This window comes from Dysidea avara, chromosome 6, assembly GCF_963678975.1.
Source record: "Dysidea avara chromosome 6, odDysAvar1.4, whole genome shotgun sequence".
Lineage (NCBI taxonomy): Eukaryota > Metazoa > Porifera > Demospongiae > Dictyoceratida > Dysideidae > Dysidea > Dysidea avara.
This window is the reverse complement of record NC_089277.1, coordinates 10,544,694-10,688,872: the sequence shown is the minus strand read 5'-3', so window position 1 is coordinate 10,688,872 and position 144,179 is coordinate 10,544,694. Positions and strand designations below refer to the sequence as shown.

At 37.6% G+C, this 144,179-nt stretch overlaps 6 protein-coding genes and 2 long non-coding RNA genes across 13 annotated transcripts in view; 7 read left to right on the top strand and 1 right to left on the bottom strand.

Moving 5' to 3' along the window:
• Window positions 1–1,549, top strand: part of LOC136258278 (uncharacterized) — a 1,681-nt gene extending 132 nt beyond the window's left edge. Inside the window, exons 1-5 of one of the 2 annotated variants that reach the window (XR_010702721.1) lie at window positions 1–507; window positions 656–854; window positions 910–969; window positions 1,024–1,070; window positions 1,321–1,549. The exon at window positions 1–507 is cut by the window's left edge and continues 132 nt beyond it. This is a non-coding gene — a long non-coding RNA (uncharacterized lncRNA). Of the gene's footprint in view, window positions 855–909; window positions 970–1,023; window positions 1,071–1,320 lie in introns of both variants that reach the window. The other variant, XR_010702720.1, reaches the window with a different exon arrangement.
• Window positions 1,550–5,399: 3,850 nt separating this feature from the next.
• LOC136258923 (uncharacterized) lies at window positions 5,400–16,808 on the top strand. Its single transcript, XR_010703113.1, has 5 exons — window positions 5,400–5,557; window positions 5,701–5,863; window positions 6,265–6,334; window positions 12,203–12,914; window positions 16,759–16,808. It is a non-coding gene; the product is annotated as an uncharacterized lncRNA (long non-coding RNA).
• Window positions 16,809–34,900: 18,092 nt separating this feature from the next.
• On the top strand, window positions 34,901–41,815 carry LOC136258913 (NACHT, LRR and PYD domains-containing protein 1-like). 4 transcript variants are annotated; one of them, XM_066052295.1, is made up of 4 exons: window positions 34,901–35,401; window positions 35,495–35,876; window positions 39,941–40,264; window positions 40,312–41,804. In XM_066052295.1, exons 2-4 carry the CDS (start codon window positions 35,588–35,590, stop codon window positions 41,787–41,789), a joined length of 2,091 nt encoding a protein of 696 aa, XP_065908367.1. In that variant the 5' UTR covers window positions 34,901–35,401; window positions 35,495–35,587; the 3' UTR covers window positions 41,790–41,804. The 4 variants fall into 4 exon arrangements, with proteins under 4 accessions (XP_065908367.1, XP_065908368.1, XP_065908369.1 ...); XM_066052296.1 differs by lacking the exon at window positions 34,901–35,401 and having other exon boundaries at window positions 35,408–35,876; window positions 39,956–40,264; window positions 40,312–41,815; XM_066052297.1 differs by lacking the exons at window positions 34,901–35,401; window positions 35,495–35,876 and adding an exon at window positions 36,539–36,724 and having other exon boundaries at window positions 40,312–41,808.
• On the top strand, window positions 41,785–43,334 carry LOC136258918 (ribonuclease inhibitor-like). Its single transcript, XM_066052303.1, has 7 exons — window positions 41,785–41,944; window positions 42,119–42,286; window positions 42,602–42,769; window positions 42,895–43,040; window positions 43,088–43,127; window positions 43,177–43,238; window positions 43,289–43,334. The coding sequence occupies exons 1-7, from the start codon at window positions 41,797–41,799 to the stop codon at window positions 43,298–43,300; spliced, it is 744 nt and encodes a 247-aa protein (XP_065908375.1). The 5' UTR covers window positions 41,785–41,796; the 3' UTR covers window positions 43,301–43,334.
• Window positions 43,335–53,902: 10,568 nt separating this feature from the next.
• On the bottom strand, window positions 53,903–76,149 carry LOC136258916 (dnaJ homolog subfamily C member 8-like). The gene is made up of 9 exons (XM_066052302.1): window positions 75,992–76,149; window positions 74,286–74,387; window positions 72,920–72,976; window positions 71,021–71,087; window positions 61,616–61,710; window positions 59,047–59,115; window positions 58,869–58,960; window positions 57,971–58,046; window positions 53,903–54,077 (listed from the first exon to the last, which is right to left on the bottom strand). Exons 1-9 carry the CDS (start codon window positions 76,097–76,099, stop codon window positions 53,973–53,975), a joined length of 771 nt encoding a protein of 256 aa, XP_065908374.1. The 5' UTR covers window positions 76,100–76,149; the 3' UTR covers window positions 53,903–53,972.
• A 12-nt stretch (window positions 76,150–76,161) lies between these two features.
• On the top strand, window positions 76,162–102,866 carry LOC136258910 (uncharacterized). 2 transcript variants are annotated; one of them, XM_066052286.1, is made up of 14 exons: window positions 76,175–76,335; window positions 76,652–76,786; window positions 76,834–76,979; window positions 79,084–79,186; window positions 79,574–79,702; window positions 80,349–82,665; window positions 83,272–83,375; window positions 85,078–85,185; window positions 86,377–86,490; window positions 86,991–87,208; window positions 90,522–90,631; window positions 90,751–90,907; window positions 91,492–91,628; window positions 91,712–92,679. In XM_066052286.1, the coding sequence occupies exons 2-14, from the start codon at window positions 76,663–76,665 to the stop codon at window positions 92,556–92,558; spliced, it is 4,614 nt and encodes a 1,537-aa protein (XP_065908358.1). In that variant the 5' UTR covers window positions 76,175–76,335; window positions 76,652–76,662; the 3' UTR covers window positions 92,559–92,679. The 2 variants fall into 2 exon arrangements, with proteins under 2 accessions (XP_065908359.1, XP_065908358.1); XM_066052287.1 differs by lacking the exons at window positions 90,522–90,631; window positions 90,751–90,907; window positions 91,492–91,628; window positions 91,712–92,679 and adding exons at window positions 101,730–101,839; window positions 101,961–102,117; window positions 102,719–102,866 and having other exon boundaries at window positions 76,162–76,335.
• Window positions 102,867–107,703: 4,837 nt separating this feature from the next.
• Window positions 107,704–125,803, top strand: LOC136258915 (uncharacterized). The gene is made up of 4 exons (XM_066052301.1): window positions 107,704–107,749; window positions 107,869–108,025; window positions 124,669–124,805; window positions 124,889–125,803. The coding sequence occupies exons 2-4, from the start codon at window positions 107,912–107,914 to the stop codon at window positions 125,733–125,735; spliced, it is 1,098 nt and encodes a 365-aa protein (XP_065908373.1). The 5' UTR covers window positions 107,704–107,749; window positions 107,869–107,911; the 3' UTR covers window positions 125,736–125,803.
• LOC136258316 (uncharacterized) lies at window positions 112,805–124,292 on the top strand. Its single transcript, XM_066051641.1, has 10 exons — window positions 112,805–112,921; window positions 113,591–113,719; window positions 114,391–116,707; window positions 117,322–117,425; window positions 119,115–119,222; window positions 120,416–120,529; window positions 121,040–121,257; window positions 123,682–123,791; window positions 123,913–124,069; window positions 124,281–124,292. The coding sequence occupies exons 3-10, from the start codon at window positions 114,411–114,413 to the stop codon at window positions 124,290–124,292; spliced, it is 3,120 nt and encodes a 1,039-aa protein (XP_065907713.1). The 5' UTR covers window positions 112,805–112,921; window positions 113,591–113,719; window positions 114,391–114,410.
• Window positions 125,804–144,179: the final 18,376 nt, after the last annotated feature.

The following is a 144,179-nucleotide window of genomic DNA, read 5'->3' as shown; positions in this document are numbered from 1 at the left end:
TGAGGCTATGTACAATTAGCAGTAAACCATGTATTGTTGTTAATCTGTTCGAGTTGAGTGTAAGCTGAGAATGCATGAACGATTTAGATTCTGTATTTGCAACAGTTAACATGAAAACATGTTGATCAGGGTATATTGACTGTGGTGGTACACATCTCTGGAATTTCTTAGCTTTATAGCCTAATTTTTAGCACCCTGGAATTTGGTATATTCTGTACCTTATAGTACCTGTTGTATATCATACAGTGTGGTAGTATTGTATATTAGGGATCATTGTGGTTTGGGTTTTCCTGGCCAAATTTGTCATCCTAAAAACCAGTTTCACAATATGTTACTGGTGCCTTAGCAGTATTGGTTATCAAGCCCAAAAGTGTACAGAATTTCATGTGGTATTGGAAGCATCAAACTGTTAATTGTTCATAGGACAACAGGTGGTAGTGGAGTGGTAAGGGTAAGATGTGAGGTAATCAACATCAGTGGAAGCTTCTACAGAAACAACTGTACACTGTAGGTTTTGTATATTCTAATACATTCATGCATTGGTTTTGTGTGTGTCCTGTATTTATGCACCTAACTTGTACAGCTGATATCAATGTCTATAGATTTGTTGCTTGCCTTATATTTTGTGGATTAATGTGTGTTTTTCATTTTGTAGTAAAATATGACTTCCTGAGATAGCATTGCAATACAAAACCAGCTCATGGTCTACAGTATTCCACTTTCTGGCACCTAGCGACACCTTCTGGCATGTACGTGGTACAGTTCACAACATGGTACCACACAAAACAGCAAGAGGTGAAGAAGCAATGAACATACTAAGAGTGTTTGATGGTATCCCAGCACCTTATGACAAGGTGAGTATTACTTTTTAGCCTATTTTAAATTGTGCAAATCTGTATTGTTTCACAGCAAAAGAGAATGGTTGTTCCATCAGCCGTTAGAGTTCTCAAGCTTAAGCCAAAAAGAAAAGTTGAGATTTGGTCATGCATTAATTGTTACTGATATGATTTTGTCTGCCAGTAGTACTGCCTTGTGGGTTGCCTATCTCATGAAGTTGGATGGAATTCCAGGTGGGTGTTATATGGAAACATCTTGTGGGAGGGCACTAGAGTCACGTTTATAGCTCCCTATTATATTGTATACCAAACTCTCATAACAGTAATATTGTGTTCTGTTCACTGAAGTAACAGTCACTGTGTCTTTTCAGTTAATATGTCTTTATGTAGACATTTTTTTCTTGTAAATTATTCTTGACTTTTCTTATTGAGGTTTTTATTGTGTTACTTGACTGATGTCAGTCCTTTTTGCTTTTCTGTCCAGGATGTGTTGAAGGCATTGGAAGAGAAGAGAAAAGCAAAGTCAAGTATCTACTATGAAAGAAAGAAACATTTCTTGGTAAGGAAGTGAAACTGATGAACTGGACACTAATGTGCCTGGGGGCCTGGAGATCAGTTATATGGTTATATGCCATCATTGCTGCTTGTAAATGCCAAAATTTTAGCACCACTGTGTTGTTGGATTATGATGTGTATCCAACCTTCTCTGATAATGTCTATCCTCTCATATTTGTGTAATACTGGTACTACTGTTATATGCAGTGGTTGTGTTCCCAAGTGGTTGTGTTCCCAAGTGCTTTTGCCATATATGTACATCACCAAGTTGATGTTATCCTATAAATAAGGCTGTCTAGTGGTGGGCATTATATATGTACGAGAGTACTAGAGTCACGTTTACAGCTCTGTATTTTGTTGTTTGACGTGCTAAACTCTCGTAACAGTAATATTGCATCTTTATTCACTGGAGTGACAGTGACTGTGTCTTTTCCAGTTGTCGTCTATGCAGACATTATATACTTAGTACATTATCTCATGACTTTCTGGTGAATGAGACTGTGTACATTTAGCAATATATAGACTGTGTACTGTTGTTAATCTGTACATGTACAGTAGTGTCAGTCTGTGGACTATAATGTACACTGTCACTCAGACACAGGGTAATTGTAAACTGAGAGTGTTTGAATTATTACTTGTAACAGTTAACAACAGAGATGAATCATGGGTAAATATACTAGACTATAGTATACATGTAGCATATGACTCCATTTATTAGCATTATAGTCCAGTTTTTATCACCATAGTGTTTAGAGTGTACTCTATGCCTTGGGATAAAGACCTGGTGTATAGTATTACATGTAAATTTGTTGTCTTCAATATCATACCATAACATTTTAATTATAAAGATTGCTGTGTTACTAAATACCCACTGAATATGTGTAAGCTTCCATTACATCAATAACCTCATTGTAGACTATGTAGTGATTACTCTTCAAGTGGGAAAACAAATTGGAGGTGTTAGCTAACAAACTTTTTAGACAAGAGTGACTAATAACACTCCAATATTCAACTGTTCTCACATTAGTACCTCTCTAGTAGTCCCATGTTATGCTCTTTGATCCATTCTTGCAAATCAGTTCTGCCATAATGCTGTTTAAACCAGCAATTTCTGTTATATTCCTGTGTTCTCTGTATGTTGGTATGCTGTGTTAATATTTAGTGATTCATACATGTATTGCACAACAGCTAAAAATCGGTATATTGCCCATCCCTACTACAGAATGGTGTTCTTTATGTTGTAGTAATTTGCTTTTGTATGTATAACCTCTGGTGGTTTACCATATTATCTGTATAAAAGCCCATGCAGGCATTTATTTCCTACATGTATAACTGAGTTTGGATCCAGAATGTAAACAAGCCTGGCGTCTATTCAGTCCAGGTGTTTATTTCTTAGAGCACATGAGGTGAAGGGTGATTGTGAACAAAGTGGTGCTGAGAGTACTTATATAATCAACTTACAGTTTGGAATTTTCACTTTGCAACAATGAAATACGAGGTGAAGAGTGTTTATCCAGTATACACACTCTTGTACAGCACACAACTCCGGCGTTTATTAGAGTTACAGCCTACTTAGTTTTTGGCACCCTGGCGTCTATATTGACCCAGACATGTATTCTGTGGTTTGGGACGAAATATCACGTGTGTATTTGAGCCCGGCTTTTGTGCGGATAAATATGGTACCCTGTGTATGTTTCTATAGTTGGTCAGTTGTAGCAACATGGAGCAGGGATTTTTCTAGGGGGGGGGGGAGGGGACATTTTGCCCCTCCTGAAAATGATTTTGCCCCCCCCCCCCCCCCCCCTGAACTCTGCCTCAACCAGCCTGAGTAAACAGGTGATTTAGCCTAATTTAAGTTCTGCCCCCTCAATTTCTGAAAAACTCAGATTGCCCCTCCTGAATTTATTTCCTAGAAAATTCCCTGTGGAGGTAACCACACTGGCTTTATCCTACCTGTTATCTCTGTATCCCACTGGGTACTTCTCTCAACAAGCCTGTAGCAGCCATAGTGATTCTATTAATCTGTTTGCTGAAGCCACATGGTCCAGAATACTGGATATAAAACTTAGTAAATATGCTTTCCTTGCGCAAGGCAGTACAACTTTCAAAATGTACTTCCTGTTACTACACAATTTACAGTATGCCGTTGTAGATGGGTGTACTTGTGATGTATCTAGGATTAAAATGTAGTGATGTGAGAAGAGTATAGATGTATCTAACAGCTGTGTAGTCACCGATACAATACAATATGCTATACAAGTTTTTGTATACAAGAGTTCTAAATACAGTCTGATGTTATGCAGTGAGTGGGTAGCTGATAAATTTTCATAGTTTAGTAGCAACTATTACTCCATCCCACTGTTACATTACAAGCTTACAGAATCTAGGAGACTGGTAATCAACCCAGCTACTAGGGCTGGGACAAATGTTGAAATTTACCTTAGAACATTCGCTAATAAAATGTTTGAATATTCGAAGCTTCGGTGATAGCTTTCAAGTAACAAGTTTTCTTGTATTTATACTAGCATCCTTCTTAGGTTTTATCTTTCTAATCCTATGTGATAAGTTTGTAAGCATTTGGAAAGTGCATAGCTGCAGTACTGAATGATGCGATTGATCGATTGCAAATGGGTGTGTCTGCTATACTGCAATCATGCATAGGTGAACACCTACTAATGGCTAAACAGACAGTTTCCTGCAATATCTATCACTTTATAAGGTGTTTTAAGGCTATAACTATGGGAGAAAGCTAAACTTCGATGGTTTTAAAGTAGGTGTGGCACTTGCGAAGAGGCGAATATCAATCACACAAGCTCAATAATCAGCTGCAATAAAGACAATAACATTTATTTGTAATTCTTTCATAGACCATGAGTGCATTATGAAGCTTCGAAGGATACTTTCAAAATTCGAAGTGTACTTAACCTTCGAACCCACGAAACACTTGAAGCTTCGTCCCAGCCCTACCAGCTACACTGTTAAATTGTACATACAAAACCAGACTACACTAATGCTAAATGGTGAGGCCAAAACTAGCCATTTAAGTGACGGACACCTTTGCATACCTTTACAAAATGATCCATAACCTGATGGTGGTCGCTTCTACCCTACCAACTTGTTGGTGACTGGATATGTTCATGTTATTGCTATTATTAGTTCAGCTAGATAATTAGATTTGTAAATACTGTAATTTAGCGTATTTGTAATTCATGAATCATCAGTAATTATGTTGCTATGCACTGCTGATTATTTTATCATTCCATAGACAACACTGGCCATCTATTGGGTCAACTTGCTTTCATAGCTACCAACGCAGTACTTAGTAGAGATGGACCGATACCACTTTTTACCGATATTTCCGATACGAGTATTTGTACTGAAATTATTTGCCGATACCGATACCGATACTATACATTGAAGCCTAGACAAGTTTATTATAGAAATTTCACTGTTGTGATACATAGCTAGCTATTAAAATATCACAGTAATTGATTGATCTCAAGTTTTAAAATATTCATTGTATAACAGCTAAACATAATAAACATCATTGTGGATTACTAGTTTTCCAAGCTTATTGATAAAGCAATTAATTGCGTGGGCAGCCGATAATTGTACAATGTTTGTTACAGCTTTTCAACCAAACCTTTTCATGAAAAAGCAAGCCAAGTAGTCATAAACACATTTCTTGGGGAACAACTGTACTACCATTTAATTACAAAGGATTCATGTGCTCTAATATATTAGAATACACACGGAGCAATTGCAGCAATACTTGGAAAAGAACAACAAAGGCTTTGTTTCGCTACTTTGTTAGTTACTAATTAGTTCAACTAAGTTATTAGGTACTGGAAACTTAGCTAGAGATGGTTTAATAAAAGTGGTGAGTGTCTACTGTGGTATCTGTACCTTGTATTACCGATACCGATCCAATACCGATCCAATACCGATACCACTGGTATCGGCGTCGATACCGATACTGGTATCAGTATCGGTCCACCTTTAGTACTTAGTGGTGAGTAATAGTGCACAGAATTACAAGTGATTGTATTTGTGATTACACATGGTATTGGAAGCATCAAACTGTTGATCATTCATAGGACAATGGGTAGTAGTGGTGAGATGTGAGGTAATCAACATCAGTGGAAGCTTCTACAGAAACAAATGTAGTTTATGTGTATTCTAATACATTCGTGCATTGGTTTTGTGTGTGTCCTGTATTTATTCACCTAACAGATAGTATCTGTGTATAATCATAGATTTGTTGTCTGCCTTATATTTTGTGGATAAATGTGTGTTTTTCATTTTATAGAATATCTTGACTTCCTGAGAAAGCATCAATACAAAACCAACTTGTGGTCTACAGTATTCCACTTTTGGGCACCAACCACATGGTTCCACACAAAACAGCAAGAGATGACGAAGTAATGAACATGCTGAGAGTGTTTGATGGCATATCAGCACCTTATGACAAAGTGAGTATAGTCTTTCGTAAATTTGTGCAAATCTGTGTTGTTCAACAGCAAAAGATAACGATTGTTCCATCAGCCCTTAGAGTTCTCACAAAAATGGTTAAAATGATTGCCGATATAATTTGTCTATCTCATGAAGTTGGATGGAAATACCAGGTGGGTGTTATATAGAAACATTGTGTACGGGGGTACTAGAGTCACGTTTACAGCTTCGTTTTGTGTTGTTTGATGTGCTAAACTCTCGTAACAGTAACAGTGTGTTCTATTCACTGGAGTGACAGTCACTGTGTCTCTTCCAGTCACCGTCAATGCAGACATTTTTTTCTTTTAAACTTTTCATGACTTTTCTTGTTGAGTATTGTGTATCACTTGACTGATTTATTCGTTTTTGTTGTTCTGTCCAGGATGTGTTGAAGACTTTGGAAGAGAAGAGAAAAGCCAAGTGTCTACTATGAAAGAAAGAAACATCTCTTGGTAAGGAAATATTACTTTAATGAAAAACTGGGCACATACTTGCCCAGGAGATCAGTAATATGTCATCAAAGATCACTTGTTTAATTGTAAATGCCAAAAGTTTAGTAGCTACTCTACTCTAGGTGCTGTGTTTGGTTGTGTAATCAATTATGCCAATATGTTGTTAGTTTATGATGTGACTTACCTAGTGACTCGTATTTGTGTAGTACTGGTATAACAAACGGTACAATAGTACTTTTAAGTAGGGACTGGTGGGATGTGTTCCGACAAGTGTAGGCCCTCTGCGCCTTGTCTTTTCTTTCATCTTCAATCAGTCTGCTTGTCTTCTTCATCCAACGAAACCATATCAAGGCATTCATTTTCTGTATCAACACTTTCTTCCAGCAGCATATTTAAACACCACAGAATTATTTCAGAGCTTGATTCAGAAAGTGCTTCAGTCCCTGCGCTACTATAAGAGGTACACTAGCTAGATATCTGCAACTTCACGATTGGGATCTCATTCGTGACCACACCCCTCAAATAAAGATTTAGGTGGACTAATAACAATAAATTACGGAGATCCCACCTCTTAACAATCTAGCTATTTACTTAACAGTAAGCAAGCCTGATCACCTCACCCCTTATTGGTCTAACTAGCTACACACCCCTTGGCTGACCTGAGATATACTCTAATAGAACAGTCATGTATGTATGATAGAACAGTTATAAATTTCATTATTTTGCTAGGCATATTTTTATAAGAAAAAGAAGCAAGCACATTATTGTAAAGAAGACAGGTGCCCCTCAGCAACAGCAAGGTTGACAGCTGAAGGCACACAGGGATGCTTGAATCTAGAACATGATCCCCCAATACACATTATTGAAGAGAGCAGTAAAGAGAACCCCAAACTGTAGTGAAGCCTGCCCATAACCACAGAATAATGGGAACTCTGCTTCTCACTGAGCAAATGGGTAAGATGTTTATAAGTGATGGTATCTGCCTTCCCCATACTTACAGATGTGGAAAATACAAGTGAACTAATACAAGTCACATTGTAGCTGTGCCACAACAAAAAACTAAAACTGGTGTTTTAAAAAATTGTCAATAAAATGAAGTAGGGATCTATGCAATAAGAAGTAGTGAAACAAGAGATGAATGATGGTATTACAGTATAGCTCAGTAGGAAATTTCCTACTTTGGCACATTAATTATCAAATGGTATGGTCGTACCGTTTAAGTAGGGATCCAGGTGAAATTTTTGTGTACCACTTAAAATTTCGTGTTTATAAATCATCCTAGAGACATTTTACATGACGATAATCACTTTTACCGAATACCGTAGATCGGAAAAAGATTCGACAGTAATAACATTTCATGGTTGCCTCTACCAACAAAAATAAATTACGCAAAATATTTTCACTCTTGAATATTTTCTATTTGCAAATACTTTTTGGAGGTTGAGCCATCAAAACCCGATATCGAAGCACTTGAGGAATGAGTACGCTGTTGGAGAGGAAATACTAATGGCCTACCATCAGGGTTCCAATATCTGCCAGAATAAGTTTGCATGCCACTGTAGCTGCAAATTTAGTGGCTATATCTATGATTAGGCCACTCCAATTAGGAATTACGTTTCTGGTCCTTTGAAAATCAGTTTTAGATGCGGGTGGGTGGAATTCAGCAACAAAGCAACAATAAAGTGACTGCTCAGTTAAAGTATTTCTGTGATTTACTGACTGTTCTATTAGAGTATATCGATCTGTACTATGCACTCTGCTCATTTCTTGCAGGTTTTCACTGATAAAATACAAATTATGGCACTTAGATAGTTAGATTTATTATACTTGTTGCAGCTCAATATTTGTTTTTGAAATCCAGGTTTTCAAAAAGCTGATGCGGGCATTTTACCCATACATTTCTGAAATTTCACATTCTCCAAAAAAGGATGTGGGCAGTGGACCAGAAACCTAAATACCAATTGGAGTGGCCTTATATAGCTAGTGTCTAGCTAGCTAGTGGAGGAGGCTGACCTCTGTCACAGCTGGGCATCCATCACAATTGCCCGTTCAATGTACAACAGGTACCTGTATATGAACTTTTATCGTATCTTGCATGCTGATTTCTGACGCACCAAATTATATACTGCGCAGAAAAATTCACCAGTAGAATATTTTCGTGGTTTGGGCTGGCCGCGAAAATATAATACATCGAATTTATTTTTGAACTAAATTATCTTGAACGGAATTTTCCCAATTTACGGTGATACTAGTCCATGTAATACATAAAATAACATCAAAACAACAAAACACTTACAAGTAGCCGGATATAAAATTTTACTAAGTCTCCAAAACTCGAATTTTAACTTTACTGCCTCACTGCCTGACCACAGCCGCAAAGCTAGAGGCCTAACGAAGCAGCGTACGGTCACCATTTTACGCCACAATAACATAATCACCAGTGGGATGTGTTTTTGGGGTTCTGACTAGAGTAGGTCCTCTGCGCCTTGTCGTTTCTTTTATCTTCAATCAGGCTGCTTGTCTTCTTCATCCAACAAAACCATATTGAGGTGTTAATTTTCCGTATCAACGTTTTCAGTAGCATATTTAGATGCCACAGAATTATTTCAGAGCTGGATTTCAGAAGCACCTCAGTCCTGGTGCTACTATGAGAGATACACTTGCTAGATATCTGCAACTTCACAATTGGGATCCGGTTCACGATGGTTTGCGACCATGCCCACCAAATAAATATCTAAGTGGACTAATAGTGAAACAGTACTGTGACCCAACCTCTTAACAATCTAGCTAGCTATCTACTTAACAGTAAACAAGATCACCTCAGGCCTAGCTTGCTGCACACCCCTTAGCTGATTCAAGATAGACTCTAAATGAGTCTAATACAACAGTCACTCTAATACAACAGTCATGTATGATTGAACAATTACAAGTTTCATTGTTCTGGTAGACATAGTTATTTTAAGAAGCAAGCACAAAATAAAATTAGTATTATTGTTCTAAAGGAGACAGGTACCCCTCATCAACAACAAGGTCAACGGCTGGAGGCACACAGGGATGCTTGCATGGATCTAGAACATGGTCCCCTGAAGAATGCAGCAAGGAGAACTCCAAACTACACAGAATATGAGGAACTCCACTTCTCACTGAGCAAATGGGCAAGATGTTTTATAAGTGATGGTAGCTATCTGCCTTTCCCATACTTACAGATGCAGAAAATACAAGTGGACTTATACAAGTTATATTGTAGCTAGCTGTGCCACAACAAAAAAAACTAAACAAACTAGTATTTTAAAAATTGTTAATTTAAAAATGAAGTAGGGATCTATGCAAAAGAAATGTAGTGAACAAAAATGAATGATGGTGTTACAGCATTCTGTAGCTCAGTGGGAAAGTCCCTACTTTGGCATATTAGCTATTAATATTATTTTGTTCAACGCCAAAGTAGGGACTTCACAATGAGCTATGCTGTAATACCATCATTCATCTCTCGTTTCACTACTTTAATTTTATTGCATAGATCCCTACACTGTACTTCATTTTTAAATTAACAATTTTTTAAAGTACTAGTACAATATATGTAGCAGTTGTGTTCCCAAGTGCTGTTGCTATATGTACATAACCAAGTTTGCTAATTCCATAAAATAACGCTACCTAGTAATGGGCATTATGTGGAATTGTGTATGTCCGAGGGTACTAGAGTCACATTTACAGCTCCATATTTTGTTGTTTGACGTGCTAAACTCTCATAACAGTAATATTGTATCTTTATTCACTGGATACAGTTTCTAATACACTTCACTACGTAATTGTTACAAAACTACAAGTTCTTTCTACTATACTTGCTTCCAATAGGGTGGGCTTTAAAAAGAACAAAGCACTCACTCTAAAGTATATCCTAGAATATATATACTTCCATCTAAGCTTAACTTACTTACTGTGATCATCCTCCTCCCATTGTTACAGATTGTCTTCTTTCATTTCTTCTTAATGATAGACACAATTAACAACTCAAACAACTAACAAAACTAATTTTCTTTTGAGATGAGACCTTTTCTGTGATTATGTAACACCCCATTCACACTACCTTCTAACCTGGGTAGAGCACAGCATGTCTCTAAACAAATTGTAGTGTGAATCAATCAAGCTGTGACAAGGAGAGATGGGCTGGCATGGGTTAGCTGGGGATAGAATTCAGTGTGAACACATTCTGAGCTGGCCAACTCTAGTTAATAATATAACTTGCTTCTGTTGGCCACACACCAAGTATATTGTGTGTTCTAAAGCTGCTCTTTAAAATGGCTACGATGTCCCATAGCTCTGGTAGTCTTTGTGACAGTTGCACTCAAACAACACGTTAACATTCCTGGTGAAAGGAGCACCCACTAGTTTGAACATAGTGGCAATAACATTGTACAACTTATTTCAACTGGTTCTACACTTCCTCGCTACAATTGTAGTGCATTTTTAGGTGCCTAAATAATCAAAAGCTTGTGCATTTGTTTTAGCTAATTATTATTCAGCGCTCGCACTATTGAGCTTGTGTCAGATGCAGTAGTGTGAACAAGTGCCAACCTGAGTTCAATAACTCAAGATGAAAACACTCTGGCTAACTAACCCAGGATAGTGCGAACATGGTGTAACTCTCATGTAATTATATATCCACGAGGGATTTGTATTTTTACCCCAGTAATTGGGACTCTGTGCATGTATGACTTCAGACTTCGGGATAAGTGCACTGCATTATTAAACACACAAACAAGTTGTAGCAAAGTTGACATTTTACTCAGAAAGCAATATAAGTTACTACTGCCATATGGCAGTTGTGACGCTTAGAGGGTTAATTGTAAGGTATTGATAGCTAATCATAGACAAGGTGAAGCAATGAATACTGAAGGTTATGTGTATACATAATATGTGACCAGATTTTACAGAACCGATCCAAATCGCACATCAGGCAAAATCAAACTAACACCACCAGTGGATAGCTAGACTATCGTACTACAAGTTTTGACCCTCAGCACTACTCAAACTACACGAGGCTGGTTTTTACACACGTCTTTTCTGGGTGGTGTGGAGTGCTCAAATGGCGGTTTCAGGCCTTGTGAAGGACCTGGCTTGGCAAGAGTCAGTGGTTTACTGGTGGACAGCCATATAATGTTGGCCAGACGTGTTCTCTGTTGATTTGGCTACATATCAGCCACTAAGGAGCCAGCACAGCCCTGTAATCTCGTGTCTGGGCTCCAATCGTGGTCTGCCTCCATTTTGAAGTTTAACTTTTGCCCTCCCCGCCACCCCTCAGCCTCCACCCCTTTGTGAGCACTCGTGATACTACTTCGCTCGTCCAACTGCTCAGATTTTCTATCTTATTTGGCGGGAAACTGTACAAGCAGCTACAAGTACTGGAAGTGGCTTGAAAGGTAACAGATTGATGCATCTTTTGTGTAAATTTCATACGCATGCTTGCTATCCTTGGAGAGTTATGCTGGCTTCAATTCTTTAAAACCGTTTATCTCGGAACTTCTAATGTGCGATTTGGATCGTTTTTCCAAAATCCAGTCACATATAGTGTTTCCAATGTAAAAATTTGACATCTTTAAAATAACTCTCACTTGAATACAGCTGTAGTGGCGATAAAGACTTCTAAGAGAATCTCGGGTTTTGCAGATATTTCAATCAATATTTCTACCCCGAGAATGCAATGGAATTTATTGCTACTACAGCTGTATTTGAGTGAGAGTTAGTCCAACATGTAACAGCATTTAGCAAATTATTTTGAAGATGTCAAATTTTTTATTCCCTACATAATGATGTACCCAACATGTAAATATTTTAATTTTATTGTGTCTGTACTTCTTGTCATTTGTACAGAGACTAAGAGAGAAGGCTAAACAAGAAGCTAAAGCAGAGTTCGTTGAAGTCAACCAGAAATTGGAGCAATTTTGGATATGCAGAGTAAACGATGGACCAGAATAACACAGCAATAATTGTTGTTAACACTTTATTATTGTTTGATGACATCACTGACAGTGTGGGTGGGAGTATCTGTTTTTGGTTGAAAGTACCAAAATTGTGCAGTGAGGTACGAGTTAGACGTGGTAGTGTAGCATTCTGATGTGTACCGTATAGCCTAAATATTTCGAGGGGCAAATATTTCGAGGTTGAGCAATATTGCTACAAATAAATTTTTTTGCAGATTTGCAAACACTCCCAAAATGTATTAGACTATATGGAGGTCAAAATATTTCAAGGGTAAAATTTTCGCTGATAGCTAACACCGAAAACCGCGAAATCAGCGAAAAATTTCCCCCTCTAAATATTTAGGCTGTACGGTATTTTGACATATCATGTGAGTTTTCTGTGATAAGAGCACTGTTAAGCTAGCGCCTCTGAATTATTGGAATAATTCCATGTTCACGAATACGAGTCTGATGTAAGGCGATAAAAAGTTCTTTAGTCGAAAGTTGGAGCCAAGTCCCGGAGTACGTATCGGTGCAGTACAGTAGGGAGAGCAGAAGGTGAAGTACCGGCCGTCCAATCGCAGCCGTCTTTCAAGTGTTATCGCAGCCATTAGGCACGTCAGGTTAGTAATGATCGTGTGCACCTTAGTCTCTCTTGGCCGGTTTGGCCATGTATAAAAGATCTATGGTCATAGATATTATACACTGTATTAATTTAAAGTGTTGTTAATAATATTCTCCGTACCGTACAGAGAATATAATGTCTATGATAAAATAATAATATTGTTAAGGTACACACTCGGGTACACAAGGAATATTGACATGATAGGTTCAGTCTGACATTTGGATCAACCTTAATACACCAGAAAGTGGCTACATTATGCACCTATCAATGTAATCCCCAACTACCACAGATACAAGCTGATGTGGGACAATTCCCCACCTACTGGGGAAGTACTGGCAATGCAAACCCCGATTAAGTCTTGACTTGTGAAACCCGGGAATAGTATGGCTAGGAGGGGATTTGTACTGTCGTGTGGCGTTGGTCTAGCGATGACTTAGTTTGAGTGGATTTTCTACTATAAATGTAGTCGCTAGTACCTGAGACACTCCTTCCTAAATTGAAAGCATACACTTTTGCTGCCTGAGTGAATGTCTTTAGTGAAGATAAATTCCCATTAAGTCAGGTAAATATAGCAATCAATCCTCCCACCATCCCAACCTTTCCACACCCTCAGCCCGTATCAGTGGTAGTTGGCCGGGCATTACATTGATAGGTGCAGTATACCATAGATAGGGTCCGCAACGCGAAAAATCGATATCCTCCAATCAACTACCTAACTATTGTCATGTGTTAGGCTAAGTGTAACTTGAATAACACCAGCGTGGCAGCCAAGTTTGTCACTTTCTTCTGGTAGAAAACGATACAAATGTCTTAAAATCACATGATTTTTCGTTCTAGCAGTTCGTAGGGTTCTTCGTATGCCACGATATTCACTCTCAACATTGTTCAAGTGGTCTATCGTCAACTCAAAGTATTGGTGGTTTGATTTTATTGGTCAGTTTCTGGTGGCAGCACGATCTGTGCAGCTTTTTGGCGACAGACAAAATGTTTCTTGCTCTGGAGCACAGGACAAGCAGAGCAGCAACTGCGCCGTGGGTCAGCAATGACCAGTACTAGATAAAGTACCTGCATGCGGAGTATGGTTATAATTGAAGCTTGTTAGCCATCTGGCTGAGCCATCTATATGCTGAAATTCGGCCAAAATGACGCGATTTTTGCAAACAAATACCAGAATGGTTGATACATCAGTGAGACAGTCTCCAACAGCAAGGATATGAAGCTTATAAACATCTAACAATACGGCTATCTCGCCCAGTAAACGCAAAGAGCAATCCAATGCATAAAATAAGCACTCACGTGATCAATATTCAAATCTCGGAAAATACAATCATAATCTATTCCAATGACATTAAAATCACTTGGAATCAAGTGACAATCAGTTTGTGTGCATTAGGTTCAACTTCTCGATTAGCCCAGCAGTCTGAGACTCTCCCTATGATGCCATCACAGCATAAAACACACCCGCACTGGCCCAGACCACGCCAGAGTGAACAATTAACACAAATATTTACAAAAGGAGCACACTACATGGTTCCTATTCAGAAATGAAAGTGATTTCATGGGTATTTTCGCGATTTGAATTTCGATCACGTGAGTGCTTATTTCATGCATTGGATTGCTCTTTGCGTTTACTGGGCGAGATAGCTGTATTGTTAGGTGTTTATAAGCTTCGTATCCTTGCTGTTGGAGACTGTCTCACTGATGTATCAACCATTCTGGTATTTGTTTGCAAAAATCGCATCATTTTGGCCGAATTTCAGCATATAGATGGCTCAGCCAGATGGCTAACAAGCTTCAATTATAACCATACTCCGCATGCAGGTACTTTATCTAGTACTGGTCATTGCTGACCCACGGCGCAGTTGCTGCTCTGCTTGTCCTGTGCTCCAGAGCAAGAAACATTTTGTCTGTCGCCAAAAAGCTGCACAGATCGTGCTGCCACCGGAAACTGACCAATAAAATCAAACCACCAATACTTTGAGTTGACGATAGACCACTTGAACAATGTTGAGAGTGAATATCGTGGCATACGAAGAACCCTACGAGCTGCTAGAACGAAAAATCACGTGATTTTAAGACATTTGTATCATTTTCTACCAGAAGAAAGTGACAAACTTGGCTGCTACGCTGGTGTTATTCAAGTTACACTTAGCCTAACACATGACAATAGTTAGATAGTTGATTAGAGGATATCGATTTTTCGCGTTGCGGACCCTACCATAGATTATATATTCCACGGTGCTATGCACCACAGCTGTCAGGGCGAATGTTGATTGGTGAAGCCCTAGCCATCAAGCTACCTTTGCCTGCTCTGAAAGGTAAAATTATTCATTTCAGTGTTTAAATCACTGTATAGCATTCTTGTTGAATAGCACTTTAATTTTTTTTTTAAAATAATTGATGAACAGGCATGCTCGATGCTTTTCAACAGGTACGTGTGACATTTTCCAACAGGTCTAGCAAGTTTAGGGTTGATCAACAGGTCTTTACCAATCAGCAGCTATCAACATTCACCCTGACTGCAGTGGAACATTACACATAATTCTTAACATTAGTGTACTAGACCCTTTTTTCCTACCCCACACAAAAGAAAAAGCAGTCTGGCTACGTGAGACTAATGTCAAAGGAGTATCATTCCATTAGCCACTACACTACCAATCTACGATTACGGTTGAAGTTAGCAGATTACCTTGTCATAAAGTGTGCTTTTACTATTGAATTATTTTTAAACCAGGTGTGTGCCCATAGTTGGCTGAAGGCTGGCTATGGGCGCATGCCCGTTTTGCTGAAATTGGTTTCGTGTGTGTGTGTGTGTAATGTTAAATGGTAAAAAGCAGCCAGGATGTAAGAATTGAAAGCTAAATTAAGTTTGTATTAAACTTCCATCCACATAAACTTATGCTCTGTGGTGGTTTCTTCTCTGAGGTCTGAAAATACGGGTATGGCGACTCTTCATATACTTCGTGAACAGTCTTCCCTTTCAGTTTTATAGATGTTTAACAACTTTAAAACAACATTGAAGGCCTCTTAGGCTACCAGAGGTAGCGTATCCTTCGAGTTGAAAGAGGGGGTTACCCGTACTTATGCGAACGAAAGTAAGACAGCCTCAAGGCTTTCTCTATACAATTCACGTGAGAATTAAACATGATAGACACATTATGATACTTCTGTGCATAATTTGAGGTTTAAAGTGGTTATCTGTTAGATAATAAACACCCCAGGGGTGTCTATGGTTATAGTTATGCTTCGTTAGTAGTGCATAGAAACATAATTACAGAATTATAAAATAATACGTAAATTACAAAATATGCCAAATTACAGTATTTACACTTCTAATTATCTAGCTGAATTAATAATAGCAATAGCATGAATATAATATACATGGTTGATTAATTGCCTATTTAGTTAGAATAGGATAGTATTAGCTACATGTGCACCCGGTTTTTAGAAGTAGCATAACATCAACTTTATATTTGTGTTTTCATATAGTACAGTAGGAGCTCATCGAGTCCGAAGGACTCGGACTCGATGAGCTCCTGACAGTACTTACAGATCTGAATGTTTTAAGGGGGGAATTTTGGCTGATTTTGGGTTTTAAAAAAAGCAAAAATTTGATCCTTAATATGATTCATATGGAATTGTTTGCAGTTGTGCCAAAAAAATTTTTTTATAGTGCTCAGCCTCAAAAATATTATCCCTTGAAATATTCATACTAATACTGACTAAAATTGTGTTGATGGCACATTGTGTAATTTGAGACTTTAAAAAATAAATCTCCATGATACCTTTTCATAAAAATCATCCTTATTTGTACATATTTACTACGTGTCCTTTTATTTCAGGTTGCAGTGAGTTTCTGTTATGCTTCAGAGAAGGTTGGAGATGTGATCATTAAAGGTTAGTTTTGTGTAAATGTGTGTGTGCATGTACGTGCGTGCTTACATGCGTGTGTCCGTGTCATACCTACTCTGTAGTCATTCTGTTGTATCATGTTTCATGTAACATTCATGGATTTAGGTACACGGTCACATAATGTTACATACACAACATTTCCAGTAGGGATGTTACATGTACAATATTTCAAGCTGGGAGTGGCTGGTATTGTGTGTAGGTGTATGTGTGTAGGTGTATGTGTGTGGTGTTTGTTTAGTTAAATTCCTTTGTAACCAAGTTGTGGTTTTGTGTAATATTTATTACCATCTGTATTACAGGCAAGAATCACAGATATGACATCAAGAGGTCAAGATGACACTCTTATAACCAAGTAAGTATCCAACGTGTGTGTGTGTGTGTTTGTGTGTGTGTGTGTGTGTTAATTGTCAACTAGTTAAGAACCACATATTGTTCCAGTCACACATATTGTACTGTCCCATAATTGTTGTCAACAACAAGACAATAGATAAAGCACAACAATAAAAATATTTAAACTGTTTACTCAAATAGAGGAAGTGTTAAAGTTAGTCAACAGGATGATGATTTTTATTATTTGACAATTGTCCACAATCATCCAAACAGGTCAATATTAAAGCGTTTTCACACTTACTGTAATGCACATTGAATGCTGATCCAGCTGTGGTCAGACTGAAAGTGGATCAAATGCACAACAACCCATTTCACACTATGTGTGCAGCAACTGAATTAAATTCACTTTCATAACACGTGATTAATTACCCAATTAGAAAAATTAAATGGTGTTGGTCGTTGTACTACCTACTTCGTATTCTATTGGAGTCAGAAAAGTATTTGCAGCGAGGAATGTTGTCATTATACTTACAAACCGTTGGGCACCAAGAAGCTAGTTAAGTCTTAGGAGGAAACCTGTACTTGGACCGATGATTTCAGAAGGGTACGCTATTCCTTTGACACTCACTCATGGTTACCATATCACTTCTACAAGCCAAGTATAACACTAGGTATGCCGTCGCTTTAGTCTTGGCACAATAGCCATACTTTGCACGAGATATCTAGAGACTATATGGTGCCCCAGCTAATGCGCGTCAAGTCCAGCCAATTCACCTCTCTAGGTGAAGCTGGATTGAATGCACATTGTGGTCAATCCAGCTCAGGTGTGAAATCGTTTGATCCAGCTTCAATGTGCATTCGACTGTAGTGTGAAAAGGCCTTTATACACCAGGTGTGGAACTTGTTTCACTGGGTCCCATCCCATACTGGATGTAGCCTAGCAGCTTAGCTTGTAGTGTGTGCCAATACATGTTTGTATGTATTGTATAATGTAGTGTGTGTACATCCGTAATACTCTAGTGTATCTGTGTGATGTTTGTTTTGTTGTGTGTTTAGTGTACTGTACCTGTGTGTGAGTTTATGTCAATGTAGTGTGTGTTCTGCTCATTTCCTGTGTATTCCTTTGTAGCCAAACTGTGTAAGTCACCATTGTACTGGTTACTACTACTCAATGTACACACAACACATTTCATGATGTCTTCTTATGTGTACTAAAATTTTCATTTGCAGTCAATGATTGATCCCTTAATGGATGATTCAGACAAGGAAAGAATAATGAGGTACGTATCAAACAGTACGGTAGTACTGTTCAAGTAGGGATCCCCCGAAAATGACGTGTGGTGCCTAAAATTCTGTCTTCAAAAATCATCCTAGAGACATCTTACACCACAAAAATCACCTTTTACAGAATAATAATAGTCCATCTAACATGTAAAACAACATGAAAAACAAGAAAACACATACCGGTAACTGGATATAGAATTTTCAAAAAATTGCCAAACCTTGAAATTTCATCTGCCTCACTCACTCACTGACCACAGTCGCAAGCCTAGAGGCCAAACAAGGCAACGCATGGCCACCATTTTACACCACAATAATAAACTCACTAGTGGAATGTGCCTTTTGGGGTTCCAATGGGTGTAGGCCCTCTGCGCTTTGTCATTTCTTTTATCTTCAATCAGGCTGCTTGTCTTCTTGTTCATCCAACAAACTAATCCAGGGATAGCAAAATTAATCATAAGTGGTCCATGTGTACAAATTAGAGTGGACCCTACAAAGAAGACATGTTGACAACTTAATGGCCTGAAATATGTTTTTTGTGTTGATGGGAGATGATGTATATTATGACCTTTGAAAATAAATCCTCATTAGTGTACATATTTACTACATGTGTTTATTTCAGACCATAGTGTGTTTCAGTAGGGCTTCAGAGAAAATTAGAAAGATGTGGCCAATCAGGTTAGTTAGTTTGTGTGTGTGTGCGTGCGTGCGTGTGCATGTGTGTGCACACGCGTGCGGGCGTGCATGTGTGTGCACACGCGTGCGGGCGTGCATGTGTGTGCACACGCGTGCGGGCGTGCATGCATGTGTGTCTGTCTGTGGATGGGTGGGTGGGTCCTTAACTTGCATGCATACGTGTGTACATGTATATAGCCAATACCTACAAAGCTGGAGCACCAGTGTGGTAATCAGAAAGTCCCAGGTTCTATGCTCAGTTCTGTCCAGTTGCTGTTTAATTCCTTAGCAAAAAATTTACTCACTGTACCCAGCTACTCAGCTGTTAAATGGCACCTGGTATCAGCATGAAGTAGCCTACATCAGTTAATGGGTACATGGTGTTAACTGGAGCCAACTGTATATATCTTGATCTTACATAAAGGGTGAAATTTCAGGTGGAACTTAGGGTGCCCACACTTCACCAGTGAGATATGGTACATCCTCCTGTAGGTTACCAGTAGTGATTTTCCTGAGCTGACTAAGTAACACACAGGTATTTAGGTGCTTCAGTACTGTGTGTAGTTATGTACATGCAATTATGCTGTGATTTGCTCAAGAGTTGAGTACCATTATAGTTTCGTGCGCTTTTCAACTTCCATTAACTTTGACTAAGGATGAAGATTGGACTATTGAAGAGCAAGCCCCATGTGCATGCGATGGTTATTCTTCTTATAAACACATTCATTTCTGAAAACTTTATTCATGAATGTTAAGCCATTATTAAAGGTGTTCATCCACTAGTCCATTTGCAGCTCCCCTTTAGCCACAGCAATCCTCACACACAGTAGCATATTTGCCACACAGTTAAATGTATACATTGTTAGGTGGTATGAAATGTTATGTATGTAGGTGTATTGTGTGTGGTGTTTGTTTAGTAAAATTCCTTTGTAACCAAGTTGTGGTTTTGTGTAATAATTTATTACCATCTGTATTACAGTCAAGAATTACTGATATGACATCAAGAGGACAAGATGATAAACAGGTGATTATTTAGCACAAACACACACACACACACACACACACACACACACACACACACACTGAGACACACTGAGACACACACAGTTTTCATGTTGTGTGTGTATGCAGCTAGTTCAGAAACGTGTAGTGTTGTACTTACACATATTGTATGCATCCATGATTCTTGTCAACAACAAGACAATAGATAAACCACAACAATAAAAATATTTAAACTGTTTACTCAAATAGAGGAAGTGTTAAAGTTAGTCAACAGGATGATGATTTTTATTATTTGACGATAGCCCTGTCCATCATAAGACCTAAAGAATTCAATTACATGTAATTGCGAGAATGTCACATCCAAAGTACTTTCCACAACTGGAGTCCACTGTGAAGAGTGTCCATTTCTTACTAAACCGACCGTATAGTTATGAAAAAATCTTTATAACAGTAAGAAACTGTGGTTAGTGAGGTAAAGTAACTGAGAAAAGCTGGAGATCACTGTGTAGTTTGTGGAAATTCTAAAGCGAAAGACACATCGGTTTCTTTCCATCGTCTCCCATGCCGAAAGATCAATCTTAGCAAGAGGAACTACTGGATCAATGAGTTTGAATTGACCCCAAAGCGTATCAGGAGTTGTACTTACGTTTGTTGTCGACGTTTCAAGAATGGCAACACAAGCAACAAGCCTGACAAGCATTTAGGGGTGTGATCTGCTTCGCCAAGACACAGCCAGAGCAAAAACGTTTGTGAAACGAGCACTTACCCAGCGATTTCGTGCTTCACTGCAGTGCCCATTAGATATCAGCAGCTCATCAGTGACAGAACAGGAAGAAATAGTACCAGACAGCGTTTCGAAGGTTCTGGAGATCTGAGAAGAATGCCACTGCCAGAAGCCCAGTAATTGCAAGTGTTGTAGAACCATTGAGAACAAACTATCAGGTTATTAATACATGCATAGCTAGTATACATCCATGAATCATTCTTAAGTGTACCACTTTTTTAAAATTGTATAACTTGCAGCTACTTCGCTCTATCTTCATGCAGCCACCACCAATATGAAGAGAAAATAATAGCATTTTGTGGATTTCGTATTATTAGAATACACGGTAGCATGTGTAAGTAACTGTCATTAGAAATGACATAAAGCTACTATTGAGAAACCCGTAAACTGCCATAATGACGTACTCCAAGTGTAGCGGTTTCTTCTTAATTGCTCACTTAATGGCTTCGCTGCATATTTCCTCTTATGATGGACAGATCTATTGGCCACACTCATCCAAACAAGTCAACATTAGACACCAAGTGTGGAAGTTAGATCCCATTCATGTAGCCCAACAGCTTAGCTTTTGTGTGTGCATGCATGCGCGTGTGGTGTGTTTGTGTGTAGTGTGTGTACATCCATAATACTCTGAGTGTATCTGTGATAAATGTTTGTTTTGTTATGTATTTCTGTACCTGTGTGTGAACTTATGTCAACGTAGTGTGTGTTCTGCTCATTTCCTGTGTATTCCTTTGTAGCCAAACTGTGTAAGTCACCATTGTACTGGTTACTACTACTCAATGTACACACAACACATTTCATGATGTCTTCTTATGTGTATTAAAGTTTTCATTTGCAGTCAATGACTGATCCCTTAATGGATGATTCAGACAAGGAAAGAACAATGAGGTACGTATGTATAACAAGTTGTTATGGTAACTGCTTCTAATGTATTAACATAACACATTATTATAGTCTATAAGCATACACTGTATGTGTACATGACAGTGTATCATTATATACTGTATGATACATCATGTGTCAGTAGTAGTAGTCAGCATTGAAACCGGGTCGGGTCAACCGGGTCACATTTTCTCTGGGTCATCCAGGTTCGACCCGGTTTACAGATTATCCGGGTCTGATCCGGATTGGATCACATGAGAAATGAAATTGTTTGTTTGACAACATGGAAACTAATTAATGCTAGTTGCGCAGCTCTTTCGTGAGCCATGCCCACTTATCACGTTACAAATATACACTCAGCTACACCCATTTATTAGTAAGTGCAGTCTGTAACACAAAACTGTGTCTGTTGCTGCCTGCAAGCTTTCGTGGAGCCATGCTCACTAATTGATTATTATATGAGTTGTACATAGTCTAGTCTTGCAGTGGGATGCAGGTTTGTAAGTACTTTTGTGAGCCACACCCACTTTAATATATCAGGAAATTGTAATACTAGGTATGCACGAAGCCACACCCAATTGCTGTCTGTAAACTCACAGTAGCTACGTGGAACCAAACCTACTGACTGATTTTAATTACTAAACCATAGATTATTGAGGGAGTCTATGTATAAACTTACCAGCTTAGTTGTCACATAACTCTCGTTTAATCAACACGAATCGAACCATAGGATCGGACACTCAAAACGTAGTCTCACTCGCTCAAGACTACCTGAAACATAGCTCTTATTGCCCACCTCAACTTTAATCAATCCAGGTCAAATCCAGATCAGTGGGTCATCCAGGTCAGCAGAAGTGACCTGGTTTCAACGCTGGTAGTAGTACATGTCAAGTAGCTGGAGCAGTAGTTTGATAATTGTTAGCTGTCATTGGCCACTTTAATAGTACAGTAAACTAGTGCTGAAACAAATAGCAACTTTTACTATTCGAATAGTTGTGAACAAAATGACCGAATATTCAATTATTCTTTAAGCTTATACTTCTATTGAATAAGTACCAAAACCTTTTGTTAGGGGACAAGGTAAAGCCTAAGAGCTATTTCTATCTTTTCTAAAATAGAATTTTTACAGCATAGATACGTACATCACTTCATTAATCTAAGTTTCAAGGCTGGCTTTTCCATCTGAATACAGTGTACAAAGTGTTAACGATTATTCGAATGGTGTATTAAGGAATCAAATAGTGTCATGCCGACCGAATAGTCAAATAACCGAATAATCGTTTCAGCACTAACACTACAGTAAACCCTCACCTGACCCTTGTTTATCCGAAATTGGAAATGAACTGTTCTGTTAGAGTATTTTGTAGGGCTGGGATGAGTATTGTAATTTACCTTCAAACATTCACTAATAAAATGTTTGAACATTCAAAGCTTCAGCATTAGCTATATGAGTTACAGGTTTTCTTGTATTTATGCACAATGTCCTTCTTAAGTTTTATCTTTCTAATCCTGTAAGTTTGTAAACATTTGGAAAGTGCACTGCAGCAGTACTGAATTGCATGGAACATTTCCTTTTAGCCATTAGTTGGTGTTTATACCTATGCATCTATCACTTTATAAGGTCTTTTAAGACTACAACTACGGTATTTCCACTGTTTCCGAACTCCTGAATACTGTTAGTTTCTTTCTGGCAGCTTAAGGTTTAAACATTATTTCAGTTTCATCTTTGTGTAAATTCTTTTTCATAGCAAAAAAGAATTGTGTGAAAATAACAAATAATAAGAGTTCAGTTTGCTCTGCCTACATAAGACCACCAGTACTTTTGGCAGGACAATATCCGTGTTGTACTGGCAGTTTGACAGTACACTAAAAAAATTATCAGGAGCCCTGTTTGTATTATATTAATTAGCATGACCATTATATAGAATTGCTGTTGTTGTTTACTTATGAAACTTTTAACCCTTTGGCTATAGTGGCTTTGGTTCTTAAAAACAAAAGTTATTTTACGAAAAATATGCATTTTGACATTCAAACTTGGGCTCCTGTTACTCCATGTTATTGCTTCGTGGTTTACATTAAACTGCTCACGAAGGATAGATTTACAACATCATATAACCTTTACTAACCTTATATATTCTGTCTCTCCTTTGTGTCAGGTAGTATTGTCGCAACTATTGTCTTTAAAATGGTGGTTGTTGCCACTTTAATAAGCACCTTTTATGGGTAATTACCGTTACTACTCATGATGTTATTTAAGATCACCTGACAATCAGGTGTCCTATTAATGAGGTTTCACTGTGTACTTGTGAACTACATGTAAGCTCATACACATAATTTGTTAATTTTATATAAGGCGTTCTCTAAACTGCTGTATACTGCTCCATTCTCAAACTGATGGTACTCAAAACAGTTGGAGAAGACAACACTATTATTATCAACAACAGAGAAGAGGTATGTACTCATGTACACTATTTCTACAAGTGTATACTGATATGTAGATCATGATAATGGTTCATGTCATGATTGTATTGGTGGTTTTGTGCAGTTAAGACTTTAGTAGTTCTTTTGTGTAATTTGGGTACAACTATTCAAATGTTCTTCTGTGTTAAAGAGTTTTAAATTTCCCTCCTTAATCTTATATTTTAATATTCACATTGTACTGGATATAATGTATTATTCTTTCCAGGTGGACAGCTGGTACGGTATGTAGTCTTGAATGGACGTCTGAAATTTTGTGAAGAACAAAAACCAGAAAGCTCTTACATGTTGGAGAAAGGTAAATAATGTGGTCACCATGTGTATGTGCTCTATTCTTGTATATGGACGACTCTGCCAGTCAAACTGTGTATAGCTGGTCTTGTATGGACAATCCACATTTTTCTCAAACAAAGACTCGTATCTTGTTTGAATTTTGCCTGTAATGTTGGTACTGTAGTGTGCATATTTGCATGCTCCCTTGTCCATAGGATTTAATGTGTTCCTGTTACTGCAGGAGATACAGTACATGTACGGTACTCCAACTGAGAATGTAATTTCTCATCCTCTACCTACATAATCACACCTGGATAACTGTATTAAATGGTCACTATTATTGTTTAACAATTAAGTTTTTCTTTTGTTGCCATTTGGTAAGTTTTCTCTATAACATTTCATACCATACTGTATATTAGCTATAGTATAACTTTGAAACAAATGATTGCTGCTTAAAAATGGTGAACAAGCTGTCAGTGACTAATCCTTAAATTCTACTCCCATCAAAATTTTCTAATAGAACAATCACATTTTTTAATAAAACAGACAGGATGTTTATTATTCGATCATTATTCCAGCTGAATGGAGGAAAGACATCTTGTATGAGGACTGTGAGGAGCCATGGTGCAGCCTGAGATCAAAGACTTCCTCTGCATTTAACCCGTATTTAACAGCACAACTTCTCATGGTTCATTAATAAAGGTTGTTTATTATTCACTATCCCACTGAGAACCTGCTAGAAGGCTAAACATGTACAGTAGTGCTTGAACCACCCACCCATGCTAAATTTTTGGACGGGACCTACATTCTCAGTTGGAGTTGCTTAAGTGCCTCTCATATGATAACCACGTACTGAGGGGGAGGGGAGGAGCAAGGGAGGCTACTTAGAAGTTTGTGATATAATGAAGTTTTGTGTACTGCTCTCAGTTGTGAGGTAAATGGTACTACTGGGTAGTGTAAAGCAGTTGTGTTTGCCCTTCACTGTCTATATTACTAAAATCCAACTTGACCGTATCACATGTGTCCCATCTGATAACAACCATTATTAGAGAGGCCACTCCTCTACTGCAGATTACTGGTTTGAATAAATCAATTGCAAGATCATTACTGGTGTCACTAGTCATTCCATTAGCCAGTGTACAATGATCTACAACTACGGTTTAGCCACGTAGGTTGGTTGATATTTTTGACTATTGACTTGTCAGAAGTGTGTCTTAGTGCTATATATACTATTGAATTTATTCTCTTTATTTTATATTCACATTTTCATATAGTACATGACTGTCTTGAAAAAGCAGCTTGACCTCTGTCCTTTGCTTTGACTTTCACTGTGGTCCATTGCTACATGTCATACTGTAGTATAGTAGCTATGTAATAGAGTGACACCTACTAGTGTATTATACACTGTGTATAGTATAGTAGCTATGTAATAGAGTGACACCTACTAGTGTACTATACACTGTGTATAGTATAGTAGCTATGTAATAGAGTGACACCTACTAGTGTATTATACACTGTGTATAGTATAGTAGCTATGTAATAGAGTGATACCTACTTGTGTATTATACACTGTGTATAGTATAGTAGCTATGTAATAGAGTGATACCTACTTGTGTATTATACACTGTGTATAGTATAGTAGCTATGTAATAGAGTGACACCTACTTGTGTATTATACACTGTGTATAGTATAGTAGCTATGTAATAGAGTGATACCTACTTGTGTATTATACACTGTGTATAGTATAGTAGCTATGTAATAGAGTGACACCTACTTGTGTATTATACACTGTGTATAGTATAGTAGCTATGTAATAGAGTGACACCTACTTGTGTATTATACACTGTGTATAGTATAGTAGCTATGTAATAGAGTGACACCTACCAGTGTATTATACACTGTGTATAGTATAGTAGCTATGTAATAGAGTGACACCTACCAGTGTATTATACACTGTGTATAGTATAGTAGCTATGTAATAGAGTGACACCTACTAGTGTATTATACGCTGTGTATTATACGCTGTGTATAGTATAGTAGCTATGTAATAGAGTGACACCTACTTGTGTATTATACAATGTGTATAGTATAGTAGCTATGTAATAGAGTGACACCTACTAGTGTATTATACACTGTGTATAGTATAGTAGCTATGTAATAGAGTGACACCTACTAGTGTATTATACACTGTGTATAGTATAGTAGCTATGTAATAGAGTGATACCTACTTGTGTATTATACACTGTGTATCAGAAGAGATGGTCCAACAGAACGTATTATAACATACCTGTACTTGATTTGTTAGAACTGTAACTATTTTAGAATTTTATGTAACCAATTGTTTTTATGTACATGCTACCCATGCTACTAACAGTTCATTACCTGACAAAATTCAGAGTGGAGCTCAGCAAGAATGAGGATACCTGTCAGTGGTCCCATTTGTATACATTATACATGTAGTTACTATCAGAAATCACTACACCTCACAGGTTAGGATGACCCTAAATTGTCCATTATTAGAGAGGCTTCACTGAACAACTCATACTTTGTTCCAGACAAGTCTTTTTACCCTGTGTGTTTGATGTAGTGTAGTGAGGTAGGTAGTTTACTGAGTGATTTTCCTGAGCTGACTGAGTAGCACACAAGTATTTAGGTATTTCAGTACTGTGTGTAGTTACATGTAATTATGTTGTGATTTACTCAAGAGTCAAGTACTGTTATATTTTCAGGCATTTTGTAGTTCGACTGAAGGTGAATAACTTCTTCTGGGGATGGAAGTTAGACAGGTTAGACATCTTTGGTTTTGTTACTAATAAACACAGTAATATTTTTATCACATTGTTAATGATGCCCTTTATGAGGAATATTAAGCATTTAAAACTGTACATTCACAAATCCAGTTGTACATGTGTAGCTCCCTCTCAGCCACAACAAGAGTGGCGTTGTCCGCACACACTAACATAATATCCCAGATCTTGTGCCACATGTTACATGTACACTATTACAAGCTGGAAGTGGCTGGTATTGTGTGTAGGTGTATGTGTGTGGTGTTCGTTTAGTTAAATTCCTTTGTAACCAAGTTGTGATTTTGTAAAATAATTTATTGCCAATTGTTTGTTATTCACAGATGTCAAGATGACACAGTTATCAATAAGTAAGTATCTATGTACATGTATAGCACAGTGTGTGTATTTGTGCGTATGTGTGTGCGTGCGTGCGTGCGTGCGTGCGTGGGTGTGTGTGTGCATGTTGCAGCAGCACCACCCCCTCATGTGATTAACATATACCCAGTAGCATATATATAGTCTACTCAAAATCTTGTACCACATGTATATTACATGAACTCTCTCCTGGTGTTCAATGTACATGTGACTTGTATTGTTACTGTAGATGACATCCCTACTCACAATATGGTGCATGTACGTATCATGAGTGTACATGCAATTCCTTATAGTATATGACCTCCTAAACCTCCATGTAGTCAATCCAGAAGAGGTAAGAAACACTCATGTGAGCTTGTATAGAGCAATTAAAAAGGAACTTTAGGAAAGTTTCTGGTGACAATCAAGAGCTTTTCCTGTGGTACCACTGAACACATTATCACACAAGGTGATTAGAGGTGTCATCACATGATCAAGAGCTTACAGTACCACATGAACAAAGAGCAAATGCCAACAATGGAAGAGAATAACACTGGATATTGTGCATGGTCACATGATCCCACAGCTCCTGGTTCCACAGCTTTTGCAGTTTTGTGCAAGGATAAACACTTGCCATTTTATGTCCTTCCTGGTTATTCTGGTCAGTATTACCAGGAGCTCATCAAGTCCGTAGGATGAGGGAGCATGTAACTCCGCATACTCACAGCGTAAACAGCAAAATTCAAACATGGCAGACATATCTTAACATAGTACATGTATATTCCTTATATAGTAAAAGTTGTATCGTTGGGTAAAGAATTACGTAATAATCATGCCACAAATATGCAGCGCCTGGATTAATTCGTGAAAGAGATGGCAAGGAAGGAAACGTCAAGGAAAGGGCTTAACTAACGGAGTGAAATAGTGACAAGATGTTTTGGAGACTGTTAGGAAACATTCTTGCTTTCCGTGTAATGTAAGTGGGCTGGCTATCAGTCCATGGCGGCAGCACAGAGTATCTGCAGTAAATACTGAAGGAATCGAGTTTCATCGCTCACTGCTGGAGCAAGAAGACTACAGTATTGTGCCAGTAGTAATGGGTTTAGCGAGCATGCGCGGTATGTGTTTATCCTTATACGGTTACTGTTTAAGTTACTATTAATAAATTGCAACGCCATGTTTGAATTTCGCCGTTTACGGAGTTACATACTCCCTCATCCTACGGACTCGATGAGCTCCTGGTATTACTAAGTATCATCTGTAGTGCTTCATACTCCTCTAAATTTATGTTTCATGTCAATATTATTAAGCTGGAAGTGGCTGGTATTGTGTGTAGGTACTGTATACGTATGTGTGTGGTGTTTGTTTAGTAAAGTTCCTTTGTAACCAAGTTGTGGTTTTGTGTAATAATTTATTGCTATCTCTATTACAGACAAGAGTCACAGGTACTGATGTTAAGTGGTCAAGTTGACAATAACCAAGTGAGTATCTATCACAAACACACTCAAATGACAAGCGTGTGTGTTATATGTCAACTAGTTGAGGACCACATATTGTTCCAGTCACACATATTGTACTGTTTCCATAATTGTTGTCAACAAGAAGACAATAGATAAACCACAACAGTAAAAATATTTAAACTGTTTACTCAAATAGAGGAAGTGTTAAAGTTAGTCAACAGGATGATGATTTTTATTATTTGACAATTGTCCACACTCATCCAAACAGGTCAATATTAGACACCAGGTGTGGAAGTTAGGTCCCATCCATGTAGCCCAACAGCTTAGCTTGTGTGTGTGGGTGTTTGTGTGTGTGTGTGTGTGTGCGTGCGTGCGTGTGTACGTACTTACACAATATAATGTAGTGTATCTGTGTGATACCAGGAGCTCATAAACTCTGCAAGTCACTTATAATCTCCTGGTGATACTGTATGTTTGTTTTATTATGTGTTTAATATAGCTTATGTCAATGTAGTGTGTTCTGCTCATTTAAAATGCTTTGTTCTTAGTGAAGAAAAGGACTAACAGCAGAAAAAAAAAACAAACAAAAAAAAAACACCTGACTGCTTTAAAATAATAAATCATGACATGTTCTAATATAGTATCTCGATCTTAGAAACACTTCCAGGATAACAATTAGTGGGTGTGCTATGGCCTGCTGAGCCAGCCTTGGTAAGCAATGGAATCTGTATTATTATTGGCCTGTTCCAAATGAAGGTGTGAGTCTCTCACAGTTAACAATCTCTAGCCTTTCTTCTCTTGTATACTATAGCCTCACCTCATTGAGGTTGGAGCTTCATGCCTGTTCATAAGTATACACTTATTAACCATAATAAAGTACACAATAATACATAATGTGTACTTAATATGTATGTATGCTTAACCACCAGACAATTAAATTCTAAAGTATTTCAGACTTTGTATCTTCAGTTATCCAAAAAAATTCCGTATACTTCACCATTGCCAGAGACCATTGGGGTTCAGATAACCAATGGTCCACTGTATGTACTGTTATTGTTGCTGCTTCTTTTAGTGACATGTTAGGGTTGAGACAATGAAGCTTCGAAGCTTCGTTCGGTTTGATAACATTTGGATGCTGCTTTATTCCACCAAAGCATTGTTACCATGGATACTAACAAGGTAAACCAGTTGTTCCAGGTTATATGCTCGGTTGTACTAGGTCAAAAAATTTTTCTCAGATTGTTCCAGTATACCCAGTTACCCAGCTGTTGAATGGGGGACCTGGTGTCAGCATGAAGTAGCCCACCAGTTGTAACATCATTTAATGGGTACATGATGTTAACTGGGGCCAACTGTACATGTCTCACTGGTGGGATTTTAGGTGCCCACACTTTACCTGTGATACATGGTACAGCCTCCTGTAGGTTACCAGTAGTGATTTTCCTGAGTATCACACAGGTATTAATTTTCGAATGGCTCAGGTCATGTAATGGCCACCTGCTATTCGGGATTATCTAAGGAGAATGAGGTTGAAATAATCATCCGCTGTCATAAATTGGAAAAATGGCAATTACATGTTGATATGGAGACCGAGCCCTCTGAAATATGATTGTGACCTAGTTTTAGGAAACCGTAGATATCCGCACATTTTTCAAAATTCATTTTATTTGTTCTTTGTTGTCTATAGGGACAGAGGAATGGATTGGCCGGCTAAGTTGGAGCTTCATAAGTGTGGGATAGGGTTGGGCGATATACCGGTTACAGCTGGCGCCATACCGGTATAAACAGTTATTGTGATATCATGGCTGGAATACAGCTGCAACTACACACTGACAAGTGTTAACAATGCCATATTGTACTTGTCAATCAGTATTTCAGCCTCTGTGTACTAGCATACAAGCCTAACCCATGCACTACTACACAAGCGACGCACTAATTATTAGAGTACACAGGATAGAGCACTACTGTGATAGTGGGATAAAAATTCTGGCTTCACATTAGTAAGTCTTAGTAAATTATCTGCTAGCTGTATACATGGAAACTAGCTATGTCTCCTTCAAAATTTATGTGCACTCCATGCTCTATAAGTTAGGCTGGTTTTTCCAAACTCCTTGCAGTTGTGGTAGCTGGTAAACAAAGTTCACCCATGCAAATATACTGTGTAAACAGTTTTGAGTGTACTTGCTATAGTTCATTTCAATATCGTGATATTTGCAATAATCGTGATAATAAGCTCCACAATAACCGTGGGAGGAAATTTTCAATATCGCCCAACCCTAGTGTGGGAAATACAGTACTAGACAGCTGGACAAGCAAATACTGTAAATCGATATGTATAGAAGCCAATGAGAAAATAATCTACAGGCACTTATATAAACCATCATAACTTACTGATACAATGGCATATGGAGTTAAATCTTGGCTCATTGTGTTTGCCATGAATTTGTAAATCCACCAAGATATAGTTTTTGCCCAAAGTATGTTTCCGTGTTTGAGAAGGAAGGCAAATTCACTGAAGAATGATCATCAGTTAATTTTTTCGTCACCGCAACGTAGAAACCCTTTCATGTAGGAAGATGAAACAAGGATTTTTGTACTCCGTATGAACAAGAGAACACAATGATGCCCAGGAATTATCTGTTAATTCACCAACCACTGAGGTGATGAAAACTTGTGTAAATCTTTTTCTGGAGTTTGCATTTTTTCTCCATTGTTTTCAAATGCGTTTTATTACACGCTTTTCCAAAATTCAGTCACAATTTTAGTATTTCATTGCTGTGTGTAGTTATATGCAATTATGTTGTAATGTACTCAAAGAGTCAAGTGTAATTATATTTTCAGGTATTTTGTAGTTTCCATTACTTTGACTAAGAATGAAGTATTGGAGTGCCACTCCCTCGTGTAGCTGTACATTCCAGAACATTTTTCTTCTGGTGATGGAAGTTAGACAGGTTAGACATCTTAAGTACTGTTGGTATTGTTACTAATATACACAGTAACATTTTTATCAGCATTGTTAATGACGCCCTTTATGAGGAATATTAAACATTAAAACTGTTCATATACAATCCAGTTACAGCTCTCTCTTAGCCACAGCAAGAGTTGTCCTCACACACTGTAGCATAATATCCCAGATTTACATGTACATAAAATTTGGTTTTGTAAAATAATTTATTACCAATTGTTTGTTTTTTCACAGATATTATGATGTTAAGAGGTCAAGGCGACACAGTTATCAACAAGTGAGTATACAATGTACATAATACACACACACCTGCTGCACGCACTAGAGCTGTGACCTCAGGACCAAATGTACATAGGCGATTATTGGCTCCCTATAGCTGATGGATTAACCAATTAATTGGCTGATTGGTTATTTTTACATTTTCAATGTCATTTTGTATATTAACAGTGTTTTCTTAATCAAGTGTGCTGTTTGACATAAGAAGTAAGGGGAAAGAGTGGCTTTGTGACGTGTAATTCCTAACAAACAAACCAATAAACAGCCTCCTCACTCACTTTAGTGCACTCTTTAAGGCCAAAACTGTAAACAATTCTGTGGTCATGTGATCCAATTGTATAAATGGTTGTTGCATACATAGCCTGATTATCAATCACCCTCAACAATAACCAATTGATTAACCGATTAATGCATTACCGATTCACAGCCCTAACACGCACGCACACGTAACTGTGTTTTTGTAGTATGTTTGTCTAGTTTGTTTGTTTGTGTGTAGTGCATGCATGCGTGTGTGTGCATACATGTGAGTGCTGTTTCAGATGTGAATTTTTGGTCATGATTCTCTTTCAACTTTTCATAACAACTCAGTTTTCCATTTTCACTTTCCATTTCCAATTCCCACAAAACTATTGTCCTACAGTAGGCTTGTGGTATTCACTTGATCAAAGCAGCTCTTGGTCATGGGTTAATACAACTGTGCATACATGAAACTGGATCATGTCAACCAGGTCATATTTTGTTTGGGTCTGACCTGTTCTATATAGGATCACATGATCTGTATTAATAGTGTAGAAAGGTATAAATTTAATGTGTAATACTCTAGTCCAGTAGCAACCTAGCTTCTTTAGTCATACCCATTTATCAGGATTGTGTGTTGTATACTTGGAGCCATGACAAATTATTAGTAAGGTGTGATGCAGTTGTGAAGCTGTGTCCGTTATTGTCTGCAGGCTTCACTGTCTTTAGCAGGCCAGCTACTTTGCCCACTTATCAGGAACATGAGATATTGCCTATAGGCATACATAGTGCAGTCTATCAGTAAGGTGCATGAAGCCACAGGGAGTGTATTTTTGCTGCCTGTAGGCTTATATGGATCATGTCCACTGATCATTAATTAAAAGAGCTTGCCTTTTACAGTATTAATAAACCAGCGGATGTAGCTCTTGGCTTATGTCTTGAGCCATCCTGGTGGATATACCTATCCGGGTCAGTGGGTCATCCAGGTCAACAACACTGACCAGCCTTTCAATCCTGAGATAAGTATTGTTGTTGCCAAAGTTGAAGATAATAGACATTTCTACAAATATTTGCATGTACACTGCGTTATTTATTTGTGGTTGATTATAAGTTAACAAGTTTTGTTCACACATATTTTGCTTGCAGATGGTCCACAATATCATTCTTCTGCAAGACAAAGTTGACTGATTAAGGAGAAATTGTGAAGATTTAACATTAGTTTGACAACAGAAGATGATTAGAAGTTAACTTAATAGACAACCCAAGACCAGTTGACAACTCAGAGAGCTACTAAGCAATTATTTATACATTTATGCCAACTTGTGTTCTTGTATTGATTGGATGACAGCAAAGCAGTGACGGTGGAAAGTGGGGGCTACAGGGGCTAAAGACCCCCTCCCCAACTTTCAAAAAGCAGGGGCAGAGCCCCCCCCCCCCTAAAAAAAGAAGGTGTTTTGTGATGTCATAGACATATCACATGATCAACACCATATACGCTTGTAAGCGTGCTTACAGGGTCACTGTAGTGGCTAGTAGCTAAACAATTTAATGCTGAATTAGTATAGTGGCACAACCAAAAAATTGTGCAGTTTTTCATAAAGCCATGAAACTTTCCACATAAATAGTACTCCTCAATACATGTATTTTTAGATATAGTGCCATCGCTGATTTGACCTTTGGTGACCTTTACTGCCATTTTTGTACAGAAAATTGATCATTTTTGTCTTTAACTCCCTGAGGCAGTGACTAACTTGTTAAAACATGACACCACACAAAAGATCTTGCTGATAGAAACAACTTTGTTTTTATTTGAAGTCAATAGGAGATTTCATTCAGTCAATAGGAGATTTCATTCTTAAGTTATGAATATTGTTATTAGCTATGTATTGTAATGTGTCCCTCCGAGCAAGGAAGAACGGCTGTAGCTGATTGCTTGGAGGTTAAATATATAAATCTAATCGAATCAAATCTGAAAAATTTATGCATAATTATCTGCCTGCAGGTAATTCACACCTTAAGGGCAGGAAATTTTGCAGCAATTAAAATGATCATAACTTTGTAATGAAATCACCTATTGACTTCAAATAAAAACCAAGTTGTTTCTATTGGCAAGAAATTTTGTTTGATACCATGTTTTTTTTTTATTTATTAATGTTTTAACAAGTTAATTACTGCCTCAGGGAGTTAAAAAGGCAAAAATGATCAATTTTCTGTACAAAATGGCCATAAAGGCCACCAAAGGCCAACTCAGCGATGGCACTATATCTAAAAATACATGTGTTAAGGAGTACTATTTATCTGGAAAGTTTCATGGCTTTATGCACAATATTGCCAATTTTTGGGGCTACGCCGCTATACTATATAATAGCAATGCTTACTTGCTTTGTGTAGCACTACTGTGTTTAAGATTATTGGCTAAAACTGCCTCCAGATTCAATCTCATAGCACTTAACTTTCAAAAATTTTCTGGAGGGGGGAGTGCATGCCCCAGACCCCCCTAGAAGAAGAGCATGCTCTGAGTGTGCTTTGCACACTGTGCATGTATAGCCACAACACCCCCTCCCCCAACTTTTCATACCTTCCTCTGCCACTGTTTGGGAGATAATACAAAAGTGACCATCCCAAATACAAAAGGGAGAATGGACACAAAACCAGACTACTTCCTCTTTTAAAATAGTTTTATTGTTGTGGTTTAATTACCAGTAAACTGTTAGTTATGTGTTGTTTGTGGTGTTACTTCCTGTTAGTGACGTCATCAGTCTACCTGCTAATAAACAGATTTAGAGAAGGTGAATAGCTAGTGGTTATCATTTAGTAGTTCAGTGGTAGTTGGATTTTATTTCATCACTAACTTCATTGCTTTTTTTATTCGTGTATTGCAGCTATTAAGAGGCGGGGCTGATTCCCACTTCAACTGGCCGTCTCCGGCCTTTACCAACGGTACGTCCAGTGGTTGATCAAAATACAATACTGCTATGGCTGGTAATGAGAGCTTGAAGAAACAGAGGGAGGTGTTTACCAACAATCGCGCTTTCCTCGTTGATTATCTGGATGCTGATGATATCATTGACGATCTCATACAGGAAAAAATGATAGGGAAAAATGCCGCACAACGAGTACAATTACAGACGACGAGCAGGGAGGAGAAGAACCGAATCATTGTCGAGCAGTTGACCAATAGTGGACCTGGGACGCTGGACAAATTTTGTGAGATATTACGGAATACAGGAAGACTAGCGTTCGTAGCTGAAGAACTGGAAAAAGGTGAGCGCGACGTTGCGTTGTTGCGCGGTTGCTGCATGCATGCTGGGTGGGGCTAGTTTTTTTTTCGTATTTTTTATTCTTTTCTGTATGGCGTATTATAGCGGAACGCCTAGATACACAAGTGAGCATTACCAGAGAGTACTACAAACCATTTCGTTCCACTAGATAATGATAACGAATCGCGTAAGGCTGATTGTTTAAAAAAAAAATTTTAATGAGTCACGTGATAGTTTTCTATCCCTTCTCTCGATAATCTATGATTATAGTTTAGCGGTAGCCTAGGTTGATACGTACAATATGCTATACGTACCAACGTTGAAACCGGGTTACTGATAGCAATCCGGATCTGACCCAGATTAATTTAAAGTGAGGCGTGCGCCAACCGCTACAGTTGAGCACGAGGGTGTCTGTACTTAGGCCACTCCAAATAAATTCTCTGTTTCCCGTCCTGGACTCAGGCATATTTGCATGCGGGCGGGCGGTCCATTTCCATTATTTCATTATAAAATTTGCAGCCATTCAAGCCATTAGCTATTTGCCTGGCATATATAGCCATAAAAAGCTGCATAAAAGAATGCTTAATGCTTGTACCTTCCTTTTAAATTGAAAAAATAACACAAGCGGAAATTTTGCCGACTTGATAGAATTGCTGACATGTGAGCTGACACTGTTGCAAGATGGCTTTTTACTGAGCCTTTACAGAATGTAAGAATAACCGGAAAATAATGGAAGAATACGGAATAATGAAATATATAGAGCTGACAGTAACCAGAAGCGAGCGGTGGACGGGAAACAGAAAATTTATTTGGAGCGGCCTTAACGATGATAGTCAGTGGGCATGATTCCACGTAAGTTTGCATAAGTAGGTGTGGCTTTGCGCATACCTAACACTCCATAATTTTAAAAAGTATGACACATTCCCGATATAAAGTGGGAGTGGCTCACGAAAGAAACTGTAAATAGCAATCGATTGGTGGGCGTGGCTCCACATAAGCTAGCAGGAAGCTATGAGCATTGTTTCGTGCTTACCTGTTGACTTTCATAATACCCATAACTGGGCGTGGCTGCACGTATGGTTGCAAGCAGTAGTCTGATAAGTGGGCGTGACACACGAAAGAAGCTGAGTTGCATCAGGGCTTGACTATGTCGTGTCTATACACTTCCGTACCTCCAACTGATCCAATCTGAGTCAGACCCGGATAATTTTTAAAGCGGGTCTGACCCGGATAACCCGTATACGTACATAATATGACCCGACCCTGTTTGATGGTAGTCAATGGGCATGATTCCACGTAAGTTTGCAAAAAGCAAGATACGTTTCCTGCAAATAGGTGTGGCTTTACGCATACCTAACAACATAATTTTAAAAAGAACGACACATCCCAATATAAAGAGGGCGTGGCTCATGAAAGAAACTGGCCTTGACCTATCTCGTACAATAACAATCCATTAGTGGGTGTGGCTCCACATAGGCCAGCAGGCAGCTATGAGCATTGTTTCATGCTTACCTGTTGACTTTAATATCACCCATAACTGGGCGTGGCTGCACGTATGGTTGCAAGCAGTCGTCTGATAAGTGGGCGTGGCACATGAAAGAAGCTGAGTTGCATCAGGGCTTGACTATGACGCATCTATACACTTCCGTACCCTCCAACTAAGCAATTTGCTTCACTTGTGATCCAATCCGGGTCAGACTTGGATAATTTTTAAAGCGGGTCTGACCCGGATGACCCGTATACATACATAATATGACTCGGGTGACCCGACCCTGTTTGATAGTAGTCAATGGGCATGATTCCACGTAAATTTGCAAAAAGCAAGATACGTTTCCTGCAATTAGGCCCCTATTTGGTGATTATCAGTTTCTCATCCACCGCCCTCATCCTTCTTAAGCTACCGCATGGTAAGCCATTATTTACTCTGTGCATGCTTAGAAGAACACGTGATACCAAACTGTTATAATTTTTTGTTGATGAATGCTTCAATGCGCTATGTATCGCCAGGAGAACTGTTGTTTTCCTTAGCAAATTGCTGCAGTGCCAGTTGCAATTGTGTTCTATCGACTTCATCAAAGCAGGCTTTCAGTTGACTGTCGAAAAACAGTTGGCGGTCACGAAAAGTAGAATCAGCTGCTGAAGGAAATGTTTGTAATAAGAAAGAAAGACAATTTGGACAAGGTCTGTACATCAGTGTGTTAATATTATAAAATAATGGCATAATGGTAATACCCTCCCGCCCGAATCATAATAATTAGAAAGGCTGAATGAGAAACTAATAATCACCAAATAGGGGCCTTAGATGTGACTTTGCGCATACCTAACAAGATAATTTTAAAAAGAACGACACATCCTGATATAAAGTGGGCGTGGCTCAAGAAAGAAACTTGCCTTGACCTATCTAGTACAATAACAATCGATTAGTGGGTGTGGCTCCACATAAGCCAGCAGGCAGCTATAGGCATGGTTTCACGCATACCGGTAGACTTGAATGTCACCGAAAAATGGGCGTGGCTGCACGACGAGTACACGCACGTATTGTTGCAGGTAGTCGTCCCATAAGTGGGCGTGGCTCACAAAAGAAGCTGAGTTACATCAGGACTTGACTATGACGCGCTTATACACTTCTGTACCATCCAACTAAGCAATTTACTTCGCACGTGACCCAATCCTGGCCGGATAATTTTTAAAGCAGGTCTGACCCAGACAAAATGTGACCCGGGGTGACCCGACCCGATTTCAACGTTGATACAGATGGCAAACCAACATATACACATGCGCAGCATTCACCTCCACCCAAAAAATACAACAATGTCTCTGTGCATGCAAAGCAAGGAGTTATACTGTTGATTTATACCTGCTTATATAGTTATGTTTGCTCCTAATGTATAGCTCCCTGACAGTTACCAAAATAGTGCATCAAAGAGATAAGCTACTTGTGGTGTAAATTTGCTGACTTTTTTTCAAATCCCAATGAGAATGTCAGGCAACCTAAAGCATTACCTGACATTGGTATGCTACTGTTTTACACAATTCATCATAATAGGGAAATCCTTATGATACATTGATAGAATAGAGTGACTCAACCTATAATAATACAATCATTGTTGTCAAATTGTGTTTGGCTATTATTATTGACAATGCTTCACTATGAAAACTCTACAACCTCCTTCTATTTTGATCTAACATTTTGTCAGGCAGGTTCCATTGTGGTCGGCCATGCATGATATTTGCCTGACAAATGGCCTATGTCAGGCAGTAATAATTGACTGTCATATTCCTTGCCACAGAAACCCTAGAAATGATCCAATTGTTTGATCAATTGCTTGTAAGGCAGCAAATCGATTGTGTCAACTTTCCAATGGAAGATTCACAGAGAAATTTTATGCTAAATTTACAGAATTCCGGAATCGCTAACTATACAATGAAACACCCTAGGTACTTTATCAGAACAACTCTTAGTGAACAGGGAATAACAAAGAAGATATGTTACCAGCAAAGTTATGAAAAGGATATAAGACACTTTTTGTAGATCCAGAGCAGAAAATAAACTTTTAAAACAAAACACTATTGCATGGAACACAGCAGCATCCACAGAAGTGTAGCTATAGGTGGCTTCTTTTAGCTTACTACTGGCTACACACTTTGTTAAGATAATTATACGATTATAAAAGTAAGGTTTTAGTTTTGTTCAGAGATAGATTTATAGGATTTCTCTAAAGGGAGGGTGAGGGGAAATACACACTAGTGACCACACAGTGTGTGAAACACTCTAAATCATAAGCTTTCTAGGGGGATCTGCAGGGGAATGGTCCCCAGAAAGTGTGAAAAATCAGTTAACTTCCTGTACGAGATTGAATTTGGTTGCAATTTTGACTGAAACTTACTGATAGGTCACCACTGCAGGTCTGTAGCTGGAATGATACTGAATTTAGTAACACTTTTTGTGCCTATATTGTACATAGCCTTCATCATATTCATGGGGTGTTATCTATGTACACACAGTATGTAATCCACTGTGCATGTGCAAATATTGATCACTAGATATAAGGACAATTTTATTTGCAGGTATAACTTCTGCAGGAAAGACCAAGCAGTCTACTATCATGGATGATGCCATTGATGGGTTACGGACTAGATACCTTGGACAACTACCCACTGCTAAAACTGACTGGCCTAAACATCAAGTGACCAAGTATTTGAGATTGGCTCTTGTGGAAAAGGAAGAGGTGACCCTAATGGACGATCATACAAACAAGGTCACACAACTGACTCTGCGGGGTGGAGTAGATAAAATTTTAAAAAGGAAACAACCACTTGGTGATCTGAGGGATATCTTCTATTATCAGAACAAACCATGTCCTCGACTGATACTAATAATGGGAGGCCCAGGTGAGTATTAACAGTGATGTAGTAGTGATGTAGTATGTGTTGTGTAGGTATAGGCAAGACCACCCTTGTCAATGAGATCTGTGTGAGGTGGGCCAGAGATGGCTTTTTAGTTGATTTATTTGATGTTGTCATGCTGATACCATTGAGGACAGTCCAACAGAGACCACTGGAAGAAGTGATGGCAGAGCACACCAGAGATGAAGCCTACCAGTTAGTAAAGAAAACTGATGGTTCAAGGTGCTTGATCATTCTTGATGGACTGGATGAAATCTCAGTTGGTCATGCCAGGAATGATGCATTTTTAACACGGCTAATAGGGTTTACTGTACTGGTAAAAGCTACAATATTGATCACTTCAAGACCACATGCATGCCAAGAACTAGTTGCTAACAGAACAATCGAGGTGGTAGGGTTTGGTGAAGATCAGATCAAAGAATTTGTCACAAATGTGTTTTCTGATGATGTTCAATCAGTTGAGACATTCCTACAGCATTTAGATAACTATTCTCATATTTATGAGCTGTGTTATGTCCCAATGTCTCTTGTGATGGTTACACAAATTTTCCAATACAGACAGAAGAGTCTTCCATCAACTTTAACTGAACTATACAAATTGTTCATAGTGATGATCCTGTGTAGGGAGAAGAAGAAGAGCATTGAGAAGAAAGTGATATCTCCAGCTATAGCAACTACTGTTGAAGAAAAATTACATAATATTCTACCAGACTTGCCCAAGGAAATGACTGAGATGTTGTTACTGTTATGTAAGTTAGCTTATCATTCCTTCTTTGACTGGAGCAGTGTTAGGGAGAAAGGTTTCCGCAGAAAGATAGTGAAGGAGCCCAAAATAATATTTACTGAAGAAGATCTTGTAGGATCAGGCATTGAGTTAACCAAAGAGTTTGATGGACAGGGTTTGCTACAGGTTGCAACCATTTACCAGTTAACTCGAGATTCTGTCACATATAATTTTGTGCATTTAACAGTGCAAGAATTTTTATGTGCACTGTATATTTGTGTAGCTTTGTCACAGGAAGAACAATACCACATATTGCAAGAAAATTTCAATATTCTTCCTAACATTGCAACCTTGCTGTGTGGCTTGACTGGACTGAAATCACAAGAGGATCTCAAGTTCATTCTATCCCAACTGTCATTAGGTAGTGATGAGTTTGATCCTAACAATGATGATGTGGTAGTAGCAGTCAGATGTATATGCGAAAGTGAACATCTTCCATTTGAAGGAATACCACCATTGAAACTGATTTTGAAAGAGGCTACTCTATACCCTCATGACATAAGATGTGTATCATACACAATATGTCATTATCCCATTGTAGCATTAAACATGGAGTTGTGTCACATTGAAGATAAAGGAGTATCAAGATTGGCACAATTTTGTGAGAAGAAAGCTATTCACCTACAAGAATTGTACCTTGGATGGAATAATCTCACTAGTGCTGGAGTGATACACTTAGTAAAGATCATGAGAAGTAAGCTCCATGTTAATGGATGTTGTTTATAATACTGTTATGATCACAGGTAGTCCCTCATTAAGAGTATTACATGTTAGTGGGAATAAAATAGGAGACATTGGAGTGGAATTGCTTTGTAAGGAACTACCTAATAGTAGCAGTTTGACTGAGCTCTATATATGGAAGTGTGGCTTATCAGTTAAAGGTACTAGCTACATGTTGTTATAGTGTGATAGTTGTATTAGTACATAACCAGATGATCGATTTGTTAATTATTTGTTGTTCAAAAGGTCACTAATGACTCACCATATGGCTTTGTCATCAACTTGTGATAATATTATATTATTGAAATAATTGTCTACTGTTATGATCACTACAGGTGTCATTTGTATCAAGACACTATTGATGGAAAATAAGAAATTAGAAATATTAAACATTGGTCATAATCAGATTGGCAATCAGGGAGTGTCTGCTGTATGTGAAGGACTTCATAACAATACTAATCTCACTATGCTCTGGATGAATGAGTGTGGGATATCAGTGGAAGGTAAATACTACATGTAACTAGCTGTGTGGTTTTGTTGATTACAAAATGTTTTGTGTATAGATTGTAATAGTTTTTGTACACTTACTGAATAAAGTATATTAAATGTCAAAGCCATACAAGTGTTTACAATGTTCAATTTCTCTCTAATCAGTTTGTGTACTAGTCATTCAATTAATTTGCTTGTTTTGAGAGGGTGTGGTTTTCTGATGTGAGTACCTCTTGTTCTGTAATACTACACATCTTGTATTGTATACTAGTTGTGTAGTAAAATGAAAACAATGATTGTGGCAATGTTTGGCATTATGATCTCTACAGGTGCCATTTGTATCAAGACACTATTGATGGAAAATAAGACAATCACAATACTGAACATTGGTGGGAATAAGATACAAGATGAAGGAGCAGTTGTAATATCACAAGGTCTTCGATGCAATCATACTCTCACTACACTCTGGATATATAGCTGTGGCTTATCAGTGGAAGGTAGTGTAGTTGTAAGATTTGTATGTGGTTTAGATGATAGTGAAGTGTTTCATGTTATATAAAACAGTGTTTATATATTTGTATGATATGTCCCATACCTTTGTGTACCATTGTGATCACTACAGGTAGTCGTGTAGTCCTACAAGCAGCTGTGGACAATACAATATGTCATGATGTGGTGATTGATGATGGTCATGAGAATGATGGTCATGAGAGTGATGATCAAGTCAAGCAATTGTTGACCATTCTGTTAGAGAGGAAGAGACAAGTGGTAGGAGATGATATTGTGTAATCTATTATTTGTTACTATGGTAACAGGAGAGGAATAATAAAAGTGAAGATGATCATTCTACAAGAGGTGGGTATATAGTTGTACAGTAGTGTGGTGTTGTGATGGTTGTCATTAGATCAAGAGGATGTTACTAGGACAACAGATGATCACCATGGAAACACTAGTACTAAGTTACAGGTATGTAGTAAAAAATAATTCAATTCATCAAATGTTATGATTGTTTCCAGGACAACATCTGATCACACAAAGAATGTATGGATGACCAAACTAAATTGAAAACTTGTGTTGGTTCACATGATATTATATTGTGTGTTCTCCTCTGCACAAAACTTGTGAACATATTTTAACTATTGTTATTTAATTTTATCTTTTACATTAATTATTAAAGTGTCTAAATGTCTTGCTATTGTTTATTATATCCTTGTACTGATTAATACCATAGCAAGGAATTTTAAAAATAATTATTTCATTGAAGTCGGATATATAGTAAGAAAATCTGTGACTACAGTCACACAATTATACTATTCTAACAAAGCAGTCACGTGTACATTGAAATGAGACACTCAACCAAATGATCTTGAACTATAAGAACAAAACACTCAAGCTCAATGTAAATGGTCTAATACAGTAATTGGCCAAGAGAATATTTAATTATGTTCAAACTTTTAATTGCCTAAAATGTAATTTCCTTTTTCCACTTATTGTACTCTTCAGTGTTCCCATTATTTCCCCAACATTTCTTATAATTATCTTGGAACATTGTAATCATTGAATGCTCTATTAGAGTATTTCACTACAAAGTTACTGTTCTATTAGAGAGTATATCTGGGACTGGGAGCTGTTGCATTTGAGAGCTCTATTGCAGTTTCAACTGAAGGCTCCATTAGGAAGTATCAATATTTTGGAATTAATCTCCATAAAATATCCACTTATTATGCTAGCATATTTTGATGCAGGCCTACTATAAATGGTGGAATATCAGTACAGTGCATGGAACCGCAGTTATTCTTTTCCGGATTCTCAGTAACCGAACTACAGAAATGACTGCTATACTAGAGTAGTGAATGTTCTATTAGGGTAGTTGATAATACTGAAAAGTTTGAAAAGCTATTTTAACAGAGATATGGACTTTTCAGACTTTTGTACCACCCCTGGTCTCAAGGGATTTGGTTCCACTGTAATCAGAATTCTCATAACTAATTTAGCATAACATGGACCATATTCACCTGAAGATGACACTAGTGCAATGTGTACATATTTTGTTGTGGCTTTAAAACCTGAACTGATATGAGTAACTGTTTATGTACAAGTATGTCTAGAGTATGAGGTTATTATTATAATTGTATGCTCATAAATTGAGCATTATGCCTTTGATGAGCACGTAAACAATTATCTATGACATTCATTCAATTTCTTATACACACTGGACTGAGTTAACTTCAGGACTCCAGGATATGCTTTAAGGGCTTAGTACAGCAAAAACTAATAAAACACTCTAATAGAACAGTCAGTACATGACACTCTTCCAAATAGAAATAATGGTTGTGGAGGAGATTGTGAGTGTTGTCCCTATACTGATATTAATGGTCAGCCTCAACATCACATGGTATCTTTCTAATTTCTCCAGTCTTGGACTGAGTTACACATTAACTCATACCTGCAAATTGTAGTAAAACACTCTAATAGAACAGTCAGTACATGACACTCTTCCAAATAGAAATAATGATTGTGGAGGAGACTGTGAATGTTGTCCCTATACTGATATTAATGGTCAGTCTTAACATCACATGGTATCTTGCTAATTCCTTCTGTCTTGGACTGTTACACATTAACTCATACCTGCAAATTGTAGTAAAACACTCTAATAGAACAGTCAGTACATGACACTTTTCCAAATAGAAATAATGATTGTGGAGGAGACTGTGAGTGTTGTCCCTATACTGATATTAATGGTCAGCCTTAACATCACATGGTATCTTGCTAATTCCTTCTGTCTTGGACTGAGTTTACTGTTACACATTAACTCATACCTGCAAATTGTGGTAAACACTCTAATAGAACAGTCAACACAATAAGGAGAATAACAACACAATTAGCCACAGACAACACTTACATTTCATTGGGACAATCACAAGGCTGATCCAGTCTACTGAGCACCAAGTATCACATAAGCTAGGAATATAGGACATTGCATTTGGTTATATCAGAATATTATAATTTATAGGAATCCTGATTCTCCCAAAGTCACAACTCTCACGTGCACTGTGCATGTGACAGAGTGATTCCAACCAACCACCAAACAAGTTTAAATTCTCTTATAACTATAAAGAAACAATGCAATAATGATGGTTAAATTATTCCTGTAACAAGCTTGTACAATATAGAAGCCAATGATCATCTTTACTGCATGTGTACACTACTGATGACAGAGAACTGTTGATAGGTGATAAATGACATTGATAAGGCCAAGCCTTTCTTCTAATATAAGCCTGAGGTAATACTTGCAGCAGTGCCTTTGCTATGTTGTACATGATGCAGGGGCGTAGGGAGGGGGTGTTCCGGGGGGTTCAGGAACCCCCCTGTAAAATTTAGACTTCTGCAAGCAGGATCCTAACACACCATTTAGTGTGGCAGGACAAAATGAGTGAGCAATATAATGTAATGGCACAGCACAACAATTGATGAAACTTACATTCATCTCTCAGGGAAGGATTTACAGAGGTAACATTAGCCCTCTTCAAAGCTTGTTAAAAAGATCGATATACTCTAATAGAGCAGTCAGGTATATAATCTAATAGAGCAGTCAGGTATACTCTAATAGAACATGCATGTAAATATCCATGTCCATATGAAGTTTTTCAGACATTCCAACATTAAATGCAAAACTTAGCATGATCTTATATTGCTATAGCTTTGGTGTGCAGTGTTTAAAGATATAGAGCTCCAGTAATTTATCACTTGTGTTATGCAAAATGAATTCATGTTATGCATATTTGTATAGTTATATTGTTTTGATTGTCATTTGTATCAGTGGATTCATGGCTCCTATACCACAGTGAGATATAACCATCACTTACAGATTACTATATGTGTCTCTATGTGTTATGCTGTCTGTTTCCACTAGGTGACTTTATCTAGTACTACCTTCATCCCAGGGGCACTTAATGCATCATAATGAATGTACTTTTGCATAAAATATAGCAATTTGCTGAGTTTTGATTTAATAAAATATTGAAAGTCTCTCAGCGGCCCCAGACTCCTGCTTCTTCAATGCTGGTGCTGGAACCCCCTTCAAAAAATCCTGGCTACGCCCCTGTGATGAACACCGATCTTCTAGATGACAGCTCTTTTAAGGTGTAGAAAGCAACAGGCAAGTCTTTCAGTTGGACATGTACATGTGATAGCATAGTATAATAAATAATTGCTGAACATACTACAGTAAGTCTTTTTAATAAACCATCTAACATAATCATCTGTGGACTTGTTCAAATTGAGGGCATATATACGAATCTATATGACCTACAGTGAACAATGGTAAAGACTTTAGGTACCAGCTAACCTATAATGTATAACTTTGAACACAACACAAACATCAAGTATAGTGCTAGCAGATTTCTGTCATACTGTAAACTATCATCATAAAAAGAATGTCATAGAAAAAGATCAACACATGTCATTGACACATAGTGAATAAGGTATTGCTACATGTACCAATAAGCAAACTTGATGCTTTAATGATATAAAAGTTGTCACTTGTGTATCATTAAAAATTGAGACAAAATTATATAATTGTTATTATGCTCACATGCCCCGTTTTTGCAGGCCCACATTAGAACATTTTGAATTACATCATGGTACTGTATCAACATCATATCAGAAGGGTAGACAGCCAAGATGTTTGTCATGTAAATTGTGTACTCTTTAACCTTAACAGTTTAATACGTATACTCCACAAACTAGTTCTCTACAAGTCATCAAGTACAGCTACAGTAATTCTACACCCTAAATCCAGTATTACACACTAACACTTTAGAAGCAGTGAAAATAATTGTTTTACATGCCCGGCCCAAAACATGTCTTTATCTTAATAGTTAATGATGTTAGCACATTTCAGTGTGTCCATAGCAACTAGTTCAAAAGACGATATTCAGATATGTACAACAGAGTGAAAACTATTATGTGTATTATTAAATTGAGCTTTGGTAACCATAAAAATTACCAGCCTGTTCTCTGTGATATGATTTAGTCACCTCCTCCTGTTACTTCAAGTTATACTGTTTCATCTTCAACACCTTTCAATTCACTAGATCATCATGTGATCTAGTGTAGTGTAGTGAAATGGTTAACAGTAATCTAATGATAGCTCTAGAAACCTATGTATGGGCATGTGGATTTAGTGGAACGGAATAGTGGATTGGTGGAATGGAATACTATAGAGGACTAGAATGGAATGGTGGAATGGAACAGTAATTACATAATTTCATCCAGTGATTACCACTTTATATAGACCACCTCCTAACAAAGACCACTTCTTTATAAAGGCTGTTTTGCCTTAATTAATGTCTAGATTGTTGCTATCTTGTTGTTTTAGAGTGTATCCTATAGTACAGTTTTATTGATTAGTTCACGTGTGCCACATGACTAGAAAAGCCAGAGTGATATCTGATTGTGATACAACAAGACCCCCCCCCCGTGCACAAACAGCTTGGCTGTGCAAAATGATGTGTCCATGAAACTAAAAGTAACTGACAACTAATAGGATAAATATCTGGTGAGGCCAAGAAATGAATGTTAATACTGGCAAGAGTTCATAATATACTTTTTATATTATGAACTCTTGATACTGGAAACCATAGGCGGATCTAGGAGGCACTGTCAGGGGGGGCCAAGGGGGGGCAAGAAGTTTTAGTGTACAACAGCATCTATTCCACTAAGAGGAATTATAGTACACAGGTTATATTCAGTTGTATAACTATATTCAGTATAGCTGGATGAATGATAGACATACAATTTTAAGATCGTAGTTAGAGAAAATTTTTAAAAATTAGACCTCCTAGGTTTGAATTTGGGAGCATTTTTGGTAACATTTAGCTTAAAAGTGTATGCTTGCAATTTATATAAAGATTAGTGAGATAAAACCTGTTTGATGGTAAAGTGTAATAAATCAAAATATAAAGGTGTAGCTAGTATTGTTATGACATTAGAATTGTGACTGTTCTATTAGAGTAGTGACTGCTCTATTAGAGTATCTCGATCTTGCCACAAAAACTTAAACTTACTTTCTTTACAGTGTACAGTATAACTGTAAAGTACATTTATAACTGTTGTCTTCTATTTGCCCATTGGCGTTCTATACTTCTGAATACAGTGTGAATGCATGATTCCAGTTTCTGGTATCAATATAGTACTGTGAGTCCAAGGGGGGCAAGGGAAGGGCCAGGGGGGGGCACAGCACCCCTTGGCCCCCCCTCAGATCCGCCTATGCTGGAAACTAACTATAGTTTACAAATGTTTGGACCTTTATCATTGACTTGTGTTCTAATTAATTCCCTGTATCTCTAATAATTGGCTAATAATTTGGCCACTTTTTTTCTCCTCTACAATGACTATTGACAAAGCACCAAATTACTAGCCAATTAGAGTTAAAAGAAATTAATTAGGAATGCAGCCACACACATGAAAGGACCAATGTTATGTAAATTATAGTTAACTGCCAATATTAACATTCATTTCTTGGCCTCACCAGATTTTAGTTTCATGGAAACATCTTTTTTGTATGGCCAAGCTGCTTTTGCATGAGAGTATTATTGTATCATAATCAGACAATGTGTAAGACAATCCTATGGGGATGTACTCTAAAACAACAAGATAAAAGCACTTTAAACATTAAGTTAAATGGTCTTGATAAAGAGGTGGTCTTTGCTAGGAGGTAAAAGAGGTGAGTACTAGGTGAAATTATCAAATTACCTCTCCATTTCACAATTCCAGCATACTATTTCACTGAATCCTGGCAGACACGCACCCTGTGTGTAGTACATACATACAAACATGCACCATCACAGATAACACATGTAATTTATTATATGTCGGTTGTCCAATGTTATACATTGTACAAAGCACACATGAACTATAGCTACATGTGTGAATGGATTTTGGAAAAATGATCCAAATTGCACATTAGAAGTTTTGAGATAAACGATTTTAAAGAATTCAAGTCAGCATAACTCTTCAAGGATAGCAAGTATGTGTATGAAATTTACCCAAAAATTGCAATACCTTTCAGACCACTCCCATGCAGTACTTGTAGAGTTTCCTGCCAAATATGATAGAAAATCTGAGCAGTTGGACAAGCGAAGTATTATCACAAGTGCTGGGCAAGAGATAGACTTCAAAATAGAGGCAAACCACAATTAAAGTCAAGACATGAGATTACATGATTTTATGGTAACACTAGCACCAAGTTACAGGTATATGTTGTAATAATTCACTTCATCAAATGTTACGGTCGTTTCCAGGACACAACTTCTGATCAGAGATAACTTTGATGAATGTAAAATAAGATCATGTGATCCACAAAGTTTCTATTACCTATAGGAATTCTGTCACCCAAAGTACATCATTTGTATTATGTTTAAACTTGACAGAGCATTGTATTTGTTGTTTTTGTTTCACTGTTTTATACTTACAACTTTTCAAACGCACCTTAAGTAGCTAAAGTCTTTGAGCAGGCTGTAGGACCAGGTGTCCTACAGACCTTCAGCACTTGTGCTGTAAAGCATTATTAAATAAATAAAATAAATAAATAAAACATAGTATTTAATTGATTATTGTCAATTTTACACTATTGTCAGGGGCATAACCAGGATTTTTCAATCCAAAACTCTAATCATATTATTTGTATAATCCTGGGACACAGCTATGTATAGTTCATATTCACTTGGACCTTCTTTAATGCCAATAACTTGTGTTATATATAATTTTTATAGCCAATTAAATGTTTAATGCAGGTTAAAAATTGCACGACCATAGCACAGTGGCATAAAAAGTTATCAGTGCTGAAAGCTTAAAAAAGTAGGCAAATTTTGTGCCTACATGACTTGTTTTTGCAGGCCTGGTCACTCTGGAACATGGTAATTGTAGCTATATAGCCAACTAGCAGTAACATTATAATCACTCTCCAGCAATATTTATTCATGTGTTAAACCTTAAAATTAGGTCTTTAGAAATGCAACTGATCATGAAGCCTTTAGAAGTTACTTTAAAATGTCAAATGATAACTATTGTTAGAGACGCTTATTGTGATGCTGATGTAGCAGTTACAAGTGTCACCAAATGTGGATATGTGACTGGGCCTGCGAAAACAGGACATGTGTGCACAAACTACATCCTGTCACATAACAGATCTTGGTGCGGGAATAGAATATTTGTATTCTGCAAGTTGTGTTATATATAATTTTTATAGCCAATTAAATATTTAATGCAGGTTAAAAATTGCACGACCATAGCACAGACCATAGCACAGCGGCATAAAAAGTTATCAGTGCTGAAAGCTTAAAAAAGTAGGCAAATTTTATGTGCCCACATGACCTGTTTTTGCAGGCCTGGTCACATATTATTTCATTACTGAGATATGACCTATATGATATATAATATAGAGTGTATTTGTTGTGCTCATGTTCCTGGTTTTTGTCACATTATGGCTTAGATGGATTACATTACACAAAAGTATTACGTTTGCTTATGGGTGGGTACATCTACTGTAGCTATACCTTCAGCAGTTTTGGATTTCTTCAATTCCTCTGAGAACTTTGAATTCTACAGTTACCAACTGTCATCATGACCAGCCTACACTACAAATATTAAGGATCTTCCAAAGAGGGTTCCATGGATCCAGGAACCCTATGAATCTTCCATGCACATATGCCCAGAGACACTGTATTGCTTCATTTCCCCCTGTATTTTGACATTACATAACTCATGTGTACCATTCAGTGTTTAAACATTTCCACGTCATCAAGTTTATTGTAACCTCAACTTGTACATCATGATTACATACATGCGCAACATTAACTATATGCATGTACATAGACATCACCCTGCTGAAAAATAAGTTTTGAAAACTCTTGCAGTATAGATTGGCATTGTTAGCATTTTTCATGTTTTTAGCATAAGGTTTAGGCAAGCCTTCAAATTGCCATACAAAAAGTCGTGCTATATGTCCTACTCCTGTAGGTCAGGTATAGGGTCATCACTGACCATGTGATAACTTTATAGTATCATATCTTTGCCTTAAAATTTAATGGAACAGATATTGTGTCAAGCAAATTTCAGAGTGTCCATAACAACAATTTCCATTGTTAATAGCTATGGTAAACCATTTACACCACAGGAAGCTGTATCCAACAGAATGAAAATCATTGCATACATATTAAAATAAAATATCAGTTGAACTGTGGTGGCCATAGAAATACCAGCCTCTTGTCTGTCGTATGATTTTAGCCACCTCTTTTTGTTGCTTCCACAGAATCAAGTGTCACTGTTTCATCATCAACACCTTTCAGTTCACCAGACTATCAATGTCATGTCTAGTATAGACTGCATAGTGTATAGTGAAATCTTTTGTTAATAGAAGTTTAATGATAGCTCTAACAAATCACTATATAATATTGCATGCAAAGCACACATGAAATACATTCGATATTACACCTATAAGTGACACAAAATCAGCTTATAAGCACTAATATAAGGAGCTTAGTCAATTCAGAAGTCTCTGATGTACACATTGAAATAATCCTCCCTGTATCAGTATAATATACATGTATGTAACAATATGGTATGTGGCTGATACTTGCAAGTCATAACTAAGAAAAAATTAGGAATTTTAAACTAGAGTAGGGACAACATAGTACCACGATAAACAAGTACTGAAACAAGCTGGATTGGAGTAGTATGTGATGTCCAATTGCAGTAAAAAAATAAGAAGCAAATATCCCTACTGTGCTATGGAGATTGAAACACACAGAAGGGATATTTGCTTCTTATTGTTTTACTGCAATTGGACATTACATACTACTTCAATCCAGCTTGTTTAGTACTTTTTATCGTGGTACTATGTTGTCTCTACTCTAGTTTAAAATTCCAAATTTTTTCTTATACTTGTTTGTGAATTTTTTCTGCAAGTTCATGACCATGCACTAAACACACTGTAGAGTAGTGCAAATTAATCTAACTGGAGTTTAGAAAACAGGTCTTTAACACTTATCCATATATAGGAGTTGAATATAGAACTAAATTTCTTAAAATCTATTTAGCAATGTTAGTGCTAACTATTGACCAGATTTGATCTCATTAGTTTCCATTCAATTTTGACTCTCTGAAGCTATGAATCATTAAAGTTGGTAAATTGGATGTGTACATGGGAAGACCCCTTTTCACAAAACTGGTCACAATACACAATTAATGACAGCACTATATATAGGTATATGCAAGTAGTCAGCAAATCTTTGCCAATTAGCTAAGTGTATAACACACCACATAATTATTATTGCTAAACTGTATTCACTTAGAAATCTCATTAACTTTGTTTACATGGTAATAGTAGCACTTAGCTATATATAGCTATAGCTATGTGGTTTGCTTGACACATCATGTGAAGAAACACAAAGAAAGTCATGAAGGAAAGTATGCTACCAGCCTGGATAATGATGAAGTGAACAAGAGAAGCAGCTAGTGCAGGGGCAGATCTGGGGGACTCAAAGGGGTGGAACCCCCATTTGGTAGATGCCTGACTGAGTCTCCTAACTGCTGACAAATTTTTCTAGTTTATCAGTCAAAGAAACACTTATTACAAGATTTTATATGACAAAACACTTATTTCTACCTTTGCTTACAGCAATAATACTTCAAATATCACTTGAAATTGCTATCTTTCTGTGATAAACGTCTTTAAAAATAATTACCGTCTTTATCTTCTAAAGCAACTGTTAAAGGTTTCAATTGCATTTCTAAAAGCCTAAATGGTAAGATTTAACAGTGAAACATTGCTGGGGAGTCTACCACTAAGCTTCCCCTTTTAGAAGTCTGGATCCTGGCACACCTGCATGTAGTGAATAGTACCTTGGTAGTCACAGCAAACGTTCAGAAATGCAAGTAGCTACTTAGCTAAAAACAAAACACTTGTCTCTGATGATTTTGGACAGCTTACTCAGCACTGCAACGTCTACAACACGTGTCCACGGGTGTACACATTATACAATACCATATTGCATAATGTTGCTAAGCCCATTGATGGAAGCCCTACTATTGATGAAGAACTTTCACTGGTACAGAAGGATAAAAGGCAACACAATAGCGCATGCATTGTATGTTTACCAATGTGCCAAAGGTTTCTTCTTAAGTGAATTTGAAACGTTTTCATGAAAGAAGTAGGGCTGTAGCTCTACCCAGCTTTCTGCTACGCTTGACTGAACGCATCAGGCAAGCAGTAGAAAATTCTGTCAAATAAAAAAAAATTTAAATTCTGTCAAATAAAAAAAAAATTAAAATTCTGTAGCAACTTAACAAAAATGTTTCTGGTAAATCTGAAGGCACTTTTGGGCTTGATTTTAGTCTACCAATACTGTCACGGTGACATTTATCACAGGCCACGCCCACACCTTCATTGTCCCTACTACACAGTACTGTTGCACTGTATGATAGCTTTGGGATGTCTTACATCTATACATTTATTTTCATTTATGACTCTGTGTCGTAATCCAGGTAGTCCAGTAAAGTGGTTGGGTGTAGTCTAATGTACATTTGTAGAGTTACTCCGTAGCTACATCTTACCAATAATGAAACAGTTTTGTTAACCATACTGTAACTAATTTGAGAACTACATGTAATTATGTATGACGTAAATATGTTGTGTGCTTATGTGTCTCTTTTTTCTGTCTTTAACTTTGGAGGTTTAAGTAGTTTGGATTTCCTCTTCCCCTGAAAACTTCTCCAGTTACCAACTCTGTCATCACGACCAGCCTATATACAATGATGACATTGCAATATAACAACACAGAGAAACATCTAAATGTACATAAAAGAGATAATATTTGTGGCAAGCTTATATATAGAATAGTTTGATTACAGAAATTCTCAGATGTGACACTGTATTGACATAACACCATTGGGGACTCTTATAGCAATGGCACATATTATACAGTGTGCATATCACTTTAGCATGGGTGTTCAAAGGCGACGCTCAGTCACATGTTACCTGAGCAATATCATGGGAATGTGGATCGCTCATGGCTTTGATGCCCAACCAGTGTAAAGATATGATACACTTTGACTCTTTATCATAGTACTGTATAGTAGGGACCACAAAGGAGTAGACGTGGCCCACGAAATAATATCACCCGAAAACCAATCTCAATTTTCCCAGACGATGATGAAGCACGCAGTACTGGTTAGGTAAAACTAAGCCCAAAAAAGCTTTCAGATCGACCCAAAACGCTTTCAACAAGTTGCTACGGAATTTTACAATTTTATTATTCAATGGAATTTTTTACTGACTGACTGACTGCCTGATTCCTTCAGACAAGCGTAACTCGATAACGGCTAAGGCTATGGGCTTGATTTTTCACTGTTTGACGTTGCTTCGGCCCGACAGGTGCCTTTTGGCATACAGCAGTACGTACAATGCATTCTTCATGGACTTACCAATGTCCTCTTTTGTGTCCCATTCATCTTTGCTGACAGCGAAAAGTGTCGATTTGGCGATAGCACGTGATGGCTTCCCTTCATAACGGAAATCGTCTGCATTTTTCATAGTGGCTAATTTGAAAGTAGAGGTGCTCTCAAACAGTTCTTGATTCGTACTGCTGTGTAACGGGTTGAACATAGCCAACAACGAAGCATGATAGATACTTCACTTTTCAGACGATAATTAATATAATTAGGGTGCGTGGCATGATTTCTTTCTATTGGTATGCGTGGATTGCAGAGGTGCTTTACGAACAGTTCTTGATTTGAAATGTTGTGCAATGGGTCAGGGCCAGAGCCCACAGTCCGGCCAATCACTTTTCAGCTACTTGATTTTAGTGAAAAGATCAAGATACTCTAATAGAGCACTCACCAAAATATACTCTAATAGAACAGTCATCGTGATACTCTAATAAAGCATTCAGTACTTATAGTCTAAGCCATGACATATGTGTTAACTGTCTTAAAATACCCAGTGAGTCATCTGCATGGCACACTGTATTGAGCTAATTGATCATACATGTCATGCATTAACATGCAGTTACAATCTAAAACTAAACTGTCATGTTGAGAAATTTTTGTATACACCATGAAAACAAAATTAGCTACTAACTATAATAGTCAGATATGAAACTCAATTAATTGGCAATGTAGCACAAAATTACCATTGATGTTAACAAAAAGAAGAGACTTTGCATAGCCTCCAGATACCATTTCAGAGTATCTATTTTCAAAAGTTTCCCTGGGGGAGCATGCCCACTGACCCCTCTAGCTTAGCATGCTGTTATAGCACATGCAGTTAAGTAACACACCAAAGCAGATAATGTCTGATTTACAGATCATATTAGATCAATAAAAACTGAGTAGTGTGCATGACTATGACCTTTATTGCAGTCCATGGATGGCCGGACCACTCAAAATCTATGGGCTCCAGTCCTGCAATGGGTTGAACATAGCTGGCAACGAAGCGTAATGGATAGTTCACTTTTCAGACAATAAGGGGCTGGGCATTTCAGATGTGGTATGCGTGGGTTCACTAGTTATAATAATAATTAAAAAAGTTAACAAACAAGTACATGAAAAAATTTGGAATTTTCAACTAGAGTAGGGACCATAGCACATTGATAACTCAAGCACAGTAGGGATATAACACTTCTTATTGTTTTACTGTGATTTAATATCATGGACTAGTAGTCCAACTTGTTTCAGTACTTTTTATCGATGTGCTATGGTCCCTACTCTAGTTGAAAATTTCAAATTTTTTGTGTACTTGTATCAAGTGACATGGAGCATTAAATTGTGGGTTTTGGTTTACGGGTTAGGATAGGCTCAGTGTAGTTACTGGTTGACATTCTAAGACAAATAATCAGTTAAATAATCGTTTGGGCAATGCATGAATGTTTATTTCTACCAAGCACATGTCAGCCATTGAGCAGACCACAGAATGACACAAACAGTACAACTAGATTTATGTAAATAGGTGAGTAACTTACAATCCTACTGTAAGTACTTAATTTAATGTATTAACTTACTTACTGTCCCAATAACAATGTTAGTAGCTTAAAGTAGTACAAAACGGTAAAACTAAAACACTAGATCATACAATTGCAACTTTTCTGGTGTTGTGTGTGGAAGCATAATGACATATCAATAACACTCTACTGCTGTATCAACTGAGTCTCTGGCCTATGTGATATTTCAAGGGACATGGTCGTCATGCTATCATTTTATAAGTGCAGCTAGACCATTAATGAGTGCATCTAGATCATTAAGGAGCATGGTGATCGTGCTCTATTTTCAGTGGCAAACCTACGTATCATGCAGCTACAGGTATCTACTGGGTCTACACTACCTCTTACTGTAGTATAAGTGCTTTAAATAATTTGCAGTATCTAAATACACTCCTTAAGAAAAGTGTAACTATGGAAAACTAATGCCTTGATATATGGCTCAGTTGTATCAAGATGATGGCCAGCATGAGTGAAAGTAAAAGGAAAGGCAAGGTGCAGAGAGCAGACACTTGTTGTAACCCTAAACATTCCAGATGTGAGCTAGGTGTTGTGGCATAAAATGGTGACTGTACAATTCAGCATTTAGCCTCTAGCCTTGCAAATGTGGTCAGTGAAGCTTGGATTTTGGTAATTTAAAAGTAAAATAAAAATAAAAATCAGTGGGTTTACTTGCTTTTGTTGACGTTAGAAATACTAAAACTCTTGTTGTACAATAATTTGTATGATGAAGTTTGGTGGCAGTATTTTGGGGGGACCATTTAGTTCTAGGGGGTAGTAATAACTCATAGAAGAATAACAGAAGGATAACACTTTGACTATAATCTGTACTCAAAATTAATCCAGTTTTTACCATTAAAAGTTGCACATCGCCTTTTGGTCAAGTGACCATAAAATGTAAATGACTGTTCTATGAGTTTAGCGTGGGCATTCAAAGGCGCCGCTTGGGGTGTAATTCGCATATTGCCAGGAAAGGGAATGCGGTTTGCTCATGGCTTTGATGTCCACATTCAAGATACAATAGTTTTGACTCATTATATTGAGCAACACGGAGTATTTGATTATGGGTTTGGGTTTACAGGTTAGGCTAGGTTCAGTGTAGTTACTAAGTTGAGAGTTACTAAACAACGAATAATCAGTAAAATAATTGTTTGGGCAATGCATGGATACATATTTTTATGTACCACGTAGCCATTGAGTAGACACAAAGAGGACAACTAGATTTAAATAGGTGAGTAACTTACGTATAGTACTAACTTATATATTAACTTACTTACTGTCCCAATAGTGAAGTTAGTAGGCTTAATGTAGTACAAAATGCTAACACTAAAAAAACCGGATCCCACAATCACAATTTTTCTAGAGCTGTGTGTAAAGCATACTGACGTATGAACAACGTTCTAACAGCTAATACCCACATTATTAAAACCACTATCAATCATCAGACACTGATGTATAAAAGAAACAAGATGAGTGCTATGTAGTTCTTTCACCTATCACTTACACCACGAGTGACGACTGTGTCAGGTTTGCTGATATATACATGCTTAGCCCTCAGGCATGCGGCCCTCATGCTTTGGGTGCATATATCAGCAAAATCCCTCGGAACCATGGTATACATTAAATATGAGATAACTACGTACACACAAACAGTATACTGACATCCCATTCCTGTTTCCATTCCTTCTCCTTCTTGATGGCATCGATCTGTTTCTGCTCCTCATCAAGTTGACGTTTCCTAAAGATAACATAAGAACACATTTAATGACATTTGATAAACTACTCCACAATGGAACCTCATGAATGAAGACCACCTTGTGTTTTGATAACTATAACCCATGGCTGAGTTGGGTGCAGAGCAGATTATAATGGTTGGCCATCAGACATTTATTGACAAATTAGCTTAAAGACAGCCCAATTACCAACTGAACCGGTCAAGAATGGCTGACTACTTTCCACTAAAAAATACTCTGATAGAACAGTCAGCTACTCTAATAGAGCAGTCAAAGTGCTTCTAAAATAGTGTACCTAAAGGGGAAATTGTGTTGTGCTTTTTCCTTCCTTTACTGGACTATTGTGATGCTGTGTGGTCACCTTCGTCTGTACAGTACTTTAAAAAGTTTGAACGTACTATTCTAAGTTTTGTTCGTTGATTCCAGCTACACAAAGTTCTTAGAATTTTCCTGAAGGGCATGCTGCCACATCCCAAAGCTTGGCATCCCACACCCACTAACATAGCTGCTTTGCACATGCATTGTCATGCATTGTCATACAATGTCAGATCAACTTTTGACTTTGACCTGACATAATGTACGATCAACGAAAGTGCTAGTTATAATCTGCTCTGGTTGGGTGTGTAATATATAATTCAATAGAAACCTTCCAATGACCAAATACAGCACTCTCTGTGAAACCCGGCCATTACCCTACATCTCACTACAACAAGCTAGTCATACAAGAAAGGTGGCCTTCACTGTTTATAAAGTATACAACTTATCATCTACAGGAGAGCATGGACCAACAAAAGCTATGAAAACAATATTGTTGTCAATAAGTTTACCTGTCTCTTTCCTCAGCCTTTTCCATTTCCTTCTTTTTAATCTCAATATCAGCAAACAACTTTGTGATCAACTTCTTCAGCTGTTTAGAATACTATAAGGAAAATCACACCATCACATAATTAGTGTATGTCATATCCTACAGTAGTAGTCAATTACAATATATGATGTGACCCTCACCTCCTCAGGCATGTCTTCCTCTATCAAGTCCTTGCCTTTCTTTTTAGCCTCCTTACGTTTCTCTATTATCTGTCACAATATAGAAACATAACTGGTAAAACAGCTTGATAATCAGGACACATGTTTATGGCATTTGTATTAGGGTACATACATTTAGACCCCTGAGATCAGGACACCTTACTACTAAGGACACTTTGATACAATGATCAGGACACTTGTCAATGGTCACACTTGTACAAGCACATTATAAGAATTTTCAATTCAAGTATGGACCATCACAGTATTATACAGTATGCAAATACTGTTTAGTAAGGTTCCTTCTAAAGTGACATACACCACTAAAAATGCTGCATATAAAAACCATCATAGAAATATCATATGACATCACCAATAAACAAAAGAAAATACTTACCAAGAGCTGCATTTTGAGCGCTGGACTAGTGTTAAGGGTAGTTAAACGAAAACAGACAGTAAAATATGTTTCCAGTGTACGTGAGTGTGGCTTAAACTGACCTTACTGATAAATTAGAGTGGCTCCACACATGCTTTACAAACAGTATCAAACATTCCTGACATTAAGTGGATGTGGCTAACAAAAGACGCTGGACTTCTGCAAGCCCTGTAAAACAACTGTCAAATGGTACAGTTGTACTGTTTAAGTAGGAACCCAGGTGAAATTTTCGCGCGCCACCCAAAATTCCACCTTTAAAAATCATCCTAGAAATATCTTATGACACAAAAATTACCTTTACGGAATAGTACTAGTCCATAAATACATTAAATACAACAAAACACTTACAGGTGGCCGGATACAGAATTTTAAAAAATTGCCAAAAACTTGAATTTTAGACTGACTGCCTGACCACAGTCACAAGCCTAGAGGCCAAATGAAGCAGTGCACGGCCACCATTTTATGCCACAATAACAAACTCACCAGTGGGATGTGTCTTTTGGGGTTCAGACGAGTGTGTACCCTCTGCACCTTGTCTTTTCTTTTATCTTCCATCAGGCTGCTTGTCTTCCTCATCCAACGAAACCATATCGAGGCATTAATTTTCCGTAACAACACTTTCTTTAAGCAGCATAATAGATGCCACAAGATTATTTAAGGTGCTTAGACGACGCTTGTGTACGGAAGCATAGATTATATATTCCTTACTGATATAATCTAGATTATATATTCCTTACTTATATAATCTATGACATAGGCTACTGTATGGAGGTACCGGTACTAGATAGCTTTCACGATACGTCACAAAATCACACCCATTCTTCATCCTACGCATTATCGATCTATCGGTTGAAATCACGATGACACACTAGCTGTATTTCAGTGACCACACACCTTCAATTTGGAAGGCTGACTCAAGATACTCTATAATTGATCGAAACCACACACCCTTTTGGGCAAGCGCACATCTTTGCAGGCTGACTCCAGATACTCTAATACAGCAGTCATCCTAATAGAACAGTCACACGTTTTATAGCTAGCTGTATGCCTTAGCTAACAAAAACCTAAACAAACTAGTATATGAAAAATTATAAATTTAAAAATGAAGTAGGAATCCAAGCGATAAAAAGTAGTGAAACAAGAGATGAACATAGCTCGGTGGGAAATCCCTACTAGTTTGGCATTGAACATACCATGCCAAAGTAGAGATTTCCCACCGAGCTATGCTGTAATAGCTACCATCGGTCTGCTTGGATTCCTACTTCATTTTTTAATTTATAATTTTTCATATATTAATTAGTGGGTGCGACTCCATGTAAGCTTGTCCTACAGACAGAAATGGATGTGGATTCGTGCATACCTACTAGTACAGACTTCAATACTACTGAAAAATGAGCATGGCTGAATGGTGTGGCTCCGCATATGCCTACAGACACTAATCCCGATAAGTAGGCATGGCTCATGAAAGAAGCTGGGCTGTAGCAGGATGACATATTAGCTAACTAATTAATTCATTTCACATGTAATCCAATTCAAGTCAGACTCAAATAATCAAGTCAGAACCAGGATTACCCAGACAAAACGTGACTCGGTTGACCTGGATGACCCGACCCTGTAGGTTCAAGCCTAAAAATGCCATCAGAGTGGCCTACAACTTCAAAGGATAGAATGGCACCAGACATTATCATTTCACACCTGAATGTGCACCATGACTATCAATTATTGAAAGCTAAGTAGTCATTCCACTTCATTTTCAGTTACTGTATCTTCCATCCATTACACAGTGTTACAATCAAAGGACAGTATAAGAAGAGCCTCTGAAATCAATCTGGTTACTACAGAAATTACATAGACAATTTCTGCAATAGTCAGCACATTATGTGCTACCCACAAATCAACGGTAGTGGAGAAAGAAATAGGACACAGAGGAGGACAAAGGTAAGTTCAGGATGCACCCATTGTAACTGCTGCAGTTGGGCACATCTTGGGTCTATAAGTGATGATAAACAGTGAATGAGTTATGCTTAGCCGAAGACATCATTTAGCAGTTGACCAGTGAATTTGTCTCAATGTCTAATATACAATGTTATATTTTACAGTTTACACAAAAATACATACCTTTGTTTCCAGCTGGGAGCGAGCCTCTTCCACTATGGCCTCACAGTATTTTACTTGTTCTTCATCTTCAAACAATTTGTAGGCCTTGTTGACAGCTGTAATGTACATATAACACTTTAACCACTAGGAACGATATACCATTGGGACTACTAATTTTGTGTAATTGCCTGTTGTGCTTTAGAGCAGTACTATAAACTCTTCCCTTTTATGGTAAAGTTGCTTTATTAGAATAAAATATCTGTGACCATTCTATTAGGATATTTACTTCCAAATGCAATGGCTAATAAATACAACACAGACTCTAGCTGCAATATCAAACAGTACGGTAGTAGGGTTCACCCGTAAAGTGACAGGCACTGCTAAAAGTACCATGTCTAAAAACCATCATAGAAACACCATACACAACAAAAATTACCTTTATGGAGTAACCTTAGCATATATCCAGCATTAAAATCTCACAGACAGCAGGATATTAACCCTTAAGCCTGCATAATCCAGAAAACTGGATTTAAACTTAAGACGCATGCCTTGCACAAAACACTGTAACTTCCGAAGCGTCCATCCCATGGTTATGCAATTTACGTCATTCTACTTATGATGTAACAAGGATTAAAATGATACCTAGGGTTTGCCCTAATGCTAAATGGTGAGGCTAAAACTCGCCGTGAAAATAACTTTTCAGTAAGGAAACAGGCAAACCCTTTACATACCTTTACAAAATGATAGATAACTCGATGGTAGTTGCTCCTATCACTCTGCAACAACTTTTCATTCGATTCCTCGTGAAATTTTCTATCAGGCCATATATGACTCGTGAGTAAACCCACAATCGAAATTAAAAGACATGGCAAGAATTTTGAAACACAAACACACGACTCATCGCTGTTTATCACTTCATAACAAGTAAGCCACTGTAGTTACAGTGTTCATTTAACCTTCTCCAAGTAGTCCAGTTAACACACTTTTAATCTATGTTTATTTGTAGGTTGTAAGAATTAAGTTACCCCACCTAATGTCGCCATGCGTGCCCATATTGTGTAAACACGCATTTCCTAAAAGTTCTCTCCTAAAAGTTCTCTTAATATATATTGAATTTTTTTTAAATCATCAAAACTTGTATTTTTGTCTGCCTGCCTCACTGCATGTCTGATCACAGTTGCAATGCTAGAGGCCAAACGGAGCAGCACACAGCCACCATTCCATGACACAATAACAAACTCACTGGTGGCATGTGGTTCTGACAAGTCTGCATTTCTTTAGTTATATGTCATCTTCTTCATGCAAGGAACCATACTGACATGTTAATTTTCTACATCAACACTTTCCTTAGAGGAGCACATTTAGATGTTACAAGTAATAGTTGTAACATGGGCATGAGGGCATACATATCAGGCAAAGCCCAAATGCCCATGTTACAGCTAATATGTAACACTTATTAGGCTAATAGCCTGTTCAATCACCCAAGCCAATATGAGAGCAGCCACTGGATGTATCAAGACACACGGTAGTGTGTCGTGCGGCCCAAGTAGCCGGCACGCCACACCGTGAGTATATTTACAGGAAGAAAGTAAACGCGATTTTCACACCTTTGTAGCTCCGTGATTCCTTATCCTATTAAAACCAAAGTTGCTACAGAAATGCCGGCGAGGTAGGGGAGTCCACATACCAAATTTGAAGAAAATCGCTCCAGCCATTTCCGAGATACGAGCGGCCAAAGTTTGGGTTTTTTTTCTTCGTTTTTTTCTTCTTCTACTTCTTTTCGCACACTTTGCAAAATCCGCAATAAAACACGAATGCATGCTTGGATCGGGCTGAAATTTGGCACACTTAAAGGGCTCATTAAGGCGAATCTCAGTGCCAAGTTTGGTAGGAATCCGATGAACATTCACGGAGTTATGACCGATTATCTGCGTAAAATAAGGTCGAAGGTCTGTCACGCCCACAGGGTAAACTGCTTGAAGGAATGAGCTGAAAATTGCTATGTAGATGGAGTAACTATCGTAGGAGTGCCTTTTTGTGGTTTGAAAGGAATCCAGTTAAAGGCCATCGAGATATGACACAAAACCCAACCTATGTCACAATTACGCGATCGACTTTTATGAATAAAAAAACTATTAGTTTTCACGCCTACCAGCCAAACCGCTTAGAACAGTGAGCTGAAAATCGCTGTGTAGCTGGAATAATTATCATAGAAAGTCCTTGCAGTAGTACAGAAAAATCGGATTACAAACCACTGAGTTATGATTCCAAAGCCAACTACATGTAGCATATGCGAGATCGAGATACTCTAATAGAACAGTCACCCTAATAAAGCATTCAGCTACGTTTATAACTTACTCCATCAAAGAATTATATTACATTGCAAGTTATTCTGTAGGGAGTTCAGCTACAAACAGTTAATCTTATAGACAATTCAGCTACAAGCAAGTCATCCTGTAGAGAGTTCAGCTACAAATATGTTGCTGTAGAGATTCAGAACATTATAAGTCACACTGAAGAGAATTCAACTATAAACAAGTCACCTTGTAGAGAGTTCAGCTACAACAAGTCACTCTGTAGAGAATTCAGCTACAAACAAGTCACTGCGTAAAGGGTTCAGCTACAAAAAAAGCTACCTAGTAGAGAGTTCATCTAGATCAGCTACAAACAAGTTACTTTATGCAATGTTCAGCTACAAGTAAGTCACTCTGTAGAGAGTTCAGCTACAAACAAGTCACTCTGTAGTACAAAGAAGTCACCGTGGAGAGAGAGTTCAGCAACCAATCAAAAAACCACCATGTAAAAGAGTTCAGCTATACAAACAAGATATAACTCTATAGAGAGATCAGGTAGAAACTTAACAGATCACACTGTAGAGAGTTCAGCTAGAAACAAGTCATCCAGACTGAGTAGAGAGATCAACTAGAAAACATCACCTTGTAGAGAGTTCAAATCACCCTGCAGATAGTTCAGCTACAAACAAATCACCCTATAGAGAGATCAGCTAGAAGAAGTCACCTTGTAAAGAGTTTAGCTACAAAGAAACTACCATGTAGAGAATTCAGATATGAACAGATCATCCTGTCGAGAGTTCAGCTAGAAACAAGTCATCCTGTAGAGAGATCAACTAGAAGAAGTCACCTTGTAGAGAGTTCAGCTACAAAGAAACAACCATGTAGAAAGTTCAACTGCAAACAAATCAAACTGTACAGAGTTCAGCTACAAACAAATCACCCTGTAGAGAGATCAGCTAGAAACAAGTCACCCGTAGAGAAATCAACTAGAAGAAGTTATCTTGTAGAGAGTTCAGCTACAAACAAACCATCATGTAGAAAGTTCAGCTGCAAACGAATCACCCTGCAGAGAGTTCAGCTACGAGAAGATCACCCTATAGAGAGTTCAGCTAGAAGAAGTCACCTTGTAGAGAATTCAGCTGCAAAGAAACCACCATGTAGATAGTTCAGCTGTAAACAAATCATCCTGTAGAGAGTTCAGCTACGAACAGATCACCCGGTAGAGTTCAGCTAGAAACAAGTCACCCTGCAGAGAGACCAGCTAGAACAAGTCACTTTGTATGTAGAAAGTTCAGCTACAAAAAAAAATCGCCCTGTAGAGAGGTCAGCTACAAACAAATCTCCCTGTATAGAGATCAGCTAGAAGAAGTTACCTTGTAGAGAGTTCAGCTACAAAGAAACCATCATGTAGAGACTTCAGCTGCAAACAAATCACCTGTAGAGAGTTCAGCTACAAACAAATCACCCTCTAGAAAGATCAGCTAAAAGAAGTCACCCTGTAGAGAGTTCAGTTACAAAGAAACCACCATGTAGAGAGTTCAGCTACAAACTAGTGACCTTGTAGAGACATCAGTTACCTTGTAGAGAGTTCAGCTACAAAGAAACCATCATGTAGAGAGTTCAGCTGCAAACAAATCACCTGTAGAGAGTTCAGCTACAAACAAATCTCCCTGTAGAAAGGTCAGCTAGAAGAAGTCACCTTGTAGAGAGTTCAGCTACAAAGAACCATCATGTAGAGAGTTCAGCTGCAAACAAATCACCTGAAGAGAGTTAAGCTACAAACAAATCTCCCTGTAGAGAGATCAGCTAGAAGAAGTTTCGTTCAGCTACAAACAAATCACCCTGTAGAAAGATCAGCTAGAAGATGTTACCTTGTGGAGAGTTCAGCTACAAAGAAACCATCATGTAGAGAGTTCAGCTTCAAACAAATCACCTGTAGAGAGTTCAGCTACAAACAAATCTCTCTGTAGAGAGATCAGCTAGAAGAAATTACCTTGTAGAGAGTTCAGCTACAAAGAAACCATCATGTAAAGAGTTCAGCTGCAAAAAAATCACCTGTAGAGAGTTCAGCTACAAACAAATCTCCCTGTAGAAAGGTCAGCTAGAAGAAGTCACCTTGTAGAGAGTTCAGCTACAAAGAACCATCATGTAGAGAGTTCAGCTGCAAACAAATCACCTGTATAGAGTTCAGCTACAAACAAATCTCCCTGTAGAGAGATCAGCTAGAAGAAGTTTCCTTGTAGAGAGTTCAGCTACAAACAAATCGCCCTGTAGAAAGATCAGCTAGAAGAAGTTACCTTGTGGAGAGTTCAGCTACAAAGAAACCATCATGTAGAGAGTTCAGCTGCAAACAAATCACCTGTAGAGAGTTCAGCTACAAACAAATCTCTCTGTAGAGACATCAGCTAGAAGAAGTTACCTTGTAGAGAGTTCAGCTACAAAGAAACCATCATGTAAAGAGTTCAGCTGCAAACAAATCACCTGTATAGAGTTCAGCTACAAACAAATCTCCCTGTAGAGAGATCAGCTAGAAGAAGTTACCTTGTGGAGAGTTCAGCTACAAAGTAGTGTTGTTTTAGTACAGCAAATTCATTTTAGTTTAGTTCTAGTTCTAGTACTCCAATTCTGTCATAGTTTTAGTTAGTTTTAGTTCTAGTATCCCAATTCTACCATAGTTTTAGTTAGTTTTAGTTCTGGTGCCCCAATTCCACTAAAGTTTTAGTTAGTATTAGTTCTGGTACCCCATATTTCTGTAATTTAGTTAGTATTAGTTTCATTTTAGTTAGTGTTAGTTTTAGTGTTAGATATCTTCACATATACTAACCTTGGTAGCACCCCCTAAACTTACAGAAACTTTAGATTTGGTGTTTTGATGTTCAGCACTATTTCCACTTACCATTGTGCACAAATGAACAAATGCTCTAATAGAACTGAGCTTAAATAACCTAAATAGGCAGAATTAATGCTGAATAGCAATGTTTCAGAGGAGGTTGGACACGATACAAGCACTTCTGAAATTTATTTCTGTTAATTGCGTAATTCTTATATATGACAAGGAGTAAGTGATAGAAGAAATGTTTAGCAATATCCACATCATGTTACCTTGTGCTTCTTAAGATGAACAGCAAATTCTTATTGTAAGGCGGGTGTGTGAGTTTCTAATTCTCTTTGTAAGGCCAAACTAGCGGCGTCCGCTCTTCTTTTTCAATACTCTGAGAGGCTTTGTTAGCATGCACATTCCTTTCTTCGACAATCATTGTGTTTAAATACACGTACATAAGGCGTTCCTATAGTATTACACCTGGATTCCACCCAGCGAATGCTTACACACATGATCCTGTAGATTTCAAGAGAAATTTACGTGCCTGGAGTAGTGGGGTTGAATGGGGTTGACCGGCTGAATAGACTAAACTTGAAGTGCACTCTCGAATGGTATTTGTGAAAACTTTCGTGGACGCTTGGTTAAACTTTCAATACAAAATATATGCACTCATGTGTGCATGTCCAACCTCCTCTGACAATGTTTATGGTAGCATTTGCAGGCATTTGCAGGCATTTGCAGGCATTTTCAGGCATCACCATCTTCAAAGAAAAGTGTTAAGTGGTTATAGTGTACAACACCCTTTTATGTAGGATTGCTTGAGAAACCTTTTAGTTAGCTCTAGTTCTTGAACTAAAAGTTTTAAAGGTTTTGGTTTAGTTCTAGTTTTTGAACCAAAACTTGAAAGAATTTAGTTTAGTTTTAGTTTTAGAACTAAAATAGACCACAATTTTAGTTTAGTTCTAGTGTACTAGAACTAGAATTAAATTGCTGTACTAAAACTAGATTTAGTTCTAGTTCCTTAGAACTAAAACAACACTACTACAAAGAAACCATCATGTAGAGAGTTAAGGTGCAAACAAATCACCTGCAGATAGTTCAGCTACAAACAAATCTCTCTGTAGAGAGATCAGCTAGAAGAAGTTACCTTGTAGAGAGTTCAGCTACAAAGAAACCATCATGTAGAGAGTTCAGCTGCAAACAAATCACCTGTAGAGAGTTCAGCTACAAACAAATCTCCCTGTAGAAAGGTCAGCTAGAAGAAGTCACCTTGTAGAGAGTTCAGCTACAAAGAACCATCATGTAGAGAGTTCAGCTGCAAACAAATCACCTGTATAGAGTTCAGCTACAAACAAATCTCCCTGTAGAGAGATCAGCTAGAAGAAGTTTCCTTGTAGAGAGTTCAGCTACAAACAAATCACCCTCTAGAAAGATCAGCTAGAAGAAGTTACCTTGTGGAGAGTTCAGCTACAAAGAAACCATCATGTAGAGAGTTCAGCTGCAAACAAATCACCTGTAGAGAGTTCAGCTACAAACAAATCTCCCTGTAGAGAGATCAGCTAAAAGAAGTTACCTTGTGGAGAGATCAGCTACAAAGAAACCATCATGTAGAGAGTTAAGGTGCAAACAAATTACCTGTAGAGAGTTCAGCTACAAACAAATCTCTCTGTAGAGACATCAGCTAGAAGAAGTTACCTTGTAGAGAGTTTAGCTACAAAGAAACCATCATGTAAAGAGTTCAGCTGCAAACAAATCACCTGTATAGAGTTCAGCTACAAACAAATCTCCCTGTAGAAAGGTCAGCTAGAAGAAGTCACCTTGTAGAGAGTTCAGCTGCAAAGATCCATCATGTAGAGAGTTCAGCTGCAAACAAATCACCTGTATAGAGTTCAGCTACAAACAAATCTCCCTGTAGAGAGATCAGCTAGAAGAAGTTTCCTTGTAGAGAGTTCAGCTACAACAAATCACCCTCTAGAAAGATCAGCTAGAAGAAGTTACCTTGTGGAGAGTTCAGCAACAAAGAAACCATCATGTAGAGAGTTCAGCTGCAAACAAATCACCTGTAGAGAGTTCAGCTACAAACAAATCTCCCTGTAGAGAGATCAGCTAGAAGAAATTACCTTGTAGAGAGTTCAGTTACAAAGAAACCACCATGTAGAGAGTTCAGCTGCAAACAAATCACCCTGTAGAAAATTCAGCCACAAACAAATTGCCCTGTAGAAAGATCAGTTAGAAGAAGTTACCTTGTAGAGAGTTCAGCTACAAAGAAACCATTCTGTAAAGAGCTCAGCTGCAAACAAATCACCTGCACAGAATTCAGCTACAAACAAACCACCCTGTAGAGAGATCAGCTAGAAGAAGTTACTTTTATATTGTTCAGCTACAAACAATTCACCCTATAGAGAGAGCAGCAAGAAGAAGTCACTTTGTAGAGTGTTCAGTTACAAAGAAACCACCATAGAGAGTTCTGTAATAAATATATGTATTATATATATAATTTGTACATTTACTGATAAGATCAGAAATATTTAAAGTACATCTGCTTCATCTTTTCTTCTTCCTGTGGAAAAGAAAAAAAGACAGGTTAAAAAAGTCCCAAAGCCGGACTATGGCCGGATAGGCCGGCTTTGGGGTATACAAATACAAAAAGAAGTGAAATCTAATCCAAAACATCCAGCCATAAAAAAAGTGTGCGGCCCTCAAAAAGGCTATGGTGAAAAAAGATGTGAAATCCAAGGTGGCGGCCAAGAAATGGCTGTGATGGTAGGTTAATGGTAAAAATTTTAATAACGGCAATTTAGATGAATTTTTTGCCAAGACCAATTTAGATGAATTTTTTGCCAAGACCAAGCGGCACAAAAATTCACCTGAATTGTTGTTATTAAAATTTTTACCATTAACCTACCATCACAGCCATTTCTTGGCCGCCACCTTGGATTTCACATCTTTTTTCACCATAGCCTTTTTGAGGGCCGCACACTTTTTTTACAGCTGGCTGTTTTGGATTAGATTATATATGCATACCTAAAATTTTTGATTATGGGTCAACAGCTAGTACGTTCTGGTTATGATAAACGCTTATGATAAACGGACATACCCTATAGCTAGAGATATCATGGAGAATTTCCGTTGCGCGAGTTTAATGTTTTAATCAGTGCTATTGAATCGTTAATGGGAAAACTACGCAGTTCACTAAAGGCCTAGACAGGTAAGCTTGCTTGTAGAGTGGTTACTCCGTGCAGAGTGTTAGCGTGCGTGTCCGATGGGGGCGTGTCCGTATTTGAAAACGTGCAGAAACAATCGAATGTTTTCACCTTAACCCAACGTTTTTCAACTTGTAGGATGGCGAGGATAACAAAACACTCTCCATCTGAGTGGTTTTCATAGTGAAATACGTGAGTGTTGATCGATCCCCACAATCGATTTCAGCATCAACGTCTATATAATCACTGCCCAGTTGTAGACCGGCTACATTTCGTATGTAGCCCGGCTAGCTGGGCTACATATGAAATGTAGCCAAGGCGGCTTCTTTGGTCTGAGGTGTGAAAGTGTTACATAACTATTTGAACATTGCAGGTGGAGTAGATACATGTAACCGCACTTATAAAATGACTGCTGATCCGACCACACCCCTAAACGATCAGAACATGTGCCTCACATTTAAATAACCATAAGTGTACTCTGTGAACACGTCTCTAGCTGTAATTTACTAGACATGGCAAACTACACCCCTTACTCTAATACGTAGCTCATTTGAGACAAGCAGAGAGATTGAGATATTCTAATAAAGCAGTCACAGCCACACATGTATAACATAGCTATGCTATAAAAAGTTAACAAACTAGTACAATAAAATTATTATTTCGTAGTAATAGCCATCATCATGCATATTTCTTGTTTCGTACTTTTTGTCACTGGAACCCTAGTTCATTTTAAATTAATAAATTTTACAGATGCTAAAGAATGTAACACATGCACACTATAGCACTCATACTGAACACACAAACAAACAAACACACACAACACACATGCACACACACTACACACACTACACACACGCACACACTATACTACACACACACACATACTATACTACACACAGACTACACTACACACACACACGCACTACACTACACTACACTACGCACAGCCACACACACTATACTACACGCAGGCTACACTACACGCACTACACGCACGCACGCACACACTACACTACACACACACCCACTACACAAACGCACTACACTACACTGCTATATACACACACACACACGCACGCACGCACACACGCACACACACACTACATACTATCAAATGCTTTCTGTGCTCTATCCACATCACCAGGGTTCTTATCAGGATGAACTAACATTGACAACTAATAGATACAATAATACATCAGAGGTCATGACATATACTATACATGACTGTTAACAAACATACACTATGTATGACCTTTAGCCTTATAGAGGTCACATGACCTCCTCTACAAATAGTAGAGGACAGATCAGTACATGGTACACAGCAGGATGGCTTGTATGGGTACCATCATGTCTACTAGTAAACTAACTGTCTACAATAACTGTTGACCAGCTAATAACAACACAGACTAGTGGTCACCACATGTTATGATAAGATAGGAACATACCATCAGTGATAATGTGTAGGTGTTGTGTAGTGTTTATAGTGGAAACATGTGTTGTGTGGTATGGAGGGAAAACTTTGGCAGGTAAATGTAAGCAACAAAAATTTGCCAAATTTCCCTCTTCCCATTGTTAGCTCAAGACCCAAGAGGACTTTAGGGTAACATTAACTGTGCAACATTGTTAAAGAGACAAGAAATTGTAACAAATGTATTCAGCACGTAAGTTATTAGATCGATGATTGTGATATATGGTTAGAGGGCTAATAAAACCACCTCATTATAGTAACTATTATCAAGTAGGTCCCAAACATAGCCAAGGTGTACTTCATGACCTCATTAATAAGACCGCCTCATTATAGTGACCTATAGATTGATATGGTCTCACTATAATGAGGTGGTCCTATTAATGAGGTCATGAAGTTCACCATACCTACTTGACATGGTCCCAAACATAGTTTCATGAACACATTATTGAATAGGGCTGACACGATCTTTTTAGCTTTTTAAACCAGGTACAGCTGGCCTTCGGTGCGTGGCTGGTTTACTGAAATTGTTTTCATAAAAACGTGTGACCATGTTAAGTTTTACACCTCTTTAACAAATTAATAATTTATTCTGGGAACAATTAAACTGACCAAAAGAATTACTGTATTAAGGGTGAGCCTCAAGAGAAATTATCCACTATTAAAATGCCTAAACATTAAAGAGATTTCATGTGGGAAGATGTGATAGAGAAGATATGATATGAAGTATCATGAATATATAACAGTGTTGTTTACTAGTTAGTGAGGCTGTTGAAGGGGAATAACATGAGTGGAAGCCAACCAAATGAACTATCATGTACACCTGTTCTCTCAAGGTTCACCTCAAGTAAACAATGTTCCAATATGTAATTCATGATAATATGATACTGTTAATAGAACCACATTGGGACCAATTTATTACACTCACAAACGCACACACACACACACACACACACACACACACACACACACACACACACACACACGCACACACACACACACACACACAAAGCACAAACCAAAGTCTACAATAGCCGTAACTATTGCCGCTACAGCAAACCAGCACTGGTATGCCTGTGCACCGCTCAGACGCTTGAGCCTTGTGCAGGAAAATCCTCCTGGGGTAGGGCTAGTAACCCGCAGGAGGAGTGTCCAGCTCTCATGGAGAGAGGTCATGAAACCGAAAGTTCCACAATGACTGCTTCCCCAGTAAACATCAAGTACTCATTGATGTTACAGCTGGGTGGGCTGCTTTCGTAGATGACACCAGGTCACCAGGTCCCCAATATACGTACATAGAGCTGAGCTGTGAGTAAAGTTTCTTTGTCAAGGAAGCAACAACAACACCAAATTATCATAACCTGGCATAAAACCTTTTGATTACCAGGCTGATGATCTAGCCACCTTGCTTTAGCCACACATGCACACACACACACACATTACTATACTGTTACGCACACTCACGCGCACACACACACACACACAAACACACACACACAAACACACACACATACTATACTGTCAATACACATTGTCACTTACTCTTCTATAAAACTTCTTTATTTCACCAGCAGTTGCTCCAGGATCAATCTGTAACACCTGTCATCAACACAGTACAATGGTAACATCTCTTTACTATCACATGAGAACTTAGTAAAACTACGATATACTGAGATCACATGAGAATTACATATATGCGTGAACACTACACATGCACACATGTTGGATGTTCACAACTCTGTAGCCTATAGCAACAGTATACAGCTATAAAACACAGTTTCATGTCTTATTTCCTCTTACAAAATAGTAGTACTTATGTCATTTGCTTACCAGGGCACAAAGACAAAAAAATTAGAATTAAGAGACATCAATTGATTAAGATTTCTGCAAGCAAGAAAGCTCATCATTCATGGGATATACTGCAGTTTTCCAAGTCCTAGCTTGCATTGCAAAGCATCGTGCGCAGTTGTCCAACAGCAGATTTTCAGTGACAACTACTGACTCACAGGACACATACACATATTGTAATATTGACATATTCGTTTCCTTACGCATACAACTTGACAACCACAGAACATTACAGGTGTAGTTACGTAAATTTAAACTTTACTGACACAATATTAGCTCATGATGCTTTGCATTGCAAGAACTTAGAAAGCCCTTCAAGTTGATTTCAACTGATGTACATAAATATTGTGATTACAGAAATTCCATCTAATTGATACCAAGACAGAGACGGCAAGGTGACATTGTGTAATGGAAACAAATAAACTCAATCAACTGTGCAACCAAATTGTAACAGTAACATGTCATATTTGTAATTACTATCACATTATAGACTATTTTCTCATCATATTCAAATTACAAACCTGTAAATTGTACTGTACATTAAGCGTGGTAAAAACAAGACAGGTTGCCTGTACCTGCAGATATACTGTACTAGTGGAAATTAAATCCCTAAACGTCAGTCTATATCATGAGGATTTAAATGTCCACTAGTATATCTGCAGGTATAGGGTTATAAGCAACCTTTTTGTTTCACCACCTTTTACCTACATATTACCTGGTTTCACTACCTTTTTTCTTTAATCAGTCACAATACAAAACTGAAAAACAATGGAGTTGGCCGAGGTTTGTCAGAACACGCTTCACGTAAGCGTCAAGGCAATGTACTTTGTTTTGTAAAAAAGTGTTTGAAATTCTTTGCAATTCACCAAACTTGCCAGAGGATGCTTAAAAATAAATTATGTTCATTTTATTGAGGAGGGTAATATGTTGATTTCAATATAATACAGTGAAGCATCATTTTTCTGTTTATAGAATACATACAAGACTGCTAATAAAGAAAGTGTTATAGGCACCCGCGCTTACAACTAAGGATACATCATACTCAAATATTAGTCACTACCTCATAAGGGTTGAGATTGAAATAGGTACAGCCTGGTCTGAGTAGTCGATCTATCTGTTGTGGTCCTGTTAGTACAGAGTCCTTCTTCTCTATTGCTTTAACCTGAAGGAGAACATACAACATGTGCACTAACACACATCATCATATTAAGTACATACATGGTTTATAATTAGCAGGAATTGTATTTTAGTGAAATAGTATTGGTGGACTGTAAATTTGATGAATAAGTTACGGACATTAACTATGGAGCATTGGGGAATCTGGTGGAACTTCAGCTAATGCACCTAATTTTCACCAATCACAAGTCACATACACATGTATGTATAGTATACTGCATACACGGTGCACACACTACAATAGAGTTTTGGTAAGATCAAGGTACATACAATAATATAGATGACCAACTTATACAGCCAACTGACATGGTAGAAAAGGCATTTAGTTGATGATCTGTATGATACTACAAATGTACATATATAGTAAAGGAAAACTTGATGTAAAGTACGTACACGGTTTCTAGAGTAAAACACAACAAACAGCCTTCACATGAAGATTTTTTAGGACTGTATGCTAACTTATGGTGCTGATGGTCTCTACCACAATGAGAAGTATTTTAGCATATCCTCTCTGTTCAAGTGAAGTGCATAACACTGTAAGTCTAAGAACATCACTGTTGGACCTTTTCAAACCCCATAACCCCCCTTGATACAATAGCACTGTTCAATGTTAACAATATAACTGTTCATGATGTCATTTGGGCTGTTAGTTTAGTACACTCATCTATAATATCTCTGGTCACCACAAATTTCTTTTTGCAAATAAGGGTAATACCAGTAATTCACAAACTCCCTGTGTGTTCAATAATGTTTACTTGTTTGTTAAAAGTGAAAATCGTCTACAAGATGTAGTTTTGTTGATGATTATCACCAATGTGAATGTACTAATACTTAACTTGCATACATTATGCACACTAGTCTGATGTAGCCCCATACAACCCAATAAAAGGGGCTATCTACATGCACACACACACTGTGTTCTACAAAAAGCAAAGCAAAAAAAAGCAAAGACTCTGACAGCTGTGCTTTTGTAGATAGCCCCTTTTATTGGGTTGTATGGGGCTACGTCAGACTAGTGTGCACAGTGTATGCAAGTTAAGCATTAGTACATTCACATTGGTGATAATCATCAACAAAACTACACCTTGTAGACGATGGCAATATCTATGCAAAACACAGATATTGCCATCCAACAAAGGGATATCTGTGTACCACTTATGTACTGGGGTCATGTGCAGGAAAATTTTTGGGGCAAGACCCACCACCTTGACCCGCTGAATTTCACTGTGGCTTGTGACTAAGAGCCTTTTCCAATGTTTGACCTGCGACTTAGCAGTACTCTTTGATTGTGGATTGGAAATTTTTATCTTGACCGTTAACTTGAAACGAATTTGGTGGCCTTGACCTATGACTCCGCAGTCGCAGATCTACCTACAGTGAGTGCCACCCTTTGCACCAGACATACACACAACACAACACACACACACAATACACTTTTTACAACTGCAGCAGACTAGGTTGTGCGTAGGTGGGTCTGATCACATTACAAACTTACACACGCAGCATGCTGTACAACACACTACAAGCGCACTTACTTTTTATACGCGTATCAAAATGTTAAATTACTTGTTACAAATACAATCAACTTACCTCTGTCAAGAACTTATTGAATAGCTTGTCAGTAGACGCAGAATTACCCTTGGTCTCGCTTCCCTTGTCACTCTTTTCCGAGCTCTTTTCACCCTGCGACTCCGCCATTGTAGCGCACTAAAAATAAATTTAAATTATTTTATGCGTGACTTAACAATTAGCGCCAATCGGAAGTGACCACTGAAGCGTGCAGGAGTCTAATTGTCTAGCTCAAAAGCGTCACGATTTCTGCAGGGGAGCTCATTTTACAAGCCGAACATATTTAATTGACATCCAGTGGCTTGCTGGTCATTTGTAATAGCTGTACAACAGTGCGATCGTTGCTGCGTCTAGCTAGAACATCGGTAAGAGTCGTACCTTGGTGGACTGTATCAGTAACGATAACCACATCATATTTAGTCTTGTGTGTCAATTAATGTCTTTTGTTTAGTGTAGTGGAGAAGTGTTTGTAGTGTGTTCGTCTACGTACATTTTTTTCGTATTAAAGTACCAAAGTGCAAGAGTCATTTTTCAGGTTCTTTTTACGTCTACAATAACCATTATGTAATTCACGTAGAGGTGTTAAACCGATATCTACATTGAGCATACATTAGTGATATCAATTGTCAAGTAGCTGGGTGCTTGAACTGTTAATCGCTGTGTAATCTACCTCCACTCTAGCTGGCGGCACAATGGCTTACCTCAAGGCCACGATCAGCGTGTTACTACTCTGCTCGCTCACGTACACTGTAACCGCGTTGAATATCTACATCTCGAAGGAGCATTTAGCAGAATATTATCAAAACAGTAACATAGGTATGTTAATTTTTGTAACTTCAGTTTGTGATTGTATAATGTTGCAGATGCTAAAGTGGAAGTAGTGCATAACAGAAAAGCTCATGTCAACTCAAGTAGTCGTCTCACGTTTAAAAATGGTACTGAGTTACCGCCGTTTTCTAATACAGTCAACATTGTGACATTCACTTGGCTAACTGGAAAAGAAAGGGAGGTAAGCACTTTCTGTAGGCTATACGCACTATATTCATTGCAGTCTAATGGCCCTAGCTGCAATGTGTGTAATACTGGATTCATAAGATAATTAAATATTTCTGAATGCAGTACTTGTCTGTCTGATAAAGTTCATGAACAAGTACCAAGCCCTTTAAACTCCACACGTGCATATACACAGGCCACAACCATGTACACACACAACCGTGTGCATTTTGGGTATGCATGTACATACACACTACACAGTATACGCACTACACAGCATATGCTTGCACACAGTACATCCACGCCTACACATTACACACAGTTACTGAATATTTTGATCATTTTTCAACCTGTGTAATACACTCCCCCCATACCCTGTAAGGAGAAATATCTTCACTGCATGATCTTCCATGATAACATACAACATCACTTTCACATTTTGTTTGTGTATAATGTTACATGTATGTTACACATCAGTTGTATGGCTGTCTAATGGCCACCAGCAGATGTTTATGTGTAGTTGTTGGTGTTTAACAACATGGTAACAAGATTATGACATATTACTATGGTGATTAATCCAATAATAAACAATGAACTTTAAGTAACATACCTTCATTAAGATGAGCTAATGTGTGTTGTAAAGAGCAGTTGAAATCAAGAAAGCATGCTGATCAGCACTTTATTTAGATGCTTTGAACTGCTTTTTAGTTGTAAGCCTACTTTAGCTGGACATAAAACAACTCTATACGTACCATCCAGTAATACAAAAATTTGCGGCATGCTTGCCTAATACTTTGTGCAACTTAAACCTCATACATAGTAGTCAGCGTTTGTAAATATATTGGCCTAATGACATTGGGTTGCAAACAACATGTCCAGTTGTGTTTTTATGGTAACTTACTTTCAGAATAATCAATTGAACTATGTCACCATCATAAATATTGTTGATTTGTAATAACTACCCGATGATGAATCAATTAAAAACACTATAATAATAATTTATAATACGTTAACTATCACTAGCTTGTCATGGGGAGTCTTGTATAGTTAAGATACATAATATGTTAAGGTATGCTACTGGTCACGTACATACATAAAACTACAGAACCATGTGTTGTACTGATATCATAGGCCTTTGTTACAATAAACACATTTGTCATTTTGCATGTCTATTAGTCATTGTCCTTTCTGGTGCTTGATCATGTATGTACATAGATTTGTCCATCCCTTTGAGGGTACTAGTGTTAAAAGACCACAGGATTTCATCAAAGCTGTAGTCAGTGGTTATGATGGGTAGTGAGGTTAATTGGCTTGTAATGAGAGAACAAGTGGATCATTTTCTCATTCTAATTGCCACTTACAGACCACTAAATTAATTGTCAATTATTGTGCAGTGGTATTTTGGTTAGCACACAAAGAGAAGGTTAGATAAATTTATGGTGAGGCAGCATGTCTGCTGGAGGCTACAATCAAGGAAACCTCAATTATTATTACTGTATATATGCTGATGAGACAGCTGTTGTTATACTGTTTCCTAAAGAGATATGCATACCTACTTACAGGAGCTTATAAGTGCTTATAAGCTCCTGCTATTTATTATCACCATCTCAGGAGACCTGTTATAGCTACTATAGTGGAACCTCTTCATAATGGAAACTTTGGAACTCATACGTTTTAAGTTTCATAAGTAAAGCTGTGTGAAGCAGACCTATTGGGACTGGTCCTAGTTATGGAAGTGCTGCATCCTTAATTTTGAGAGTTTGCTAAGGAAAGTTTTACTATGTTTCACTGTATCATATAGGGAGACCAGCTAGGAACTACTGAAACACTGTATATTTAGAGCTAACACTGCAGCGTATATCATAAGGAGACTAGTTAGTGCTGCTGTTATGGTTGGGTGTGCCAGTGATTAGCAAACCTGGCTGGTCACTGACATATCAAATCACTCGCTAATTCACATGACGTAACCAAAACCATCATGAAGCAGTCAACATCAATGGCTATAAGTCTATCGTCTAATCTAGTTGTTTTCAAATATATCCGTTCAGTTCAATTTTACTGTCTAGAAGGCTGGACTATTGTAATCTATTTCTGATATCAAAGTTTCCTTTTATGTACAGGTCACCTATAGCATTGAATTACAGCAGAAGAATCAGTCTGGACTATTGGTGGCTCCAACAATTAGTATCACTGACACTGGGCTAGTGCCTGAAAATCGATCTAGTAAGTAATACATTCCACAAGCTAGCAATTAGCTCAGTGTTCTGATCTGTAGCTAAGGAATGCATAGAATATTATTATGGTGTTTTAACTGTGTATTGAAATTTTTGTAATATATGGAAGATTATACACACTTCATAATTTACAAGTTCATAGTCGTTCATTGTTAGTATAGCTACCTCTTGTGGTAGCCACATTTACTAGCCACGTTATACATCTTTGTAAATGTGTAAATGCTGTTCTCAAATGTGTTAGTTGAACCAAATGTGTATTAGAAACAATGGAGTTGTCATCATAGTGAATGATTATCACTTTTATGGTTCCTCTTGGGTTGCCCCATAGTCACCTTGTGTCTTGCTTTGTTTACTTGTGTTTGTTTCTTATATACAGCATTTGATGTTAGTCTTCAGTGCACATTTGTGGCTTCAGGGATTGCAAGAATTAATGTTAATCTATCACTTCACTATAAGGATGGCTTCAACAATGGTACAGTGTTTTTCTTGGAGAAACATTGCATAGGTTTGTTCTGCTTGTGTTTGTCGTAATTGTTTTGTAAAAATGTAGTGGTTAGAGCCAGAACTTGCTAAGTTTGCATTGAAGTATTTGTGGCTGGCATTGAACAGCAGTTTACTTAATACCATTATCTACAGCCTTGATTTCATTACTTTGTTTTGAATCTTTGCAAATTTGCTGGAATTTGCTTTGCCATACTTGTAGTAAACTAGTTATACTTTCCCGCCAAAATCATTTCCTACTACTACAGTGTATGCTATATGACTTGTGTTTTGTTTAGTCTTTGATGGTAAATTAATGTGTTTAATATTGGCCAGTGTACTTCACTGTAATGATGATGTTATCCTTTAGTTTACCTTGCTTACCCAAGTATTGACATGTTTACCCACGAGTTACTTTGATCTGTGTATAAACAATTTGGGCACACCCAGACCAGTCATTGATATTTGATATTAATTTTGCTTACCAGCCACCATAAATATTAATGTTCATAGAGCAACCCACATATTGGCTCAAATCCTTTCGGCTTAGAAGGAGATGTACATATTCTGCTATGCTTCCCATGGTTACATGTTCTTTGCACATCACGTTAGTTCTTTGCACATCATGTTACTCGTATAGTTTGAATTTTATTGTATTTTTCCCTTTGTAGCAGACAATAGTGTCTCTAAGATGGTCACTGATATAATTCAGCCTACTGAAACTGTACAGAATCTTAAGACAATTAGTGACAGTGCAGAGGGAAGTGGGAAGGAGTCTATAGCAGATACAGTCAATGTTATGCCACCGGCGTCACCTGTCATCACTATATCAACACGCCAAATTTCTTCCACAAGTCAGGCTATTGATCCATCTATTACATCATCACCCATAATGGGTAGTTCAGTTAGTATAAACCAATCATCCACGACCACTTCAGTGACAGTGTCTTCAACTACTGCAGAGTCATCATCAATAGTAACCTCAAACTCTAGTGTAGCATCACTAGTTCTAAGTACCACACAACAACCCCCTGTACCTGCTACCACTCTTCCTTCCTCAGTTGTTATGGAAGGGTATAGTTCTGTTGCAATCTCTTCTTTAGTTCCAACAGTGGTACTTGTCCCTAGTTCTATTGTGGCAGTAGTTTCAAGTGTGGTCGCATCATCCTCACCAAATTTTACTATTTCCCAATTGAGTAATGTTGCAACTGTGATGTCATCTGCAGTGACAAGCTCTGTGATACCTTCATCTAGTATTAGTTTAACTAGTTCATTAGCTGTCACTTTGAGCTCATCAGAAACTGGTTTAACTAGCTCACCAGAAAGTGGTCAAACAAGGTTACTAGAGGTCAGTACAACACCAGCAGCAGTTGCCACATCATTACAACCACAGAGTGTTATTCCAGTTGTTACTACACAATTAAACACTTCATCTGTTACTAGCCTTATACCCTTATCAACTTCTGCAGTTATTTACTCTGCTACCAAACTGATGCCATCTTCCTCTCCCAGCCTGATGATGCCGTCAAATGTTTCATCAGTGTCATCACCTGTTTTATCATCACATTTATCAACTACCAGTAGCTTTAGCCCATCACCTGAGTCATCTAGTTATTCTATCACTTCATCTGCTGTTCCAACATTTAATGCTACTTCATCAGTAGCCTCCCCTGTGTTAGTGACATCATCCACTATTGCATCATTAACAATGACTACATCCTCATCAGCTATGGTTGTGTCAGCTACCAGTACTACAGCAATGTCCAGTAGCGTGGCTAGTACAAGCACCTCAGTATCAGTTCCAGTGATCAACACCCCTGTGGCGTCTGGTATAACAGAGAGTACTTCAATTGACAGCATACCCACCCCATCTGTTGTGTTATCAAGCAGTCAAATGATTACAAGTAGTAGTAGCAGCAGCAGTAGCAACCTCATGCCAACCACTGTAGTTTCTGATGATGGACAAATAACTTCTACCTCATCTGCAATGTTATCTTCCGTAGACAGTTCATCTTCTGTTCTGCAAATAACATCTGTCACTAGCAGCTCAATTCCGTTAGCAGTAGTGTCTAGCAGTAAGACTACATCCTCAGCAGCCAGCACTACTGTTTCAGTAGATGTTTCAGTAGATAGTTCAGTATCCAGTAGTAGTTCTGAGATATCAACAGTTTTTAGCAGTCAAACTACACCTGTCTCTTCAATTGTTACACCTACTCCCTCGTTAGAGACCTCTAGTGTTGTTCCAGTAACTGTTGTTAGCAGTGACGTTCTACAAACAACAAGTACTTTTATTTCCAGTAGCTCTACAAAGACTTTGATAGAAGAAATTTCTAGTAGTAAAACTACACTTTTACCTCCAACTCCTGTACCTAATACTTCCATGAGGACTTCAGCAGTAACTAGTTCTTCAACTTCTAGCAGTGAAGCTCCACAGTCAACTATTGTTTCCATTATCAGTACCTCTACTAGTAGCAGTGAAGTTGTTTCATCTTCTATTAAATCTGTTACTTCATTAGAGACTTCAAGTGTTGTTAGTTCAATACCATTATCTAGCAGTGCAGCATCCCAAATAACAAGTGTCTTTGTTACTAGCAGTTCAATTAAAACTCTTAGCAGTGAAACTACATCTGTATCTTCAACTATTGAATTTACTACTTTGTCAGTGACTTCAAGTGGTTATTCAACTTCTAGTACAGTTTCTACCAGTAAGACAGTTCTAGTGTCTTCTTCTTCAGCGACATCTACTCCAATTATTATACCATCTATAACAACCTTAAGATCTATCAGTACCCATTCCTCATCCACCACTTCAGGGACTACATTGTCTCCTACAGTTCGGTCCACTGATGATAGCGAGACAGACGAGCCCAGTCTGACATTGATCATTATTGTGGCAGCAACGACCAGTGCTTTAATCACAATCTGTATCATGTTGATCTGTATAATATTTGCATTGGCCTGTAGACGGAGAAGGAAGCCAAAGAAAAGGTATGCGTTAGATAAGAGTTCCTTTACTATTATGTTTCTCAAGATATGGAGCTATTGTGTATAGTTATCCCCCTGAGAATAGTGTACTATTAATTACCTTAGCATAGTATTGTTTGTGTATTTAGGTACACTATTGGTAGGGAGCACCTTAACAATTAACACAATTATGAACAGCTGCAAGCTGTTATATTATTAGTGTCCACATAGTTTGGTATGCTGACTTAGCTATAACTGTTTTTCCATCTGGTGATAACCCCAGATTGTCTGCTTTAAATTTAAATTAGGCAATTCTGATGAGATAACATAACCATGTTTTTTGTTTCATTATGGTTAGAATTTTTAAAGGGAATGTTCGCATTGACACAGTACAAAAGTGTGTTCCCCCCTTCCTTCATTGCCTTCTATACCTGCCTTAATTTTGGTACTGTAAGTGCATTACCAATTTTATATGTGATATAATATTGTATGTTGGACATGTGCGTACTAAAATCCATCACAACATACTACGTATTGTGTGTTTGTCTTTGTATGCACCCAGCCACTATTACATCCTCTACAATAGTATGCAGTGACTTCATACTATTGCCTATGTGTGTATCCATACAGGCCTACAATGGAGAATGCCATTCATATTGAGTTCAAGTCACCGTCTGGCAGTGAGGTCAAGTTGAAAGAGGAGGAGTACATCGGCCCCCCATCAGTGTGGACTAGTAAGTTAACTGCTACTACCACCCAGTGCGTGTGTGTGTGCGTGCGTGTGTGGGTAACCTTGATGGTAGAGATTACGTGTTAAGAGCCAACACTGTAGCACACAAGCTGTAACACTCATTGGCTCCTGTTATATATACATATGTGTTGTCTTTGACCAAGCTATTGTTTACTTAAAAAGTAAAGAGACCAGTTTTTGCAGTTTCATCATTTCTTCAGCCGTATATAAAACATTCTAATATTATTAAATGATGTGACGTCATTGGTGGGTTCAGGTAATGTTAATTAATTGCTCACCACAAGCGGTAGACACTAACCCACAGGTGTAGAGGGTAAATGGCTGAGGACTATTGTGTGCTTGATAATGGTATAGTTCATGTATTGAGAAGGACATTCATGGTATGGCTAAGAACTAAAGCATTGCTTGATCGAATCTGTATAAGAGCTAATGTCAACAAGGCTGTGCAGAACTAGTGTGTCTCTAAACGCTCTTTTATATACAACAAAAAAAAACCTGTAATATACAACAAAAAGACCCCCAGAAAGTCTCCCATTTGAAATGAAGTGCCATTATATGGGAATTCTATTTTTACTGTATAATGACAATGTAATTTGTAATGAATATCAGTAACCAACTCAGCACTCTGTTGCTATGGTAATTAACACATTCATAACACCTCATACAGCTATAGTAGTGTTGACAGTGGTTAGTAGGAGTTGTACTGTGTAAGTACTTCTATTATATTTTGTGTGTCTTGCTGCAGTGAAATGTCTTCTCTCTTAATGGCTTGTACTATGATATACCATACCACACACATTCCAGTATACTCCTGTGAAGACATTTATGGGGAAGCCAATATCTAATGCACGTTTCTGTTTGAGATTTTTATTGGGCTCAAGACCAGTTTTTATTGTTTTATTCTTGTAACAAAGATGTGTGGAAATATATGTAGTGCTGTGGTAGGCTACCATAAGAGGCTGGAAATGAATGGGACCCAACTTATGGCATATAGTAAAAATGCTGTTTGTAGAAGTTGCTTTAATAGTGTGATAAAATTTGAAGCGTCAATATGTCCTACGAATATGAGAAGTATGACTATATTCTATGTACCTCATGAAATCTGAAACTATTATTGCAGTAGAATAGCCAGGTTGGCTGCCTCATTGTGACACCTCAATGCCTTAGTTGTACGTTGACATGCACTAGTGCCTTTACCCTGTAAGTTATTATTCTTGGAAGTATAGGATCATGATGTACCCAATAAGTACCTGGATCGGATCATTGCACAATCTTGTAAAACCATGTCCTCCTCTTCATTGTGTGAAAATAGTAAAATTTTATTTTGGTATACATAATGATAAATTCAAAATAAGGATGCAAGCAAACATTTTAATACAAAAATTTTTTGATTTAGTACATATAGTCATTATTGAAGTATGTAAAATACAATGGATACCCTCAAGTAGGTCTCTAAACAGACTAGAGCCTCTTATGAGGAAAGTTTTGTATCTTACGCATTTTAGACAAAAATGGTTTTTCCCTAAAATCTGTTATTTATGTTGCGAATCCATGTTTTCCCTCTCAAAAGTTTGTACCGCGTGTGGCACAAATACTGTAGTAAAACATTTTTACTGTTAAGTGTATCATACGTATATCCACAGTAATAAGTCTAATGACTGCATGGTGTATTGTATTCCTCACAGGTCTGAGATGGGGTAGCATCAGAAACTTATCTCGGCCAGCTCAGAAGTTAGTGCAACAGTTAACAGTTGAGAGAGAATCGATAGAAGTATTAGACACCATCAGAAAAGGTATACATACAATGGCTGACATATTATTATGAATGTACTGCATACTAAGTTCATAATATATTATATCATTCAAACTCCATAATGCTTGCCTCAAACTAGCAAGGTTACCCTCTCATATTCAACTACGTGTTTTGTGTGATGTTATGCTTGTTGTACTTTCAAATATAACTCATTGATGTATTGTCCATTTCATAGCATATGGTGTACTTACTCAGAGACCCATTACTAAGATTATAAAAACCTTACTGTACTTTTCCACAACCGACAGTTACACATATGTATGCAGTTTTTTTTTTACAGTATAGCTAGCACATTTCTGTACTGTGTTGAGCAGCCCAGAAGAGCTGCTAGGCTCGTATCAGATCTTTTGTATACATATACATAGTGCATTGGATAATTTATATGTGAAGAGTTTAAACTCAGTACTCACGAAAGGATGTATTAAATGGCCTCCCCAGAGTTAACCACTGAGTCACGATCTTGGTATGTACAGTAGAGGTGGTCAGTGGATTGAGTTACACTTGGGATTTATTTCTATTGTTGTATCATGTTTTTGAGTTTGTTAGGTTATGCCATGGGTCAGGCTCGTGTGTGTTATGTAAAGATCCATGCATCTGGAAAAAAAAGATTACTACAATGACCTTCTATAACCACTAATCTGGAAATTTTCATATGAAATTAGCTTGAATTTGTTACACAAGCCAGACAAAACTATGAAAGCATTGTTTGTGATGGTGAAGGTTAGGGTTGGTCTAACACTAAGGTGAATGGCAGTTAACGTTGATAATCGTTACAAGATGTCCTTATTACTAGCTAGCATGGTCTCTCTTCCCTACCACTTTGTGTTTCATTTGTGCTTTATGGTGGCATTATCATAATCCTCCGAGTCGATACCACCTTGATGCTAGCATTTCAAGTTGATATTGTACTATATGCAAGCCTCACTACATGTACTACTCAGTTAGTTGTTGTAAACAATGTAGTGTTATGGGAGATGACTTGTGTTAGTTTGTTATTGGTCTATTTGATGTTGTTTATATAACTGGTTGGTGGCTAATGGGCTATGTAAATGGTAGAGTATCTCCTACACTCTGGTATATGGGAAGTATTATTATAGTGTTTTCCATAGGGAGATGTTTGAGACTATGTATATACACACATGTTGTTACTAACTGTGATTATTTCTTATAGGAGAGTATGGGTGGTTGATCAAGGGTAGAGCAGCCTTGGAAACAGATGATAGTAGAACAAGTACTCCAGTCCACAGGTTGGTATTGATCAAAATGATCACAGGACTTGGTCTAGGTGAGTTGTGCCACAATGCACATCTACACAAGCATGCACACACACACACATGCACACACACACACACATGCACACACACACACACACACACACACACACACACACACACACACACACACACACACACACACACACACAAACAAATCCTATGGCAGCCATACAAAACACAGCTATTGCCACCCAGCAAACCAGCGCTGGGATGCCTGTGCACCACTCAGGTGCTTGAGCCTTGTGCAGGCAAATCCTGATTCCTCCTGGGGCAGGGCTAGTAACCCACAGGAGGACTGTCCAGGTCTCACAGAGAGGTCGCGGAACCCAAAGTTCCACAATGACCTCAACACTGCTAAGCGAGACAAGGACAGTTGGGAATTTGCTTCCCCAGTTAATACCAGGTACCCATTGCACACACACACACACACACGCATGCACACACAGAGGCATGCATACATGCGCACACGCTTTGCAAGTGATAGTGTGTGTATATGCATATATGTTTGCAGGCACAAAAGCATGTGGAAGTTGTGAGGAAGTATCCGAGTTCTTAGGCAATGCAACGTTATTGCGATCAATACGTCACCCTAACCTGCTACCTGTGTTGGGTCTGAACTCTGATGACCACAAGGCACCAATTGTGATCTACCCTTATCCTGAGATTGGCAGCTTACACACCTTCCTAACATCTCACAAGGGAGATGGTTCTGACGCCAAACTAAAAGAGGTAATTTGTCTGTTATAAACTAAATACACTCACTGCAGTAGTGCGTGCTGATTATTCATCCAGTCAATTGCATTTGTTTACAGCTGAACTTTTTTCCTTGGTGAACCTTTTTAGTACACATTTTTTTTCTGTGATGTGTACCTTTTCAATTTATTCTCCCTTTATTCAGTCACAGTGTGACATCACTCATAGTGTGGCATCACTCATAATTTAAAGTGTTTTGTATGCTAATAAGGCTAATTTTGGTGAGATATAGTTATTGTCTCTATAGCCTGCATGATATAGACTTTATGAATGACCAATAGATCATTACCACTGTTGCTAACTAGATTAGTGTAGCTATAGAGTGATAAGGTCCTGCACTTAGGACAATAAATATGTGTTTGGGGTACTACACTGTGTTTATAGTCTGGTGCTTCAGTATGAATAAGTATTAGATCCTTGTCATATCTGAATGCTTCAGTACGAAGTAGCTTTGATACACTTATTCTAAGTTGCATATATAAGTGTACATACTGTGTAACCAAGGCAATAAACTCTTATAGTACTACATAACTCAACAGCGTATTGTGTATTGATTACTGTCAAGTCATAAACAAATGGATAGTAGACATGACACATTTGTTAAACCAGTTACTTATAGGACGTGTGCTTCAAATTACATATGCACACATGTATATACTTTGTTAGAGCTGCCATTAAATTTCTATTCACAAAGCGTGAAAGGTGTTGAACATGAAACAGTGAAACTTGAAGCAGATTAAAATAACAGAAGGAGGAGCTGACTAAATTATAACAGGCTGGAACTTATAGGGCTACTTGGGGCTCAGCTGATATTTTATTTTAATATAACATGTGCAAACGAATAATGAGTACTGCATAGAGTGGTATACTTTAGCTGAGGAGAAATTAAGCAAATCGTTTATCAAGTTTGTAAAATAGAAACTGCAGTGTGGAGGCTATAGTGTTTGCACTCGACTAAGTGATTGTTTATTTAAAGTTACGTGTTCTTTCCTCAATGGGCTATCACTAGTAATTATGTATGTGTGTTGGTCAAATTGTTCTAGCTAGTCACTTCTAGCCTGGCACAGTCACAGTGACAAGTCAGGGTCTCTGCTGGTGCCAATAAGTCCTGCTACGCTAGACTAGTTTCAAGCTACGTAGCTAGCAAAATAGAATATACCCCTATAATGTAAAATTAAAAGGACAGTACGCCAAGCCGTACAAGTGCTAATTTCACATCCCGTAAAATACGTTCATGACGTATAATTTGTTGCATTTTATTACATCACGCCAGAAAATGACAAACTTATAGTGATCTTCTAATGGGATAATTGTAAACATAGCAATGGTAATGGTATAAATTTGTACTGTTTTACTCATATTAAAGGTTCATCCCCTGCAGTTCACATTGTTGTTTGGTAGTGAATAGAACTGCTCTGTAAAGCCTCGCCCCATGCTGATTGCAAACAGCCGCTTCAGCTAGACTCTAGCAGCTAGTACAAGCTTGTAATGTTGTCACGATTGTTGCACTGACAAGAACTTGTAGTAAACAAGCCTGTTGAGTTATTTAACGGTCTACAATGGGCTGGCGTTGCTGTTCTTGTGGCTACATTTCCAAGCGCTTCGTGCCATTGCATTACCTTCGAGCATTCACACCGTTTACAATCTTCTACTTGGTTTAAATAACCTGTCTAGACATGTAGTTTCACAGCAAAATGATTCCAAGTCATTGTAGCAGCATGATGGAGTGAGAATTGTTGTTCATTTACAAACCACAATCACCCAGTTATTACATGCTTGTCGCACTTGTATGGTTTCAGCACTTGTATGGCTTGGCATACTGCCCCTTTAAAATATTTGTGACTTGAAGTTAACTCACAAGAAGGTGTCCACGAACTGCAATAATATCCAATAAACATACTCATAATTATTAGAGCCTAGCAAGAAAAACTAACAGAAAATCAGGAATGTTTTCTTCTACATGACTTTCTTCTTAGCAAAACTCAACCATAGATTCTTCACGGCTGACTGACCTCATTTGGATAACTATAATTTAAATGTAAAAAATTAGTCATTTGCTAAATTCTTAAAAGCTTTACTGCTCCAGCTTTGCTTCATATAGATGGCAATTAGTTAGTCCTGTAGTACAGTGTGAATGGTAGTCTGAAAATGATGAAACCACACTGTTAAAAATTGTGTTATAGACACAATACTGAAAAGTGTCTGACACTTCACATTCTCTATCATTTTTCCCTTAGAATAAAATTCTTTATAATGTAATAAGATTCATTAGTATTGGCACAGACATTTGATAGCCTGCTCTTATAGGATCCATGGATAATGGCCAGCTGTGCATGTTGAATTGTTGACTGTGAATCTACTTGAGCTATCTCAAAAGCATAAACACTAGAACATTTTCACTGTTGTTACAAGTGATCCAATAGTACATGTCTGGCTGACACTGGCCACTACCCATAGTGAGTAACCATACAGTCACCAGCCATCTGGTGTGTAGAATATCCTCTAACACATGTGATACAAAGTAGCTGAAAGACAAGAGTACAGAGCTGCTTGTTGCATGCACTGTACCTCCTCAAATGGCATGTGTTGGACTAAATCGATGTGTAGCTGTGACAAACAAGCCTGTAGTGTCAGCCAGTGTTACTCCTTTCAGAATGTAGTCGCTCATTTTTTAGAACCTCATTGGAAGTGTTAAAGGTAGTATTGAAATGTGTTTTTGGAAGCTATCCAAAAGCAGCGTGATGGTTATGAGAGACTATACAGTTTCTGGTTGATATGTTTGCCAAACTTTCTAGACGTGACTACATCACTGTGTTTGAATCAAATTAACATTTGATGCTGAAGCCATAGTAAGGACTTGCAGCATGAATAAACAATCTCGTCTCACCACTAATGCACTATTAATCCTTGGTCTCACACGTAGGGCTACACAGGGCATTATAAGTTTGTACTATCCTTTTGTTTACAACTTGACAGTAATTTATACATTATACACTGACAATGACTACCATACTGTTTACAAATTGTTAATTTGACTCTTTGCTATGTTGAAATTTAATGATAAAACTAAGAATTGTACACACACTTGTATGTATGACTATTGTGTTGAAATTTGACATTTTTATTTATGATAAAAGTAAGAATTAATCTCATACACGTAATTTGAACAGTCTCTCAAAAAAGGTTTATATACGATGCACAACAAGTATTTGCCAACACTAATTCCTCCTCTGTTTTTTGTATTATTGCCATACAAATTGTGTCAATTGTGAATTGTTTCTTATTGCAGCCATTAACACCTAAAATGCTAATGGACTTCTGTGTACAACTGTCAGAGGCAATGACACATCTTGAATGTTTCAACATTGTTCATCCTGACCTGCAGCTAAGAACCTGCCAGTATGTGATTGTGTATTTATGTCTATTGGATACATGGTGTACAGAGTATTAGTGAAACTATAGCACACATACTACTGTAGCTGTAATCGTCATAATCCAGTTGTGTATTCTCCCTTCAGACTTGATTCTGGCTTCACACTCAGACTGGGTGATGGTGCCCTGATGAGTGACTTCTATCCAGAGTGTTATCATGTTGTGTATGGAGCACAGAGACCTGTAAGGTGGTCTGCTCTCGAGACACTACAGGGAGGACTGTGTACCCTGCCCAGTAATGTGGTGAGTGTATGTATGTGCTTAAAATGGTGTACTCTTGTTGCACTTTCTTATATACCGTACACATGGAAATTTTCGCAGTATACTAATTAATTTCACTGTTCCATGCCAAAAAAGGATTTAATTCTTCACAGATCTTAAAGCAAGTACTTTTCCAAGCAGCATGTCATAGTCAACTATTTATTGTGTTATCAGAGACTGAGTTGAAAGGCAATCTCAAGTGCTAAAAAAAAGAAATGTGTTGAATATATCAAGCTTGATAATCAAAGAGAATTAAAATGTTGTCAGGGTTTATGCTAAATGCATGTAAACATGGCATGCATTGCAGCATTCTGCATATCCTTATGGGAATGGTAGCAAGCCATGAAAGCAGCAGGTGAAACTGCTGATCATTGTCGAGAATTCATTATCTATGCACATGTTACATACACACCATGAAACTTTCATGGATTTTATTTTCATGGTTACTGTGTTGACTGCAAAATGTATGAAAGTTACATACTGTAAAAATTTCTGTGTATACAGTATTATATTATAATCAAGTGCAGCAGTGATTTGTAGTTTACTGCATGACTCTCCCGGTGTAGTGGTCATTTGGAATCACACTGTGGGAGATAGTCACTTTGGCAGAATTTCCATATTCTGATGTAACCAATCGAAATGTCCTGGCTCATGTGATGCTTGGCAGTAGACTGGATCAGCCTCATGATTGTCCCAATGAAATGTAAGTGTTGTGTGTGGCTACTGTGTTGTGTTTCTCCTTGTTGTGTTGACTGTTCTATTAGAGTGTTGTACCACAATTTACAGGTATGAGTTAATGTGTAACTGTTGGAACACCAGTCCAAGACAAAGACCAATATTTGCTGACATCACCAACCAGTTAAGGAATTTAGCAAGACTGTATAGCAGTGATGATGATATTGGAATACCTACCTCTGACTCAGCATTCTTCATCAAACAACGTCAGTGGAGACAAGATACGCAGTCTCCTCCACAATCATTCCATTACAATGACCAGAACATGTCACATCTCCTCACTGCACAGATGAGTGCATCAGATGCTGTCAGTATTACATTCAGTGCCCTAGGCTCTACAGAAGACCTCACCCAAACTGGCATAAGTGCTAGTACTATTGATGACAATAGACACCGCAATGTCATGTCCCCAATGGCCATCCCCACCGAAACAGATTCATCAATTCACTCACCTGAGGAGTCACTACCCCCAACTCCACTGTCCCCAACCCCACATATAAATATTGTACCTGCAACAGCTTCTTACGGTTTAGACCAGCAGCCAATGATCCCCAGTAGAGTACCATTAAGAAATGAACCAGTTAATAGGTTTTTGTTGAAAGCTGATGGATCACGGGAAAGCACCCCAGACTGCAGATTCTCAATGTCATCAGACTCACAGTATTCGTCTTCACAATTTTCAACTGACATGTCAGAGAGCAGTAGACAGCACCTGTTGAGACACAAGGGAGACTCTCCTGATAAGAGACCAGCTCATGCTGCTATTGCTGAACAGAGACACGGAGATGAACAATTGTCAAGAAAGACAAGTAATCCAGTACCTGTGATTGAAAGTGACATGTTAAGTGAATTGATGGCATCTTTTGATGAACAGATGAACCACTCTTCAAATCAATAATAATATATTTTGTATACATTGTTGTATATATGTGTGTATGTATATTGTGTTTTTAACGATGCATTATATTTTCTGTACAACTGTATATGTGAGTTTTTAAAGAACTATTTTTATACAAGAATGTTTGTTAATTTGCTTATTGCAAGCAAATGATGTAATGGCAGCATTTCAGAACCACATAAAATGCTTGAGATGAGACTGGGAGTCATATTATGTAGATTTATTGCCGAATGTCTCCTGTCTTATGACGAAAGTAAATCAGTAAAAATGTCTATGTTGCTATTGTAATCAAACATAATATCTTTAGGGTGACAAAATGACTGATTGCATACTGTGGTCCTAAAACAGTTTGCAAACTTGCCATCATGAAGAACATGTAATGGAACAAACATTATTACCAATCTGCTTCCTAACTATTGTTAACCAGCTGTCATGATAATAACTACTTCAAAATTATTTTCAGCTATAACTTGTGGCCACAACCAACAGACTCTTTTTACTTGTTCTGCAAACAACAAAGTAGTCAAAAATAAAGTCCTAGGCCTCTCAAATGTTAAAACTTTACATGCACTCTCCAGTATAGTGGACACAATCAGTTTTCATCTTGATAATCACATGCATAGCATGCGTACGTGCGCACTATTTTATTAGAGCCATCATTTAGCTTCCATTACATTGATGAAATGGTTACTTTAAGGTGTTGAACATGAAACAATGAAACTTGAAGCAGATTAATTAAAATAACAAAAGGAGGAGGTGACTAAATCATATCACAGACAATTTGGAGTTTTTATGGCTGGATGTATGACAAAGATTGGTTACTGTATGTTGCTATGGATACTTGTCTGACTTTAACATTTCCCAAAGAAATATAGAACAGTTGTTCAACCTTAAGTATTTTATTAGTAGATGCCTAGCTGACAATGGCCTCTATATCAGAATGCATGATCTGCTAAACCATATCCTCAACATTATAATAATTATGTTAACTTAACAACAAGAGTAATAATGATAGTATAAAAGTGCCGGAACATAATGTATGTGGATCACTTTCTGACTTGCAAATTACCACTTATATATATAAACAAGTGAAAAGTTAGCAATTTTAAAATCAAGTAGGGGTCACTGAAATAAAACGAACATTCGAACAACTATATAGCTACACCTGCAGCCACATGTATAGGAAATCCCTACTTCAATCTCACAACATATACATAACTAAAGTATTAGGCTGCATCATAATTTTATGGCAAAAATGTGTTAAATTGTAGAGACGTACGTAGCCATTTTGTTAAGTTTTCAGCTATGTAGCTATATGCTCTGTCTGTTACACAGCCCTAAAGAGTGCCTACAATAAATTCACTGACTTTGAAATTTCTCAAAATACGTAAAGCCATTGACAAGTTACCTGTAAATCAACAGAAATTGGTATAAGCATGTATTGTAAAAATAACTATCTTCTATAGCAAATTTATGTCAGGCCAAATATCTGAGCTTGTGGCATTTACTATTCAGTTATGCTTGTCTGAGGGTAGTCAGTCAGTCAGTAAGTATTGTTTAGGATAAATTTGAATCATTAGAGCAAAACTGCACACACACTTTCTTCAACTGTTTAGTACGTAACCACTGTGCCAAAGATTGAGCACTATTATCCAAATGCTGTAAGTCAAGCTTTACTGATATATTATTTTGTTGATGCTGGAGTTTTGTTGCATGTATATATAAACTGTCATGTCTCACACATAGGCAGGGATACACATCGTTGTTATCCTTCTGTTTACAACTTGACAGTAATCTATATACATTATACACTGACAATGGCTACCATACTGTTAACAAATTGTTAATTTGACTATTGCAATGTCAAAATTAGACACTGCGTGTATGATAATTGTAGCGCACAATATAACTACAGGCATGCAAATTTAGTCTAAAAATTTATGTTGTACATATCAGCTCATTGTTAACACCTGAACAGCTGAACTGTTGGTGGACTAGTACTTCTGTCAGTTCTGTGTGCAACTGTTAGAGGTAGTTGAACATATTTCACATTGTTCATCCTGACTTGAACATGCAGCTGCCAGTATATGTGACTCAAAACTGTATTCATGTCTATTGGATACATGATGTACAATGTGTGTATTCAGCTAAACTATAACATATATACTAGCCGCAACTGTTATAATCCAGTTGAGTGTTCTCCCCTCAAACAAACTTGATGCTAATTTTACACTCAGACTGGGTGATGGTGCCCTGATAAGTGATTTCTACTGTGTTGTGCATGGAGCACAGAGACCTGTAAGGTGGTCACCTTTAGCTTGCTAATTATATAACTGCATATTATGTAAGCACCAGCCTATTATGCTGGCATAATTTTGAGCATAATAGGTGCCTGAAAGCATCAAGCATAATGCTAGCATAATAGGCAGAATAATTGTCATATTGTATGCAAAAATGTATGCCATAGAAAAAGGTTGACTTACAATAATAGAACAGTCTGTGTCACTGATATGGCATTAAGCAGTTATTTAATGCACCTATCAATGTATTGCCCCACTACCCCTCCTCGGGAATATATGGGGCTATAGTGGGGATTTGACACAGCCGAATGTCAAATGCCCCATAGTAGGGCAAACCTATCATGTCAAATCCCCACCGTTGGTCCAGTTGCAATGCGGGATTTACTCGGGATTTGACATAGCGAAGGAAGTTAAAACAAAAAATATTTGGGCACTTACTGAACGATCGTCAAATGCCCCATAGTGGCGCAGCAGTTTCGTGTCAATTCCCCCTGTAAAGCCCCACTTACGCCCGAGGGGGGGAGTGGTGGGGCAATACATTGATAGGTGCATAACATGACTGTTATTATAGTTTAGAATGCAGCCAAATTCTTAATGTACAACGAGTACTTTTACGTTTAACCAGTTGTTCATAAGCAAAAATTTATCATTATCCATTAGAAAGTAACAAAACATGGGAACTGTGGCAAAAATTTTGAGCATAAGGCCAATGAAACTTGATTAGCAGTTTCTCGTCATCGCCCGCATGCTTTTGATACACCCGCATAGAATTTCATTATTGGTATTTCAGATCGAAATACTCTAATAGAACGGTCACTTTTACTCTAATAGAGCAATCAGCTATACTCTAATGGACAAATCACTTGTTATAGATTAGTAACGTACCTTAACTATGTAATGCAAGAGTAATCAGTGTAGATCTCACTGTTTTTTGGCAGGAATCTTCATGTTTGGATGTGTGTTGTGCTTTTGGAAAAATAATGAATAATGAATAATAACCGCCCGCCCGCATCAAATTTTCAAAAATCTGAGCGAGAAACTGGTAATCAAGTTTCATTGGCCTAATTATGAGCATAATAGGCAAAATAATTTAGCACTGCAGCATAGCATAATAGGCAAACTTAAAAGCATAATAGGCTGGTACCTAATATTATGATACCATAATTAAAGTATCACTAGGTATCTGCTACTCTTGAGACACTACAGGGAGGACTGTGTACTCTGCCAATAATGTGGTATGTAAGTGTATTATGTATGCATACATTTACAATGGTGGGGCCTTGGTACACTTTCCACAATGTCCATCTTAAGAATACAGTGTAGCAAGGGATTGCATTTTACTGCATGTGTGCTGTGATTAGCTTTACCCATTTAGTAGTCATTTGGAATCACCTAATCACCTGTGGGAAATTGTCACTTTCATATTCTGATGTAGCCAAACAGAATGTTCTATAGCTCATGTGATGCTTAACAGTAGACTGGATCAGCCTCATGATTGTCCCAATGAAATGTAAGTGTTGCATGTGGCTACTGTGTTGTGTTTCTCTTTGTTTTGTTGACTGTTCTATTAGAGTGCTGTTTACCACAATTTGGGAGCAACTGTTGAAACAAAACAGACTGGCACAAACTGATATTTGCTGATATTATCAACCAACTAAAGAACTTAGCAAGACTGTATAGCAGTGATGATGATATTGGAATACCTACCTCTGACTCAGCATTCTTCATCAAACAACGGCAGTGGAGACAACACTCACGGTCTCCTCCACAATCATTCCATTACAATGACCAGAACATGTCACATCTCTTCACTGTACAGATGAGTGCATCACATGCTGTTGCTGTCAGTATTACAGAGACCTCATGCATCCAAACTGGCATAAGTGCTAGTAGTATTGTTGAGACACTGCAACGTCATGTCCCCAATGGCTATCCCCACCAATACAGATTCAGCAATTCACTCACCTGAGGAGTTACTACCTCCAACTCCATTGTCTCCAACCCCTCATATAAATATTGTACCTACAACAACTTCTTATATTATGGCATAGACCAACAGCTAATGTCAGTTCCCCAGTAGAGTGATATACTGTAGCTCAAAGTTACATTCACCTAAACTTTTGGCCACAATTTTGTCCAGCTTGATTGCAACATTGCAGTCAGAAGACTCAACACTCTGTGAGTCTGACTCAAAGACTCTCAGTCTCAAATATGTGCATGTTAAAAAAATTATCTATACATACACTTTATTATACTGTATTATATATTGGATATTCTTATGGAACAAGATATAGGTAGTATGCACTGTGTATTACGTATACTGGTAGTATTATTTGTTAGAGCTACGTAGCTGCAATAAAACTTCCATTAACAAAAACATTTCACTACAATAGACATCACTCTGGTGATGAAACATGTCAGAAATATGTTTGACACTTCACATTTCTTTATGATTTATTAGTATCAGTGCAGGAAATTTATAACCTGCATCAGCATGCTCCATAGAACACATACACTGTAACCATTGCCCATGGCCAGCTGTACATATAAGAGCTCTGAAAGTGCACTATAAAACATTTCACTACTATGAAACATTTCACTGCTATTACAAATGATTCAATGTCCAGCTGACACAACTATCATTATATGCTAATCATCACCTATACACTAGGCATGATCTGGTAAGCTGTAGCCCCAAAAATAATATGTAATTACGTAGCTTAGGAATGAGAGCAATTATTATTAAAAATCTATAAAGTAATTATTAATAGTTGGGATCTTTATAATAAAAGCTCTTGAACAAAATTATTTACATTAAAGTAGTTGTACATTTCACAAGGAGAGTGATAATAGAACAAGTACTCCACTCCAGTCCACAGGTTGATGCTGATCAAAATGATCACTGGATTTGATTAAGTGAGTTGCACCACAATGCACAGCTATGAGCATGCATGCATATGCACACACATACATACATGTAGCACGCACACACACACACACACACACACACACACACACACACACACACACACACACACACACACACACACACATACATGTAGCACGCGCACACACACACACACACACACACATACATACATGTAGCATGCACACACACACACACACACACACACACACACACACACACACACACACACACACACACACACACACACACACACACACACGCACACGCACACGCACACGCACACACACTTTACAAGTGATTGTGTATGTTTGTAGGCACAAAAGCATTTGGAAGATGTGAGGAAGTATCAGAGTTCTTAGGCAATACAACATTGCTGTAATCAATACACCATGCTAACCTGCTACTTGTATTGGGTCTGAACTCTGATGACCACAAGGCACTAATTGTGATCTACCCTTATCCTGAGATTAGCAGCTTACACACCTTCCTAGCATCTATAAAGGGAGATAGTTCTGATACCAAACTAAAAAGAGGTCATTTGACTTTTTATAAACTAAACACACTCACTGCATGATAGCTCTGTAGTATGGTAGCTTGCGCTGAATATTCTTCCAGTTAATTGCATTTGTTTACAGTTAACAATTGCAAACTTTTACTCCTGATTCTGAATCTTTTTGGTACAACTTTTCCTGTAATGTGTCCCTTTTCAATTCATTGTCACAGTTCAGACAAGTATCCATAGTAGTGGCGGATCTAGGAATTTATAAAGGGGGTTTCCAGTTTAGAAGGTGGAGATATACACTGACATGAGATACGCAAAAGTTTGCACTACATTGTCTGGTTTGATAAGCTGAGACCAAAAAAAAAAAAAAAAAAAGGTCACAGCCTATTGATAGTACATAAAATAACTTGCTACACACTGCTTTAATAGCTACTGTGATTGCTCTATTAGAGTATCTCGATCGAGGCGCACGCTGTAATAATTAAAACATTTAACTGGTATGCAATCATTTTTCAAAGGGGGTTTCCATGGAAACCTTGAAACCCCCTAAATCCGCCACTGCATAGTAACATACAGTAATCAAGTTTTGTTTCAATCTTTATGTCATGCATCCAGCCATAAAAACTCCAAATTGACTATGATATGATTTAGTCACTTCCTCCTTTTGTTATTTTAATTAATCTGCTTCAAGTTTCATTGTTTCATGTTCAACACCTTTAAATTAACCAGTTTATCAATGTAATGGAAGTTTAATGGTGGCTGCAATAAATAGTGCACAAGTGCTATGCATATGATTGTCAAGATGAAAACTAATTGTGTCCACTATACTGGAGAGTGCATGTAAAGTTATAGCATTTGAGAGGCTTAGGACTTTATTTTGACTGCTTTGTTGTTTGCAGAACAAGTAAGAAGAGCCCTTTATTCACTCACAGTGTAAATACTTTTGACATCACTCATAATTCAAAGTGTTTTGTATGCAATTTTTAGGAGATATATATATAGATATATATACAGTTATTGGTCTCCATAGCTTGCATGATAGAGACCCCATTTTTGAAAAACCATCAGATACCTACCATTATCGCTAACTAGACTAGTGTAGGTATAGAGCGATAAGGTCCTGCACTTAGGGCAAGTATACTTTTGGAATACTACAGTGTATCTCTAATTTGCTGCTTCAGTATGAATGAGTATTAGATCCTTATCATATCTGTACACTTCAGTACAAAGTAGCTATGATGCTTACATATAAATATACATACTGTGTTGCCAAGGCAATAAACCCTTATAGTACTAAATAACTCAACAGTGTATAGTGTATTGATTACTGTCAATTCATAAACAAAAGGATAGTAGACATGACACATTTACTAAACCAGGACGTGTGCTTCAAATTACATATGCATGCACATGTGTATGTACATGTGGTGATTTGTTAGGATTGCCATTAAATTTCTATTCACAAAACACTACACTAGACATCACATTGATGGTCTGGTGAATTGAAAGGTGTTGAACATGAAACAGTGAAACTTGAAGCAGATTAAAATAACAGAAGGAGGTGATTAAATCATACCACAGACAACAGGCTGGCACTTTTTTGGCTACTTGAAGCTCAAATAATATTTTATTCTAATATAATCTGTGCAAACAAATAATGAGTACTGCATGGAGGTATAGGGAGAAATTTGGCAAATCACTCAAGTAATCTTTTGCAGTGTGGAGGGCTACCCACAGCTACTTTGTTTGCACGTGACTAAGTGGTTGAGCTTGTGTATTCAAAATTAGCCTGTTGTTAGTAATGTTAGCTAAACAGTACAGTTATATATGTATGTGTGTTCGTTAAATTGTTCTAGTCTGGCAGAGTCACAGTGACAAGTCAAGGTCTCTGCTGGTGCCAAGAAGTCTTGCTGTGCTAGACTAGTTTCAAGCTAATAGAAAGCTACGTATGTATATACCCCATAAAATGGAAGATTAAAATTTGTGACTTGAAGTGAATCCACATAATGACCTGCATAATTATTATCCAATAAACATACTCATTATTATAATAATAATTATTATCCTAGCAAGAAAACTTACAGAAAATCTGGAATGTTTTTTCTTCCACATGAATTTCCTCTTAGCAAAACTCAACCATAGGTTATTTTCAGCTGACTGACCTCATTTGAATAGCTATGATTTAAATGCAAAAAAATGGCCATTTTTATAAGTTCAAGCTTCCCTTCACAAATTGGTTAGTACTGTGTGAATGGTAGTCCAAAAATGATGAAGGCACACTATAAGAAATTTTGTGATAGACAAATGAAAACTGTTTGACACTTCACATTCTTTAACATCTTTCCTTTGGAATAAATTCTTTATAATGTAATAAGATTCATTAGTATTAGCACAAACATTTGATATAATTATAACCTGCTCCATAGAATACGGCGATAATGGCCAGTCGTGCATGTTGAATTGTTGACTGTGAATCTACTTGAGCTTTCTCAAAATGTAAACACTAGAACATTTCACTGTTGTTACAAGTGATCCAATAGTACATGTCTGGCTGACACTGGCCACTACCCATAGTGGGTAACCATACAGTCACCGATCATCTGGTGTGTAGAGTATCTCCTAGCACATGCGATACAGAGTAGTTGATTGACAAAAGTAAAGAGCTGCTTGTTGCATGCATTGTACCTCCTCAAATGGAATGTGTTGGGCTAAATCAATGTGCAGTAGCTGTGACAAACAATCTTGTAGTGTCAGTCAGCATTACTCCTTTCAGAATGCGGTCACTCATTTTTTAGTACCTTATTGGAAGCATTAAAGGTAGTATTGAAAATGTCTTTTTGAAAGCTGACCAAAGGCAGCGTGATGGTTATGCGAGATCACAGTTTCTAGTCAGTATGTTTGCCAAACTTTCTAGACGTGACTACATCACCATGTTCGAATCAAACTAAACATTTGATGCTGAAGCCATAATAATGACTTACAGCATGAATAAACTGTCTTGTCTCACCACTAATGCACTATTAATCCTTGGTCTCACACTTAGTGCTACACAGAGCATTATAAGTTTGTACTATCCTTTAGTTTACAACTTGACAGTAATTTATACATTATACAGACAATGACTACCATACTATTAACAAATTATTAATTGGACTCTTTTCTCTGTTGAAATTTAATGATAAAGGTAAGAATCGTACACACACACACTTGTATGTATGACTATTGTGTTGAAATTTGACATTTTTATTTATGATAAAAGTAAGAATTAATCGCATACACATAATTTGAACAGTCTCTCAAAAAAGGTTTATATACGATGCACAACAAGTATTTGCCAACAATAAATTTGTCAAGATTTTGTTCCCTTCTGTTTTTTTTTTGTTTTTTTTTGTATTATTTCCATACAAATTGTGTCAATTGTGAATTGTTTCTTATTGCAGCCGTTAACACCTAAAATGCTAATGGACTTCTGTGTACAACTGTCAGAGGCAATGACACATCTTGAATGTTTCAACATTGTTCATCCTGACCTGCAGCTAAGAACCTGCCAGTATGTGATTGTGTATTTATGTCTATTGGATACATGGTGTACAGAGAGTGTTAGTGAAACTATAGCACACATACTACTGTAGCTGTAATTGTCATAATCCAGTTGTGTATTCTCCCTTCAGACTTGATTCTGGCTTCACACTCAGACTGGGTGATGGTGCCCTGATGAGTGACTTCTATCCAGAGTGTTATCATGTTGTGTATGGAGCACAGAGACCTGTAAGGTGGTCTGCTCTTGAGACACTACAGGGAGGACTGTGTACCCTGCCCAGTAATGTGGTGAGTGTATGTATGTGCTTACAATGGTGTATCTTGTTACACTTTCTTATATACCGTACGCATGGAAATTTTTGCAGTATGAAATTTTCTTGGCTGTATACTAATTCATTTCACTGTTCCATGCCAAAAAAGGATTTAATTCTTCACAGATCTTAAAGCAAGTACTTTTCCAAGCAGCATGTCATAGTCAACTATTTATTGTGTTATCAGAGACTGAGTTGAAGGAAATCTCAAGTGGCAAAAAAAAAAGAAATGTGTTGAATATATCAAGCTTGACAATCTAAGAGAATTTATGTTGTCAGGGTTTATGCTAAATGCATGTAAACATGGCATGCATTGCAGCATTCTGCGTATCCTTATAGGAATGGTAGCAAGCCATGAAAGCAGCAGGTGAAACTGCTGATCATTGTCGAGAATTCATTATCTATGCACATGTTACATACACACTATGAAACTTTCATGGATTTTATTTTCATGGTTACTGTGTTGACTGCAAAATGTATGAAAGTTACATACTGTAAAAATTTCTGTGTATACAGTATTATATTATAATCAAGTGCAGCAGTGATTTGTAGTTTACTGCATGACTCTCCTGGTGTAGTGGTCATTTGGAATCACACTGTGGGAGATAGTCACTTTGGCAGAATTTCCATATTCTGATGTAACCAATCGAAATGTCCTGGCTCATGTGATGCTTGGCAGTAGACTGGATCAGCCTCATGATTGTCCCAATGAAATGTAAGTGTTGTGTGTGGCTACTGTGTTGTGTTTCTCTTTGTTGTGTTGACTGTTCTATTAGAGTGCTGTTTACCACAATTTGGGAGCAACTGTTGGAACAAAACAGACTGGCACAAACTGATATTTGCTGATATTATCAACCAACTAAAGAACTTAGCAAGACTGTATAGCAGTGATGATGATATTGGAATACCTACCTCTGGCTCAGCATTCTTCATCAAACAATGGCAGTGGAGACAACACTTACGGTCTCCTCCACAATCATTCCATTACAATGACCAGAACATGTCACATCTCTTCACTGTACAGATGAGTGCATCACATGCTGTTGCTGTCAGTATTACAGAGACCTCATGCATCCAAACTGGCATAAGTGCTAGTAGTATTGTTGAGACACTGCAACGTCATGTCCCCAATGGCTATCCCCACCAATACAGATTCAGCAATTCACTCACCTGAGGAGTTACTACCCCCAATTCCATTGTCTCCAACCCCTCATATAAATATTGTACCTACAACAACTTCTTATATTATGGCATAGCCGACCAACAGCCAATGTCAGTTCCCCAGTAGAGTGATATACTGTAGCTCAAAGTTACATTTAGCTAAATTTTTGGCCACAATTTTGTCCTGCTTGCTTGCAACATTGCAGTCAAAAGACTCAAGACTCTGTAACTCTGACTCAAAGACTCTAAGTCTCAAATATGTGCATGTTAAAAAAATTATCTATACATACACTTTATTATACTGTATTATATATTGGATATTCTTATGGAACAAGATATAGGTAGTATGCACTGTGTATTACGTATACTGCATGGTAGTATTATTTGTTAGAGCTACGTAGCTGTGATAAAACTTCCATTAACAAAAACATTTCACTACAATAGACATCACTCTGGTGATGAAACATGTCAGAAATATGTTTGACACTTCACATTTCTTTATGATTTATTAATATCAGTGCAGGAAATTTATAACCTGCATCAGCATGCTCCATAGAATGCATACACTGTAACCATTGCCCATTGCCAGCTGTACATATAAGAGCTCTGAAAGTGCACTATAAAACATTTCACTACTATGAAACATTTCACTGCTATTACAAATGATTCAATGTCCAGCTGACACAACTATCATTATATGCTAATCATCACCTATATACTAGGCATGATCTGGTAAGCTGTAGCCCCAAAAATAATATGTAATTACGTAGCTTAGGAATGAGAGTAATTATTATTAAAAATCTATAAAGTAATTATTAATAGTTGGGATCATTATAATAAAAGCTCTTGAACAAAATTATTTACATTAAAGTAATTGTAAATTTCACAAGGAGAGTAATAATAGAACAAGTACTCCACTCCAGTCCACAGGTTGATGCTGATCAAAATGATCACTATATTTGGTTTAAGTGAGTTGCACCACAATGCACAGCTATGAGCATGCATGCATATGCACACACGTACATAGCACACACACACACACACACACACACACACACACACACACACACACACACACACACACACACACACACACACACACACACACACACACACACACACACACACACACACACACACACACACACCTTACAAGTGATTGTGTATGTTTGTAGACACAAAAGCATTTGGAAGATGTATCAGAGTTCTTAGGCAATACAACATTGCTGCAATCAATACACCATGCTAACCTGCTACTTGTATTGGGTCTGAACTCTGATGACCACAAGGCACTAATTGTGATCTACCCTTATCCTGAGATTAGCAGCTTATACACACCTTCCTAGCATCTATAAAGGGAGATGGTTCTGATGCCAAACTAAAAAGAGGTCATTTGACTTTTTATAAACTAAACACACTCACTGCATGATAGCTCTGTAGTATGGTAGCTTGCACTGAATATTCTTCCAGTTAATTGCATTTGTTTACAGTTAACAATTGCAAACTTTTACTTCTGATTCTGAATCTTTTTGGTACAACTTTTCCTGTAATGTGTCCCTTTTCAATTCATTGTCACAGTTCAGACAAGTCCATAGCAACATACAGTAATCAAGTTTTGTTTCAATCTTTGTCATGCATCCAGCCATAAAAACTCCAAATTGACTGTGATATGATTTAATCACCTCCTCCTTTTGCTATTTTAATTAATCTACTTCAAGTTTCACTGTTTCATGTTCAACACCTTTAAATTAACCAATTTATCAATGTAATAGAAGCTTAATGATGGCTCTAATAAAATAGTGCACATGTGCTATGCATATGATTGTCAAGATGAAAACTAATTGTGTCCACTATACTGGAGAGTGCATATAAAATTATAACATTTGAGAGGCTTAGGACTTTATTTTTGACTGCTTTGTTGTTGTTTGTAGAACAAGTAAGAAGAGCCCTTTATTCACTCACAGTGTAAATACTTTTGACATCACTCATAATTCAAAGTGTTTTGTATGCAATTTTTGGGAGATATATTATATAGTTATTGTCTCTATAGCTTACATGATAGAGACTCCATTTTTGAATGACCATCAGATACCTACCATTATCGCTAACTAGACTAGTGTAGGTATAGAGCGATAAGGTCCTGTACTTAGGGCAAGTATACATTTGGAATACTACATGTACAGTGTATCTCTAATTTGCTGCTTCAGTATGAATGAGTATTAGATCCTTATCATATCTGTACACTTCAGTACAAGTGCTTACATATAAATATACATACTGTGTAGCCAAGGCAATAAACTCTTATAGTACTAAATAACTCAACAGTGTATAGTGTATCGATTACTGTCAATTCATAAACAAAAGGATAGTAGACATGACACATTTGCTAAACCAGGACGTGCGCCTCAAATTACATACGTGTGCACATGTGTATGTACATGTGTATGTACATGTGGTGATTTGTTAGGATTGCCATTAAATTTCTATTCACAAAACACTACACTAGACATCACATTGATGGTCTGGTGAATTGAAAGGTGCTGAATATGAAACAGTGAAACTTGAAGCAGATTAAATTAACAGAAGGAGGAGGTGATTAAATCAAACCACAGACAGCAGGCTGTCACTTTTTTGGTTACTTGAAGCTCAAATAATATTTTATTTTAATCTGTGCAAAAAATAATGAGTACTGCGTGGAGGTACGTATAGGGAGAAATTTGGCTAATCACTCAGGTAGTCTGTTGCAAAATAAAATTGCAGTGTGGAGGGCTACCCACAGCTATTTTGTTTGCACATGACTAGGTGGTTGAGCTTGTTTATTCAAAATTACCTACTTTATGGGCAGTTGTTAACAATGTTTAGCAGTTATGTATGTGATGTATGTTAAATTGTTCTAGCCTGGCACAGTCACAGTGACAAGTCAAGGTCCAACTCTATACTGGTGCCTAGTATTCTAGCAAGAAAACTTACAGAAAATCAGAAATGTCTTCTTCCACATGAATTTCCTCTTAGAAAAACCCAACCATAGATTATTTTCAGCTGACTGATCTCACTTGAATAGCTATGATTTAAATGTAAAAAAATTGGCCATTTTTTAAAGTTCAAGCTTCCCATCATAAATTGGTTATGTACTGTATGAATGGTAGTCCAAAAATGATGAAGCCACACTATAAGAAAATTTTGTTTGTATAGACAACTGAAAACTGTCTGACACTTCACATTCTCTAACATCTTTCCCTTGGAATAATTTTCTTTATAATGTAAGAAAATTCATTTGTATTAGCATAGATATTTGATAGCCTGCTCCATAGAATATATGGATAATAGCCAGCTGTGCATGTTGAATTGCTGACTGTGAATCTAGTTGAGCTTTCTCAAAACATAAACACTACAACATTTTAACTGTTGTTACAAGTGATCCAATAGTACATGTCTGGCTGATACTGGCCACTACCCGTAGTGGGTGACCATATATAGACTAGTTACCAGCCATCTGGTGTGCTGTAGAGTATCCCTAGCACATGCGATACAGAGTAGCTGATTGACAAAAGTAAAGAGCTGCTTGTTGCATGCATTGTACCTCCTCAAATGGAATGTGTTGGGCTAAATCAATGTGTAGCTGTGACAAACAAGCCTGTAGTGTCAGCCAGCATTACTCCTTTCAGAATACGGTCACTAATTTTAAAGGTAGCATTGAAAATGTCTTTTTGAAAGCTAACCAAAGGCAGTGTGATGGTTATGTGAGACTATAACCAAAGGCAGTGTGATGGTTATGTGAGACTATACAGTTTCTGATTGATATGTTTGCCAAACTTTCTAGACGTGATTACATCATCATGTTTGAATAAGACTAAACATTTGATGCTGAAGCCATAGTAAGGACTTGCAGCATGAATAAACTGTTTCAGTCTCACCACTGATGCACTATTAATCCTTGGTCTCACACTTAGTGCTACACAGAGCATTATAAATTTTACCATCCTTTTGTTTACAGCTTGACAGTAATGTATACATTATACACAGACAATGACTACCATACTGGTAACAAATTGTTAATTTGACTCTTTGCTCTGTTGAAATTTAATGATAAAAGTAAGAATCATACACACACATGTATGTATGACTATCGTGTTGAAATTTATTTATGATACGTAAAAGTAAGAATTAATCGCATACACATAATTTGAATAGTCTCTCAAAAAAGGTTTACATACGATGCACAACAAGTATTTGCCAACACTAAATTTGTCAAGATTTTGTTCCCTTCTGTTTTTTTTTTGTTTTTTTTTGTATTATTTCCATACAAATTGTGTCAATTGTGAATTGTTTCTTATTGCAGCCGTTAACACCTAAAATGCTAATGGACTTCTGTGTACAACTGTCAGAGGCAATGACAATCTGGAATGTTTCAACATTGTTCATCCTGACCTGCAGCTAAGAACCTGCCAGTATGTGATTGTGTATTTATGTCTATTGGATACATGGTGTACAGAGTATTAGTGAAACTATAGCACACATACTACTGTAGCTGTAATCGTCATAATCCAGTTGTGTATTCTCCCTTCAGACTTGATTCTGGCTTCACACTCAGACTGGGTGATGGTGCCCTGATGAGTGACTTCTATCCAGAGTGTTATCATGTTGTGTATGGAGCACAGAGACCTGTAAGGTGGTCTGCTCTCGAGACACTACAGGGAGGACTGTGTACCCTGCCCAGTAATGTGGTGAGTGTATGTATGTGCTTAAAATGGTGTACTCTTGTTGCACTTTCTTATATACCGTACGCATGGAAATTTTCGCAGTATACTAATTAATTTCACTGTTCCATGCCAAAAAAGGATTTAATTCTTCACAGATCTTAAAGCAAGTACTTTTCCAAGCAGCATGTCATAGTCAACTATTTATTGTGTTATCAGAGACTGAGTTGAAAGGCAATCTCAAGTGCTAAAAAAAAGAAATGTGTTGAATATATCAAGCTTGATAATCAAAGAGAATTAAAATGTTGTCAGGGTTTATGCTAAATGCATGTAAACATGGCATGCATTGCAGCATTCTGCATATCCTTATAGGCATGGTAGCAAGCCATGAAAGCAGCAGGTGAAACTGCTGATCATTGTTAAGAATTCATTATCTATGCACATGTTACATACACACCATGAAACTTTCATGGATTTTATTTTCATGGTTACTGTGTTGACTGCAAAATGTATGAAAGTTACATACTGTAAAAATTTCTGTGTATACAGTATTATATTATAATCAAGTGCAGCAGTGATTTGTAGTTTACTGCATGACTCTCCCGGTGTAGTGGTCATTTGGAATCATGCTGTGGGAGATATTCACATTGGCAGAATTCCTGTCATTCTGATGTAACCATTCAAAATGTCCTGGCTCATGTGATGCTTGGCAGTAGACTGGATCAGCCTCATGATTGTCCCAATGAAATGTAAGTGTTGTGTGGTGTGGCTACTGTGTTGTGTTTCTCCTTATTGTGTTAACTATTCTATTAGAGTGTTGAACCACAATTTTCAGGTATGAGTTAATGTGTAACTGTTAGAACACCAGTCCAAGACAAAGACCAATATTGGCTGACATAAGTGTTGTGTGTGGCTACTGTGTTGTGTTTCTCCTTGTTGTGTTGGCTGCTCTATTAGAGTGTTTTACCATGATTTGGGTGCAGCAAGGCAGACTTGCAGAGACTGATATTTGCTAACATTACCAACCAGTTAAAGAATTAATTAAGTAAGACTGTATAACAGTGATGATAATATTGGAATACCTAGTTCTGAGTCAGCATTCTTTATCAAACAAAGACAGTCAGTGCACAGAGACAACTACAATCTTTCCATTACAATGACCAGAACATGTCACATCTCCTCACTGCACAGATCGGTGCATCAGATGCTGTCAGTATTACATTCAGTGCCCTAGGCTCTACAGAAGACCTCACTCAAACTGGCATAAGTGCTGGTAGTATTGATGACAACAGACACCACAATGTCATGTCTCCAATAGCCATCCCCACCGAAACAGATTCATCAATTCACTCACCTGAGGTGTCACTGCCCCAATTCTACTGTTCCCAACCACACATTTAAGCATTGTACCTGAGCTTCTTAGCTATGGTATAGACCAATAATGTCAGTTCCCCAGAATAGAGTGATATACTGTATCTTAAAGTTACTTTCAACTAGTTTCAACTACTCTTTTGGCCACAAGTATTATATTGTACTGCTCGCAATGTTGCAGTCAGAAATAGAATCCCACCAAGACTCTGAGTTTCAAATATGTGCATGTTGCTACCTTTTCTTTGATCCCTAATTAAAGTTCCTAATTTTCTTCAACTTTTAAGAATTAAATTAGTTATATTTTAGTCCAACAATGTGCCCCTTGCTTTCTATCCTTTATGTATGAAAATTATTGTACAGTCTATGTATATATTATGTGCATTAATAATGGCATTAATGCAGTTGAATGCAAACAAATCAGGGGCGGTGGAGCAGGCCAAAGAGTGAGGGGGCCAGGCCAGCTGTAAGTTGAAGACCAAAAAAAAATAAATAAAAAGGTCACAGCCTGCTGACAATAGCTGCTCTCCACCAATTACATCTCCTTATTTATAACTACACATACATAGCTAAGGAATTTGCTACACTGCTTCTCTGAATACTGTGACTGCTCTATTAGAGTATCCAGATCCTTACTGTTCTATTAGAGTATCTTGATCTTTTCTTGCAAACAGTGTCCCAAAAAGTGGGGGGGGGGGGGGCATGGCCCCCCTGGCCCCCCCGTCTCCACCGCCTATGAAACAAATAGTATATTATATGTGCACAAAACATAGCTACATATTATTATACTGTTACTTACAAACTTTCCTATGGATCCTTAAAATATTTGCAGGTCAAGATCAACAGTTGAATGTAAATTTGTGCAGCATTCGTATCATGTATGCAATGTGGCCTTTGATTCTCTGCAGTCCAGCATTTGCCTGTTCGTTTATTTGAGAATTAAGCAATGCCAAGTGCTAGTGATTATTTCATGATAACATTATCATCTAATATTGGATGACTAGAACAATCCAATTTGGATGACTATATTTAGTGATAAAATTATCATCCAATATTGGATGACTATAGAACAGCCTAATTTGGATGATTATTACTTATTTTGGTCACTATATAGCTAGGAGAAATGTGTCATTTCCATCCATTTTTGGATTGAAATTACATACAAGTAATAATCTTCCATAAAACTGGAGTCCATGATAGCTATATAATTGTGTGTAATGGGGGCACATTAAATTAACCTACTTTTAAGACTTGTACATGCATAGCTACTGTATGCCGTTGTGCTATGACTATGCAATTTTCTACTCCCATTAACAGAATGACATTGTAATACAATTAACAGAATACAGACATTTCATTCCAGTAATAAAATATAACCAGTTATGCGATGGGATCTAGTTTGTGTGTTCACACACACCATATATGAGCCATGGAAAATAGAAAGGGTCCTTAGGGTGACTTCCAAAAAATTCCAATTATTCACTAATTAAATACTATGATGGGTGTTCTATCTAATTGTAGTGTTGCACCGATAATAGCTAATTTTACAAGTATCGGTATCGGCTACGAAGCAGAAATAATTTGCCGATTAACCGAAACCCACAATCAATCATTAATGACGGCAATGAACAGCTGAAAGTAAAGAAGGTGGTGAATGTAGCAGTCTGTAACTGTGTTGTAACTGTTTTGGCTTGTTTGTTTGCACAAGTATGGTTGCAAGGCTATAGTAGGCTGGGTATATTTATCGGCCGCCCACGCAATTAGTTAATCACTCTTCACAAAGGGTCTGGAGTCCCACTAAAAACACTGTTTGATAAGCTGGCTTCGACTCGGCTGGCTTAGATGTTTATAACTACTTGGCTTCCTTTTCCATGAAAAGAGATAGTAGCAATACTGTATAAAACATTGTAAAAGTTGGCCGCCCATGCAATTAATTACAAATGCAGCTTATGCACATAAACTTTAGGTGATTTTCTGCTCCTCCTCCACTGTTCTGAAGAATTGAAGAATATCGGTAAATATCGGCATATCGGTTACAGGAGTAGGTAAATAATTGGTATCGGCAAATGTGAAAAAATGCATATCGGTACACCACTATCTAATTGTTATAGTTTTGATATTTATGCCATGTGTAAAGGCTATGAACAGCACTATTTAAGTCGGATATAAATTAAACAGTGTGCATTAATTAGAATGCCACAATTATTTAAAATGTGTAATTATCCATCCCTGTAATTGTAAAAAAATGCATTGATCATTAGCAATATACCAAAAACATTTTTCTAATACAATGCAGTGGCGGATCTAGGATTTTTAAAAGGGGGTTTCTGAAAGTTGGTAAAGCTGAATAAGGAATCTTGTGACATTTCTCCAGAAAATTTTAAGATTTTAGAAGCTCTGAGATAGGATTTTAGGCTATTTTTAGTTACCAATTGCAATAAATCCAACGCTTTAGAAACTGTAAACACTATAGCTAACTATAGGGCAAATATGATGACATACAAGCTGTAGCTTTGATTGCTCTATTAGAGTAGTTACATGACTGCTCTATTAGAGTATCTCGATCGTTTTCAATGCAGTGGGAGTGAAAAGTGAAGTGTTCAGGGCCGGATCCAGACTATTAAAAAGGGAGGTTCCATTTTGGTCCCAGTTATGGAGTGTTTTATTTACTGCGTCCTTAATTTTGAGAGTTCGCTAAGGAAAGTTTACTATATTTCACTGTATCATATACATAGGGAGACCACTGAAACACTGTATATTGAGACTTATTAGAGCTAACACTACAGTGTATTTCATAAGGAGACTAGTTAGTGCTGCTGTTATGGTTGGGTGTGCCAGTGATTAGCACTGAAACCTGGCTGGTCACTGACATTATTATTAGCACTTTACAGTGACCAGCACTGAAGGTCTTACAGCAACATGTGCTGCAGCCTTAGGATTACCTAACCTAATTTCAAGGACTTAGACCTAGTGACTTGACTTACTGACTGACTGAAAAGGTGTAACAGAAAAGGGGCCAAAGTAAGGAAAAAAAATCCCTCCAACCCCAGGATTCGAACTGCAGGTCACCCAATGTCTAGTCGGGGCCACACTCAGTCTTCCTCCAGGAGGGATGGATTTTCTTCCTTAAACCTAAAGTATTTATTATTAGCACTTTACAGTGACCAGCACTGAAGGTCTTACAGCAACATGTGCTGCAGCCTTAGGATTACCTAACCTAATTTCAAGGACTTAGACCTAGTGACTTGACATATCAAATCAATCACTTGCTAGTTCACATGACGTAACCAAAACCATCATGAAGCAGTCAACATCAATGGCTATAAGTCTATCGTCTAATGTAGTTGTTTTCAAATATATCCGTTCAGTTCAATTTTACTGTCTAGAAGGCTGGACTATTGTAATCTGTTTCTGATATCAAAGTTTCCTTTTCTGTACAGGTCACCTAAGGCATTGAATTACAAGAAGACTTGCAGCAGAAGGATCAGTCTGGACTATTGGTGGCTCCAACAATTAGTATCACTGACACTGGGCTAGTGCCTGAAAATCGATCTAGTAAGTAATACATTCCACAAGCTAGCAATTAGCTCAGTGTTCTGATCTGTAGCTAAGGAATGCATAGAATATTATTATTATGGTGTCTTAACTGTGTATTGAAATTTTCGTAACATAAAAGATTACACACACACCCTGCAATTTACAAATTCATAGTCATTAATTGTATATTATGGCTACCTCTTGTGGTAGCTATATTTTACTTCTTGTAAATGCTATTCTCAGATATATCAGGTGAGCCAATTGTGTAGTGGAGTTGCCATCTTGAATTGACATGGTGAATGGTTATCACTATTTATTGTTGCCCCATAGTCACCCTATTCAGGGGCATACGCAGGAATTTTGAAAAGGGGTTTCCACTACAGCTAAGTGACTGTTATATTAGATTGCCTGACTGCTTTATTAGAGTATCTCGATCTTTTCACCAAAATCATAATTCAGATTAATGCTATAAGTGTTGCTATCAGGTGAGAAACTATTATTTAACGAAGATAAAAGTTTAAAATGTGTCCTGTTCCATGATAGATTTCAGATTCTGGAAACCTGAAGTTTCAACTTCTTAATGTTTCAAGTAGTGTGTAAATTCCAAAGGGGTTTCCTGAAGCCCCTGGAAATCCTCCTCGGTACGCCCCTGCTATTTGTTTACTTGTGTTTGTTCCTTATATACAGCATTTGATGTTAGTCTTCAGTGCACACTTGTGGCTTCAGGGATTGCAAGAATTAATGTCAATCTATCACTTCACTATAAGGATGGCTTCAACAATGGTACAGTGTTCTTCTTGGAGAAACATTGCATAGGTTTGTTCTGCTTGTGTTTGTTGTAATTGTTTTGTAAAAATGTAGTGGTTAGAGCCAGAACTTGCTAAGTTTGCATTGAAGTATTTGTGGCTGGCAATGAACAGCAGTTTACTTAATACCATTATCTACAGCCTTGATTTCATTACTTTGTTTTGGATCTTTGCAAATTTGCTGGAGTTTGCTTTGCCATACTTGTAGTAAACTAGTTATACTTTCCCGCCAAAATCATTTTCTACTACTACAGTGTATGCTATATGACTTGTGTTTTGTTTAGTCTTTGGTGGTAAATTAATGTGTTTAATATTGGCCAGTGTACTTCACTGTAATGATGATGTTATCCTTTAGTTTACCTTGCTTACCCAAGTATTGACATGTTTACCCACGAGTTACTTTGATCTGTGTAAACAATTTGGGCACACCCAGACCCGTCATTGATATTTGATATTAATTTTGCTTACCAGCCGCCATAAATATTGATGGCCATAAATATTAATGTTCGTAGAGCAACCCACATATTGGCTCAAATCCTTTTGGCTTAGAAGGAGATGTACATATTCTGCTATGCTTCCCATAGGCTACTCACGGTTACATGTTCTTTGCACATCACGTTAGTTCTTTGCACATCATGTTACTCGTATAGTTTGAATTTTATTGTATTTTTCCCTTTGTAGCAGACAATAGTGTCTCTAAGATGGTCACTGATATAATTCAGCCTACTAAAACTGTACAGAATCTTAAGACAAGTAGTGACAGTGCAGAGGGAAGTGGGAAGGAGTCTATAGCAGATACAGTCAATGTTATGCCACCGGCGTCACCTGTCATCACTATATCAACACGCCAATTTTCTTCCACAAGTCAGGCTATTGATCCATCTATTACATCATCGCCCATAATGGGTAGTTCAGTTAGTATAAACCAATCACCCACGACCACTTCAGTGACAGTGTCTTCAACTACTGCAGAGTCATCATCAATAGTAACCTCTAACTCTAGTGTAGCATCACTAGTTCTAAGTACCACACAACAACCCCCTGTACCTGCTACCACTCTTCCTTCCTCAGTTGTTATGGAAGGGTATAGTTCTGTTGCAGTCTCTTCTTTAGTTCCAACAGTGGTGCTTGTCCCTAGTTCTATTGTGGCAGTAGTTTCAAGTGTGGTCGCATCATCCTCACCTAATTTTACTATTTCCCAATTGAGTAACGTTGCAACTGTGATGTCATCTGCAGTGACAAGCTCTGTGATACCTTCATCTAGTATTAGTTTAACTAGTTCATTAGCTGTCACTTTGAGCTCATCAGAAACTGGTTTAACTAGCTCACCAGAAAGTGGTCAAACAAGGTTACTAGAGGTCAGTACAACACCAGCAGCAGTTGCCACATCATTACAACCACAGAGTGTTACTCCAGTTGTTACTACACAATTAAACACTTCATCTGTTACTAGCCTTATACCCTTATCAACTTCTGCAGTTATTTACTCTACTACCAAACTGATGCCATCTTCCTCTCCCAGCCTGATGATGCCGTCAAATGTTTCATCAGTGTCATCACCTGTTTTATCATCACATTTATCAACTACCAGTAGCTTTAGCCCATCACCTGAGTCATCTAGTTATTCTATCACTTCATCTGCTGTTCCAACATTTAATGCTACTTCATCAGTAGCCTCCCCTGTGTTAGTGACATCATCCACTATTGCATCATTAACAATGACTACATCCTCATCAGCTATGGTTATGTCAGCTACCAGTACTACAGCAATGTCCAGTAGCGTGGTTAGTACAAGCACCTCAGTATCAGTTCCAGTGATCAACACCCCTGTGACGTCTGGTATAACAGAGAGCACTTCAATTGACAGCATACCCATCCCATCTGTTGTGTTATCAAGCAGTCAAATGATTACAAGTAGTAGTAGCAGCAGCAGTAGCAACCTCATGCCAACCACTGTAGTTTCTGATGATGGACAAATAACTTCTACCTCATCTGCAATGTTATCTTCCGTAGACAGTTCGTCTTCTGTTCTGCAAATAACATCTGTCACTAGCAGCTCAATTCCGTTAGCAGTAGTGTCTAGCAGTAAGACTACATCCTCAGCAGCCAGCACTACTGTTTCAGTAGATGTTTCAGTAGATAGTTCAGTATCCAGTAGTAGTTCTGAGATATCAACAGTTTTTAGCAGTCAAACTACACCTGTCTCTTCAATTGTTACACCTACTCCCTCGTTAGAGACCTCTAGTGTTGTTCCAGTAACTGTTGTTAGCAGTGACGTTCTACAAACAAAAAGTACTTTTATTTCCAGTAGCTCTACAAAGACTTTGATAGAAGAAATTTCTAGTAGTAAAACTACACTTTTACCTCCAACTCCTGTACCTAATACTTCCATGAGGACTTCAGCAGTAACTAGTTCTTCAACTTCTAGCAGTGAAGCTCCACAGTCAACTATTGTTTCCATTATCAGTACCTCTACTAGTAGCAGTGAAGTTGTTTCATCTTCTATTAAATCTGTTACTTCATTAGAGACTTCAAGTGTTGTTAGTTCAATACCATTATCTAGCAGTGCAGCATCCCAAATAATAAGTGTCTTTGTTACTACCAGTTCAATTAAAACTCTTAGCAGTGAAACTACATCTGTATCTTCAACTATTGAATTTACTACTTTGTCAGTGACTTCAAGTGGTTATTCAACTTCTAGTACAGTTTCTACCAGTAAGACAGTTCTAGTGTCTTCTTCTGCAGCGACATCTACTCCAATTATTATACCATCTATAACAGCCTTAAGATCTATCAGTACCCATTCCTCATCCACCACTCCAGGGACTACACTGTCTCCTACAGCTGAATCCAATGGTGATAGCGAGACAGACGAGCCCAGTCTGACATTGATCATTATTGTGGCAGCAACGACCAGTGCTTTAATCACAATCTGTATCATGTTGATCTGTATAATATTTGCATTGGCCTGTAGGAGGAGAAGAAAGCCAAAGAAAAGGTATGCGTTAGATAAGAGTTCCTTTACTATTATGTTTCTCAAGATATGGAGCTATTGTGTATAATTATCCCCCTGAGAATAGTGTACTATTAATTACCTTAGCATAGTATTGTTTGTGTATTTAGGTACACTATTGGTAGGGAGCACCTTAACAATTAATACAATTATGAACAGCTGCAAGCTGTTATATTATTAGTGTCCACATGATTGGTATGCTGACTTAGCTATAACTGTTTTTCCATCTGGTGAAAACCCTGATTGTCTGCTTTAAATTTAAATTAGATAATTCTGATGAGATAGTGTAACCATGTTTTTTGTTTCATTATGGTTAGAATTTTTAAAGGGAACGTTTGCATGGACACAGTACAAAAGTGTGTTCCCTGCTTCCTTCATTGTCTTCTATACCAGCCTTAATTTTGGTACTGTAAGTGCATCACCAATTTTATATGTGATATAATATTGTATGTGGGACGTGTGCATACTAAAATCCATCACTACATCCTACGTACTATGTGTTAGCCTTTGTATGCACCCAGCCACAATTATATCCCCTACAATGGGACCATCTAGTATGCAATGACTTCATACTACTGCCTATATGCATATCCATACAGGCCTACAGCAGAGAATGCCATTCGTATTGAGTTCAAGTCGCCTTCTGGCAGTGAGGTCAAGTTAAAAGAGGAGGAATACATTGGCCCCCCATCAGTGTGGACTAGTAAGTTAACTGCTACTACCACCCAGTGCGTGTGTGTGTGCGTGCATGTGTGGGTAACCTTGATGGTAGAGATTACGTGTTAAGGGCCAGCACTGTAGCACACAAGCTGTAACACTCATGGGCCCCTGTTTTATATATATATACATACATGTTATCTTTGACCATGCTATTGTTTACTTAAAAGTAAAGGGTCCAGTTTTTGCGGTTTCATCATTTTTCAGCCGTAAAACATTATAAATATTATGAAATGATGTGACATCATTGGTGGGTTCAGGTAATGTTAATTAATTGCTCACCACAAGCGGTAGACACTAACCCACAGGTGTAGAGGGTAAATGGCTGAGGACTATTGTGCGCTTGCTAATGGAGTATAGTTCATGTATTGAGAAGGACATTCATGGTATGGCTAAGAACTAAAGTATTGCTTGATTGAATCTATATAAGAACTAATGTCAACAAGGCTGTGCAATTGTAAGGTGATAGTCACATGACAGGAGAGCTAATGTGTCTCTAAATGCTCTGTAATATACAACAAAAAGATCCCGGAAAGAGTACCATTGTATGTGAATTATATTTTTACTGTATAATATTAATAATGTAATTTTGTAATGAATACCAGTAACCAACTCAGCACTCTGTTGCTATGGTAGTTAACACATTCATAACACCTCATACAGCTATAGTAGTGTTGACAGTGGTTAGTAGGAGTTGTACTGTGTAAGTGTTTCTATTATATTTTGAGTGTCTTGCTGCAGCGAAATGTCTTCTCTCTTAATGGCTTGTACTATGATATACTGTACCACACACATTCCAGTATACTCCTGTGAAGACATGTATGGAGAAGCCAATATCTAATGCATGTTTCTCTTTGAGATTTTTATTGGGCTCAAGACCAGTTTTTATTTATTCTTGTAGCAAAAATATACATAGTAAGGTAGTGCTGTGGTAAGCTACCATAAGAGGCTGGAAGTGGATGGGACCCAACTGTCATCATATATGGCATATAGTAAAAATGCTGTTTAGAAGTTGCTATAATAGTGTGATAAAATATGTCCTGCGAATATGAGAAGTATGGATATATTCTACCTCATGAAATCTGAAGCAATTATTGCAACAGAATAGCCAGGTTGGCTGCCTCATTTTGACACCTCAATGCCTTAGTTGTAAAATACGTTGACATGCACTAGTGACTTTACCCTGTAAAGTATTATTCTTGGAAGTATAGGATCATGATGCACCGAATAAGTACTGGTAATATGAGATGGATCAGATCATTACACAATCTTATAAGACCATGTCCTCCTCTTCATTGCGTGAAAATAGTAAAATTTTATTTTGGTATACATAATGATAAATTCAATATAAAGATGCAAATGAACATTTTAATACGAAAAATTTTTGATTTAGTACACATAGTCATTATTGAAGTATGTAAAATACAATGGATACCCTCAAGTAGGTCTCTAAACAGACTAGAGCCTCTTATGAGGAAAGTTTTGTATCTTACGCATTTTAGACAAAAATGGTTTACCCCTAAAATCTGTTATTTATGTTGCGAATCCATGTTTTCCCTCTCAAAAGTTTGTACTGTGTGTGGCACAAATACTGTAGTAAAACATTTTTACTGTTGTTAAGTGTGTATTGTATATCCACAGTAATGACTACATGGTGTTTGTGTATTCCTCACAGGTCTGAGATGGGGTAGCATCAGAAACTTATCCCGACCAGCTCAGAAGTTAGTGCAACAGTTAACAGTTGAGAGAGAATCAATAGAAGTATTAGACACCATCAGAAAAGGTATACATGCAATGGCTGACATATTATTATGAATGTACTACATACTATATGTAATTCATTATATTATATCATTCAAACTCCATAACACTTGCCTCAAACTAACAAGGTTACTCTCTCATATTCAACTACGCGTTTTGTGTGATTTTGTGATTGTTGTACTTTCAAATATAACTCATTAGTGTATTGTCCATTTCATAGCATGGTGTGTTTACTCAGAGACCCATTACTAGGACTATAAAAACTTTACCGTACTTTTCCACAACCGACAATTACACATACATATGTAGTTTTTTTTATTTTTACAGTATAGCTAGCACATTTCTGTACTGTGTTGAGCAGCCCAGAAGAGCTGCTAGGCTCGTATCAGATCTTTTGTATACATATACATAGTGCATTGGATAATTTATATGTGAAGAGTTTAAACTCAGTACTCACGAAAGGATGTATTAAATGGCCTCCCCAGAGCTAACCACTGAGTCACCATCTTGGTATGTACAGTAGAGGTGGTCAGTGGATTGAGTTACACTTGGGATTTATTTCTATTGTTTTTGAGTTTGTTAGGTTATATTATGCCATGGGTCAGCCTTGTGTATGTAGTGTAAAGATCCATGCACCTGGAAAAAAGATTACTACGGTGACCTTGTGTGACATTCTGTGACCACTAATCAGGAAGCTTTCATATGAAATTAGCTTGAATTTGTTACACAAGCCAGACAAACCTATGAAAGCATTGTTTGTGATAGTGAAGATTAGGGCTGGTCTAACACTAAGGTGAATGGCAGTTAACGTTGATAATCGTTACAAGATGTCCTTATTACTAGCTAGCATGGTCTCTCTTCCCTACCACTTTGTGTTTCATTTGTGCTTTATGGCGGCATTATTGTAATACAACCTTGATGCTAGCATTTCAAGATTATATTATCAGCTGATATTATATGCAAACCTCACTACATGTATACTATTCAGTTAGTTGTTGTACACAATGTAGTGTTATGGGAGATGACTTGTATTTGTTTGTTATTGGTCCATGTGATGTTATTTATATAACTGGTTGGTGGCTAATGGGCTATGTAAATGGTAGAGTATCTCCTACACTCCAGTATATGGGAAGTATTATTATAGTGTATTCCATAGGGAGATGTTGAGACTGTATATACGCACATGTTGTTACTAACTGTGATTATTTCTTATAGGAGAGTACGGGTGGTTGATCAAGGGCAGAGCAGCCTTGGAAACAGATGATAATAGAACAAGTACTCCAGTCCACAGGTTGGTATTGATCAAAATGATCACAGGACTTGGTCTAGGTGAGTTGTTTCATAACGCACAGCTACAAGCATGCACACACACACTACTCAGACGTTTGAGCCTTGTGCAGGAAAATCCTCCTGGGGCAGGGCTAGTAACCCGTAGGAGGACTGTCCAGGTCTCACGGAGAGAGGTCACGAAACCCAAAGTTCCACAACGACCTAAACACTGCTAAGCGAGACAAGCATTTGCATCCCCAGTCAATACCAGGTACCCAATGATGTTACAGCTGGGTGGGCTGCTTCCCCAATTGACACCAGGCCACCATGTCCTCATTTAAACAGCTGGGTAGACTGGAGCAATGTGAGTAAAGTTTCTTGCTCAAGGAAACAACAACAACAAAGTGGCGTAACCAGGAATCGAACCTGGGACCTCTCGATCACCAGGCAGATGCCCTAACCGCTTGGCTATGCTGCCTCACGCACGCACGCGCACAGAGGCATGCATACATGCGCACACACTTTGCAAGTGATAGTGTGTGTATTTGCATATGTACTGTATGTTTGCAGGTACAAAAACATGTGGAAGTTGTGAGGAAGTATCAGAGTTCTTAGGCAATGCAACATTGTTGCGATTGATACGTCACCCTAACCTGCTACCTGTGTTGGGTCTGAACTCTGATGACCACAAGGCACCAATTGTGATCTACCCTTATCCTGAGATTGGCAGCTTACACACCTTCCTAACATCTCACAAGGGAGATGGTTCTGACGCCAAACTAAAAGAGGTAATTTGTCTGTTATAAACCAAACACACTCACTGTACAATAGCCCTGTGTTACGATAGCTCATGCTGAATATTCATCCAGTCAGTTACATTTGTTTACAACTGAACTTTTTCCTTGATGAACCTTTTTGATGCAACTTTTTTTCTGTGATGTGTACCTTTTCAATTTTTTCTCCCTTTATTCACTCACAGTGTGACATCACTCATAATTTAAAGTATTTTGTATGCTAATTTTGGTGAGATATAGTTGCTGTCTCTATAGCCTGCATGATATAGACTTTATTTTTTGAATGACCATTAGATACTTGCCATTATCGCTAACTAGATTAGTGTAGCTATAGAGTGATAAGGTCCTGCACTTAGGGCAATAAATATGTGTTTGGGATACTACACTGTGTTTATAGTCTGGTGCTTCAGTATGAATAAGTATGAATGTTTCAGTACAAAGTAGCTTATGATGCTTATTCTAAGTTACATATATAAGCATATATACTGTGTAACCAAGGAAATAAACTCTTATACTACTACATAATTCAACAGTCTATAGTGTATTGATTACTGTAAAGTCATAAACAAATGATAGTAGACATGACACATTAATTTTGTTAAACCAGTTACTTATAGGACGTGTGCCTCAAATTACATATGCCTCAAATTACATATGCACACATGTATATACTTTGTTAGAGCTGCCATTAAATTTCTATTCACGCTAGACATCACATCAATGGTGTGGTGAAATGAAAGGTGTTGAACATGAAACAGTGAAACTTGAAGCAGAATAAAATAACAGAAGGAGGAGGTGACTAAATCATATCACAGACAATAGGCTAGCACTTTTATGGCTACTTGAGACTTAGCTAATATTTTATTTAATATAACATGTGCAAACTAATAATGAGTACTGCATAGTGAGGTATACTTTAGCTGAAGGAGAAATTAAGCAAATCATTTATCAAGTTTGTAAAATAGAAATTGCAATGTGGAGGCTATAGTGTTTGCACATGACTAAGTGATTGAGCTTGTTCATTTAAAGTTACGTAGTTCTTTCCTCAATGGGCTATCACTAGTAATGATGTAATTGTTCTAGCTAGTCACTTCTAGCCTGGCACAGTCACAGTGACAAGTCAAGGTCTCTGCTGGTCCTCCTAGCAAAACTCAACTATAGATTCTTCACGGCTGACTGACCTCATTTGGATAGCTACAATTTAAATGTAAAAAATCGGTCATTTACTAAATTCTTAAAGGCTTTACTGCGCCAAGCTCTGCTTCATATAGATGGCAATCAGTTAGTCCTGTAGTGCAGTGTTAAAAATTGTTTTATAGACACACTACTGAATGGTGTCTGACACTTCACATTCTCTATCATTTTTCCCTTAGAATAAAATTCTTTATAATGTAATAAGATTCATTAGTATTAGCACAGACATTTGATAGCCTGCTGCCTAGAATCCATGGATAATGAATAGCCAGCTGTGCATGTTGAATTGTTGACTGTGAATCTACTTGAGCTTTCTCAAAGTGTAAACACTAGAACATTTTCACTGTTGTTACAAGTGATCCAATAGTACATGTCTAGCTGACACTGGCGACTACCCATAGTGGGTAACCATATATAGTCACCAGCCATCTGGTGTGGTGTAGAGTATCCCCTAGCACATGCAATACAGAGTAGCTGAAAGACAAGAGTAAAGAGCTGCTTGTTGCATGCATTGTACCTCCTCAAATGGCATGTGTTGGGTTAAATCAATGTGTAGCTGTAACAAACAATCTTGTAGTGTCAGCCAGCATTACTCCTTTCAGAATCACAATATTTTTAGACCCTCATTGGAAGCATTGAGGTAGTAAAAAATGTCTTTTTGAAAGCTGACCGAAGGCAGCATGATGGTTATGTGAGACTATGCAGTTTCTGGTTGACATGTTTGCCAAACTTACTACATCGCCATGTTTGAATCAAATTAAACATTTGATGCTGAAGCCATAGTGAGGATTTGCAGCATGAATAAACTGTCTTGTCTGATGCACTATTAATCCTTGGTCTCACACTTAGTGCTACACAGAGCATTATAAGTTTATACTATCCTTTTGTTTACAACTTGACAGTAATTTATACATCACACTGACAATGGCTACCATACTGTTAACAACTTATTAATTTGACTCTTTTCTCTGTTGAAATTTAATGGTAAAAGTAAGAATCACACACACATGTATGTATGACTATTGTGTTGAAATTTGATATTTATTTATGATAAAAGTAAGAATTAATCGCATACACATCATTTGAATAGTCTCTCAAAAAAGGTTTATATACAATGCACAACAAGTATTTACCAACACTAAATTTGTCAAGATTTTATTCCCCTCTGTTTTTTGTATTATTGCCGTAAAAACTGTGTCAATTGTGAATTGTTTCTTGTTGCAGCCATTAACACCTAAAATGTTAATGCACTTCTGTGTACAACTGTCAGAGGCAATGACACATCTGGAATGTTTCAACATTGTTCATCCTGACCTGCAGCTAAGAAGCTGCCAGTATGTGATTGTGTATTTATGTCTATTGGATACATGGTGTACAGAGAGTGTTAGTGAAACTATAGCACACATACTACTGTAGCTGTAATCGTCATAATCAAGTTATGTATTCTCCCTTCAGACTTGATTCTGGTTTCACACTCAGACTGGGTGATGGTGCCCTGATGAGTGACTTCTATCCGGAGTGTTATCACGTTGTGTATGGAGCACAGAGACCCGTGAGGTGGTCTGCTCTGGAGACACTACAGGGAGGACTGTGTACCCTGCCCAGTAATGTGGTGAGTGTATGTGTGTGCTTACAATGGTGTACTCTTGTTGTACTTTCTCATATACCGTACGTATGGAGATTTTCACAGTATGAAATTTTCTTGGCTGTATACTAATTGATTTCACGTACTCCATGCCAAAACAGGATTTAATTTTCACAGATCTTAAAGCAAGTATTGTTCCAAGCAGCATGTCATAGTCAACTATTGATTGTGTTATCAGAGACTGAGTTGAAAGGCAATCTCAAGTGCCAAAAAAAAGAAATGTGTTGAATATATCAAGCTTGATAATCAAAGAGAATTAAAATGTTGTCAGGGTTTGTGCTAAATGCATGTAAACATGGCATTGCAGCATTCTGCATATCCTTATAGGAATGGTAGCAAGCCATGAAAGCAGCAGGTGAAACTGCTGATCATTGTCGAGAATTCATTATCTATGCACATGTTACATACACACTATGAAACTTTCATGGATTTTATTTTCATGGTTACTGTGTTGACTGCAAAATGTACGAAAGTTACATACTGTAAAAATTTCTGTGTATACAGTATTATATTATAATCAAGTGCAGCAGTGATTTGTAGTTTACTGCATGACTCTCCTGGTGTAGTGGTCATTTGGAATCACACTGTGGGAGATAGTCACTTTGGCAGAATTCCCATATTCTGATGTAACCAATCGAAATGTCCTGGCTCATGTGATGCTTGGCAGTAGACTGGATCAGCCTCATGATTGTCCCAATGAAATGTAAGTGTTTTGTGTGGCTACTGTGTTGTGTTTCTCCTTGTTGTGTTGACTGTTCTATTAGAGTGCTGTACCACAATTTGCAGGTATGAGTTAATGTGTAACTGTTGGAACACTAGTCCAAGACAAAGACCAATATTTGCTGACATCACCAACCAGTTAAGGAATTTAGCAAGACTGTATAGCAGTGATGACGATATTGGAATACCTACCTCTGACTCAGCATTCTTCATCAAACAACATCAGTGGAGACAAGATACGCAGTCTCCTCCACAATCTTTCCATTACAATGACCAGAATATGTCACATCTCCTCATTGCACAGATGAGTGCATCAGATGCTGTCAGTATTACATTCAGTGCCCTAGGCTCTACAGAAGACCTCACCCAAACTGGCATAAGTGCTAGTACTATTGACGACAATAGACACCGCAATGTCATGTCCCCAATGGTGATCCCCACCGAAACAGATTCATCAATTCACTCACCTGAGGAGTCACTACCCCCAACTCCACTGTCCCCAACCCCACATATAAATATTGTACCTGCAACAGTTTCTTACGGTTTAGACCAGCACCCAATGGTCCCCAGTAGAGTACCATTAAGAAATGAACCAGTTAATAGGTTTTTGTTGAAAGCTGATGGATCACGGGAAAGCACCCCAGACTGCAGATTGTCAATGTTATCAGACTCACAGTATTCATCTTCACAATTTTCAACTGACATGTCAGAGAGCAGTAGACAACACCTGTTGAGACACAAGGGAGACTCTCCTGATAAGAGACCAGCTCGTGCTGCTATTGCTGAACAGATACATGGAGATGAACAATTGTCAAGAAAAACAAGTAACCCAGTACCTGTGATAGAAGGTGACATGTTCAGTGAATTGATGGCATCTTTTGATGAACAGATGAACCACTCTTCAAATCAATAATAATATATTTTGTATACATTGTTGTATATATGTGTGTATGTATATTATGTTTTTAACAATGCATTATATTTTCTGTACGTACTGTATTATTATGTGAGTTTTTAAATAACTATTTTTATACAAGAATGTTTGTTAATTTGCTTGATGCAAACAAATGATGTAATGGCAACATACATAATATGCTTGAGATGAGGCTGGGAGTCATATGTAGATTTATTGCAGAATGTCTCCTGTATTATGACGAAAATGAATATCTCAAACAAGGTCTATGTTGCTATTGTAATCACTCATATCTTTAGGGTGACGAAATGGCTGATTACATACTGTGGTCCTAAAACATTTTGCAAACTTGCCATCATGATGAATATGTAGTGGAACAAACATTATTATATACCAATCTGCTTCCTGTAGCTAACTATTGTTAACAACCAGCTGTCATGATAATAGCTACTTCAAAATTACTTTCAGCTATAACTTTGTGGCCACAACCAACATACTCTTACTTGTTCTGCAAACAACAAAGCAGTCAAAGTCCTAAGCCTCTCAAATGTTATAACTTTACATGTACTCTCCAGTATAGTGGACACAATTATTTTTCATCTTAATATGTGTGCACTATTTTATTAGAGCCATCATTAAGCTTCCATTACATTGATAAACTGGTTAATTTAAAGGTGTTGAACATGAAACTTGAAGCAGATTAAAATAACCAAAGGAGAAGGCGACTAAATCATGTAACAGACAATTTTGAGTTCTTATGGCAACTAAAAAACTTGATTAATGTATGTTGCTATGGATACTTGTCTGACCTTAACATTTCCCAAGAGAGATAGAACAGTTGTTCAAGCTTAAGTGATTTATTAGTAGATGTCTAGCTGACAATGGCCTCTATACCTACACTAATCAGAATGTATGATCTGCTAAACCATATCCTCAACATTATAATAATTATGTTAACTTAACAACAAGAGTAATAATAATAGCATAAAAGTGCTGAAACATAATGTATGTGGATCACTTTCTGACTTGCAAATTACCACTTATATATATAAACAAGTGAAAGTTAGCCATTTTAAGGGGTCACAGAAATAAAACGAACATTCGAACAACCATACAGCTATTAGGCTACATCATAATTTTATGTCAAAAATGTGTTAAATTGTAGAGAAGTACGTAGCCATTTTGTTAAGTTTTCAGCTATGTAGCTATATGTTCTGTCTGTTACACAGCCCTAAAGAGTGCTTACAATAAATTCACTGACTTTGAAATTAAAGCCATTGACAAATTACCTTCTGTCAGTTCTGTGAGCAACTATATAGTTGAACATATTCCACATTGTTCATCCTGACTTGAACCTGCAGCTGCCAGTATGTGAAAAGTGTGTTCATGTCTATTGGATACATGGTGTACAATGTGTGTGTTATATATGTGACCGGGCCTGCAAAAATAGGGTTATAGGGCATGTGGGTACAAACTACACCCCATCATTCTACAGGTCATATCTCAGTACTGAAATAGAATAGTTGTATTCTGTAACTTGTATCATAAAGCCAATTAAATACTTACTAAGAGCTGAAAATTACATTGCTATAGCACAATGGTACAAAATGTTACGAATGATGGAAGCTTGAGAAAGTAGACAAAAATCATGTGCCCACATGCCCTATTTTCATAGGCCAGGTCACATATTCAGCTAAGCTATAACATATATATATACTAGCCGTAATTGTTATAATCCAGTTAGTGTTCTCCCCTCAGACAAGCTTGATGCTAATTTTACACTCAGACTGGGTGATGGTGCCCTGATGAGTGACTTCTATTGTGTTGTGCACAGAGCACAGAGACCTGTAAGGTGATCACCTTTAGCTTGCATATCATGATACCATAATTAGAGTATCACTAGGTACCTGCTACTCTTGAGACACTAAAGGGAGGATTGTGTACTCTGCCAGTAATGTGGTATGTAAGTGTATTATATATATGTATTAACAATGGTGGGGCCTTGGTACACTATCTACAATGTCCATCTTAAGAATACAGTGTTGTCAGAAATATGTCTGACACTTCATATTTCTTAATGATTTATTAATATCAGTACAGGAAATTTATAACCTGCATCAGCATGCTCCATAGAACACATACACTGTAACCATTGCCCATGGCCAGCTGTGCATATAAGAGCTCTGAAAGTGCACTATAAAACATTTCACTACTATGAAACATTTCACTACTGTTACAAATGATTCAATGTCCAGCTGACACATCTATCATTACATGCTAATTATCACCTATATGCATGATCTGATAATCTGTATCCCCAAAAATAACATGTAATTACGTAGCTTAAGAATGAGAATAATTATTATTAATAATCTGTATAGTAATTATTAATAGTTGGGATCATTATAATAAAAGCTCTTGAACAAAACTATTTACATTAAAGTAGTTGAACATTTCACAAGGAGAGTGATAATAGAACAAGTACTCCACTCCAGTCCACAGGTTGATGCTGATCAAAATGATCACTATATTTGGTTTAAGTGAGTTGCACCACAATGCACAGCTATGAGCATACATACATACACACACATGAATATAATGTCTACACATCCATATACAAACTTGCACACACACACGCACGCACGCACGCACGCACGCACGCACACACATACACACACACACGCACGCACGCACGCACACACACACGCACGCACGCACACACACACACACGCACGCACGCACACACACACACACACGCACGCACACACACACACACCTTACAAGTGATTGTGTATGTTTGCAGGCACAAAAGCATTTGAAAGTTGTGAAGAAGTATCATAGGCATTACAACATTGCTGCGATCAATATGTCCTTTAACCTGCTACCTGTGTTGGGTCTGAAATCTGATGACTGCAAGGCACCAATTGTGATCTTCTCTTATCCCAAGATTGGCAGCTTACACACCTTCCTAACATCTAAAAAGACCAGGAGATGGTTCTGATGTCAAACTAAAGGAGATAATTTGACTCTTTATTAACATACTCACTGCATGATAGCCCTGTGGTATGGTAGCTCATGCTGAATATTCTTCCAGTTAATTGCATTTGTTTACGGCTAGCAATTGTAAACTTTTCCCCCTGATTTTGAACCTTTTGGTCTGTAATGTGTACCTTTTCAATTCATTGTCACTTATTCGCTCACAGTGTAAATACTTTTGACATCACTCATAATTCAAACTGTTTTGTATGCTTTTTGGGAGATATAATTATTGTCTCTATAGCTTGCATGATATAGACTCCATTTTTGAATGACCATCAGATGCCTACCATTATTGCTAACTAGATTAGTGTAGCTATAGAGCGATAAGGTCCTGCACTTAGGGCAAGTATACATTTGGAATACTAGAGTGTGTCTCTAATTTGCTGCTCCAGTATGAAAAAGTATTAGATCCTTATCATATCTGTACTTCAGTACAAAGTAGCTATGATGCTTACATATAAGTATGCATACTGTGTTGCCAAGGCAATAACTCTAATAACTCAACAGTGTATAGTGTATCGATTACTGTCGATTCATAAACAAAAGGATAGTAGACATGACACATTTGCTAAACCAGGACGTGTGCCTCAAATTACATACGCATGCACATGTGTATGTACATGTGGTGATTTGTTAGAGTTACTATTAAATTTCTATTCACAAAACACTACAATAGACATCACATTGATGGTCTGTTGAATTGAAAGGTGTTGAACATGAAACAGTGAAACTTGAAGCAGATTAAAATAACAGAAGGACAGTGGCGTAGCTACCATTGAGGCAACCAAGCAGCTGCCTCGGTCATAAGTAAAACATGCTCAACAATTCAGGCTGAGCCGGACTGAGCAGCCTGAGTTTTCAGTGGCACCCCTAATTTTCACTCAAAACATTTACTACTACTAGCATTACTGTACCACACATAATAGAATCCATGGCTGTAGTACCATAGATAATATATTCTACATAGAATATACTATCTATGGTAGTACTAAGCAGGGCTGGAGTCCATGGTGACGAAGTCCACCATTGGCTGGACCACTTTTCAGCTACTTGAAAAAGATCGAGATACTCTAATAGAGCAGTCGTTGTAATGTACTTTAATAGAGCATTCAGTACAGATTATAGCCACTGTTCAGTGTTCTCATTACACTGCTTGGTCTAAATCATTTACATTTATGTTAACTTTAAACTGCTTTTCAAAAGTTCCAATTAATCAACTGCATGGTAAAAATAGCTTTCAAAATTTTCCATGTTGGAGCATGCCCTCATACTCCTAGCTTGACATGCAGCTGAATATCACATGAAAGAGATAATCTCTGACTTAAATATCACATCAGATCAATGAAAAGTATAGTGTGCATGACTATGACCTCCGTTGCAGTCCATGGATGGCCTGACCTCTAAAAATATCTCCGGAGTAAGTCAGCTTTTTGTGCTGACTGAAATTAAACTAGTCTAATAATTGAAGCATGGTATACTGTAGCATTAATTAAGCTGGAGTATGACATGCAGAAAAGTGTTCATAGTCTTCTGAAACAGTTTCTTCCATCCAACCAGTCAACGTGAAATGCCAAACTTGAAAATGTTTGTGGATCAGCTGAGTCAGACCCTCTCAATTGGGTCAATGTATAAACTTTGCCTCGGTAAAAAATTTTTCCTAGCTACGCCACTGAATCACTTGTAACAACAGTGAAAATGTTCTAGTGATTATGTTTTGAGAAAGTTCAACTAGATTCACAGTCAACAATTCGACATGCACACAGCTGGCAACTATCCATGTAGATCAGGCTATCAAATGTCTGTGCTAATACTAATGAAAATTATTTCGAGGGAAAGATGTTAGAGAATGTGAAGTGTCAGACAGTTTTCAGTCATCTATAACAAAATTTTCTTATAGTGTGGGTTCATCATTTTCAGTCTACCATTCACACAGTACTAACCAATTTATGGAGGGAAGCTTGGTGTGGTAAAACTTTTTAAAATGGTCAATTTTTACATTTAAATCATAGCTATTTAAATGAGGTCAGTCAGCCAAAAATAACCTATGGTTGAGTTTTGGTAAGAGGAAATTCATGTGGAAGAAAACAGTCTTGATTTTCTGTAAAGTTTCCTTGCTATAGGCTTATATAATTATGAGTATATTTATTGGGCAATAATAATGCAGCTTGTTAACATTTTATTGTGAGTAAACTTCAAGTCACAAATATTTTAATTTTCCATTATAGGGGCATATACATAGGTTTCTATTAGCTTGAAACTAGAGTCTAGCATAGCAAGACCTTGTCAGTGTGACTCTGCCAGGCTATATAGAACAATTTAACAAAAACCTAAATAACTGCTAAACATTACTAACAACAGCCCATGAAGTAGCTAATTTTGAGTAAACAAGCTCAACCACCTAGTCATGTGCAAACAAAATAGCTATGGGTAGCCCTCCACACTGTAATTTTATTTTGCAAAAGACTACTTGATGAGTGATTTGCCAAATTTCTCCAGTATACCTCCATGCAGTGCTCATTTTGTTTGCACAGATTATATTAGAATAAAATATTATTTGAGCTTCAAGTAGCCAAAAAAGTGACAACCTTTTGTCTGTGGTATGAGTTAATCACCTCCTCCTTCAGTGGCGTAGCTACCATTGAGGCAACCGAGGCAGCTGCCTCGGTAAAAATGCTCAACAACAGGCTGAGCAGGCCTGAGTTTTGGCACCCCGGATTTTCTATCCAAACGTTACTAGACAACATTACTGTACCATACGTAATAAAATTTATGGCTGTAGTACTAAGCAGGACTGGAGCCTATGGTGGCATGGTGCCTTGCATGGTGCTGGATCACTTTTCAGCTACTTGAATTTGTAAAAGACCGAGATACTCTAATAGAGCAGTCATTATAATATACTCTAATAGAGCAGTCATTATAATATACTCTAATAGAGCAGTCATTATAATATACTCTAATAGAGCATTCAATACAGATTATAGCCACTGTTCTCATTACACTGCTTGATCATTTACATTTATGTTAATTGTCTTTACATTACTTTTCAAAAGTTCCAATGAGTCAACTGCATGGCATTACATTGAGCTAATTGATCATGCATGTCATGCATTAGCAGTAACAATAAAAAAATAGCCTCCACATGCCATTTCAAAGCATATATTTTCAAAATTTTCCTTGAGGGAGCATTCCCCACAGACTCCCTGGCTTGACATGCTTAGCACATGCAGTTGAGCACCACATGAAAGAGATAATAATCTCTGACTTAAACATCACATCAGATCAATAAAAAGTAGTGTGCATGATTATGACCTCCGTTACAGTCCATGGATTACCTGACCACTCAAAACATCTCCGCGGTAAGTTGTGTTGCATGCAATTAAACTAGTCTAATAATTGAAGCATGGTATACTGTAGCATTAACTATGCTGGAGCATTACTTAATATGGCATGTAGAAAAACGCTCAGAGTCTTCTGATACAGTTTCCTCCATCCAACCAGATAGTCAACCTCCAAATGCTGCACCACCCATACTTGAAAGTATTTGTGAATCAGTTGAGTCAGAAACAGACCCTCTCAATTTGGTCAATGTATAAGCTTTGCCTCGGTAAAAATTTTTCCTGGCTACGCCACTGTATGTGTGTGTGTCTACATACATACACGTTTTTTGTTTATAAGTAGCTAATCCAATTCTAACAACCATATATGTTATGGCTCATACTTTAGGTGTATACTGGCCCTTATCTGGCACGCCAGCTATATTTACATGACACACTGTCTAAGGACTTTGTATACACAAGTGTCGTGTGATGGCAAAGAATAAAGCTGGTTGCGGTCCTTATTCACCTCCACTTTCTATCAAAATAAGAAATCCATATGAGTTGCCTTTATACACTCCTGTCATAACAATTAATAAAGTATATACTGTTGATAACTGCATAATTAGTCAGTAAAGGGAAAATTTTGTGCAGTTGACTAGTATCCTATATAAATTAAAAACTGTTTGTACTAAGCAGAAAGTAGCTAAGAATATCTAGTTATTATGCCTCTTTAGTGTGGGCATTAAGGCATTGCTCAAGTTTTAACTCACTATATACGAGGACGTAGTAGGCAGTTTAGAAATGGCCAGGTCATCTGTTGCTATATACAAAAAGGATGTAGATTTGGAGTATATACAAAACATTGCCACATAATACATTGGTTGTATCTGCAAAGTTGCGATTCAGTCCCAGTATTGTTTAGTTATCCAGCAGTTCTGGTGGTAGTCAAACACAGCTCAGTAATTAAAAAGTGAAAAATGTGATGAACTTCTAAAGCTAGTTGAAACAATCAAGTAGCAATCACAGTCTTTTTGTTCTTGCTATTTCTCCATCATGATAAACATCCTGCCATTCCCTGGGGAAAGATTTATGCATACTTGAGATGCTGAAGCACTACCTGCTCAAATTTTTTAGTGATACTGGCTAGAAACTATAATAGATACAATTCTCTATTGTGATGGGCCTTTTAATGTGAGGGTTTGTGCTAATTACGCTTCAAGAAGGAAAGCTCAATCCAACAAAACATAGCTGTTCTACTTTCACTAGCAATTAAACATCAATAATAGTAGCTAGCTAAAAGTGAAGCGAAAAAAGATATTTTATTTTTCAAGGTAGAAAACACATTTAACGCTTGAAAATAATGTCAATCAAATGAGCAAGACTGTCAGGTATACTAGTAATCTTAAGAGGCTTAAACACACACACACAAAGTGCAAAATCTAGAGAAAGCATGCTCCATATCTAGGGGGTCTGGAGTAAGGCTGTACTGATACAACATTTCACAGCCGATACCAATATCCAATATTTATTGTCTATTTCCAATACAGGTTTTCTAATAAACCGATACTATATATTCAGCCGATACTTAATAATTGTAACCGATATGTATTATTGTGAGATTTAGCATAGTAAGATTACATAGCATATAGCTGTGTTGAAATTACTAAAATTCATTGTTCACAAGGTGTTTTCATCCAAAATTGTCTGTTTTGGTCAGTATAAAGTCAGAGTAGTATCATACAACAAATATGTATTACCAAAAAAGTGGTACAAAAAACCCTCAAAAATGAAAAAAAAAACACATAGCTACTTGGAGAATTGAACCCAGGGCATGGCAGCTCACAATGTAGTCCAGGATCTTACCATGTACTTGTCTACAAAACAAGTGCTTTTAATAGTTACTTATAGTACTTTTACTAGTACTTGCACTACTCCACTGAAGTATCTGTACTATAGACTTGCAATTGACCAATACCAATAATCGTAATATTGGCACCGATATCGATATAATATCGGTATCAGTACAGCCCTAGTCTGGAGGAATGCTTTGACAATTTTGACAGAAATTTATTTGCCTTGTTACAATACAACAGATAGCTTACAAAAATTATGTGATCCTCCATGCATTCTCCCACGAATGTCACATAAACAGATACTATACACAACACATAATAGTTCAAATTCTGTAATAATATTTATGGACACTGGTAATAATACCCGCACACACATACATAAGAATAACATAATTTAATTGTGCATCGGTTTCATGTGGCTGCCTGATGACTGATATGTGTCAGCCAATAGCTGATCGTCAGGTTGAAAAAGAAAATGTGCCCATAAATGACTATATAGCATGAATAAAGACATGTACATGTCAGACAAATTACCATCATGAGAAACGGATAGGGGACACACATGACACACACACAGACAAGACGATGCTGGAATTTAGTGCAGCAATTGGTGGAATAGAAGATACCACACAGGATAGATTTACTACTGCATTCCAAGCAATTAAACCACACAAAAGGATTTTATAATTACATCTTTGATTAATTTGGTTCGAAATCTAACTGGTGTAGTTTGTGAATTGTGCATAATTACATGTAGCATGAATACACAAATCACTGAGCAACCAGGCCATCATTCAGACACATGCACGCTCCACTTTAATGTGGTTAAAATCTAACAGATGTGGTTTGTGAATTGTACGTAAATAGCATTATTCAGCAGGCCAGCATTTGCTTTACACTGCAGGTAGCCACAGAGCAAGTCACACACACACACACACACACACACACACACACACACACACACACACACACACACACACACACACACACACACACACACACACACACACACACACACACACACACACACACACACACACCATGTAGTTCGGTGTCCATGGTTAAGTATTTGGTCTAAGTATGTTAATCAAAAAGGTTTTGAGTTTGCAACTTTAAGTAACACACTTATGGCATATGTAACAGTGGCGAGCATTGTATTGGGTTAGTTTAGGAACATTTCACCAGATGTTTACTACGACTGTTCAAAGTATTACTTTTCTGGCTATGTACCACTTGTTCTGTATAGTGTCCTGAAATCTAGAGTAAGGCAATACCATCATGTTACCAGGTGATAATGCATGCATCATGTAAATGGATGCAGTAGGCATAGTGTTGCTAGTGAAGGTGTCAACTAGACATACAATATGACATATTCAAAAAGGTACTTTTTTAATGAACCGAAATATGCCATTTTGTTCATCTTATTCTTTTATTGATCTACAAGAAAATCTGTTCACTTTTTAAGCGTTAATATTTACCCAAGCCCTATCATTTTAACCACAATTTAACTTTATGCCAGTACAACATTGGTGCATACCACTGCCTGCTGCTTGACTTATAATTACTTACTTATATATATATATATATGAGAGCTGCATGTGTGCTACCAGAAACCATATTACACACAACCACAGCATACTATACACTGCTTATAAATCAAAGTTGTAAAGTGCAAAGTAGTTCAGTTGCAAAGAGACAAAACACCCATGATTGGTAACTTTGGCTTGATTGAATAGTACTGATGATATAGTTGAAAGCTGATTACTGAATAGCTACATGCAAGTACCACAGACACCTTTGTTTTGTGATCATTATCATGTTATGCACAATTTCTCAAACATATTAATCCACAAATGGATTCATAAAAAGTACACAAACTAGTGTAAAATTAAAGAATATAGAGATCACTGAAAAAAACAAAAGACAAACAAGAGTCAAACAAGTCAGCATCTCTAGAACTATGATGGAGCACATCAAACCCATAAGTGGCCTAGCATATAACACTTGGAATTGTCACACACAATCTCTGTTCAGAATTAGTGGATATACATAAGTTCTATACGTCAAGACTACAATTGTTCCAGTATTAATAAATGCAAATTGTATTTTATAGACATGGTAAAGGCAGCTACTATACTTACATCCTAGCAAACAATTACCAATATAAGATTATAATCTCAGCATACTCTTTTAAGCTTTTATACTTATCCAAATAATATGGTTATACCATGGCTGGAGGGATTTACTGATATATACACCTGGGCCACAGGCCTGAGAGCTAAAGGTGAATTGTCTCACACATATCTCTATTCAAACTCAATGGATATGGTACAATGGTGACTCAATGGATATGGTACATACCATTGTATCATTGGATATATAAAAGCTTTAAAGAGCACACTGAGACTACTGCCTGTACAATAATCTCATATTGATAATTGCTTGCTAGGATATAAATAGTAGCTGCCTAGCTTTACCATGTCTGAAGTAGGGCTGGGTGATAGCAAATATTTCAATGTCCGAACGATAGTAAGACACTGTTCACGATATATGATAGTATAACGATAGAGAAATTCTATTACCTTCCCAGAGATCTGCTAGGACGGATGTACTTCTTGATATGTTCTTGCCTAAGAGACTAAACAGCCTTTTTAGACTGATTTTTGTTCCCAAATATTATTTTTTACAAGTGTTTTGTATGAATATTTGCATATTTTTATATTTTAAATACTGTCTGACAGTAATTTTTCAAACGATAGGCGATACACGATAGCAATATTTTATCCCGATATTCCGATATGTTCATACTATCCCCCAGCCCTAGTCTGAAGTACAATGTGCATTGTATTTACAGTGTTTATCCATTCTTGACTTATATCCATTAAGATCTGTGTGTGTGTGTGCGTGCGTGTGTGTGTGTGTGTGTGTGTGTGTGTGTGTGTGTGTGTGTGTGTGTGTGTGTGTGTGTGTGTGTGTGTGTGTGTGTGTGTGTGTGTGTGTGTGTGTGTGTGTGTGTGTGTGACAATTCCAAGTGTTAAACTTTAATGGATTTGACATGCTCCATCATACTACTAAAGCAGCTTAATATTCTGACATGCTTGGTCTGTGTGGCTGCCGTCCTAGGTTCCCTCCCAGCTCAGTTAGCCAGCCCAGTGTACCTTGTGACTGTCCTTTGTGTGCTAAGAAGTTTGCCTCCTACTCTCAACTGTGGCACACATTCAGTGCATATTTCTAAGCATCTTTTTCTTTGCGTGGCCTCCTTTGAGTATAGTTTGTTCTCATCCTTCCTGTCGGTGGGCCTCTCACACTCTCACTTTAGAAACTCTGGTTGTTAATACTGGTGTATGCCCCTTGTTGAAGCCAACAAAGTTGTGGAGATACCCACATTCTCTAACTCTACAACTAACTCTCTATCTTTTACTGAGTGTCCTTCATCTGCCAATCCTCTTGACATTGGATTACTTTCTGCTTCTGCTGGTTACTTAATAGATGGAGCTCAAGTCTGATGTGCTTAATGTTTTACTTGATCATGTAATGGTCTATTCTGTCAACACCAGGGCTTATGATAAGTGTCAGGACAAATTTCCTGACAAACTTGCAGTTGGTCAGACAACATTTAGTTGAACTATCACGAAAATCATCTGCATCAATGAATTGTAGAAAAGCAAGTGAAAAAAGCAAAGGCTCATAGGGTCTCTGTTGCACCCCAGATGAAGCTAACAGTCATCTATTGCTATTACCAAAGCATAACTCAGCTGGCTGAGAATAACACTACTTCACCCAAGATAGCATAAAAAGATTGCCAGAGCAAAAAAAAAGAAAAGAAAAGAAAAAAAACAAGAAGAAGATGATCCCAACTTGGATTCGAACTCTGGACCCTGGATTTATGGAGCACAAGCAGAAATCTCTAATCTCTAGAAGATCTTCAAATGTGCATGAGTTTAAAAAAAGGCAGATTGATTACATTCATTAAAAGCATTTTTCATGCCCACTTTCAACAGAGAAATAAAATGATGAGTGATGTGGGCAGCACCTTCCAGGCCTCCAGGGGTGCCAACACCAACTTGGCTATAGGTTAAAAGTACATATGTGAGGAAGGGAGGGAAGGACTGCAAGACTTCAAAAACAGCTTGCTAAATGACAAAGGACTTCACAAACAGCAATAGGGTGAACACCCCACCTCTTTAAAGCACAGCAGTTAAAGACAACTATGGAGTTAAGCAAGAGGGAGCCTTACCCTACAAAAGATGGTTCATGAGACAAGTAAGAGAGACTCGCTAGCAGCTGCATGGGAAAATGCTACCATACAGAGCTTATGATAACAGTTGGACTCTGGACAAATTCCTGACAGATTGCCTATTTTCTAACCATAATTGGAATTGACAGGACATTATGTCCTTTCAAAGTACAAGGGAAGCCTACTGTCTGAGCCATTTATGCTAACAATAACTACCAGTTGGTTGCTAGGAGATGCTGTTCTTGCAACCCAAGGGAGAGCTCTACTGAATCTCCATAAAAGTACGTAGCTGTGACGAACAACACTCATGACAGCAACTTGGCAGCACAACAGGAAAAATGCTGTGCAGTATACGTACATTGTAGTGGTTATATTCAGTACCTTGATGATGGTACATTAGTTGGTAAACGGTCTTCTTTATTGTTTCTTTTGTCTCCCTTTTCCACTCAGGATCTGAGTTGGGACTTATTTTAACTTGTCCGGCATAGTGTGAACTGTTTTTTCCTTCTGGCAACTCCCTTTCCTCCCGCATGGACTAGGTAGCTTTAACTTACTGTATTGGATAATCCTCAAGTAGAAAACTTCATCTTTTATTTAGATGTCTCAGTAGTTGTATCACCTACTTTGCAATGTGCCTTTCTCTATCTTGTGCCCTTTTCTTTTTCATACCTGTCTTTGTTGTATGATGAAGTGTAGTTTTTTAAACTCTTCCTGGCCAAGCTTCTTTCCCCTTCGCTTTAGGGGCTTAGGTTTGTGTGAATCTGTTATGTTTGTTTCAGGTTCATATAATGGTGTCCATAAATTAATTAGCTTCCACCTTTCTTTCTATTGATGCTGATCATCTCAGTTTTCCAGATGAGAAGGCTGCTGCCCGACGCTGCTGCTGTAGTTTTTTCTGATGTTTCCAGATGAACAATATGGGTACATCAGGGCATTGATTCTGATGACAATCCTCTCTTCCATTAGTTATATATAGTATTCTCCTGCATGCAGTAGTTGTAGTAGTAGTTCTGTAGTTGTAGTATAGGTAGACATGTACTTTTTGTGCTATTTTGCTTAGTAATCCTCAAAAAAGGCTAACACATGATGGGTAGAAATACGCATCCACACATCACCCAATGATTATTTTAGTGATCATTCATCATAGAATATAGTTATTAACTAGTCAAAACTTTGCAACTACTAGCTAAGCTTTTAATATTAAACACAACAATGTAAAGCTCTACATCGCTCAATATAATGAGTCAAGTACATATAGGCATCAAAGCCATAAGCAAACCACTTTCCCATCAATATACAAGATATTACTCAAGAAATATGCAAGTTAAACCCCAAGCAGCACCTTTGAACACTCAGTGTTGGGAGTAACGCGTTACGTAATAATATTAATTACTTTTGTTTTTTATATATATATATAAATTAATGACATAAGATAAAACAGTACATAATAAACAAAAACAAATTATCTTACATATGGGCCTCAGCGACCTGCACAGCAATCAGTGCCTCAGCAATGGGACAGCACAAACTGGACCTGGCACCGCGAATGCACATAATTGCAGACCTCAACAAAGAGAAGCTCAATTTACATCTCAGCCATCCCATCACTATTCCATAGGAAAGACTGTGCTTTGCACTCAAAAGGTTGGCCAATCTCTTATAAAACTGAGTAGCAGCATCACCCATTCCACCAGTAGTAGTAAAAATTAAGGGAGTAAATGAGGCATTCTCTACTTCTGTGGTAACTAAGTAATATAACCATAGATAATACATGTAATAAAGGATTGGCAACGCGCATAGCAACCATTAGACAATCCTCGTTACGGTCGCGTGACTTATTATGTAACTTATGCGCGTCTATTGTCATAGATACGGCTACCCGACATGAATGCTCCGCTTTATCGTTCCCAGTGCTGTTATTTCGCTATCCAGTAATAGAGAGGAACTGCTCATGTAATCAGTATGGATCGTAGTGAGCTATCAACCAGCTGATTTTGGGCGCAGCAGCAACTTGGTGAGTCGTGGAGTCTCAAGTTACCGTTTCACACGAGCATCGAATCCTATCAAGGATTCGATGCGCTCCTGGTAGCCAGCTACAGTAGGTCATAATAAGGATGTACTATGTAAACCAGGATTTAAGCCGATTGTATGCTCGTTTAGGGCTTCAGCAGCAAATACCTTATCTATCCAGTGGCAATGTTTTTTTAATGGAGAGCTCGAGATGGATATTGTATGTATATTGGGAATTTGTTTTCCCAGTAAACGCCAGGTACCCATTGATGTTGCTGTGACAGCTCACCAGGTCCCAACTGTATACAGCTGGAGCAATGTGAACAAAGTTTCTTACTCAAGGAAACACTAAATTTGCAAAACCAGGAACCAAACCTGGAACCTTTCAATTACCAGGCTAGTGCTCTAGCCACTTAGCTATGCTGCCTCACTGTCCTTGTCTCAACTTAGTGGTCGTTGTGGAACTTTGGGTTCTGCGACCTCTCCCTGTGAGATCTATAAAGTCCCAGGAGGATTCTACACAAGATTCTAGTGCCTGAGTGGTGCACAGGCATCCCAGTGTTGGTTTTTTGGGTGGAAATAGGTACAGCTGCCGGCTTAGGCTGTGTGTATGTGTGTGGTGGAGGACAAGAGTTCACTGAACACTCCATTCTGTTTTTGTCGTGTTGTTCACATGTGTGTCGTAAACTGTGGGTGACTAGGGTCACCAATGCCAGGGGTCAGTCACTCAGAAAATCCTCGAAATTCAGCTATCTTAATAATGCATGTGCTGTTGACAACTGTTACTGTGTGCTATGACCATGTAAAGTGAACAACTAAATAGTGTAGTAAGCAAATTTCAATGGTGAGATTTCCTTTTATATCTAGGGCTAATTGTTTGTAGGAAACCATACCAAGGGGGCCATATTTACATGAAAGATCTTGCAATGGCTGTTGTTTTAGGTATGTGGAAAGTATCGTTTGACAAATTTCTGAACTTTGATCAACAAAATTTCACTGAGTGACAGACCTCTCAACCAACATCTCTAAATTGTGTAATGTTTAGGGATTTCAAGTGTTTATTAGAATTTCAATAATATAAATCTTTATCTAGGTTTTACTTGGATTTCACACTTCTATTATTGCACAAAATGGAGTAGCCGACAGCCTCAATGGAGATGCAGGTGTGCTTTGCACAGATCAATTAATGGAACATCCATCAGTTATTTATCTAGCTAACTCCAAGCCATCCTGGACCTGGAAGCCTCACTGATTTTGTGTGATCCCAGAGTTCAGAATTTAAGATTTATTTATGAGATTGTGCGTGAGAGTCCCATGTCATTTGTGACTCTGAGGGTTGTGATGTTGCTGCTGTTTTATCTGATATGAATACTACTACTAGTGCTTGAATTCAATGGATGTAACACAGCCATAATTACCTTGACTGCTATACACTGGGATGTGGGACCTACTGGCAAATGTTCTACAGGTGTACAGTGGAATCTCAGTTATCCAAACCTGTATGTCAAAATTGAATACTCTATTAGAGTAGCGAGTGTTCTATTAGAGAAGTTATTTTTCATACTTTGCAATTGACTAACATTGTGTAAAGAGATTTTATACAAACTTCAGTTATCAGGTATCTGAGCTGCAGGTGGTGCCTAGGAGTTCAGATAACTAGTATAATATGTGTCCATTGTTTATATCAATTATTATAACAAAGTGAACTAACTAGCCACATTAGTTTCCAGCACTGTCTATTTTTGTGACAAAACACAAGGATGTCACTTGATATCCAGTGGATGGTATTTGCTGTGAGCTGCTACATTTATAGATATGCTCATCATTCCCTATCTAAGCTTGAAGTCATGATACACTACTCTTTACCACCACCAGCTCCTTCATGTTGATAATATGCTCTGTTCCACTACACCTTTTATATCCCATTTTCACATACTTTGATGGCTAATGCCACATCTGAATTTGAGCTCATGCATATTTGCATAACACCACCATAACATTGAGCTCTCTTGTGCTGAATAGTAACTTGATGCTTCTTCTCATGGTACCACGACAAAACTCCAAAACCCAGCACAATGAAACAGCTTCAAACCATAGTTTAGGTAAGTGGTACGCCTACACAAAACAAAGCATGACACTCTACTAATGGTTACAATTAATTCTTTATACATTGTTCGGAAAAAAGCACTTTAGTGTCCTTGTTAAAACTCCAAAACTGTGAAAAGCCATGAAGCAGTGGGCCTTTCTTGCGCTGGGTTAAAACTGACAGTGCGTTTCACTATTTTATTATATCAGGTTACCATTATTCCACGGAACAGCACGGAACGGAATGGCATATTCCGTGGCATTATTCTCCGGAACGGAACAGAGCAGACACACGTGTCCCCCGACGCATCAACTATAGTATTAGCTACTTGGTGGCCATGGGCGTCCTGGAACGGCTAGATCTATAAGGGAAGTTCTATAGACTACATTCAGCTCTAAATCTATAGCTATCAGGTCTGCAAAGCTATAACATAAAAACTAGTAGCCGCAGTATTACAGCAATGTCTAGGTACTAATAAACTTAGTTGTCCCTCAGTCTCCACTATGTACGTAGCTATACAGCAATCGATGTCTAAGTTAACCTTGCTACATAGATTGATGCCACAGTGAAAAAAAATTCTTAAGAATACACAGTTAACAGCAAAAATTGAATACAACTATGTTGATAACACCAACATTATCGAGTAAAATAAGTGACAAAGTAATAGTATATACAGTAAATTAACACAATTAAATTAAAAGCAGTACAGCAAATAAATGGTACAACGATAGACTACAAGGTAACAATTACTAAACACTAACTAGTTTCAACACAGCTTTGACAACTCCAGTGTACATTCTTGCCTAAGGTGCTTCAACCGAAACTGGAGAAATGCATACATCTCCATGGTACCATTCTGAACACTCCAAACAGCATGTCATTGGAGGTTGACGTGGCATTATATAAGCCTTCGCTTATTCAGTTTATATAACTTTCAGATTTTTCTTCTCTTGCCTCTGATTGGTAACAGAGAAAAACATTGTTGTCCAATATTATACAAGATGAGAGATGGCTACACATCTTAGGGTAGTCGAATACTAATGTGCCAGGGTTTTCACCTAAACACAGGAGCACTGCATATGCAATGCTGAACAAACCACAATCATTACTTCCAGTCTGTTTATGAACATCTACAAAGTTCAGGGTAAATTCTGATTTACTGGTGCGCAGTAAACAGGCCATTTGCATTAGTTGTCACAAGAAAACATACTATCAAAAACCAACACATCTTTCTGGTTGAGTTACTAATTGTCACCCAGTGATTTCTGTTACTGTCATGTATAACTTGAGTGAAAGCACTTTCAACAATCAAATAACTCAATAGCCAACATCTTGAAATTTTGGTTGAACTACTTGTTTATTATTATATTGGTTAGCATTGATAATTGCAACATTAATCTAATCACCCAACAATACCACAGCTTTGTCCCCATCCATGAAGTGTAATTCATCAATCCAGGAATGGGTGTCTTCATCTTTGGACGATTCTCTGTATGTATCAGCAGTCTTTTATTTTGCAGGAGGATGCTGCTTCTTTTCACTGAGTCGTATACTTTTGAACAAGTTTTTAGAAGCTTCATTGACAGGTTGACTCGATGGAGAGCTGTCCAAAAGGAGTGATCCATTGTGTGATGAGCCTTCCTCACTGCACACTAGATGATCTGCATGTTGGAGCAAACATAACAACTGTTAACATAATGATATTAACTACAAAACAAGTAAGGAAATATTAAGCTTTTTTTCCCGCTAAAACATAAAAATGTACTGACAGTTAATTGTTAGTAGCAGAGCCCATATTAAAATGAGCTATAAATAGAGTAGAAACCTGGTCAGCATGTTCTATATAATTTCATTGGTGTGAACCAAGCAGTCAAAGAAAAGTATTGAGAGAAAGTGGCAAAA

What these genes read in the sequence shown, in the direction of transcription:
- LOC136258916 (XM_066052302.1), bottom strand. Translation starts at nt 76,099, where the DNA reads ATGGCGGAGTCGCAGGGTGAAAAGAGCTCGGAAAAGAGTGACAAGGGA. An exon ending in AGCACAGAAAGCATTTGATA is followed by an intron (nt 61,711 to 71,020) that starts GTATGTAGTGTG and finishes TGTACATTACAG; the next exon opens with CTGTCAACAAGGCCTACAAA. An exon ending in AAGGCTGAGGAAAGAGACAG is followed by an intron (nt 58,047 to 58,868) that starts GTAAACTTATTG and finishes TGTTATCTTTAG; the next exon opens with GAAACGTCAACTTGATGAGG.
- LOC136258915 (XM_066052301.1), top strand. Translation starts at nt 107,912, where the DNA reads ATGAGTGACTTCTATCCAGAGTGTTATCATGTTGTGTATGGAGCACAG. An exon ending in GTACCCTGCCCAGTAATGTG is followed by an intron (nt 108,026 to 124,668) that starts GTGAGTGTATGT and finishes CTCCTGGTGTAG; the next exon opens with TGGTCATTTGGAATCACACT. An exon ending in CATGATTGTCCCAATGAAAT is followed by an intron (nt 124,806 to 124,888) that starts GTAAGTGTTTTG and finishes CACAATTTGCAG; the next exon opens with GTATGAGTTAATGTGTAACT.
- LOC136258910 (XM_066052286.1), top strand. Translation starts at nt 76,663, where the DNA reads ATGGCTTACCTCAAGGCCACGATCAGCGTGTTACTACTCTGCTCGCTC. An exon ending in CCCCCCATCAGTGTGGACTA is followed by an intron (nt 83,376 to 85,077) that starts GTAAGTTAACTG and finishes TATTCCTCACAG; the next exon opens with GTCTGAGATGGGGTAGCATC. An exon ending in CTGCAGCTAAGAACCTGCCA is followed by an intron (nt 90,632 to 90,750) that starts GTATGTGATTGT and finishes TTCTCCCTTCAG; the next exon opens with ACTTGATTCTGGCTTCACAC.
- LOC136258316 (XM_066051641.1), top strand. Translation starts at nt 114,411, where the DNA reads ATGGTCACTGATATAATTCAGCCTACTAAAACTGTACAGAATCTTAAG. An exon ending in CCCCCCATCAGTGTGGACTA is followed by an intron (nt 117,426 to 119,114) that starts GTAAGTTAACTG and finishes TATTCCTCACAG; the next exon opens with GTCTGAGATGGGGTAGCATC. An exon ending in GATCACAGGACTTGGTCTAG is followed by an intron (nt 120,530 to 121,039) that starts GTGAGTTGTTTC and finishes GTATGTTTGCAG; the next exon opens with GTACAAAAACATGTGGAAGT.
- LOC136258913 (XM_066052295.1), top strand. Translation starts at nt 35,588, where the DNA reads ATGGCTGGTAATGAGAGCTTGAAGAAACAGAGGGAGGTGTTTACCAAC. An exon ending in AGCTGAAGAACTGGAAAAAG is followed by an intron (nt 35,877 to 39,940) that starts GTGAGCGCGACG and finishes TTTTATTTGCAG; the next exon opens with GTATAACTTCTGCAGGAAAG. An exon ending in ACTAATAATGGGAGGCCCAG is followed by an intron (nt 40,265 to 40,311) that starts GTGAGTATTAAC and finishes TGTGTTGTGTAG; the next exon opens with GTATAGGCAAGACCACCCTT.
- LOC136258918 (XM_066052303.1), top strand. Translation starts at nt 41,797, where the DNA reads ATGATCACAGGTAGTCCCTCATTAAGAGTATTACATGTTAGTGGGAAT. An exon ending in GTGTGGGATATCAGTGGAAG is followed by an intron (nt 42,287 to 42,601) that starts GTAAATACTACA and finishes TGATCTCTACAG; the next exon opens with GTGCCATTTGTATCAAGACA. An exon ending in TAGAGAGGAAGAGACAAGTG is followed by an intron (nt 43,041 to 43,087) that starts GTAGGAGATGAT and finishes CTATGGTAACAG; the next exon opens with GAGAGGAATAATAAAAGTGA.